The sequence below is a fragment of the Bactrocera tryoni genome, chromosome 1 (assembly GCF_016617805.1).
Source record: "Bactrocera tryoni isolate S06 chromosome 1, CSIRO_BtryS06_freeze2, whole genome shotgun sequence".
NCBI classification, from domain to species: Eukaryota; Metazoa; Arthropoda; class Insecta; order Diptera; family Tephritidae; genus Bactrocera; species Bactrocera tryoni.
In genome coordinates this window covers 65,092,896-65,214,791 of record NC_052499.1, presented here as the reverse complement: position 1 = coordinate 65,214,791, position 121,896 = coordinate 65,092,896, and the positions used below count along the sequence as shown (strand labels likewise).

The following is a 121,896-nucleotide window of genomic DNA, read 5'->3' as shown; positions in this document are numbered from 1 at the left end:
TGGTGGTGGTGGTGAGGGTGAGGAGAGACAGTCATGACAATAATGAACGCTATTATAATGATGGTAGTGCTGATGTATGTATGGTGATGATGATGATGATGTATGCAATGGGTTTGTGCTTGTGGGCAGCGATAATGAGGTGGCGGCCGTGTTGGCAGCAGCGTTTGCGCTTGTGCTGGCACTTGGTATTGTGATTTTGAATGGGCGCCGGCGCAAGGTTTGGCCGGCTTTCGTAGCGGTGTTGTGTGTGTTATGTATGCGGAGTAAGGGCAGCGGTGGCGGCGGTGGTGGTGTTGGTGAAGGCGTTTGTGTTGTTGTTGTCGATGAAGTCTCAGTTTCGGTCTCAGTCGTTGTGCCGGAGGGCGGCGGTAGTGGCGCAATGGGTCTCAGTACCGGCTGATGGCAGCGACATATTGCAACTCAAAAAGTGCCGCCATCATTGTGCGTTTCCTTGGCGGTGGCACTATCAACGCCGCCGCCGTCATGGGTTTTTGGTGTTGTATAACCGTCGTTGTGCGTGTTGTTGATGCCGTTCGTCTGGCGATTCGTATTGCTATGATTATGATTGCAATTTGGCTGCAAATGATGTGGATGTGGTGGTAGATGTGCGTGTGCATGATTGTTACTTGTGGTATGATTTTGATTTTGGCTTGCTTTGGGCAATGGCGAATGCTGCTCGTCGAGCGAAGATGAATCTGTCGTGTTCTGCGTAATATTCAAAGACTTGGGTGGTATGGGTGGTGGTGGCGGCATTGGCAGATCTTCGATATCAAAGGAATTCGCGGAGTTTTCACGTTGATTTATATTGAGTGTTGCGTTGATTGTGTAGGCGCTGTCGAGACTGCCATTCGACGCCATGCGACAGTGATCGCGGTGATGCACGGTGCTTTGGGAATTGCTCGATGACTCTTCGCTTAGATTATTCAAGTTGTTCAGCTCGTGTGAACTTGTCGTTGAGATGCCGGAATCACGAAAATCATTTGGCCCATAACCGACCACATTCAGTTGTTGTGTCTCGCCGACGCTCGTTAGCGAGTGTGGTGGTTGATCGGCTTCGGGATCGTCAAAACTAATATCCACCACAGCATACTTTTGACCGTGCTCATGCTGTTGCTGCTGCTGCTGTTGTTGTTGATGGTGTGCCGATAGTGGGCGACGTGGCATGGAGCTAGCCGACGGGTATTGGCTACTCGTGAAATCATTTATTGCAATCGGATTTGAGGCGCGTTTGTCGGGTGTTATGCCACGTGGCGGTAGCGGTGGCGCGCTTGGAGAACCGGGCTGATTCGTATTACGTTTGGGCGGCACCTCTGGCCCATCCATGCTGCCCATGAAATTCTGCGAACGCGGTCGATTCGGCACCGGTGGCACTTTGTCACGCGTAATCTCTACTGTGCTCATACTCTCATTGCTCAGCATTTGGTATGAATTAGTTATAAGCAATGTGTTTGCAGTTTCAACTGGGCGCAGCGTGTCACCCGGTCGCGTATATATATCATCATGCTCGTACACACCATAATAATTTGAGGATCCAGCATTTGTATTGGGATTACCCAGGCTCATAGTGCGATTCTCCGTTGGTAGTGGTGGCAGTGGTGTATTAACTATACTATCCGAATGTTGTCGCTTCAAACGACCGAGTCCCGATAAGCTTTGCTTTAGCTGTGAGAAGCGTTCGAGCAAACGATTGTGTAGCGGTTGTACGCCCGATGGCGCCAGTGTGCCGTGCAGCTCTAAGGCTTGCTCCAGCACTTGTATTTGCTCCAATATAAGCGCTTTCAATTTTTGCACATTCGCTTGTTGGCCGTGACCTTGTGGCGATTTGAGGAACTGTTCGGAGAAGAATGCCTCTTGATATTTGCTTATGCCGCCCATTACATTGGCATCGATAATGCCCTGCAAACGCATTGAGAACGGATTTATATTGCGTTTTGGTTCGCTGCGGTACTGTACTATCAGATCCCATAATTCTTTGCCAACATTGTTCATTGTCTCGCAGGCGAATTCGACGGGTGTGATTTCGTGCACTGACTTGTGTTTCACTTCGAACCAACGCAATATGCCCGGCAGTGGATTGGATATTTCGAGTTTCGTTCGTTCGATCCAAAGTGATTTGAATTCGTTATCCTTATCAATCGGACCTTTGTAGATGGGGCGATCGTAGATGAAGCGCGTCACGTCGTTGACCTTGAAAGGACAATGTTAAATAACGGGTTTATATGCAACTGAGAATAAAAGTTAATGCTCAGTTCATAGGAAAGTTAAATATACTCACTTCATAGAATCTAGCAATTTTCTCCGGCACCGGCACCATTGCCGTCTTCAGCGCTTGCGCATCGCCAACCGGTCGCACATTACTAATCTGTATATACTGTTCGGGTGCAGTGAGTATCGAGTTGTCCGGTGGACTGTTGTTGGTTAAAATTTGCGCTGTGGGAAATTCGGTTTGCAAGCGTTGTGTGAAAGCACCAATGCGTTCGTACTCCAAGCCGCGATATACAAACTGTTTATTCTGTAATTTTAATATAAATTATTAGTTTTTGTGTATAGTATAATTAATAAAACACAAAAGAGGGGAGACCTACCCGCACGAATAGCGGAAAACCCAAACCATAGAAACCAACGCGGAAATACTCCGGCTCCGGCCGCAACTGTGTCAAGATATTTTGAAAGAATTTCGCCTCCAAAATAAGTATTTCACTGAGCCTATTGTAGTCGAAGCGGCGTGTCTCGTAAAGCACAGCCAATTCTTTGCATAACGGTATACCTTTCTCCCAACATTTGCCCTTATCGAAATATTTCAGAATCTGTAGCAGAAAAGCGTTTAATATACGTAAAAAATTAAAGGGTTATAGTGGCTATTTTACCTCGTGATAAAGCCGCTCCTTGCGCTGCCACTCCGGCTGGCCAGTGTTATCACAAGGCGCAAAGCAGAGCGATTCCCGATCCCAACTGAGCATATTAGCATAGAGTTTGAGCGTGTAGCCGGCCTCTGTGTAGTTTTCGGCTTGCAAATGCAAGTCGTGCAGTTTGTAGATATATCTGAAAAAAAAGAATCAAATATGATTTCGTAAAACGAATTTTCACATACTTAATGACTTTGAATTTGTATTTCATTATTTTTCGAAATTATACATTATTGTACATGTAGAAAACGATGCAGAAATATTTGGTATAATGATAAATGCCGTGCCATCACAAAGCCACCTTGCAGCCGGTTGTGACGGAGGCTGTGAAAGAACGATACTGCGAGAAGAGTAGGGAAGAGATATGTTTTTTCAAGAAAAAGTAGAGAGAGCCAGAAAGACGTGAGTGCCGTGAGCTTAAGATGCTGGCCAGCAGTACATCGATTCGAAAATTTTACTAGACATTAAAGCAATAAACAAATTGGTTTAAGCCCGGAGCCAGCTTCTGTAAAGACAATAATGCTAACCTGATAACAGACACCGACGATAATATTAACATTTTTGAGGGAACACATGTCGACACGGTTTAATGCTGAAAGCAAAGCTGCGAGGGATAAAGAACCCGCATCAACAATCGTAGCGACATTATCGTTTCGCAACTTGACAAAGATGAGGTCAAAACAATTCTAAGGTGACTTAAAAACAGCAAAGCAATTTGGATGCCTTTGATTTGTTAATGACACTCAGAACCTCCCCATCGGTGAAAGCAACAGTTGTGCAGTATTTTGGCATTTTGTGCAATCGTCGGGTAACACATCTTTTCGCCTTATCCACCGAAGGGTGCAGTATAAATTGTCGGCTAATATAGCTCGCGCACTTCTTCGGGTCCGAGGAGGCATGATCGTCGAATTGGATTTCGACACGGTTATGGTTATGTCTCCTCGGATTGGATAGAGATTTGACAATATTCACCCCGACGGAGAGACTTCAGGTGCTCTACCCATTTCGTCTGCTTATTTGATTTACCAGTTGTCGAAATTCCAAGTTGAGATCCATAATGCGCGGGCTACAAGGATCGACCAGGCGTAAGGAGTCGCACTCGTTTGCTAAGACTGCTGATTCAGTTGCAAAATTGGATCGTAGTTCGCGAATGAAGCGAGCAGTAGCAGCAACGATCACTTTGCGGACTTGAATTTGGGCAGATAGTCTGATGCGGGAGTTAGCATCGGTCGCCAGGGTATGCTGTTTATAAGACCACCACTGGCTATTGTGATGTCAAGTGAGCTCCCATAATTCTGGTGGGGCTTTGTCATTAATGGTGCAGAATGTCGAATCGTCTATCTAATCCGCCAGATCCCCATTCCCCTATGTTCGTTTGATAGGCAGGAGAGCCAAAGGTCTGAATAGGAGTTACGCTGTCTAGTTGAGCTCCTTGGAATCGTAGAGGTTCCTTGTTGGCCACTAGGCCGCGAATTGGGTGCATCTTGCAAGCCGTTGAGTCGCAATATTGCGTTGGCAGGAGGGGCATAACGTGTGGATCACTACCTATGTGTCTTAAGACCTGAGCAGGTCTTAAGATGGCTCCAACCATTGCATGAATTGCGTCTAACCGAAATGGAATTATGGTGAAGCCTTATTGCGCAAACACAGCAGAAAAATTCCTCCGAGCCCGGTTTAGACTCAATGTCAGTACGGATCAGGAGGATACGAGAAACACTGCTGCTCTAATGATGACAGTATTAACATGTTACTTACCGATGGTCGAAATGCCAGCCCCTGGCCGGATATAATCCGGGTCAATACCGGTAACGTAGAACCGGCTGCCGTGGGAATTGTTTATTTTGGTAGCCTCATTGGTGCTTGATTCATATTTATATTGCAAAATGAAGGGATCTGATGGACTTTAATATTGTATTAGTATTATATAGGAAGTAGGCGTGGTCAATTGCGTTCATTTTCAAACGGAAGGATGAGGATATCAAGTGATTGTCAGATAAATCAGTGTTTTACTCCATTTTACGCAATAAATACCTTATAGACTTTTACTGACCAAAAAATAAATTTCAGTAATTTTAAATTGTTTGGATAATTGACATGGCTTAGAGGAGAACGTATATTGTATAAAAAAGATTTTGTATAAGGGATCATACAGAATTTGTCCGAAAAGTAATAGGAATGATTTTCTTTCGCCGCGACTGCTAACGAAGGAGCGGCTGGTCAGTTGTCTCCGAGCACCTAAAGAGTCAGGACAAATATTTTCGCGCGACGTGTTTCTGTGAGTGGTGCAAGCCAAAATAGCACTTTTAAATTTTGAAATTTATTCCAAACTCTTGCAGTACAATTAAATGGCATAACAACAACGAGAGGAGTGGTGGAATAATTAAATCTTTCTTTTACTCACCGCAAATACATTTCCTTGCGATTGATTTCATTTTTATAGAAATTCAGTAAGTTCACTGTGCAGGACATGCGCTTGTCACGATTCTCCTCGCCCTGCATAACGCTGCGATAATCCAACAGACGTTCCAATAAACGCGTCACAGATGCTATGAAAGCAATGCCCGAGTCTTTCCAATTGGGATTCTCCGATTGCACTTTCTCAAGCAAACTAAATAGAGTCATTTTGGAAACCATTATTTTTTTGGAGTTAAATAGAGGTTAAGTTAATTTAGATAATAACCAGAAAATTTATTTTTGTGAAAATCGAAAATGTTAGTCGACAAAATAAAGTTTAGTGTTAGCATATTAATTCATATTAAAATGTATAAAAATGTTATATAGTTAGTGTCTGACAAATGCAGCAGCAAGCCACATACATACAGCTATATTTGGCCGTAAGCAACATAATTTTGAGTTGAAATTTTAATAAATAATTTAATTTTTACTATCGCTCGTTTAGTTGTGTTGAAAAAAAATTAATTCTAAGAATAATTCAAATAATTTAATGATAGAATTTTACAATGAAATGTTAGCAAATCATAAAGAATAGTTATACTACAACAACAAAGGAGAATGATGACAGCATATGAGTTGATAATTTTCACTTACACCAAGCTTAGATGTTCCCTTCGTTTGGTTGGTTGCATTTTGAGTTAATTAATTGTATGCATAGTTAACATGTTTTTTTTAATAGGCGATTTGTAGGCGATGGACAGACATTTAACATGATAATGATTAGTATAAAATAGGCATATCTTTATACGTATATACAATTTGGTTTAAAGAGACAACTGAAGAATTGAAAAACAAACACAAACACATACACATACAAGCATCGATATAAAAAGTTTAACACCGCAGTGTAGGCTGGAGTAAAACACAAAAAATATCCTGTACACGATTTGTCATACACGGAATCCTCGATAATAATAATGTAAAAAGTTCAACCCCGAGCTTTTATGATTAAGTTGTTCTGCAATTGACACTTTTTAAGGTTAAATACTGAGAGAGAAATAAGTCTGTAAAACGTATTGTGATTCATTATTCATTATTTAGTCCCTATAAGGGTGGGTAGGGTTCAGTTAAGTTGTCATGGAGGTCATCCAATGGTAGGCCCAAGAAACGTGCTGTTTCGACGTGATCGGACTATAGGGAGAGGGGTGTCAGATGTTAGGGCTTGCGAAGAAATGGTTAGAGTCATGCGGGGACTCGTTGCGTGCTGGATATAGTATAGTTCATATGCCGGCGTCTATTCTGGACTTTAACTTGCTTCAACTCGAACAACTTGCAGCAACTCGAACTCGTCATCTGCAATGGTTGGTGGTTTGACTCCAAGGTAGTCGGTGAAGATGTTCATGGCTACACGGTGAATGAAGGTCAGTGCATGTCTTACATCGTCAACGTACTTGAGAAAGCATCTCTTGATCAGGTCAGGCAGCTGACTGTAGGGATGATTTCTACGAAAACACCGCAGCAGAAACTGCTTGGAGAGGAGTTCATTATGCTCCTTAACTGGGAGCATATAGGCCTCGCTGTACAAATGTTCGGCAGGAGACATCAAGAGGTATCCCGTTATAGTCACGAGTGCGGTGTTCTGACATGTCTGAAGCTTCATCGTTTGCGTTTCAATGCATCGAAGCGATCATACTGGTGCGGCGTACTTAAAGACCGGCCGGCCGATTGACTTGTATGTTACCAATAACGTTTCTTTGTCTTTTGTCAATAATCGCGGTCTTGTGAGGAGTGAAGAAGCATAAGCTGTCGAGTGTCGCGCATAAAATCTTAGGGTTATTGACAGTCGGAATTATAACAAGATCGACACTACAATATTAAGGTCAAGTCTGTACACATCTAACCTCGTTTTGATCGGAAATTATTATTATCCAAGACAACAGTACAATACACGAATACATTGTTCAAATCGGACTATTATAGCATATAGCTGCTATACAAACATATTAAAATCTTCCGCTGTTACATATATAAGACTGTCATCTTTGGCTCTGTGTGGTATAAAACTTTTACGTTTTTACTCCAGCTTACAGCGGTTACTTGTTGAAGCCAACATTTAACTGTTATTTTCTTTTTAGAGAGCTTACATTGTGCTGAAAAGTTCGCGATACTCATCATCGCCTTTATTTTCGCTGATAAGCAGATCCAACTTATCGATAAGTTCACTCTCCACTAAGCGGAATGAACCACGTGCGCTCTGAAAAAAATCAAATACAAATGTGATATTTACGCTTTGTTCCCCTACGAACCAAATTCTTACTTGTTCGCATTGCATCATGTCGTAGAACACCGTGAGGGTCGCTTTTCTCAGTGCCTGCTCAGGCACGAGCGTGACCTCCAAGAACGGCCCAACCATCGAGGGTATAAAGTGTAATTTCTGCTCGCCCAACTGTGACCACATGCTTAGTATCTGGAAGCCCATTAGCACGCGCATGTCACCATGAGTATTCAAAATCTTTCGACGTTTCGGTTCGCGATATTTTTCCAATTGCAGTGAGGGCTGTGTTAGAAATGTTACCGCCAAACTGAAGTAAGACCACCAAAGTGGTGAGTCAAAGGATTGTGGACCGAGAAAACGGTAAACCAATGGTTTAGCGAACTCCTCCAAAGCCTTACGCAGAACATCGTTGCAAGCCAATTTCATGATCAGCCAATCGGTAGGGAACACTTGCCAATCTTGCGAGAGCAGTTCCTCAAACACCAATAAAGACTTGCTGAGGAAATCTTTCAAATCACGTGGATCCTTATTTGGGCTCAACTCGTCCCAGTAGTGTTTGTAATGTGTCTCATCGAGGAGCTGCAACAGACCCAGTAGACAAGCGACCAATTGTGGCAGCACAGTGTTGGCACCTTCCATCATAATGCTTATGGTTTTTATGAGTATGCCGAGGATGTTTTTACACAGCGAATCCAGATCATGTTGCAAAGTATTTGTGACTTTTTCGCGCTGCTGACGCTGCAGATCGTAGAGGTGATTGAGAATTTCAGATATTATTTCGGCACACAGGCGTAGCTCATCGCGGCGACCAAGGTGCATGCGCAAATGTTTGCAGGCGACAGAGAGCACCACAGTGCGTGAGTCTAAAAGAAGTGGAATTCAGTGGAAAAGTAGTTGAAAAGTTCCGAACAAATTAAAGCTAAAATTATTTTAATACAAAGAAATCTATATACAGAACTCCACGACTCACCATCTTCGTGAAATAGCTCGCCAGACACCAGATCCTTAACCGCATTCAGCTTGGCCTGCACCAGACGTACTGGCGCATCTCTGGGTATGGCATCCAGCATATTGCGTGCCAGCATACCCAACTCCGGCGCGGGTAATGTGTCCTTCAACTGCTCCAACACCACGCCGGTGGAGTTCAGCAGCGCCTCTTGTGTGGGTATGATTACATCGTAGGATGGCACCGCCAACATACCGTTGAGCGCCGTAAAAAGCGAGTGCAAATCTCTGCGGAACGAGTCCTCATACTGGCCGCCGGTAGCGCGGGCAAACAGCTTGCGCGATTGTATCAGCAACTTAAAGATGTACTCTAGCGAACTGAAGCATTTCTGAAATGGATCTGGATGCTCAGCCTTGGTCATAAACACAGCCATATGCTCAACCGAAGTTATCAAACCCTTATAGACGAGCGCGGCTGCGAAGTGATTCTCAATGTAAGCATTCATAACGGGACGAAAATGTTGGAATTTATTGCTTTGCAAGACGCTGAAAATGCTGACGAGCACATGAAAGACCAGACCCGAATGCTCAGTGCTGTTACCTTCCTCATTGGAGAACATGGCGAATAATGCATCGAGCACATCTTGCAGGAATTTAACCAGCTCCTCGTCGTTCAAACGCAACACACCCGTAAGTGAGTCTTGTATCGTCTCGGGATTTGTACGCCACTGCAGTAGCGACAGCAGATCGGCATTCTGCGTGAGTTTCGTCGAACATAAAAGTGATTTAATGACAAAAACTTCCTTTGAACTACGATGGAATATGGAACTGCAATCCACTTTGGCGTGCGGATCCTTCGGTTTGCTTGGCAATTTTAGATAATTACCGGCATGCAGTTTGGCCAAATCTTCACACTTGTAGACGTACAACTCGTGTTGGCCATCGGTCAGTGTCGCACCACTGGGATCCATAAGACGCGCAAAGCTGAAACCGAAGAGTTTCGGGTCCGATTTATCGCGTGTAGAACAATGACGAAACTCGAAACGCACGTGCGCAGCGGAGAACTTATCTATGGGCACACTCAGGCGCAACATTTCATTCCAACAGGGAGAGTTCTGATGATACAATATCATGGATTTGTAGTAGCTCTGCGAATCCATGCCCGAAGCGCCCCACAAACATTCCGTTAAAATATTACCAGCCGTGTCGAGAACAACCACGGTAGTTAGTATATTTTTTGCGGTATTCTTGCCGCCACGCTCGAACTCGGCGCGTTCCAGCGTAATAAAGAGATCGTTGCGCACGTCGCCGGGCATGATGACATCGGGAAAGCCCATTTTTCGTGTGATTGTCGTGCCTTGAAAGAGTAACGGTTGCTCTTGGCGCGCCTGTCCGAGTCCGCCGTGCAATAGCTTCAACGAAACTACGATACCCTGTGTATTTTGATTGCCTGAGGTTATTGGCGAGAATTTGCCAGTGGATTTCTTAATAATTAATTCGTGTAGTTGATGGAAGTCTTTTTCTTCGCATTGGTAAATCTAAATTGGTTTAGCGTGGTAAAAAAAAATTGTTATCAGAAAAAACATTTAAATAATAAATGCCGAAAAAAGAAGTTAAATATCTTATCCTGTACCATATATCAACCCAAATATAATAAAGTATTCACGAAACAAAAAGAAAACCAAGAAACAATTTTTAGATAACACGAGTGCAGTCCGATAATCACCTAGACTCTGAGATAGCTGAGATATTTGGGATCTTAGAAAGAAAGTTTGGGAACAGTCGAAATAGTGGAATTCACCAGAATGCCCACCGTTTTTTAAGGTTTACAAGGCGTCATCTATATATGCATTCATTTTTAAATAATATTTGACCTAATAGACCACGTCCAGCACGCAGTGAAGAAAATTTAGCAGCCGTAGCTGAGAGTGTACACGAAGATAGTTGATTCGGGCCCGTTCGCGGCAACTCGGACTGCGCAGTTTACGTCGAGATCTAAAATTGAAAGCGTACAAAATACATCTTGTACAAGAACCGAAGCCGCTAGATTTTCCCAAGCGTCATCGCTTCGCTCTATGGGCTCTTGAAAAGTTCCAAGAAGATCAAGCCAAATTTTGTTCAGCGTTGAGGCCCATTTTTCGCCTTTATTAAAACATTAGCTGGTTCTACTTGCCCAAACCCTTCTAGATCCCTCGCTGTACTTGGAAAACCTCCGTACAGCCAATTTTTCAGATGGCTTAAAGTATTTGGAGCGCGGCTGAGTCAAGTGTATCGAACTGAAAAGAGACTAGTTGAGACTAAGTACTCATCGGATCGTCGTCGTATATACGGAATAGCCATACTTTGGTACTTGTTTTATGGTTTCCTCAAACATACGCCGGCTTTGCAACACCGGATCATGCAGAATTCGAGAAAATCAGGTAACAGACCTGTTTCTTAGTAATGAAAAATTCTAAGCTTTCTAAGAGGTCCGCGTCATATGGGGAACTCGGCACTATACCGAATTTTTGAGCTTTAATATACCATAGACCCGTTATTTTTTATTTTTGGATCAAAAACATGAATTTCCCAGACTTAATAGGCATAAATTGCTGATGATTTTCAGTACAGACAATTTTTTACTTTTAGCTAAGAATTGCTGGATTCTATGAATATCTCTAACACTACTAACATTATTACTATAATTATCATATTTTGCAATTCATATTTTTTATTGACCCACCTTAAAGTTATACTCTTTCTCCTCCGACTCAATTGAGCTGTCATATTGTGTAATATCGTTTAGCGGCAATACACCCACACCAAATGGCCGACGATAGGTTGGACCCGTGCAAGAGAGGCTATTATTCTTTTCCACCTTTTTGCCCGTTTCCGAAGGGTTAATTTTGCCCACGCGCATTACCACAGCCACTAAATGTAGGTCTTCATTTAAATCGACAGCACCTGGAAGAAAATAAATGCAAAATGGTTAAGAATTTTTATACGTACAAGTAGTTCTAGCAGTTTTCCCATTTGCATAACATAAATTTTTTGAAGACCTACCCAAATCCGTGAACACCGTACAATTGCTATGCAATTTTTCTATGTAATTTGAGAAACCGTCTTTGGAGATCTTAACCAGAAATCGCTCGGACAACGCACGCATGCGCATCGGATTAGCATCGTATAGATAGAAATATACCTCAGCATCATCGCCGCCGATACGGTGGCCGAAATCACGCATACAAAAGTATAAATGGTGTGTGAGAATTTTCCGTTGAACTTTGCGACGCAACGTGCCTCGGCTCTGTAGGTGAAGTTGGATGAAAGGAAATATATATTTAATATGTTGTTGTTAATTTTTTTCTATTGAGTCCGTCTTACCGAAGATGCTTTGGCATTGTCTGCGCTAGATACATGCACATTGTACAAACCTACAATGCCGATGTTGTGCGGATCTACAGCTAGTGGACCGATACGTGGCACTTGATCCAAGCCGAGCTTTCTGCAAGAGAAAAAAGTTTTTTTGTAGTTATTTCTCTGCAACATTTTTTTACCAACAAATTAATTAAAAGGTTCATAACAATAAAATTAAGACGACTATAAGCATTTGTGGAAAACGTCACCGTTTCAAAAAAAAACCTCCGAAAAACCGAAATCAGCTCTTTTAGCGAGCGATAAAATCTGTATTTAACAAGCAAAGTTTTTGGAAAGAAGTTGTCTGGAGAATGGAGTCGTGTGTAGAAGTTCACGCGAGTGAGGAAATTTCTCTGATGGCTAGAAACGATCCTTTTACATATGGCTCAAGCACCTCACGACTTCCGGTACTAGAGCAAGTATCCCCTGGGTAGCCAAAGAACATCCATTTGAAGGCGAGCTAAATTGAGAAGGCGAAACATCCCCTCCACAGGCTTGTGCGCTTAGTTTGGGAGCCACCACGTAGAAAACGTCCCCAATGAAACGAAACAACAAGCCCCGGAGGAGAATCCCCCTTTTTGATGACGATCATGGCAAATGAATTAAAGATAACGATTTAAGGACATGCACCTGGAATGTCCGGACCCTTAATTGGGCAGATGCCGCTGCCCAGCTGGCTGATGTCCCCATTAGAATAAAGGCTGACATCACCGCCGCCTAAAAAATGCGATGGACGGGAGAAGGACTGAGGCGAGTGGGTTCTTGTGGCATTTACTACAGTGGCAATATAAAGGAGCACAAATTCGTCTAGCCACAATCCGCAACAAAACGAAGTTTTTCAACATACCACTGATTTGCGCCCATGCCCCGACGGAAGAAAAGGACGATGTAACCAAGGATGCCTTTTATTAGCACTTGGAATGCACTTATGTGAGCTGGCCCCGACACGATGTCAAAATCGTGCTTGGCGACTTTAACACCAGGGTAGGTAAGGAAGGCCAACAGTCGATAAATTCAGCTTCCACGAGGAAAGATCCCCAAATGGGTTGAGGCTGATCGACTTCGCCCAGGTCCGAAATATGGTTATCTGTAGTACTATGTAGATTCCGGCATAGAAAAATTCACCAAGCTACCTGGCTGTATCCGGATCGAAAAGCCAACAATCAGATCGATTATATTGTGATAGACGGAAGGCACGTCTCTAGTGCTTTAGACGTGCGTACGCTCCGAGGCACTAATATCGACTCGGACCACTATCTTTTTGCAGTCAAGATATGCACCAGCCTCTGTGCAGCAAAAAACGCACGTCAACAAACACAAGGAAGGTTCGATGTCGAGAAGCTCCAATCACAACAGATAGCCGAACGATTTTCTACACGACTTGCACTCCTGCTTTCTGAGAGCACTCGTCAAGAACTCGGTATAATGGAACAGTGGGACGGCATTTCAAATTCCTTAGGTACAGCTGCAACCGAAACCATTAGTTTTCGGAAAAAGCAAAAGAAGAGAAAACATACTGCCTACCTCGCAACGTTACGATCGACCACAGCACGTGCGGGATGGGATAGATACCGAAAGTTGAGGAGGGAAACGAGACGCATTTGCAGACAGAAAAGGAGATAGGCCGAAATGCGTGAGTATGAAGGAGCTTGACAAGCTGGCCGACAGGAGTAATATATATGTATAGATATTGATATCATTGGCCTCAACACCTGCGCTTCTTCTTTCTCCAAACTGGATAAGGAAAAAAAAGCAAATGGGCAAAGTGAACGAGGGCAAGACGAAATATCAATAACTATCATCAAACAAATAGTCGCGCATTCCACGTTACTATTCACAGTCATAACTTCCAAGGCTTAGATCATTTCGTCTATCTTTGAACCAATGTCGCAGTGGAAATCCAACGCAGAATAACTCTTGCCAAGAGGTGCTACTTCAGACTGAGTAAGCAATTAAGAAGTAAAATCCCCTCTCGACGAACAAGGACCAAATTGTACAAGTCACTCATCATTCTCGTCTTGCTAAATGATGTAGAGGCATGGTCGATGACAACATCTGATGACTCGACGTTGTGAGCTTTCATGAGAAAGGTTCTGCAAAAGATTTATGATCCTTTTCCCGTTGGCAACGGCGAGTACCGCAGGTGAAGTAACGATGAGCTGTAGGCGACGACATTGAGATAGTTATGCTCAATAATCTGCAGATTTTTATATATTGGGTCAATAGACTCATTGCGGGTTCCCAAAAGCCGCCGAAAATCAAAAAGCTTGAACCAAACTAAGAAAGCCGGTTCAAATTTGATTTAAGTGTATGACATTAAAAAAAAGAAGTTCACTTAATTTCATTCAGATAAATGAATCGATGATAAATATATATATGCGATATAAAGTTAGTTGAAAAGACGAAATTTCTTTGATTTAGTATATGGAAAGATCTGGATATATTTCTAATATGTTTAGTTACGATCAAGATAACATTCTCACGAAGTTCAATAAGAGCACTTCGACATTGACGGATATTTATAAAAAAAAGAACAACCTCTAATATATCATAGGAAAGCTGCTGAAAGCTATGTACTGATTTCAACTATTTTGCATCGCAGTTGTCTTATGTCATGTATGTCATGTCATGTTGTCTTATGTCAAGTATTTCATGAACTTTCAGCTAAGCTTTATTTTGATATCTTTCTTGATACCTTTATTGAAGGTGGCTTGGTTGTCAAGCGATTTCGCCAACTTCGAAGTTACGTTTATATTCACATTGTAAGCAGTTTCTACCAAAGTCTTTCTGACTAATCAGATCCGGCCTATAATAGGGTCTAAGACTATCTATTAAAAAGTATCTGAACCAGTATGATTCAATTTGTTATGACCTCATTCATTATGATTGTTTATGAATAATTGTTCCAATAATTTGTAGTTTTATTTCTCGAAAAATGTTTATGACTTTATACTGCTAAGAAAAAAAGAATAAGTTATTATTTGGATTTGGCTGCACCATAAATTAGATGCCCAAATCGTGTATCAATATATCTGATCTGATGATTATTTAAAATAATGGGCATATACTTAATGACTTATAAAAGAAAATTGAAAACTTCAATTCCGAGCTTTTAGATCCAAGGTTTAACAGTCTTGTCAATTTCACAAAAATTTAGGCCGACATAAAACGTAGTACATATCACCAACACTTGTACTGAAAGCAAAAACTGGCCTTAGCTGACTCAAGTTCAACGAAAAATAACCAACATTCGGTGGGTACTACGTCACATACATTTATTTCGAAGTAAATCACAACTACCAAATCAAATATTGAAATACTGAGTCAACAATGCTCCATAAGCGGCCACACGACGACGACGACAACATTCCACAGCAACAGCAACGGCATAGAAGAATTCGCTGAAGATAAATTTTTTGGTACAATCATATGGGCCGATTGCTGTCGGTGTGGTGTAGTTGTTGGCCAACTACCACTACCACTACCAAGCAGTGGTTAATGTTCAAGCGGAACGAAAACGCGATCGGCAGTGGCCGCCTAAACGCTTACATACAGCAGCAGCAGAAGCAGGCTCGCTGTCGCTGTTGTGCTACACAGCGGGCTGCCGTTCTACGCTTACGTCGTCTACCTGGCTTACGCAGAGAAAGAGATGGCCAACAAGCGGCCTAATGATCGCGACGACTACTACTACGACGACGACGACGATGATGATGACGGCAATGAGGGTAGCGAACGCTAAACGATCTCGTTACATACATATCTACACATATACACTCGTACTTACTTATAAGTTGGAGCGCAGATCGATCTTAGGCGGAGTTGACCACAATGAGTACAACAACAATAACAATAGCGAAACGAGTGTTGTTGAGGAGTTGCGCATGCGTGAAGCTCTCACTGCCGCTGATGGCTCTAACGAGGTAGAAATGTGCAATGGCATGAGGATGAGGAGTGGCAAGTACATACTACATACATACATATGTACATAGTACGCACATATATAAATAAAAACTATACATATACATAAATATACACACAAAGAACGAGCGTTGCTGCTGCCATCTCCTGCAATTCATCACGTTCCCGTTTAAACACATGGAACATTTTTCAAAGGCGTGGAATGCATTTATGTCGCTTTTACTTATTTATTTATGCTTCTTTGGCTAACTTTATATGCTCGTAGCTTAAACGTGTTTATGAGCGTAAGGCACTTCAAAGAGCGCCTCAAAGTGGCAAGAGTAGTGCAATTCAGCTGGCACTCGCTTTAAAAGTGCTGCTCGGTTCCACTCGCAGCTGATATGTATACGTACATATGTGTGTATGTATGTCGGTTGGCACACGAGCATCTCATTCGTAACTCATTATTTTTATGTGAGCAACTTAGCGTCTAGGTATTCAGAAGCTTTTGTGGCAACAGGTTATAACTTCATTTCTCCGACTTCGGTGACAATGTGTATGACCATGCATGGGTTTGGGCTCGTGAAGAGACATTGAATTGCCTGCTACAAGACCAGTTAGCAGTTCTTACCAGCAGCCAAAATGTATATGAATATGTATAGTATGTGCATATGATTGGGTGTAGGCAAAATACGTTTAAAGGGTTGCCAACTTGTAAGTCAATGACTCTTTTAGGATACAATGGAACGGGAATGGAAATATAGAAATATTTATTCATGTTCTTTAGTAAATAACATGATTTAGAAACGAACAGAACACGTCCAGCACGCAGTGGAGAAAATATAGCAGCCATAGCTGAGGATGTACACGAAGACCGCGGAGAGTCGGTTCGTCTCCGTTTGCAGCAACTTGGACTGACGTAAGGAACGACTTGGCGCATTTTATATGAAGATCTTATATTGAATGCGTATAAAATACAACATGTGCAAGAACTGAAACCCCTCGACCCTTTTCAAGCGATATCGCTTCGCTCTATGGGCTCCTGAAAAGTTCTAAGAAGATCGATATATCAGCGATGAGACCCATTTCTGGCTTAAGGGGCGTATAGCAACCAGAAAAAACAACGGTTTGGTGTGGTTTGTGGGCCAGTGGAAACATCGGAAACATGATTCTTCAAAAATGATGTCGATGAGAACGTAATCATCAATGGCGACCGCTATTGCGTCATGATAACCGACTTTTTAATGGTTGAAATTGAAGCTCGCGATCTCGGCGACCTTTGGTTTCAACAAGAACGCGCAATTTCCCACAAATTGCATCAATCAATGGATTTATTGAGGGAACACTTCATTGAGCAGACAATTTCACGTTTTGTGCCAGTCGATTGGCCACTAAGATCGTGTGGTATCACACCGTCAGACTTTTTCCTGTGGGGATATGTAAAGTCTAAAGTCTATGTGGACAATTACGCTTCGATTTAGGCCCTGGAGCAAAACAAGGCGCGTGTCATTCGCCATTTACCAATAAAAATGCTCGAACGAGTCATCGAAAATTGGACTCAACGGATGGACCATCGGAGACGTCGCCGTGGCCAACATTTAAAAAAGATAATCTACAAAATATAAATACCAACGAGTTTCCTTTCGAATGATAATAAACATTCCCGATTAAATTTGAAGTTTCTGTGTTTTTTTTTTGAAATGTAGGGAACCTCGATATAGATCACCCTATATAAAATAAATAGTTTATTATCGATTCCTTGCCTATCGCTCACTCAGAATCGGTTTCACTTATTCTAACTTTGAATTTATTACGTATTATTGTATAGAGTGACAGTTCTTGAAGTTGGTTATGTTTAAGCGCCTAAAGATATGCAAAAAATTCAGTTTTCTCTTAAAATTTTAAATATTCTAACTTTTTAAAAAATCAGTGATATTGAATTTGACCATACAATTTTAAAAATAGTTTTTTCTAATTTACGAAAACATGGCAACTCAGCGCTGAAAAGATAAATAATTTTATTCATGCGCATTTCCATACTCATAAGTAAATGGTTGACTTTTTTGATAAAAACTAGTTTTCGATTTTGAAAAATGGCTCAATATTAAAGTCCATTTGCTCATACTTATCACCTACACTTGGGTCTACAAAGAGCAAAAGAGCGAAGCAGAGAGCGCTAAACAGGCTAAGAGCAGCAGTAACATACACCTATGCATACAAACATACACACACACACAGCCACAAGCCACAATAGCATTGGTACATAAAGTGGCATAAGATAATTTATTGGACTTGGCCAAGGCAAGAAGCCAAGCGAGGATTCGAACTGGGAGATCTGCCAACGATCTTAGCACAGATGCGCACATAAATAGCTACATACATATGCATATGTATGTATGTATATAAACGTATTCATGCTTATTGCTTGCGCCGCGGCTCTGGCAACTGAACAGTAGCTGTTTGAGTAATGAACTCTTTAAGTCGCTTTTAATTGAGCGCAGCAACGGTGTATTATTTTCGGATAAATTTCAGGTACTCGAATTAAATAAGAATATTTTATGGAAAGAAGACGACATTTTCAAGTGGAAAATATTAATGTTTGTGCACTCTGCTGTCTGTCTCTAGACATCTTAGTTGAGTTGAATGAAAAGTGTCGAACGAAAATGATGTTTATATGTATTTATGTTTACATATATTTATATGTACCTAACTAAAACTAACCGTGTTGAAATTTGAGCAAGCAATTCAGATAAGAAAACTACAATTATTTACACATTGATAAGAAAAAGACGGGTCATCGGTGTGTGTTTGACTTCTGCTCCGCTTTTGTCAAATGCATGAAATATGCACAACCACAAATAAATTTTCAGAGTTATTGTATATACATACAATGTATACAATGTGTGTATGTAACGTGAAACTCCACGCAAAATGTCACAGACTTCAATGGCGCCGAAATTCGTGGTCCAACACCGGGTCTACAGCTCTTTAAAGCATATCCTTGGATTAGCCAAGCAAACGAATGAAAAAAGTGCAAATAAACAAAGATAAAATGTGACAATTCAACAAATTATAAATACATAAAATAATAAAGTGTAAGACGTGTTGATTTGCCTGCGTTTGTCTGCCTATATGTGATTTGCTTATCGGCTCATCGCAAGACCTGTGTTCTAGGTACAAATATTAAGCGCATGTGTTTGTATGTGCGAATGTAAGAAGATGGGCATCTTCGATGGCAACTGCAACCGATTTCTATAGAGAGTTTACTAATTCGTGCTGTCTCTGGCGACAAGTTCTTAGCGGCGATTACTGCTTTCGTTGACGGTGTCGCGAGGCGCGGCGCTGTCGTTATCCGCAACTCGCATGAACCTACGTAAACCCAGTAGGACATTGTATGTGTATACTATAATGCAGTCTAAGTGCAAGCATATTTATCATTCTATAGATACTAACTATAATGTTTTCTTTGCGGAATGGTGAATAGAACAGAAAGGTGGTATAGATAAGCTAGTATAAACTAAGTAGATGGTTATAAGCTGTGTTTGATTCGCTAGGTGCTAAGAGTGAATAGGTTAGGAATTGTTAAAACAGACTGCTATAACAGTAAACTGGTCTAAAATTTATTAGTTCAAAATCACGTAAAATTGAAGAAAGCGGCTAAATGAAGTTTCTACCGACTGGCTAAAAACTAGAAATGAACTAGTTGTAATTTAATAAAATTATGAAAATATGAAATTTTAACTGTTTTTGTCTCTCCAAACCTCCAAGCGAGTGGTGAATAGAACAGAAAAGTGGTATAAACCAAATGTACCGGCATAATTATAATCAAAGCCAGGCATTTTCAGCACCAATTGTCAGTGTGGAATGGACACACTAATCACCCTGGTAGGGTTCGAGGTTCATCTAAAACAATGCATTGCAACTCCACATTCAACTGACCAAGTGTTAGTTTTTCCCACGTTCGGGTTTTAACCACAAACACTACGATACTTCCTGAGGTTGGAGTGAACTCCAAGGGCTCCTGCTCTCCGTAGTACCAGAATTAAGTCTCCGGTCAGAGCTCGTAGCCCACATTACTACCATTCGAGCTTTCATACTGCTCTAAATTGATGACCAGGGGTTGGACCCAATACGCACATTACTCGCACCCACCATTCACACAAGAAGCTAACCCCAATTCTCAGTTAAACGTTTTCGCCGCCAAAACAATTCACGCGCAAACGACCTTAACAGTTCGGCATTCCGACTAGAGGAGATCACACCGCTAACATCTAAACATCTATTAGTTCAGCTAATCCCCATACCACCCAGATCCCTAATATCGAGTACATAGGGTATTCTGCAATTACTTGCACTCAGTCGTTTACCCCCGCCTCACAAAAATAACCCGTCATATCAAATAGGCGCCTCTGATGGAAAAATGCATTCAGAGGCCCATGCCCGGTAAGCAGAAAACCCAGACTCAGACAGAATCTGAAGTCTGGTTTACCATCAACAAACCCAACGCCTCGAAAGTACTCATAAGTCACTCGACCAGCTGATTCAAATCACATAGTAAATAATTTAACCTGTGCTTTACACTCCTTTACTCACATAATAGGATCTCAACAGGAAATTCAACCTCCAATATGCCTATGTATTTCTTCCACTAGAATGCATATAGTCGCCCTTACAGATTTCCAGTTGGGTCACCATAAAACTTTGCATATACTTACAAATATAGTTACCTCGTCTGGAGTATCGGAAAGGGTGCGACAACAACAAAAACTAAACAGACATACAACAGTGACAAGATTGACAATGGTAACAACAACAAACGCATAGCCAAATATTACTAATAGTTGCCACAAAGTATAAGTACAAACATACAAAATCGCAAACACACACACATGCATACTCAAATACATATTGGCACAAGAGCACACGATCGTGGCAATGAGTTCAGCGCAAATGGAATTCTCAACAAAACCCCTTTTATGACCTGGTTCGGTCTCCTTTCATAATACATATCTACCTATGTACATATGTATGTGGGCACATAAGTGCCGGTATATGCAAATCGTGAGGATTATGTTGCACCTCACCAAGTTTACCATTAAAATGCGTGAAATCGAAATCTGTTTTTCAAGTTTTATGACTTTACTTTTAAACGATCAGTGACCAAAGAGCCGACACACGAGCTTCACATTCCGGCTATGTAGCTAAACACTAATACTAGGGGAAAAGTGAGGTCAGCTAGAATAATATTTTTATTAGAGGTTAAGAAAGGACTTAAATACAAATGAGTGTGTTCAAAAATATTTAAGGACACAATGGATTTTGTACAAATAAAATTTAATTATTAATTTCGTTGTTTTTTTAGAGTAATGCATTGGTATATATCCTACAAAATCGGGGGTTCTTAAAATAGGTGATATTGAAGGAAATTGGCAGCAGGGAGTTAGGGACTAGTTCATAGAGTAAATCAATTTTCATTTCATCGGTCGAAAGAGCAAGTTAAACCATTCAAGCAAAAATTTTCCATCTTGAAAAATTCTTCAATCAACGGATCTATGCGTTCCGTCGAGATGCCTTTAAAGAAAATTTAATTTTTTCTATTGTAAATGAAAATATTAGAAGTACCGTCCCTTTACCTATAAGTTGAGAACGACTGGACGAAATAGCACGGGATATTGACATAATTCTGATTGAAGTTGGTACTCTATGACAGGAATAGAAACTTATTGGTTTGTGGTGTGATCTCTTGGTTAGGCCAACGGCTTTTTAGTCCATGTAGTATGATCAATAATTGAGCGTCTAGTGGAAAAATTTCAATCCACAGGCACAGTACAAAATGTTTCCGTGCCAGTGAGACAAAGAAGCTCCCGTAGTGTCGGAATATCGTTGCAGCTAGCACATCAAATGAGAAAGATCCAAATCAGTCTCTCACACGCGTCGTTCTTAAGCGTTGGGCATCTCTGTGACGTCGTTGTGGCGAATTTTGCGAAAAGTTCTCTTGACCAACATCAAGATCAAATTCACGCAAGAACTGAAGCCGCTTGACCACCAGAATCGTCGTATGATCGTGAATTGGGCTGAGAAAGAACTTGAAAATGATCCGAATTTTCATCGAAAAATCATCTTAAACGATGAGGTTCATATCTGGCTGAATGGCTTCATCAATAAACAAAATATTGTTGGTGTGCAATCCACACGTACTCCATGAGTCACCATTGTGCCGTACTTCTACCGTGATGGTCATGACCGGCACGTTACTGTGAATGGGTATCGCTACCGCTCAATGATAACCGAATATTTTTGGTCCGATTGGGATGATATGGAATTGGACAAATGGTTCCAACAGGATGGCGTCACAAGCCACCCAGCGAATGTCATCAATCGATTTATAGAAAACCAAGTTTGGTGAACGTGAAATTGCAGCAGTATCGGCCGATTTAGGCTTGAAAACTGTCGAAAATTGTGTTCAGCGTCTGGGCTTCTGCAAGCGTGCCTATAGTGGCCATCCAAAAGAAATCGAGTTCCGTGCATAATCGCATCGAATGTACTTTCACAGTAATAAAGAATTTCATTGATATCTCAAACCATTTTTTAGCGCTCTTATTGAAAAACCCATTATAAACATTTAATAATCGAAATATTCTGTATGTATGTACATATGTAGTACACACTTATGTATATGCCGCTGATATTTTAGATAACACTCATGAGTCATTGCCTTTATTTAAGTTTTATTTTAGCAATGGCAAGAGGCTTGGTTTTACCCACATATCTTTGCGCATGTATTTATGTTCATATGTAATGTACATATGTATAAAGATGAAAAAGTATTCCCTGCTTAATGCAATTTAAAGGAAGATAAACAATCGCGCAGCTGAGTAGAAATGCAACATTCTATCAGTAAATTTTAAGGTAGCAACAGGTAATATATTTACATACTTAAAATTGCAACCACTTCACTACAAGCACAAAATGATGTTATAAACATACAAGTTGAGTGAAAAACGCCGAGGAACATACTAAATAGAAATATAGCTGCGCACAGCATTGCATTGCCAGGATCGCCGTTACACACGCATACGAACAACTACTTTCATACAAATACAAGGCTCGATACACGCATAACACACATACATATATTTACAGCTCAAAGCTGCACTTGCACGAGCACACTCAGTTGACAGCATGACTGTAATCATCTCACATTAAAATGGAGTGCAAAATGGTAAAAATGCTGTGCATGTGTTAGTTAGTGGTGTGAGTGAAATAGAGGAAATGCAACAATGCACATTTCTCTTACTTTTCTTAGTTCTGATCTCTATTTTTGAGCTGTTAGTGTGCTTATAGCGCTGAATGTGGAGTAAAGCGAGCTCAGTGCATTCAGTCAGCGAACCTTTTCGGACACACACACACGCTACTACAAATATATGGCAGTAAATGTATCTACTGTAATACGCACAGAGAGCGGGAGAATTAAGTTTGCGCTGCGTTGGCAAGCGAGATTTGGTGTATGTAAAAGATACAAAGCAGGGTTGCCAAGGTAAACTGTGAGTATATTTCTTTTGGGTAAAATGGGAGATGTGTTAATTATTTTGGATGTGGCTAAAAATAATTATTTTTCATACAGATCATGTTGGCTCTAATTACATACTTATGACTTGGAGACTCAGTACTAAGTAGAACAAAGCCACATTAAGTTTTTTACTATTGATCACTAAGCTTTCTTCAAAATGTTATGTATTCCTTTCTAGAATTCTGCTGAATTGACAGCCTTTGGCCGGTTAAAAATACGGGTCCGTTCCGGTTACGTAGACCCGACTATCGTGAGAACGGCGGTAACCAAACTTTTGAATTGTCTCACAAATAGTGATGATGATTCTTACATAAGGTTGGGCATTTGCAGTTGAGCACTATTAGGCTATTTTTAGTTTGGGGATTTTAGTAAGCAATTTTTTTTGTTTCAATTATCGCGCTAAATAAGAATTAGACTGTATAATCTATTTTGAGACAATTCAATATTTTCACGAGTAGAATTCTTTCGAAACTTGACTTAAGATATTAAAATAAGATAAAAAAAAACATTTGGTTCCGCAGTACTGAAGCTATAATACCCTTAACTGGTGCTTTGTTCCTAGCACGGAAGGCAATTAAAAGATTAGTAACTCGATTTCGATCGGTCAGTTTGTAAGATAGCTACATGCTATAGTAGTCCGACCCGAGAAATTTGTTCGGCGATTGTTGCGATGCTTTAGTAGATAATTTATACATTTCGTGAAGATAATTTTTCGAAATAAAACGTTTTCCATTTGTGAAGCTACTTGGTTAAAAGAAAAAGTTTTCAACACAGAGACTTGATTTTCAACGGTAAATGTGTATGACAGATATATCCTATACTGGTCCCCGTCCTACTATATGCTGCAGAGTCTTGGACGATGTCAACAACGGATGAGTCGACGTTGCGAGTTTTCGAGAGAAAAGTTCTGCGAAAGATTTATGGTCCTTTGCGCGTTAGCCACGGCGAATACCGCATTCGATGGAACGATGAGCTGTACGAGATATACGACGACATCGACATAGTTCAGCGAATTAAAAGACAGCGGCTACGCTGGCTAGGTCATGTTGTCCGGATAAACGAAAACACTCCAGCTCTGAAAGTATTCGACGCAGTACCCGCCGGGGGAAGCAGAGGAAGAGGAAGACCTCCACTCCGTTGGAAGGACCAAGTGGAGAAAGATCTGGCTTCGCTTGGAATATCCAATTGGCGCCACGTAGCGAAAAGAAGAAGAAGGCGCGCTGTTGTTAACTCGGCTATAATCGCGTAAGCGGTGTCTACGCCAATTAAGAAGAAGGTCCGATGTTGACGGCTTCGACAAAAGAGCAACTGCTTGAGGAGAAAAGCACGTGTGCACAATTTTTGATTGATATCTCAAAAACTGAAGGACTAATTAACGTACATACAGACGGACAGTGCGACAAATATGGTCAAACCGACTCAGCTCTTCAGGCCGATCATACATATATTTACTTTATGTTATAAGTTCCGACATCCTTCTGGCTGCTACAGATTTCGTATATATATATAATAACAAATACTAACTTAGCATGTATAAGCAAAAGCACTTCTGCACAATCAGCGCACATGGCAACCCTGCGTGCAGCCATTAGCCATTGAGTATGACAAAGCAGCGCTGTTACCTTCGCTGTTGCCGCCAAAGCTGGCGTCGTCGTCGAGGTTTTCCACTCAGCGTGGGTTTTATGAGCCGCTCATTGAAAGTACATTCACCAGTGCGATTTGAGCAGGCGAAAAGATTGGTAGAACTAGTCGGACGATACATAACCGCTAACACACGATCAAAGTGACACAGCAAACACTCTGTGTGTCCGTAGTGTCACCAACAATAATAACAAAAAAAAAGTACCAAACTCTACATTATCAATAGCTTCATTACTCAGCAGTAGAGGCAACAAACGAACGAACTAAGCGACCAAAAAGCAAGCTCTAGCAGTCAAGTCCGAGTCAGCCATAAGCCAGGCACACAGTAGCAAAAACGTCCATTTGTAATTTCTTCCATATGTAATTGCAATACACACGCACGCGACGGAGTTTTTTTTTTATTTGTTAGAAAAACGTAGACTGAACAGAAGCTGCTGTGAGTTGGAGGAAAAAATTATATATAAAATAAAATAATAATAATAATGAAGTGCACGGCATGATTTGAAAAGTGTTGGAAATTAAAGCAGTTTACGAAAAAAAGTGCAAAAAAGTAAAAAAAAAAAATTAGAAATTTCCGAAAAATAATTTCGCAGCTAGTAAAATATACATATATACATATATGTAAATGGCAAGACTATAGGCTAAAGAGCTTGGCATAGAAAAGGTAAGGTTAAAATTATCCGCAAAATTTGTAGATAAATAAATTAGTTTATGGCCAAAAAGTGGTAGAGCGCATAAAAAATTCGCAAAAGTTGTGTGAAAATTTGCATAATCGAAACAATACAAAAGTAAAACAACAAAAATACGCTTATTAATATGCAATAATCAAAAAAGAAAGAAAAAAAAAAACAATAAAAAGTTGTGTGTTAAAAGCAAACGCTGGAAACCATGCAAAATAACCAAGAACATCTCGTTTGGAGTTTGGGTCATAAACCACACCAACAACAGCAGAACACACATGCATTCACACATGTCGAAGCGGTTACACCAACACTAAAGCAACAACGCGCGGCTTTCTATGTACAAAAACAATGGCAGTGAGGAGAGTTCCATCACGCGCTGCAGAAGCTGTGGCAGAGGCCACACGCCATACATTGCGGCAGCGCAGCAACACTGCCGGCTACAGAAATGCTCTAATAGCAACGGAGAGTCAGAACTCAAAACCAGTTTCGAAATTCTAGCAAGACACGAAAAACACAAAAACAAAAAATTAAACTGAAGGATTTACTCGCTCTTTAATACACACACATATACATGTATATGTATGTAAAGATGCGCTACCCACACCAGAGTTGATATACACCACACTGCTGTGGTGGAAAAGGCTACACATGTGCATTCGTGCAACTACAACACGTAGCACGCAATGTTGCCTCACATGCAAGTATGTATGTATGTATTTATGCATGCACATAAGCATATAAAATAAAAATATGCTTAGAAGAGCAGAGAGCATGGCAGCGCAGCGCGAGCGCCGACCGGCCGTTAAAACGAGATTATGAGGTAGTGCCTCGTACAAGCAGTTAGCAACATTTCACATACAAAAGGAGAGCAAAAGTCGTAAATATTAATAGAACTGGAAATGAAACGTTCGCTTTGACACCTTCGAAATGTACAAAAGCGTCGTCTGTCTGCTTGTAGGGTCGCTGTAGGTTCAAGTTGCGAGCGCTATACATACATACACGCATACACACATGTACATACATATGTAGCTGGCTAAATGCCGTTGTATGGTGGTAACTGCTGAATAAATTATGTGTGTGTGTATGCACTTATGTGCATGTGTGTGTGTGGTGAAAATGCAAATTTCTGATCTTGAATAGCAGTAATGCGTAGCAATGAAGCAAAAAGAATAAAATAAATATATAAAAAAAAGACTTTTGAAAAGTGTCAGGTTCAAGCACCCATGTAACATACATTTTTTTGCATGTACTTATGTATGCAACCCACCATTTCTTATGTGTATGTGTCTGTGTGAAAGTATTCTATTATGTCGTGGAAAGCGCGGAAGAGTTACCTTTAAAAGGCAGCTACAGAATGTCTACAAGCCCACAAAAGCATATAACCGAACATAAGTATGTATATTCTTATTAAATACTTAACACACATACTTAAGATGTGTGTGTATGTACGACACAAAGACATTTAACTGTCGATAGCTGCCGATATTTAAATTTGAAATAAATTTGCATATGAACTGGAGCTTAATTGAAACACAAAGGTTTGAACATTTAGTGTGTTTGAAGAGTTGAAAATTGTACCTTTGTCTTGGGTAATAATCCATGCCAAATTTCGTGAAGTTATCTCTACAAATAAAAAAGTTTTCTATACAAGAACTTGATTTTGAGCGATCAGTTTGTATGGTAGCTATACGCTATAGTGAGCCGATCTGCACAGTTTCCGCGGATATTGTATCACTTTCCAAGGCAGAAATCCCTGCAAAATTTCGTGAAGTTATCTCTACAAATAAAAAAGTTGTCCATACAAGAACCTGATTTTGAGCGATCAGTTTGTATGGTAGCTATACGCTATAGTGGGCCGATCTGCACAATTTCCGCGGATATTGTATCGTTTCCCAAGACAGTAATCCCTGCAAAATTTCGTGAAGTTATCTCTACAAATAAAAAAGTTGTCCATACAAGAACCTGATTTTGAGCGATCAGTTTGTATGGTAACTATACGCTATAGTGGGCCGATCTGCACAGTTTCCGCGGATATTGTATCACTTTCCAAGGCAGAAATCCCTGCAAAATTTCGTGAAGTTATCTCTACAAATAAAAAAGTTGTCCATCATTATGCCAAATATGAGTGTGATTTGTCAACTAGTTTCTTTACAGCAGCTTCTTAAGTCGATACACCTCGTAGTGCGTTGCGATTTTTACCATGGATAAAAATATCGCACAACAAAATTGTCTCAAATTTTGTATTTCCAACCAAATTTCGTATGCGGAATCGTTGCGAAGTTGGAAAGAGCTTACGGTTATTCAATTTTATCAAAAAAAAAACCTATGACTGGTACGAAGACTTCAAAGACGATCGGACGACCTTCGACCTCTTGAACTGATGAAAATATAAAGAAAGTGAAGGATATGGATTTTGAAAATATTCAGGCAAGACGCTCTCTTTCGAGCCCGTTCTTAAGATTTTAGTGGATATTTTGGGTATGAAACGCGTTCTTGCTCGACTCGTCCTTATAAAGCTGCATTTTTTTCAAACAGAGTACCGTAAACAGGAGTTTTTGGACACGCTTAATCGTTCGAATTTCATGGAGAGCCTTATAACTGCCGATGAGATATACATAGGTTTATGTACAAACAAGTCAACAATCATCAGAATGGAAACCTTTTTCAGTCGTTCGAATAATTAAAACAAAATTCGCTGAAGAAGCTCAAGGCCATCCTAAAAAGTGCTTTTCGAAAGTGTTTCGAGGACTGTAAAAATCGTTGGCATAAGTGTTTTACATCTGGCGGGGATTACTTTGAAAGCGACAAAATAAATATTGGTGAATAATTTGCGTTTTATTTACAATTTCCGGGTACTTCTTTGTCACAATGTACTTGTATAACATTGAAAAAAATCTTTTTTTTCCATTAATTTTTATAAACCATTCATGAAAATATAATTTTAGGCAAAATAAGTTTGAAAGAAGATTCGCGTTGCCAACGAGATTCTATAGGTTTATAAAGCAATAATTATTTAAAGCAAAGTTACATAACTTGGAGCGTTTTTTTTCAATTATGACTGCGATACTATTACGAGTAACCGCAGCAACCGAATTCATTACACGGAAATCAAACCATATCTGTTTCAGAAAAAAAAACTCCAGTGCATATAATAAATAAATTTGAGTCATAACATGTTGCAAAAAGAAATTGCAAAAAGCGGACAACCACCGCCTGGTCAATGAGTTCGCTGAAAAAGTGCTTTCCCAGCACAAATTGGAGTAAGTGTGCGTAATGCAAATTATGCTTTGGCTGTGACCGCATAAATAATTGCATAAAAATGCATGAACTGCTGTGGATATACATATGTATGTATATGCATGTGAGTTACTTCTGCTTAATAGATAAGTTCCAGTCACTCAATTATGAGAAAATATGCGCAATGATATGGATGCTACAAAAATAACTAGTTGAGTAAATATGCTTTAAAACAAATAAAAACCGTAGAGTAAAGTTTTCATTAAACAATTTTTGAATAACGAAGTGATAACCGTTAATTTGGCACAATTAATGATTGCAAAAAAAAATAAAAACCTTTATTTGCACTCATTGTGTGAAATATTGAGCATTTTAAGAAATATACTCACAACTCTTTAGGTCACATACTCTCATTACTTAATAGCTCACTCATGACAGCTGTGGGAAAATCATGTCTAATTATAAAATCACAACAATTATTATGCAATCTAAGGGGGCGCTTAACTATTGAACGGTTTCAATTGACAGTGCATGCGAAAAATATGTGTACACACACCCACACAACACGGCGCTTATACCACTAAAAATTGTTCAGCTACAAAGGGCAGAATTATTTACGCGATAGTGTGAAGTAAACAAATGAATAAACAAACTATTAGAATATATGTGTATGAAAGTAATAATTGTTTAATTGCAAGCATTTATGTAATAATTAATTTTAGACATTTTTATTTAAAGACTATTTTGCATATTTATTATTTACATATTTTGCAAAAAATGTTTGTTATATTTTGGTTTATTTTTGCTATTTTTACAGTTAATACGCATGCGAAAATAGTAGTAACGGCAGTTGTACGTTATATAAGAACACCGAACGTATTGACGACATAATTCGTGCTTCTGCAGTTAATTATTAAGTCAAGTCAAGATGGCCCTTTTTGGAATGGTGTCGGCCGTTTCGGGCTTTATAAAAATTCGAAATCTCTTGGATCGTGCAGTTATCGATAACATGGTCTTTCGTTGCCATTATAGAATTACAACAGCGTTGCTGTTTGTTTGCTGCATTATTGTAACGGCAAATAATTTAATTGGTGAGTATTAATTTGAGAAAAAAATTAATTAATTAAAAATCATAAAGTTTCGAGTTATGACACTTTGTAAAAATACTAAATTGAAGACAACAACAAATTATATGGCTGAAGTCATTACAAGGAAAAAAAGAGTAGTAATAGCTCTAACTTATCTATCGAAATTCGCTTCAGCCTAGTTAATTAACGATTCAACAATATTTGAAGAACGGTTCAGAATATAATAATGAAATAATATTAATTAAAATAAAAAAGTTAAAACGATCTTATAATAAAAATTAAACGAGAAAAAGGAAGAAGTGGCATAAATATGAATAAAATTTTCAATAGAAAAAAAATATATAAAATAAATTCATAAAAACTGCAAACATAAAGAAGTAATAACAATTATATAAAATTTTACAAAAACAATTAATTTAAATTAAATAAAAAAACGTTAACTTCAGCTGCAACGCTGCTACAAAAAAGTTTGCATATAAAAACTTGATTTGGGTCGTTCAGTTTGTATGACAGCTATATGATATAGTGCTCCGATCTGAATAATTTCTTCAGAGATTGTACCGTTGCTTTAAACAATAATTCGAGCCGAATTGCGTTAAGATATCTTGTCAAATAAAAAAAAATTTCATACAAGATATGATTTTGGTCGTTCAATTTGTATGGCAGTCATATGCTATAGTAGTACGATCTGAACAATTTCTTCAGAGATTGTACCGTTGCTTTAAACAATAATTCGAGTTAAATGGCGTCAAGATATCTTGTCAAACAAAAAAAATTTTCTTTGCAAGAACTTGATTTTGATCGATTAGTTTGTATGGCAGCTATATGCTATAGTGATCCGATCTGAATAATTTCTTCGCACATTATATCATTTGCCAAGATAGTAATTCTTGCAAAATTTTGTGAAGATATCTCTACAAAAAAAAAAGGTTTCCTTAGAAGAACTTGATTTTGGTCGTCCAGTTTGTATGACAGTTATACGTTATAGTGCTACGATCTGAACAATTTGTTCGGATATTGTATCATTGCCCAAGATAGTAATCCCTGTCAAATTTTGTGAAGATAACTCTACAAATAAAAAAACTTTCCTTACAAGAACTTGATTTTGCTCGATAAGTTTGTATGGTAGCTGTATGAACAGCTTCTTGGGCAGAAAAGGACGTGTGTAAAATTTCACATCGATATCGAAAAAACTGAGGGACTAATTCACGCTTATCCAGACGGACATGGCTAAAGCGATTCAGCTTGTTACGTATTTCTTGCTGTGAATAAAGTAAAAAAAACAATATCACCAAAAAAACCACAAAATATCAGTTCAATAAATTCCACAGAAATTAATAAGCTGGCATATAATAAATGTTAAATAAATATTTGAAATAACATCTAAAAATGTAGCGGAAATAAATCAAACACCTACAACTAAATCAAATATTTGTATTCAGTTACAAAGCAGGAATAAATTAGCAAGTTCACACACAAAAAGTCAATCGAATTTGATAATTGCAGGCAAATTGACGAGATGACAAAAGAACTCGAGTGAAAAGCGTGACTTCGTATGAATTAGCGGCGACAAAGCTGCTAATAAGCCAACAAGCAGGCAAATGGAGCCAATGCGCCAACACCCACACACACATACATGCAGATATGTATGTAAATATGTAGAGTATGCATTTATTGTGGCGTTGCAAGGGGAGACGCACGTCAATTTATGCTAGGCAATCGACTTTCACCACACACAAACAAACAAATATGCGCTAGCATACAAACATACACACATACAGTTGCATTTGCAACGCCCAAGCCACCCATAACGCCGACAAAACTAGTTAAGCACCCGCTTGCAGCGTTGCACTGCGGGCATTTCAGCGTTTTACACCTTTTTAAGGTATTCAAAATGCATTTGGCGCAAGCGTTTAGCGGCAGTGTGTAAATTGAGTAGCGCACGTTTTTTCGAAATTTTTTTGTTTTGGATTCACTCTCTTGTTCTTTCTTTTGTATGCTAACGAGTTTTGTGCAAAAAAGTGCACAATTAGCAGAATGCTGCGAGTATTCGGTAAAAATGAGCAACAAGGCGGCGGCCTCGGGGTGTTGCCAGAGAGGTTATTGATTTATTGCAATATTCAAGTGTATTTTTCAATTGTTTTTTTGGCAACACAATTGTTGTTAAGTGACACTTTTGTGAAATTATATTTGTTCAATAGGCTGTTGTTGCTATTGTTGTTGATTTTGAAATCGATATTTCTTTCAACATTTCGCAATATAATAGTTGCAAAAAAAATGTGATAAGTCCAAACGCAAAATAGTGATCTCAGCTGTTTCTATTTGAGATCTATAAGACGTACATGTATGTACATATAATTCTATATACCATATATATAACGCATATATACTTTATAAATACCATATATATAACGTATATATACCAAATACATATCATGTATATATACCGGGTTTTCTATTAGGAATGATTTGATTTCTAAGTGTCGTTTCGGCCATTTTAATATGTCATGAGCTGTAATTTTTCTGATTGCATTCAGTAATGTTTACAATTTCATCACCAAAAGATATAGAAAAGAACAAAATTTACAAATTATTCAATTTTATTATCAAATAATAATAAATAATTGAGACAATCATTTTCGGCGATTGGGCTCACTTCCATCTGAGTGGTGCCATAAATAAACAAAACTGTCGATTTTGGTGCGAAGAAAATCCACAAATTATTTATGAACAACCCCTACATTCACCTAAAATGACAGTTTGTTGTGGTTTTTGGTCTGGTGGAATCATCGGTCCGTACTTCTTACGAAACGATGCTGATAAAGCCGTTACTGTCAATGGAGAGCGGTATAAATCGATGATAACCAACCTTTTATGCCCGCAATTGGAAGAAGTTGATCCTGACAACATTCCGTTCCAACAAGGCGGGCCTACGTGCCACACAGCACGTGCAATAACTGAATTATTGCGAAAAAAGTTTGGAGATTCGATTGTTTCAAGAAATTATGACATTGAATGATCTCCAAGAAGTTATGTTTTAACATTATTAGATTCCTTCTAAGGGGTTATTGATCTTTAACAATAAGCTAGACACTCTTCAAGCTTTAGAAGTCAATATTGAACATACGATTTATGACTTACGACTTGATTTAGTGGAAAAAGTACTCAAAAATTGGGTTCAACGAATTCGTTTCTGCAAAAGAAGTCGTGGAAACTTAATTGTATTGTTTGTCGTTTACATTAAAAAAAATTAAATTTCTCAACAATTAGTGTTCTTTTTTAGGAAATCATATCACTCTTATTAGAAAACCCTATATTTATATGTTTGTAGTTATGTAAACATCGCGCTTGAGCGAAACCTCGATTCGAGCTGCATGTAATATGATAAGTGAGTTTACTTTTTTTCTAATTTGTTACGCTTTTGCTCATTTTTATTGTTTTCTACTTATGTATATACATTTTTTATACATAAACCCAAGTAAGTGTGTTTTTTTTTATTTTTGTTGACGAATCAGCGAGTTGAATGTCACGTAAGTGGCGCAAACCGCACACTTTAGTGATTTATCTGACTTTTCAACGGTATTGTACCACGAGGTGAAGCTTGAATCATCCAAATAATCGAAATTGGAGAAAGCTTTAAATTTAAAAGTTATACATATATAAATTTAAATAATGGTATTGTATATACATAAGTAGTTTTTTTAGAATATATAAATTCTCTATATGAATATACAAAAAATAAGGGAAATTTTTTGAAATAAAAATATATATTCATACGTTTAAATTGATATTGTCTTCTTCAAAATAGTCTACATTCTGTATTATGCCTTTCCAATCGTCAGAGCAGTCCTCAAACTCGATTTTTGAGATAGTTTTTAGTTCTTTCAGCAATTTTTATCTATATTGTTAATGGACTGCCTATTAAGGTTCTTAGCATCACGCATATCAACATAATAAAAAAAAGACAATTTGACTTTTCAAACCTGCCAAATTTTTAATTTAAAAATTTCCGTTATTTTCCGATCACACATCTTACTCATATACATATTACTTGATTTTTTTTAACAGGAGCTAAGCCTTTCTTTAAAAAAAAGGAGTAATTTTTGTAAAAAAATCGATTTTAATTTTAGAACATAATTTACTTTTATCTTTCGAGTTGAATTTTCCGTTCGTCCATAAAACTTTCAATATTTATAAAAACAACAACAATAAATTAATACTTTAGCAATCTATTTGGACATTCAAATAGGTTTGTGCCTAAACCTTTCTGTTAAAAAGCTGCAGAACAATCAAGTAGCAAAATTCGCACAGAGCGTGAGAGCAAAATGTAACTCTTTTTGTTGAGAACAGAATGTCAAATAGTTTGCCCTTTACTTAGTTAGGTTAGGTTGTTGTTGTAGAAGCACAATTATGGCGATTTGACAGTGCTTGGTCGGATAAAAATCCACTTCCGTTCCAGTTACGTGGACCCGACTGTAGAGTAACGGTTTAAGTTAGGTTATACCTGACGGCTGTCACGCCATACATAGACCCACTGGTTCTTACATATTTGATTATTAAAAATAATAAATTATTATAATAATGAATACCTTAAATTTGATTACTTATTTATTAAACTTCCAAAAAGGATTTAAAAATTAAGTTTTTGTGAATTTGATAAATTTTATACCAGAATTTAGTGGCTTGGCTTCAAGTTTAAGAAGAGTATTAGAGAAAGAATGCTGTTTGCCATATTATTTGTTACTTTTACTACAAGAGAACTATAATAGACATTTTTTCTAGAAAAATTACACAACTTTTGGGGAGTTGAGCAACAGAAATAAAGAAAAATATTGATACCACAAATTTACAGCCATTTCGCGACTGTGATGTTAGAGCCTTTTCTCTCGCTAATTTTGGGTAGCTAAAACTGAAAATGACAGTAAAAATTTCCCAACACGTCGGAATTTTATCTTATAGTCAGAAATGTAGTGATCAAATCAAATTGATTCAAATTTATTAAAATCTCAAAAATAAGCTCAACTTGATGGAAATTTTTTGAACTAAAATTCGTAAACAAGACAACTCAAAAACCACACAGACCTCTAGCATATCAGTCGACAATTTTTCCTTCCGATTTCTTGAGTAGTGCAATAGAACACGAAAAACTTACAAAACTATAAAAATGTTCGATTGACCGCGGTGCATTTATACAGTATGTACTATATGGTGCGTGCACTAGGCACCTCTCAGGTCACCTTAGAAGCTTAATGCCTTAATTGAAGCCTTGTCGCGGGATCTATGTATATATTTTAATAAATTTGTCAATGATTTCAAGCATAATTTAAGACTATTGCTTTTACTAATCAAAGGCAACTATGCCTGTGATCGAACCGTTAGTTAAATTACCTGGATATTAAAAAATCGGTCAAAACGGTAATTTAATGAATTTTAATGCATTCATACTTTTAAATTCATACATACATACTTATGTGCTTAGTTGAAGCTCTGCATGAAACAAGTGCTAGCAATTTGATGCAGCAAAAATTGAGTGTGTGGGGCACTTGCATTCATGAGTGCAGCAACTAATGCCACATTTGTTAATATTACAAAAAAACAAAAAAAAAAAGTTTCCAACGCACATAGATAAGCATGCATTCCCAATGGAGAGGCACACCCTAAAATTCAGCTCCACTGCTTCAGTTCCAAATTGGCTTAGCATTCATCAAGCAAAGAGAAGCAGCCAAAATAATAAGGGACAAGTGCTAAGCCTGAGTTGCAGTGGCTCTCATATATACATATCCATATGTAAATATACATATATACGTTTGTGTGTAGCACATATGTACATATATGCGTTCGATGTACATACATAAGTATACAAGTTTGTAACTGCTTGACACACTATATTTATTTATTATTTTTCACTGCATATCTGTGAGTGGTTTGGCTCCGTACTTGGCGGGTAAGCCACCAGCGAGTCACTCGGCAACTCAAACAATCAAAACTGGATTTCATACAATGCATATTAATTCAGAGATAAGCATGTATGGTTGCATTCATGTATGCTCATATGTTACTTTGTCAGCAGAAAAACTCAAATAATAAAATTTTAGAAGTTTACAAATGTTAGAAGCTTAAAAAGCAAAAAAAAAACTGGAAATACTAAAAAGTATTAAAACAAAAAAAAAATAAAACATTAAAAAAAATTTAAAAAAAATAAAAATATAAAAAATAAAAATATTAAAAATAAAATTATATACAAAATGAAAAATAATAAAATAAAAATTTAATATTATATAATATTTCGCTAATATGTACGCCAAACACTAAAAACTCTCAAACTTAGTGCGCATTGAGCTGAGATCTGCTTGGAGCTTGCCAGTTGAATTAGTATGTACTATGTATGTACATAGGAGACAAAAACAATATTAAATAAATTCACAAATGTTTAATAAATAAGCAATTAAAAAATCAAATTAAATCTGGAATTGGGTACAAATGTCTATATGTGTATCAAATTTGTATATATACCATGTACAAATATGCACTATATGCAACTAAAATTGCGCCTGCGGTCTTTAGTCCAAGCGTTCTTAATGAAATATTTTTTTTATTCATAAATAATTTTTATAAAAATCAGCGAATATACAAGTATTAGTTTCAAGTCTGGCATTTACACATCACTCACACATACATACATCATTTAAACCACATACATATACATATTTATAAGGCATGATTAAATATTACAAGCCTTTGTACTTGCCTCATACATACATTTTCTACTTATGTACATATATGTGTGTATGTGTAATTGAGCATGTTAATTTAAATCTTCTGAAGCCTTACGCGTAAATCATTTTAAGCACAGCTTAGCCTAATCACATGCTTCCTAATGACGCCGCGTGGGCGGATTAAATCACAGCGGTTGCGTGAAATTTAAATACGAGTTGATATTAGCCGACGCAGCGGGCGAGTGCAGTAAGTGGTTTTTTTCATACATACAAACACACATATGTACATACATATATGTACATATACAATCACAGCTTAGTGAATGGAGCGGTCGCTTAAATCTTTCATGCTTTTAGGTCAAGTATGAGATAAAAATTGAGAAAAAACTAATATCAAACGAGTAAAATAATATGGAGCAGGTTGCAGCATTAAATAAATAAAAAAATACTTAAACAAAACAAAATAATAAGAAATGTTAATTTTGGCTGCCACATAGCTATAATACCCTTTACAAATAAAAACGTTTTCTATGCAAGAACTTGATTTTTATCGATTAGTTTGTATGGTAGCTTTACGGGTATGCTACAGTGGTCGTATCTGAACAATTTCTTCGGATACTGTATCATTAATAACCCCTTCCAAATTTCGTGAAGATAACTCTACAATAAAAAAAGTTTTCCATACAACAACTTGATTCTGTTCGATCAGTTTGTATAATTGTCCGATTTGAATAATTTCTTCAGATATCGTATCATTGCCCAAAATGATAATTCTTGTTAAATTTCGTGAGAATATCTCTCCAAATAAAAAAGTTTTCCATACAAGAACCTGATTTTGATCGATCAGTTTGTATGGGAGCTATACGCTATAGTGGTCCGATTTGAACAATTTCTTCGGACATTGTATCATTGTCCAATATAGTAATCACTGCCAAATTTCGTGAAGATATCTCTCTGAATAAAAAAATTTCCGTACAAGAACCTGGTTTTGATCGATCAGTTTGTATGGTAGCTATATGCTATAGTGATCCGCTATTGGTGTTGCCGACAAAAATGCGCCTTCTTCAGAAGAAAAAAACGTGTGCAAAATTTCAGATTTATATTTCAAAAACTGATGGATTACCTCGCCACAGAAAGACTTGGCTAAATCGAATTTTTCCATAGTGTTTTGTATTTTATACGCTTAAGAATAGGCAAACCCTTCAACATACATTGTAGGTGCATATTTAACTTTTACAAAAAAAAAATATTTATTTTAAACCCCCTTGGTATGCTATACGTTGTAAAATTCCTTTTTCGATAAACCTATCGAGAATTACAGAGTTACTCTGAACGAAATAATAAGATTAGTTTGTGTTTGCTCAAACAACATGAACTGCAACACACTTGAAAGTACTTACACTGGGATATGCCCTTCAAACTAAATTTTTGATGAGATCACATCAAGCTTCAGACAGTGAGGTTATTTAACTTTTTATACACCGACTTACCACTAATCATTTTAAAGTGTTATAACTCAAATTTGCGACAAAATTTTATAAGAAAAATGGCAACAAAAAATAAACATAACAATTTCTGCTTTCAGGCGATCCCATTGCATGCATCAATGATGGCTCTATACCAATGCATGTCATCAACACATTCTGTTGGATCACATACACATTCACCATACCCGGTCAGCAGCACCGTCAAATTGGCACAGATGTGGCAGCGCACGGCCTGGGCAATGAATATGGACAAGAGAAGCGTTATCACAGCTACTATCAGTGGGTGCCATTCGTGCTGTTCTTCCAGGTGCGTGAGATTGGTGGTAAAATTAACGCGTGAAAATCAAATTAATTTTCTTTATCATTATTTTAGGGACTCATGTTCTATGTACCGCATTGGATTTGGAAGAATCTGGAAGATGGCAAAATGCGCAACATCACCGAGGGTCTGCGCGGTTTCATTACCATGCCTGAAGATTATCGCAAAGATCGGCAAGATCGCATTATAAAATACTTGAGAGAAAGCTTGAATTCGCATAGCAGTTACTCGTTTGCTTACTACTTCTGTGAGGCCTTGAATTTCGCCAATGTTGTGTTGAATATCTTTTTGGTGGATAAATTTTTGGGTGGCGCTTTCATGACATACGGCACCGATGTCATTAAATTCTCAAATATGGATCAGGAGCGTCGTTTCGATCCGATGATTGAAATATTTCCACGCTTGACGAAGTGTACTTTCCGTAAATTCGGCCCGGGCGGTTCACCACAGACGCACGATACGTTGTGTGTGTTGGCTTTGAATATTTTGAATGAGAAAATTTACATTTTCTTGTGGTAAGCTGTTGCTGCTGTTGTTTTTGTTTGCAGAATTGAAAAGGAATATTATTGCACTTGCAGGTTCTGGTTCATCATTTTGTCCGTGCTCTCTGGCTTGGCTTTAATATACTCACTTACTGTTATAATGATGCCGACAACACGCGAAACGATCATCAAACGCTCTTATCGTACGGGACAGCACAAGGAAATCCAATTTTTGATACGCCAGTTGGATGTGAGTTGTAGAGAATGCCGTTATATACCACATACGCGTCTTTCCGTGCAAAATGTATAAGAAAAAAATTTTTAGTGCAACATTTTTTTTGTATTTTTTGAGTCAAAATATTAGTCGCGTCTTTTTTTAATTCGACACAATATAAACAATTTCAGGTTATGAATTTTCGAAATTTCAGCGCTCGAAAACATGTTTTGCATGTTTTTGCACGAAAAAAAAATCTCAATATACATATATTTTGGATGGAAGGACCCCTATATACATATATATGTATATATTTTATACGATTTAATATTAAATTATTTATTTTTGCATTTGCACAGATTGGTGACTTCTTGGTTTTGCACTTTTTGGGACAGAACATCAATACAAAGTATTACTGTGACTTGGTGCAGGAGCTATGCCACGTACTCGGCGCTTCGCGTCCGCCATCGGCGCCATCCACCTTGGAGATGCATCCCATTTATCCGCAAGTAGATCGATTCGGCAAGGAGACCGAGACATAAATCGGTGCGCAGTAGGCGGAAGGGAGCGAAAAGTGCAAACAAAAACAGATAATAAAACAAAAACAGAACGAAACATTAATGAAAAGAAAGTTAAAACGCCATTAAAAAAAAAACAGAAATTATAAAAACACACACTGGCAAGCAAATATAAAAACTGTTGAAAGAGCAAAAAATCCTAAGGGCAGTCAGCGCTCGGCATTCTGCTGTTTAGCGTCAGCTTGACGCTATGCGCGAAAACATCCAACTACTCAATACAATGCACCTGCGCTCCACTAGAAATAAAATAACGAGCGACAGACCAACACAGCAATAACGGCAAATACTGTGTGTCTCAAAATACTGGCAAGGCAGAAAATTTTTAAAACACAAAATTAGCGGTACTTCGTTTTTGAAACAGCGAAAAGCATACAATTGTGCCAAGCAAATAATACAGATAAAACAAAACCACACAATAATATATATAAATATTAAAAAAATTAACTGCCAACACACAACGCCTGCGCAACAGTGCAATTTCTCCATTTGCAAGCCTTTTGCAACATTGTTCACACACACACACACACGCAAATAAGCTAAGCAGAAATAAAACATTATAGAATTTATTATGTAAAAGCATAACTTACGTTGTCCAATAGTTATTGCACAAAGCCAATACGCGCAGCGATTATACTTGCTACAATATAATTATGTAATATTGACAATTGTGTAAGCCACAATTCCCTCTTCCATTTTCATAACTTTTAACTTTTTATACGCGCATTTCTTATACTTATATGACTTTTTAGTACATAAATTAAATATTGTAAGCCTTTAGATTTTACTTGAATGATCTTCTACATACATACATACATAAATATGAAAATATTAAAAACTGGAAATTTGTTTAAGTTAAATCTTAAAAAATCAACATAAACAAAAAAAAATACAATTAGTATACATTTGATAAAGTGTTTAGATAAGCTAAAGTTTAGAAATTCATGTACGAAAATGCGAATATTGTGATTGTTAGGGAGACTTCTTTAAATAAATTTTTCTATTTTATGAAGCGATAAACAACAGTTATTGTGTCATTGAGAAATCATATTCTTTAAAAAAAAAATGTAATCACTCGTCGACAAGTATATTAATGTTGTTGCCTTTAAAATAATCCTTATAAAATAATCCCCATTCGATATTATTCCCTTACGACAGCGCTTCTTTCAATCGTCGAAACACTACTCATTTGCCTATACTTGTAAAACGACGTTCTTTTAAGGTTCTCTTTGTATTTGGAAATAAGAAAAGGTTACACTGAGTCAGGTCTAGCGAATATGGAGAGTGGATAATCGTTATAGTATTGTTTTGCCAGCGAAAAAAAATCTTTTTAAAAACGAAAATCGCTAAGGTCGTACCAAAACGTGTAACCTTAGCGGTTGCTACAGACAGAGCAAGCAATAAAGGGGGTATTCTGGTTTAGAAATTCGAAAAAATTATTCGATTTTTTTGCAGATTTTTATAGTATAACTCTTCAACAAAATGTCCCTAAGAGGATTTTTCGAAATTCAAATTATTTTCCGAGTTACAGATGATTTTGTGTCTCCGACTCCGACTGCGCGCGACTAGTTCGCAAACTTTAAACTCGTTTTTCTCATAACTACTTTTTTAGAAACGGTGTGCATGATATCTCTAGTTCTACTCAACCGATTCACATGAAATTTTACACAGAGCTTTCTTATACATTATAGTATCGCACTACGAAGAGCTTTCGAAAGAATATTTTTTTATTTTTAAAAAATTCCGAACCACAAAAAAACAGGGAAAATACGAAACTTTTTTTTCAAACCTCCACCATTTTGTAAATTTTTTTTTTTCAAAAACGTTTCGTAGTGCGATAACTACACTTTTATTCTTCACGGATTTCACATAAATTTTCATTTTAGGTCACGGAAAGGATTTATGTCCTGCACACCAGGACAAGCCATTGTTTCATCAGTCTCTACTTCGCCGACCTGCAGTTTTTTAAAATTTAATTTTTTTTTCCTATATTATTTATGTTTTGTATTCTTAGAATATCAATAAAAAGCATGTAAAAAAATGAATAGTCAAAATAATTTTTGATTTTTTTTATCACATCAAAAAAAATACCTAAAATTCGGGCTTCTAAACCAGAATATCCCCTAAATACGGCCGACAATTTTATAGTAATTCAGGGGCATGTACTCGTCCATCAACAGTATACAAAAAAAGTACTATTTAACTGACCAAATCCACGAAATTTTAAAATTAAAAATTATTGTTATATTTCGAACACACCTCTTATGTGGTAGTGTCAGTAATCGATTCGCAATTTCTTCCCTCGTTATCATTGCAAAAATTTTACATGTAAAAGCAATAATAATTACCGTACATGAGCTAACGAAGGGTACCAGTAGGAAGAATTCCTAGGACCGATGCTTTATATTCAACTTGAACGTGTCCATAGAGCGGCGGTTATCCTACACCAACAATAGCGCTTAATGTTATTCTACACATAGCACCATTGGATATTGCCGACAGGTGCATTGTGCATTGCGAAGTGGGTTCTGATTATAAGAAGGGATTCAAACAAGGATACGCTGAAATACTTTGCTCCTCTTCTCTGTCTGTTAAGATCGACTTTCCAACCTAACCTAATCATTGTGAACGCCTCGTTTGAGAAATTGCTGCCAAAATTATTATATTTTTTTTGCTAATTTGTGAAACCTAAAACTTGAAATATATTATTTACATATACATATACATATATGAAGTTATAAGGGTGTCCTAGAGAGAGCATGATATTGATGTCCAATACATATTTTTATGATTTTTTCATGAATTTCTTGTCTGCATTTTAATGATATTGCATGATTTACCATGTATTCATATTTAGCTATCGCTCTATCACTCAAAAAGCACATTTTTATTAATTAGAATTTTGGAAAATATACTTTGGAATCATAAAACAAGGAAAAAGATTAAAACCATCGATAATTTTCTTTAAAAAATGTTCCATGTAAGAACTTGAGTTTGAACGATCAGTTCGTATGGCAGGGACATATGTATGTATATCTATATATAGTAGTCCGATCTAAATAATTTGCTTTGTAGCGATGCCTTGGAAAATAATATGTGCCAAGTTTCGTGCGGAAGCCTTGTCAAATAAAAAAGTTTTCCATTAGAGGACTTGGGTTTGATCGGTCAGTTTGTATGTATGTCGCTTCGCTCTTTGAGCTCTTGAAAAGTTCCAAGAAAATCCGATGTTTTCGAGCCAAATTTTTTCAGCAATGTGGTCCATATCTGACTGAATAGGTTTGTAAAGAAGTAAAATTTCCGCATTTGAGGCGAAGAGCAACTTGAAGAGATTCAAGAGCTGCCATTTCATTCAGAAAAAACAACAGCTTGGTGTGGTTTGTAGGCTGGTGGAATCATCGGTTCATATTTCTGCAAAAATGATGGCGATGAGAACATAACCGTGTATAGCGACAGCTATTGCGTAAAGATAACCGATTTTTTGATTTCGGAAATTGAAGCTCGAGATCTCGGCGAAATTTTTTTTCAATAAGACGGCGGCACTTCCCTCACATAGCATCAATCAATGGATTTATTGGGAAAAACTTCGGTGAGCAGATAATTTCACGTTTTGGGACGGTCGATTGGCCACCAAGAGCGTGTGATATCACACCGTTAGAATTTTTCCTGTGGTGATATGTAAAGTCTAAAGTCTATGCGAACAATCTTGCTTCGATTCCGGCCTTTGAACAAAACGCGCCTCTCTCACCAATTACCAGTCGCAATGCTCGAAAGAGTCATTAAAAAAGGGAGTCAACGAATGAACCATCTGAGACGTAGCCGCGGCCAACATTCGAAAGAGATAATAATCTTCAAAACATAAATGCCAAAGAATGTGCTTTCGAATGATAATAAACATTCCCCATTAAATTTGAAGTTTCTGTTTGTTTTTTGTTTTTTCTAGAAGTGTTAAGAATACCGCTATACGCGTGAGACCAAATCAAATAATTGTGAATTTCGAAAAAATATTGCCTACATTGGATACCGAAATGTAAAAACGGTTGGGTATAAAATACCCAATTATTTCTATTCTTTATAAAACCGTTGAAAATGGTGAGCGTTAGAAAAGCTTTCAGCATAGTTTATTTAACTTATATTTTACGTATAATATATTTAAAGAAGTTATACTTATTCATGCATTTAATCTTGAGCAATCACTTACCGATTTCCCCAATCGATGCGCGAAACAACCAATGTTTGCAATTCCAATGTTTGGTCCTGCGTCAATGTGGCACCTAACAGCTCGCGTCGACACTCCAAGATGGACAACATTACCTTGCGTAATGTGTGAAATTTGTACGTTTCTCGATCCTTTAGAGTATAAAATCATAAAAATAAATCATGACAAAAATTGTGTTTTTTGTTTTTGTACTTCTTTGTACAAACCACATAAAGTTTCTTCCATATTTCCGACCATTCACGCAGGACTTGTGTACATTCACCGACTACTGGATCAATTTTCGACAGATCCTTAATGTGTATATAGGTTTTGGGGAAGATTCCGACAGCGCGCGACTTTCGCGCACATGTGCCACGATACCAGTTTTTGCATTCTTCCAGAATTTCAACGGAATCGCCCACGTCGAGCGCCAGACCAAAACGGACATCACCATGCCAATTGTGTATGGCTGCAAGAAAGGAAAGTGTTTGATGGATTATTAAATATTGGAATTTAAAAAAAACTATAATAGGAATTTATTGTACAAAATTAGCCTCACGATAAACGGGTATTTTGTCTGTGGTGAATTTCAACAGATTTCTAATGACTGGTCAACAATTTCAGACACATTATCTAATTCATAATTTAAATTAAACGGAATATAAATAAGTTTGGATACATATGTATATATGTATTTCAAATCGTAATGAAGACTCTGTATTTCTCTCTCTCAATTCATGAATGAAAAGAGCTTGGCATCCGAAATTGTATCGGAAGAAATGGTTTATCATAGAAGGTTTGAAGATATATGTATAGTTAAAGAGGCTTCTCTACCAATTTGCTGAACCGATATAGTATAACTGAAATATACGAAGAAGTTGATGCATGAAAATCCCATACTAAAACGGAATGTGACGGAACTAATACACGGTTGGATATACTTAATAGAGAGAAAATTAGCATCACTTGATTTTGAAAATGGACACCAAACATACAAACACCCGACGAACCGTTTTGGACGTCGAAAAACTCATTTATTACAACAAAAAATTAGGTATTTGAAGATAGGACAGGTTTGAAAATAAACAAACTATGAAACTTTTAGTGGGAATTCCATATGTCAGGACCTACTAGACCAATTTGAACTAAATTTGGTAAATATGTAATGATATGCCGTTATGTTATGCTGACAAGGTCGGTCATTTTGAATGTTTAGTTAATTTTTGGCAGCTGTTTTACTTTGACTCGTGTTGGTTCGTCTTTGTTTTTTGCTTAGTCCAAAAAATGATCAAAGGACCGGTATAGGATTTTGGGGAAAACCTATGTAAATTAAGTGCGCGGACGCATTTCGAATGTTGACTGTGGCATATGATGAAGCTATTTTGGATAAAAGCCACGTATATCGGTGGTACAACATGTGAAAGTTTTGCTAACACTTTTCTTCGATTGCGGGAAGGTGCATCATGAGTTTTTGCCAAATAGACGTACGGTAAATAAAGAATATTAATAGTGCTGCAGGCACCTTATTCCCTCTGACCTGTCCCCCCTGTGGCTTTTTTTCTTCCCAAACCTGAAGAGGCCCATTAAAGGTCGACGTTGCACTACAATTGAGGAGGTAAAAACTGCTTCCAAGGAGCTAAACGAGATCATAAAAAATTCCTTTTTTTAAGTGTTTTGAGAATTAAAAAAAAAACGCTAACGGAATATACTTGTACAAACTTTTTGAAGAAATATTAGTAATCTTTGTACCTAATATGTCGGTTAGTATGAGCATTGTCATCACAAAAGTGTATGGGGGAATATATTCTTGAGTATACTTCAGTAATGGTGGAGGTTAATGCAATGAGCCCATCATCAATATACCCGATATGATATATTGATTTCCGGCCTTTCGTCTGACTTCAGACCGATAAAGTTTGTCAAAAAGTGTGATATTTTAATGAAAATAAGTACACAAGTTTTCTTAAAATGTCGTTTTGAGCTAAACTTGAATGGAATTGTCTAGACATTCCGTTGAGTGGTTAGTTTTTCTTCATATTTCCAATATATTAAATTTAGTCTTCTCGGTTAAAGGGTTACCCGGGTTACGAGTTAAAAAAAAAAATGTATTGTCTTATTAAATTCTACAACACCTCTAAAATATTGTCCTAAATTTTCAAGTTGATCCGAGTAATAGTTTCGGAGATACAGCCTTGAGAACTTGTGCGCTCGAGGTTAGCTAAGCTAAGTGCACCGTCTTTAAACGCGTTTTTCTCGAAACTGTGTTTTTAAAGTCGGTTGGCAATATTCCTTGAGAGCTACTCAACCAATTTTCATGAACTTTTACAGAGGTTTTTGAGATACAATTCTTAAATCCTTGGGCGAAAGATTTTTATTAGATTACTACTATTTGAAAAAAAATGTCGCGAGATTTTCACTGAAATTTTTTTGGAAAAATGTCTGCCAAAAATTCAATTTTCAGCTTTATTCCTTAGTCTAAGCTCTAAGTTAAGGTTTTAACTAAAACACATATTTTTTCACTTTAGATGATCCTGTAAGGAGCTCTCGTACCAACGCCGCCGCATCTTTTTTCCGATGGGTCACCGGAAATGGCTGAGGTTAAAATATTTGTTTCCAAAAATTTCAGAATTTCTTTGTTAATACACTATTACACACTGTTTGTAATAATAAAATATTGCATTTTTGAGAAAAAAATTGCTGAAAAAGGCTGTTTTTTGCCTATGTAACCACTTAAGTTACCATATAACATCACATTTAACTTAAGCCGATTTTAATATAAATATCCGGGACATGAAACAAAATATAGTAGTAAAACTTAGTAAGTCTACAGACTTTGGTCTAGGCCTTTTACCTCTGAAATAATGATTACCTGCTGCAACAGAACTCAGCCCTTCCTTACTTGTTTGAATACAATTCGCTCATTTACCTAAAGACATAGTACAATTATGTCGGTGTGCATATCAGTATATGTATGCTTCGTAAATAGTCGGCTTTATTGTAATTTTGGTTCAACGCTCTGACAAAATAAACGCACCGTAACTTTATATATATACTTAAGTATATAATATATAAGCTAAGTACATATTTATATCATTTGCATTCTGCCTGAATGAAGCTGCGATTACAAAGTGAATGAGCCGAATGGCGCCTACCGCCAGCTTAGTCATTAGCGCGCAGCTCAAAGTGCGCAAATTACAAAACAGACGCAGCGAAAAGAGGAAGTCATATATGAACATATGAACATCATACATACATACCAGTGGGTGTGTTTGTGTCGTTATCTGCTTTAAACGTGTGAGCGAGCTTTGGCAATGACATTGTTATTATTCCGGAAAATCTAAACAATCGATTACTGAATAATGGAGCTAAATAAGTGCAGTCACATGTGAGACATCACTATATGCTTACGCTTTCATGTAAAAATAAAAAAAATCAATTCTTAAATTATGACGCATGGTGTTTTTCGCCTTGAAGACACAATTTTAACTGCTCTACTGATATTTCCTTGGTCTGACAAGTAAAGAGGTTTGGCGCAAGAATTTTCCATGTTGAAAGCATCGTTGCGTCAACAGATACATATGTACTTATGTAAATAGGATTTATCTTATGAGTTTCCCTTTCGTAAACCAAACAGAATATTAAATGTAAAATAATTTGACGAATCGGCGTAACAAATCGAGCACTCACAACTTCCAAAAAGCAAATAAACTTCTTTTTTACTGGCGTAGACACCGTTTACGCGGTTATAGCCGAGTTAACAACAGCGGAACAGTCGTTCTTTCTTTTCGCTGCTTGTCGCCGATTGGAGATTCCAAATTTAGTCAAAGTCCTTCTCCTCCTTGTCTGCCCAATGAAATAGAGGACTTCCTCTACCTCTGCTTTCACGGGCGGGTACTGACTCTCAGAGCTGGAGTGTTTCCATCCAGGCGGACGACATGACCTAGCCAGAGTAGCCACTGTCTCTTAACTCGCTGAACTCGTCATATACCCCGAGCTCTATACATACATATACGATATATAATTCATACATTGACCGGAATATTCGACATAAGGTTTGTTATATGTACTATATGGGAGTTGAGGTAGTATCGACGCGATTTTATCGACATATTAACTATTATCATGTCATATACTAAAAAAATGTTTCCTCGGTTTCATTAAGGTACCTCACATACAATCCCTAATCTTATGAAGGAAAGTCAACCGGATGTTCGGAAATCCTGATAATAGTTTTACAAGTATGGGGACTACGTCAAGTTTTCGCCAAATTTTAGACACAAAGATATACCGTTATGAGTAAAACACGCTCTGTAATTTTCCTTGAGATAACTCTAATATACATATATACATTTATTATGCGGTATAAAGTCATCCGGAAGTTCGAAAATCTTTATATTAGGTATATGGGAGCTCAGGGAAGTATTAACCCGATTCAAGCCATTTTTGATACACATAGATACGACGATGTCCAGAAAAATATTCTCTCTGAATTTCAATCGATCTAAAGGCAACTATAGATACTGGAGTCTACATATTCGGTGCCTAAGGGCTTGAACAGTTCTGGTGGGATTTGGGAAATTGCCATCATAAGTTGGCATATCCTGAGATATGTGATTTGAACTAAAAGTGGGCGGTGTCACGCCTATCGTCCAATTTCCACACCGGCTGCCACAATGCCATCTCATACCATCGCGGAGGTGCAATTTAACGTCTCTGGCGTATTTATTTATTGATTTATTACACTTTTAGTACCGTCATATGACTAGTGAGGGGGGTTATCTTCCGATTTCATCCATTTTTACATAGTAGGGTAAGTTGTTGTAGCTTGAGTGGTTTAGGAGATATGTACATAATCTTTCCAAAATGTTTCGCGCTTCTCTACTGCAATTTCCTGTGTTTAATTAGAGTTTTATATCTCAATTTAGTACTTCGTTATGGTACGTCATACGTCTTCGACTAATGGCGATTTGTGGGCGAGGCATTGGTTCGATTACGCTCATCTACGAACTCGTTCTTAATTTTTTGCCAAGAAACGCGCATACCAAGTTTCATCATCTCAAGTTACAGCTTCCATGGACTGACGGATAGACAGACAGTCACCCGCATTTCAACTCCTTCCTGGTTATTTATAGATACATAACCCTCGATTAGTTTTAGAAGATACATACAATCGTTAGAGTATAAAAATTTGTCCACCGCTAGATATCCATTTTCGGAGGTCCTTCAAGAGATCGCTTAAGAGACCAAGGGAATATATTCTGAAAATGTACATTATTATTTTTTATTTAACCAATAAAATGCTCCAAGAAAAAAATACGAAATAACGTTGCCATTTTTCTAGAAAAAACAACGGTTCCGCGCGGTTTGTAGGCCGGTGGAATCAGCGGTCCATATTTCTTCGAGTTAGTTCAGTTATTGCACTATGAAAATTGACTATTTGATGCCTGAAATTGAAGCTCATGATCTCGGCGACATTTGGTTTCAACAAAGCGGCGCCTCTTCCCAAATATCGCATCAATGGATCAATGGATTTATTGAGAGAACACTTCGGTGAGCAGATAACTTCACGCTTTGGGCTGGTCGATTGGCCAACAAGATCGTGTGATATCACACAGTTAGATTTAGGGAATATGTAAAGTCTAAAGTCTACGTGGACAATTCCGCCTCGATTCAGGTCTTGTAGTAAAACATCACACGTGTAATTCGCCAGTTACCAGTCGAAATGCCCGAAAAAGTTATCGTAAATAGAACTCAACTGACGAACCATATGAGATGTAGCCGCGGCTATCATTTTAGAGAGATAATCTTTAAAAAATAAATGCCAAAGAATGTCCTTTCGAATGATAATAAACACTCCTCAAAAAAATCAAAATAAAGCACCCTTTACATATAAGTATTAAGGAAGTCATAGTCACTTTCATAGAACCAGTGCTGTTAAAGAAAGCTGAGCTGGCGATAATTATAGTTATGTAAACGATTGTGAAAAGCTGTTTGCTGAAAAATTTATTGCATTCAATGGAACATTTAACAAGCAATAAATGATGTGGTGCATAAATTTGAAATGAGCTAGCGAAAAGTGGGCGCCAGGATGTCAATGTATAGGTGCCGTAAGCTAGAATTTACTATTTAATATTTATTTACGCAAACCGACAGGTATTTACATGCATAATAGGCACTTGCCAACAGCGGCTTAAAAGCTAGAACGCCACGCACAAACATACACACACACATAGTTAAGTTGCATATGTAAAGGTGTGTGTGTGTGTGTGTGCAGACGGAAAGTGATTTTTTAGCATATTTTTTGCCTGCTAAAACTTCTTAGCAGCGTTGCCAATTATGGATTCAAAGCGCATACGCGTCATTGGCAACTGCAATCAGCAAATTCAGCGCAAAATAAATGCAAAGGAACGCAAAAGAAAAAACAACAACAACAACAACCGTGAACAGAAGAAATGCAAAGCAACGGAGCAGCCGTGCAAATGATATGCCTAGCAAGAAGAAGCAAATAAAACTCCGTGGAGTGCCATAAAGCACACTCAGGCAAGCAACAGACACACACACACACACACTTACACGCGGAGATGCACTTGCACGCTTCATGCGTTTGCAGAGCCAGGAAGATATATAAAAATATTGTAAAACGGCGGGAAGTGCAGATAAAAGGCAGCCAAGCAACCTAGCAGTCAGTCGCTGAGGCAGCCGGCAATCGCTGAGCCAAAGCAGCAACATTAAATGCGGCGCACAAAAACAAAGGCAACAAGCTTGCGACTGAAAGCGAGCTAGAAATGGAAAGAAATAAAAAGCAAAAACAATAAAAAAATGAACAGTGCAAAGGAAAACAAAATGAAATAAAATAAAAAACGAAAAAATATGCGGTTTCCTGTTTTGGAACGAGCGCACTTGCCGTCACTCAGCCAGCCAAGCAGCCGGCGTGCCAACCCGCCAGACGGACGGCCGCACCAGCTTGGCGGTCGGCAAAGAGAATCGCCATGCCCAGCTGGATGGCGGTGTGGGCTTGGCAAACAGCGCTGGCACCGGCAGTGTTTTCCAAGCAAAATGCAGAGGCACGGTAGCCGCTTTGACGTAGATGTTGGCGCTGCCGCCGCCGACGAGAGCGGACAGTGAGGTGTTTACTAAGAAGACAGCAGACAGGCATACAGACAGACACACGTACATACTTAATGATATTAAAATGTTTTATAGCTCTTTTACGGTTAAAATAATAATAGCGGCTTGAGTTAATTGTAAGCCTGAGAAATTAAATAAACAGACAACAAAGCGATATTGCAGAGTATAAATTATATTTAAATGTTTCATATATGATAATTTTTCTTAAAAAATAAAACAAGAAAAAGAATTAACTTCAGCTGCTCCCTTCACAGGTGCATTTCTTACAGCATAGAAGGGTATAAAAAGAACTTCATCTTGATGTTCATATGTTGACCGATCGGTTTGTATGGCAGCTATATGTTATAATGGTCCAAACTGAGCAATTTTTTCGTAGATTGTAGCGATGCATTGGATAATAAACTGTACCAAATTTCCTGCAGATACCTTGTCGAAATAAAAGGTTTTCCATACAAGGACTTGAGTTTTATCGGTCAGTTTATATGGCAGCTATACACTACAATGTTCCGAAATACGCGGTACCGGCAAATGAGCAGCTTCTTGAGTAAAAAAGATGGTGTGAAAAATTTCAGATCGATATCTACTACACTGAGGAACTAATTCGTTCAAATATCGTGCTTCTAAAAATTTTAGAATTCCAGAAATAGTACATGAAGTTCAAAATATTCAAACTCCAACTCTTACTTTCATACATGGAAATAATATTTGGTCTGTACGTTATGCATTGAATGCGCCGAAATGTAGGCAACACTTTCGAAATCCTTGAAATTTATTTCTAGTACTCGCATTACGCTTAACGATCCCACTTATGCTAACACATTCTTAAAACCAACTCTTAATATGAGAATTAAATTGCTAATTGATTTCGAAATTTTGATTCAACATAAAGAATTTTACGAAATATTCCAGAGATGGGTCTGAAGACAATTCTTGTATATATAAAGCAACAAGTGCGGTCATGGTAAAAGAGTAAGGTCAAAGTTACGTACTCACGAAGAAGAAATAATTTTTGATTAAACAAAGAACATTACTACACTTCCTCCAATGATCCCCTGATCTGTCAAAATGCCCTTGTAACACGGTGCATTGGCCTGATGAAAAAGGATTTTTGTCTGGTCATTTTTAACGAATTTTTTCCTTCAACTGGCCCAAAAGGTTGCAATAATGTTCAGAATTAATTGTTTTACCAGTTTTCAAATAATCCATAAACAAAATTTCTCTCGCATCCCCAAAAACTGATGCCATAACTTTCTTGGCCGATTTCCGGACACGAACTCGTTTCGAAGCCGAACAACCAAGTTTACACCACTCTTTAGCCTCTTGTTTTGATTCAGGATCTTGGTTATAGACCCAAATCTCATCCACAGTGATGAATCGATAGCAAAGTCCACTTTATCCCTTTTAAAACGCTCCAAATGTTGCTAAGAAAGTCGCATTCGAATGTGTTTTTGTTCCATTGTCAGCGAATGCGGCACCCATTGTGCGCACAGCTTTCAAAAATCGAAAATTTCACTTAAAAATGGCTCAAACGGTCTAATGAGATGTGTAGAGCCTCTACTAAATCTCTCTCATTCAATTGACCATTTTCCAAATCCATATCCTGTATTTTGGCTATGATTTCTGGTGTTGATGCGCTTTTTGGACGTCCTTCACGTGGATCGTCTTCAAGGACAAAACTTATAGAACAACCTGGTAAAATAATATTTATGGAAAATAGAGTTTTTAAATTTAGTAAAATTTTTCCAGAAAAGTTGACTTTTCTGAACTCTGTCATAGCATGACTTCTAAGCAAGAAATCCAAAAATTTATGTTTTGACTTCTATCTTTTTATACCTGAATAAGTCTAGGGAGGATTTTTGCCGCAATTTACTTTAAGCCAAATTGTCATAAGGAAACCTCTCAGAAAACAATTCTACAAGAAACTGATGTTATTTTTTTCTCATCCTCCTCTCATCACTTCATTTGTTGACTACAAAAACAAAGAGCAAAGAGTCGCTGAAACGCCAACGATGGCGAAACAAAGCGAGCATGCTATGAGTTTTACGAGTCACTTGCATTTGTAGACGAGACATTTTTACTGTCATTTATTTAATGTGTTTATAATTTAGTGTTGTTTTGAGCTTGAATTGATGCAATTGACGCTTGTGCATTCTGCACTGCACTCGCCTGCAATCTGGTGGACATATGTACGAACGACTGTCGGCACAACAAGCACATTCGGTAGGTAAATGCTCGCGGAAAGGCGGGTAGTCGCAACTGATGGCGTTGCAGTCTTTAATAATTTAAAATTAAACAATGGCACAGCTGATTCAAGGCGTAATTGAATGGGCCTTTGTGGTGGTTAACAAAGATTTAAAATAATGAACACAAAGTGAAGGGTATATTAGTGTCTACTTGGCTCTTAATCTTGATGTTATGGACTTTGACGCGAAATAATACAAATGCACTCGAAAGGTCGAGGCTTGGTGAGGGTCTTTTCAATTTTATATTAAACTGTCTGGACCTGAGAATGAAGCTTGGTTAGGTTAGATGGCTGATCCCTCAAGATAGCGGGCGATCACACTAAGTCTGCTATGTGGAGTATTTTGTGAAGCCAGATGAAACTACTATAGTTGAATATCAGATATCGATAAAGCGCCTTGTACCTATCACAAACCTACTTAGGTGCTTTATTTTTGAGAGATCCGAGGTGTTTTAGCTTTGATTTAGGCGTTGCATTCGAGAAGGAAGTGTTGAAATAATTCTTCTTCCAAGCAGGTGATAAACTGGCCGCCGGTAAAATGTTCAATCTTAGTGCATAAACACCGATCGGATGGTGTCCAGCTAGGGCGCTTACAACTAAGTATTAAAATTTATAACTTTGTTGACGGCAAAGAGCTCGCTAGACCTCTTACGATTTATCCTGGGTCAGAAGTTCCTTGAGACTGCACAGTTGCTAGTAACATTGGTCTAAGGCCAAACCCTCCAGTCGTGAACCGCAAGAAGCCAACGAAGCTTCTATCCGTCCCTATTCTGGGGTCTCTAAAACTGAAGTACCTGACCCAGTAATCATGAAACTCCACTAATAAACTGGTTATGGTATTCTCACGAAGTAATCCACTAAAAGACGATGGTATTGGATTTCCAATCCACAATTGCAATTGGTTTTTGGATATAAAAGCAAAAGCCTGTCTAAATGAACCCTATACTGAACGAGACTAAATGTAGACTCGGGTGAAACGAATAAGAATACGGTCCCACCGTAGTTCGAAACGAAAATCGATCAATTTGATTTACGATTGATGGACTTAGTAAAAAATATTTATTTTCGTCAAACACAATTTTTTTTAATTGAAATTCCTACCGTAACTGATTTGACTTTATCCAAGAAAGCAATGTGGGTAACAAAAAAAAAAGATTAATCACCGTTACGGCCGATAGAACAGTATTCTTCTTCCTCGAAAACGGTTCGCCGGGGGATGATGACTATATATTGGTTTCTAAGTGTACCATATTTCAGTGGGTTTTTGATTTTTAGGGCTGATATTTAAGCTAGAGGAACGGAAGAATGAATAGTGGACCAAATTTGGCGACCAAAATGATTAACAGATGACTTTGATTCGTTTTTGTTAGTGCAAATCATTCATTCGTTACGATCAGAGTGGAGTGTAACTGACTGACTAACTTGACCGGAAAATTTTATTCCGTTATTCGACGAATTTTTTCATATTGTTTCAAGTTAGGTAGTAGGGTTGATCCTCGCTCGAAAGGTAGCGAGGCGCACCGCGCGTGAGCCTATTGGACAGTATCCAGTCAGAACACTTACAATTCTGGCGAGATCGACTTCACTAAGAGCAAGTAGTTCAGACGACCTCTTACGGTTTATTCTGGGCCAGAAGAATCTCGTAGCCACACACGTACTGGTTGATGATCAGAGCTTGCAGAACTTACGGGAGGACCATAGATCCAGCGCTAGAATACAAAAAAAAAATATAACGCAGTATCGATTTGCTTCCAATCGAATTAAATTGGAGTAAGGGAGGATGGAGTCATGTGTAGAAGTTCACGCAAGTGAGGAAAGTTCTCTGAGCCCCTTTCACTTGGGAGTGGCCTGAAACGATTCTCTTACATATGACCCAAGCAGCTCACGACTTTCGGCTTTAGACCAAGTATCTTCTGGGTAGCCAAAAAACGTCCGAGCTAAAGTGAGAAGGTGAATCATTCCTCCCCAGGGTTGTCACCGGCTTCAGATTGCTTAGTCGTACTTATTTATCCTCTAGCGGAAAATTTTATGTTCTAAATAATCCGTTTTTAGATGCCCCTTTTCTTGCGCAGCTTGTTAGGTCACCGCACAAACGTTGTTTTTGCGCATGTCATTTGCGTGTACTTCAAAGTTTTAGGTCACTGTTTAGGCCAACTTAATAGCAATAATTAATTTGTTTAGCAAAATAAACAAAGCGCTATATCCATACAAACTCAACCAAAAAAAAAAAAAAAGATTTCCCACTAGAGTTACGCTTGGCTCCGGCTCCACCTCCAGCTGCACTGGCAACTCAACAAGGCCTTTTGAGAAGCGTTGCCGCAAATATGAAAAGCTAATAACGACGCAAAGGAGGATAAATGCCACCAGCCAACAGAAAGTGAGTATTTAAGATAATTAAGTGCGTTCCCTAAGTAAAGTGGGTGTGTAATACGCGTACTTAGCGCGTAAGTGAGAGGCAGTGGCAGTGGCAAAAAATGGTCGGCAGTCGGTATTTCATAATTAAAACGTTCCACTAGCACTAATTGCAACAAGCGAGCGGCCGACCGACCGACCGGCTGTGCTGCACGCTGACAGGCAATTGTAGAGGCGGTTTTGCGCGATTTTTTTTTTGCATAAGCGATCGCATACATATATAAATTATTTGAGCAAGGGTACGCAGTAGTGCTTGGGGCTGACTGCAATTGGATGGGGGAGAAGTGATTTGCAAAATATGCGGCTAGCAAAAAGGCGACAACAAGCATGTCGTACACTTGCCTACAACTCGAAAATGGCAAAAACAACAATAACAACAACGTGGCATACAACATGCGCAAGGCAAAGCGCAAGTGGCGCAAACTAAAACGCTCCTAAATAGGTCAGTCACATTAAGATAAGGGCATGGTTGTAAGTGCTGTAGTCGCCTTGTTGTTGGTATCGTTCTCTATATACATATGTACATATGTATACATGTATGTATATATGTACATCATTCAGGGAAGTATGCAGTTAGTGGCAAAAGTGCGCTGAAGTGCTAGAAGGGACAGGGACAGCGCATCCAACTGTTATGGCACTCCAGAGGATTTTTTCTCAACAAAAATAATAAAAATGCGAAAATAGAAAAAACAATAAACAAATGTGTAATAGAGAAAGGAACGTTCACCAGCTTGGTATTTAGTGACAATATGCACAATGGAACATAACGTGCCACTTCTAAGTGTGCCGTACATACATACATACATACATAAGACTTTATAAAAAAGCGCATAAACCCTGCAGTGAATAATAGGGTTTCTAGTGGAGATGAGTACCACTATTCACTTGACGCGCCTGAAGTGCTCGTGGATGTGGCATATGCTTGTTGTCATTGCTCATACAGCCACACCTTAGCGAGTGACGAATCGAACAAACAGCTGGTATAATTTTATGAGCAAAAAATAGTAAAACTTTATTCATAATTGTAAAATTCGTAATTTACTCTTTAAAATCTATGTCATCCTCTTCAAAGTAATCTCCCTTGGCCCCAATACACTTGTGCCAACGTTTTTTCCAATCCTCGAAACAGTTGCTTAAGCCAATTTCCGGAATAGCCTTCAATGCGCGCAGCGTTTCAGGTTTAATGATTTCAATAGACTCAAAATGTTTTCCTCGAAGCACAACACGGAGTTAAATCAGGCGAATATGGTGGTTGCGGCACGGTATTGGTTGAAAATTTGGCAACAACTCCCGAAGAATCAATGCAGTATGCGACGGTGCATTATCATAGTGCAAAAACCAAGAGTTTTCGAAACATAATTTTACCTCTTTTTACGAATAGCTTCGCGCAAACGGCACTGAAATTGTATTCCTTGGTATGGCTGGTCGGAAGAAATACTGAGCGCACTGCACATCGATAATCGACGAAAACTGTCAACATAACCTTAAACCAAGGTTCCCTAATTTTTAAAGAAAAAACATGAAACTCATTCAAAAGAACATTTTTTGGTATTTATTTTTTGAAGATTATTTCTTTCAAAGGTTAGCCGCGACTACGTCTCAGATGGTCCATCCGTTAAGTCCAATTTTCGATGACACGTCCTCTCATTTCGACTGGAAACTGGAGAATTGCACGCGCGATGTTTTGCTCCAAGGCCTGAATCGAAGCTGGATTATCCGCATAATCTTTAGACTTAAGAGATCCCCACAGGTATAAGTCTTACGGTATGATATCGCATGATCTTTGGGGGCTAATTGACCGACCCAAAACGTGAAATTATCTACTCACCAAAGTGTTCTCTCAATACATCCATTGATTGATGTGATGGGTGAGAAGTGGGACCGTCTTTTTGAAACCAAATGTTGCGGAGATTACGAGCTTCAATTTCACACATCTAATAGTCGGTTATCACGGCGCGATAACGGTCGCCATTGACGGTTACGTTCTAACCGGTATCAATTTTGAAAAAATATCTACCGTTGATTCTACCGGCCCACAAACCGTTGTTTTTTCTGGACGAAATGGAAGCTCTTGAATCTCTCAGGTTGCTCTTCATCCGAAATGCGTCAATTTTGCTTTACATATCCACTGAGCCGAAAAATGTCGCCTTCCTCGGACTGCAAACGTTGGATCTTCATGGAATTTTCAAGAGCCCATAGAGCGAAGCGATGTCGCTTGGGTAGGTCAAGCGATTTCTGTTTTCACACAAGCTGTATCTCACGTAAAATGCGCCGAGTTGTTCCATACGTCAGTCCGCGTTGCTGTGATCGGCGCCGAATGGGATCTCCACAGTCTTCGCGCTGCTATACTTTCTTCACTGTGTGCTCGACGTGATCTATTCTATAGAATATCATTCAATAACACAGTACAACAGCTAATCTGGGGGGTGAGAAATTTCCTTATCTTGATGTTTTTTCGCTTAGTTGTAACATTTTGGCAAAAACGTAGTTTAACATAACTCGCGAACCACTTGTCTGATTTTGATGAAACAAATTTAGAAAAATTAAGAATTACAGTTTCTCTAATCTGTTTCTATACCGTTTTCCTATATGTGCAACACTTTCGAAGTTAAAAATGAATGTATGAAGGGAAAAAAGTAGTTTTTTCCTAAAAATTTAAATATATAAATCAAGCCAGATATAAATAGCTTTTGCTACTGCTGTGGTCAATATGTCTCAACACGTGATCTATTCGATCGAATATCATCCAATAATGGGTGCTGGGTCTCAAGGTGGTGTTGTGAATAGTACGCTCAGTAGGCCGATTATGTTGGCCTAAAGTTGAGTGAGGCGCGCGAAACACATTCTTTGCAGAACGTGAATTTTCGTAATAAGGCTGAACGATTTGTAAACGTTTTCTATTATTAAAATGGTAAAAAAAAATATGGACAAAATTGCGGTATACATATTGTCATATTCTATGCTGAATTTTAAGCTTCTAAAGAAACTCATGAACATTAAACAACCGATGGTTGTTGTAGTCCGAATATAGCGAGACATTTCGAAACTGGTGCAATAAGGAAGCATTGTGGTTAGGTTATACCATGAGTAATATTCTATCAACTACTTTTATTTTCAGCACAAATGTACTTACACATAAGTATATGTATTCAAAAATATATTTTTGTTGTTTTTGTCATATAAATATTTACTTTTTTATTTGTATTTATACATATGCTATATGTATATATGTATACTCGTAAATACAGTTTGTTGTTGTGTAAAGCAGGAGAAATGAATTTCCATGCAGTTGGCTGCGCGTGCAGAAATGCCAGCTGAGCTGTTGCCAGGAATGCAAAACTGCTGTATCCTTACAATTTACTACAAACAATACAAACACATAAAACATAGCAACACATACATAGTAATGTATGTTTATGTGACGTGTGCAAATGTGTTTGGTTAAGCATTTTCGTAATGTGAAAATACTTGTGTTATTTGAATTATGAAAAGCTGTGGAAAAGCACTCATTTCTACACACGCACACACACTAACACGGGCGCTCCTTCAAAGCTGATAAGCATTTAGCAAACAAGAGAAAAAACATATGGAGCGCTCAGTTGAAGGAAGCAAGGAAAAGCTGGGAATTGACATACGTGAAATATAAGCAATTTTTAATATAATGAAATGCATGCGCACTATGGGCTTGGCGGCGGCACAGAATGCTCGAAGGAACTCCAGAAGAGCGCAAATAATTTGTGCATGAAGTTCAAAATTTCACCAATTTAAATCATAAATGGTGGCTGGCATAATTTCGTATGCGGAAGAAAATGTTTAATATTATGTAAACAAGGAAGAAACCAAGACCATGTCAAGGAAGTATCAATTCCTTTTTAGTTCATGTTTCACAAGAAATCCAATAGATGATTTTTAGTCGGATGATATTAAATAAAATCTCAGATAATTTAATTATGTAAACTGGAAAGTTTAGAGGATCTTTTGACCAGTGTTTCCCAAAATGTTTTATATTTCCTCGTAAATTTTGGCTCTAAGTTTTGTGCGGTGTGCCAGCAGATGGTGTAACTTGATTATTATTCCATTGTTCCAATATTCCGAACATGCGTTGGAAAGCTCATTCTGCGTCATATTCAGTATATGCCATTTATTTAAAGTATAAGGTTATATTAGGTTAGGTGATGAGGTCGATTCCAAGCGTCATCTCACCTGGACAGCTTAGAACGTCGGTCCGTGGTGATACCTAAAAACTCCTATATAGTGGATTTATTGAAAGTGTAAACAGCAAAATACCAAAACATTTTTTTCACTGAAGTATGTTGATCTTTGTGCCGGAAAAAGTGTTCTTGGAAAGAGGTCTTCTTCATTACTTTAACACTACTATAAGCTAAATAGTAAGACTTTTTTTCCAATCCTCGCAACAGTTGTTAAATTCAATTTCAGAGATAGCCTTCATTACGCGATTCACGTTTAGTGTCTCCTATTGACTCAAAACGGTTTCCCCAAAGCGGTCGTTTGAGTTTGCTGAATAGTCAGAAATCACTCGGAGCTACATAAATCAGGGGAATACGGTGGTTGCTTCAAGCTATTGGTTGCTAATTTGGCGAAAACCTCACGAAGAATCAATATGCAATATGCGACGGCGCATTATCGTGTTGCAAAAACCGAGATTCCGGCCTCTTTTTACGTACAGCTTCACGCAAATGACGCATAATATTGAAATAGTATACCTTGTTGACAGTTTGGCCGAACGGAAGGAATACAGAGTGTACCACATCTCGATAATCGAGGTGTTAACTAAACCTTGATTTTTGATCTGCTTTGACGTGGCTTTTTCGGGTTCGACCCACGATATTCGTCCGATTGATCGTCTGTTTCCGGGTCATAAGCATAGATCCAAGACTCATCGCCAGTAATAATACTTTTCATGGCATCCTGGTAGTCGGAAAGCATTATTTTTCAGACGTTAACGCGACGCTGTTTTTCGAAAAAAATTACTGATTTTGGAATCAATAGTGCTTTCAGTTTTCTTAGGCTCAAATGATCTTTTAAAATGGTTTTCACTGCTACCAAGAATATCTCAATTATGCCAGTGAGATCTCTGACTATTAATCGTCGACTTTCAAGCACCAATTTATTTTACTAAAGTTGATCATCAGTTCATTTTTGCGGTCATCCTGGACTTGGTTCGTCGTTAACGCACTCTCGACCCTCTTTGGATAATTTGTACCAATCAAAAACACTTGCTCGCGACAAACAATTATCACCGAAGGCTTTTTCCAACATTCTGAACGTTTCGGCACCAGAAATTTGATTCCACAATTTCCAAAATTTAATGGAACTTCTTTGTTGAAAAATTTCACTCGTCGTAAAAACAGCAAATGCACTTTTTTTACTTCGGAAAGACAAACGTATACTAAACACTAATTACTATTTTGATGTGACATTTTGCAGAGATGTCACGGCACTCTTTCAACCTTGAACGCGCAAATTGCAAAGGTGACCATGGTAATCGACTATACCTCAGGGAGTAATTATTATAATAACCTCGCACGACAATGATTGTATCATTCTGTCGGAAACAGATGACGATGGTACATATAAATTAACAGTTACCTCATCTATATCAACGGCAATGCTTTTCATAATTTGTTTACGCAAAGTGATAGTTGCGCTACCACAAAAAACCCCAGAAACATCGGCATAATCTTCCGATTCTGTACAGCTGAAGAAAAGAGCTGTTCCAATTTCATTAACAGAACAAAAAATGTAAAATAGAGATCCAGCAAAATACTGGCGGAGGAAAAATAGTAGCACTACTCAGATCCCAACGGCATTAGTAATCATTATGTCGTGTCCTGATACTATACGTTAGTTGGGTAAGGTTATGAGGGCGATTTTAACAAGGATCTACTCAGTTGGATAGCTCAGAACGCAGGTTCGCTGTGTACCCTAAAACTTCTATATAATAGATCATAAATCTATTACAAATTGACCAAACGCTTTGAGCCCATCACAAATTTGTTGAGGCGGCTAATGGCAGTTTCTGCTATATCATTGCAATGTGAGCGGGGCTCGATCTGGCTAGCTTTGCAATTGATTGCGATTAGCCTCTGGACAGGCACCTAGACTTGCTTGATGATAGAATTGGGTTTTTGCTATTTCGAGTGAGTACAGACATTCCTTGACTGGATTTGAGCGCAAGTTAGCAAGCTATTTAGGTTTCTTCGATTCCGTTTCGGTACTTTTGATGTCAAAATTGTACAACTCTGTGGAAGTAAATTCCACAATTGTAGAAAATATCGATAAATATAATGAAAATTGTCGAGATCGACTGGCATGTAAGCACTGTTTCGATTGCCCGGAAATTGTTGGGAACTATTTATAAAAGTCTGAACACAAATAGAAACTCGATGTATGAATGTCAGATGAGTTAACGCCAAAGGATCTCATGGACCGAATTTCCATCTGTGAATTACTGCTTTAACAAAATTTATCTATGCATTTCTGCAGCGGATACTGGTGACTGGTGATGAAAAATGGATCATTTACGACAGCGTGAAGTGAAAACAGTCGTGATGGGGTCAAATCGCTCCATGACCATGACCATATAACTCTTAATTCATACCTGTACCTTCAACAATTGGACCGTCTTATGAAGGCAATCGGTCAGAACTGACCAGCTTCGACCAATAGGAGAGGAGCGGAAGGACAGGTCACATACATCGATAGAAATAATTCAGAATCTCCGGGAGCTTGCTTGGGAAGTTCTCATACATTCATCTTGTAATCCGAGTCTGGCACCAATGGGCGATTGCCACTTCTGCTTCAATTGAATGCAAAAATAATGAATTTTTTTCCTAGAGCGAATACGTTCGTTGGAAAATAGATTAAAAAGCCCGATCTTTTCAGAGAGACATTTGCGAAAGAAATTGATAGCACCACCCACAGTTATATGGAACCCCCGAAAATTACTAATTGGCTTGGGAGCAAATAATTCAAATCGTAAAACCACTGGAAACCTTCCTAAAAAACCGTTTATATAGTCTATATTAGGAAAGTTGGTATTACTACCCACAAGGTTGAGTTCACTCTCCTCATCTATGGAACGTGGTCGTTAACGACCTGGTTAAAAAACTTGTAGATCGTCATTGCCGGGTGATTGCCTATGCAGACGATGTAGCACTTATAATCAAATGAAAGTTCCTGAGTACTGTGTACGAGTAGACGCAGGGGGTATTTCAGCGTCATAACAAATTGGGCTGTCGGAAGTGGTCTCACCGTCAACTCAAGTAAAGACGAGATGGTTTCATTTACTAGAAAATATAAGATCTCGCTGGCAGCGCTGGTGCAAATGGGAGACATGCGTCTGCAACCGGCGGATACTGTGAAGTATCTAGGGCTCATCATGGATAGGAAGCTTTCATGGAAGCCGAATATAGAGAGAGAGTAAAAAAAAGGCATCAATTGCCTTAAACTGCTATAGAGAAGCCATTGGCAAAAGGTGGGGTCTCTCACAGAAAGTTGTCTACGACACCACAGTCAAGCCCATTATGTTCTATGGAGTCTCTATGTGGTGGAGGGCTCTAGAAAAGACCACACTTGCAAAGAAACTCTAGAACGTTAAACGGGCGGCGCACACAAGAATGTGGTGCATTTAGGTCCACTCCAACCATGGCTCTTATCGCCATCTTGCACATAGTGCCCGTAGACATCGTCGGAAGGTTTATGGCTGTGAAAGTTGTTATCGGACTCAGAGAATATGTGTTCTTAAAATACCATGCATCTGAATACTCGGACACATTTACAGGAGAGAGGCAGTGAGCGTCTGTGCGGATGGGTCAAAGCTTGGGGGGAAGTTTGGTGGAAGGGTTTACTGTCAGAAGCTCTCTATCAACTCTATCTTCAGACTTCCTGACTATTGTAAGTCGAGGTTGCAGCCTTTAAGGTAGCAGTAGATCTACTGCACCGTAGTGCAGCCTCCTTTGGAGAAGCGGCGATACCAGCCTACAACTCATTAAGAGTGCGTTCAGGGTTGATCGAGGAGTACCTAACCACGTGCGGATGATCAGCCATCTAACCTAACCTAACCTCTAGCAAGTAACTAGGAAGCTTTGTATCAATACAGGTAGATTTCATAAACATCATCTTCAGATGACCTTATAGGACATTGAATACACTTCTTAGTAGCAATGCTTAAATTTTTAGTATAATTTTGGTAGTAAAATATATTCTTAAAGCAAAGTTCGTAGATTTTCTTCTATTTTTTTGTTTTCTAAAGCAAAAACAACAAATCAAACGACATTGCGGTCGCATCTAATGAACCAAGCAGAACTGGAAAAATCTCGCTGCATAAAGCCCTACATTAATATGGCAATTTGTGCACGCACAATGTAGAGTCGTTGACCGGAGCAAAAGAAAACCCAAAAACAACAATAACATACTTAGTACTTAACACATTTATGGAGACGATGCTAAGCGGTGTTCCAGTGCTATATTTGACCTAGAGTCGATGGCGGCGACAAGATGCTTATTGTTGACATTGTTGTTGTAAGCCAGTTTGTTAGCACTGGCAGCATTGTGAGTTCAAATCATAAATTAAATTTGTGTAAGGCGCATAAACACATTTCTACACGCACACATACACATATACATCAGTTCGAGTGCGCAAATACTTGGGAGGATGTCACAGAGAGGGAGCGTCTTCTTACTATATCTTCCAAGGCATAAGAAGGCACAAATTTGTGCTCAAACACATGTGTATATATGTAAACACCCGTGTCATATGTACATATATTTGTATGCGTCAATTTACAACAAATAGGCACGAACATGCACACTTCAGTTTATCGTAAGCCCATTTCGCCGCAACAAGAGAATTAATTAGGTTAATTAGAATAAAGTATGCCGCGACCACCGCCGATGATATACAGTCATGTATGAATATGTATGAATGTAACATAAGCATTTGCATTAACCGCTAAATATTAAGGAACAATGGCGATGTGAAAATGTGGTGTTAGTACTTACATGAACACCCACTAGGAATTCAAAAGGATGTAGCTACAAGTTTTTATAAGGTGAGAACTACCATTGTGACAAAAAAGTACCCAGAAATTATAAAAACTCTGCGCGTAAATGCTATTTCAGGCAAGTGCTAGAGAGATGGCAAGAAAGCTCGACATCTCTCGAGAGTCCGTTCGAATGATTTTGAAGGATATTTTGGGTACGAAGAGTGTTTTTGCTCGACCTGTTCCGATAAAGCTGAATTTTTTCAAAAATAAACAGGTCTCTTTGGACATGCTTGATCGCGCGAATTCCGATTCCATATTCATAGAGAGCCTTATAATTGCCGATGAGAAATTGTTCAAGTCAAGTCAACAATCATCGGAATGGAGGGAAAAAATTATCGAAACCAAAAACGTCAAAGCTGCTGAAATATCAATTATATTCGTATTTTGGTTCTTCATGAATTTGTTCCGGAAGGACAGACGGTCAATAAAGAGTTATATTTAGCGAAAAAATAAATATTGCTGAATAATTAAATATTTTGCGTTTTATTTACAATTTCCAGGATTTTTGTCACAATGCATATAATCGTTTCCTTCGCGTAATCAGCGAGGGAGTTTTTCGACTAAGTTCCGACACTTCCTCTGAATTTTCTTGAAGCAAATATAATAATTTACTTTGGTCTATAGATACCTTGGATTTGTCATAGATATTTTAAGCCGATTCCAGACAGCACTATACCATTAGACATGTCTGCCTGTCTTTCCATTTGTCCTGTATGTATGGAAACAGTCAGTTTTTAAGATATAGATCTCACATTTTGCGCACGCATTTTTCTTTCCAAAAAACCTTTCATTTGGCGAAACCGCCGATATCGAACTACTATAGGATATAGCTGCTATACAAACTCAACCATCAAAATCGAGCTCTTGTGCTGAGCTTTTTTTATCTGACGAGATATCTTTAGGAAACCAGACACAGATTAATGCTCAAGGCAACGGTTCAATCTCCGAACAAATTGTTCAGATCGGCCACTATAACGTGCAGCTGCAATACAAACTGACCGATCAAACTCAAGATAAAGACCTTTTTATATACTTTTATGCAATAAAAAATGCACCTAGAAGCGTTCGACTGGAAAGAGCTAACTGGCTGAACGGTTATTGTCCGGTGAAAGTAAAGCAAGACATCAGAAACGCAACAGTCGATCAGCAAACTTTTAGTCAGTATTTTTTGGTGTTCACAGGTATAAAACTGCCAAAATTTGTTTCCCAATACACTGGGAATAGAAAGCTTACGGAACTGAATCACCTCTTCTGACAAATATAACTGAATCAGTTATCTCTCTAAAATCCATTTCTCACGCCGGTGAATTTTTCCAACTGGGTCTTGTATACGTATGTAGCGAAACATAACTATTTACAAACATTGTGTTGAGATATAGTATTTGTAAATTTAAACTACTCATATCACTATTAGACCATCAATGTGAAGCCTTTGCGTAGGATATTAATTAATTAAATGGTAATTTGATATTTGGATTAAGTGGGTATCATGATGCCTCAGGAATTTACACGCGGCAATAGCTATGTCGTGGAAATATATATATGTATATACCTTTGCATTATTAAGTATTTTGTTAATATTTGTTTATTCGCAAACGGTGTAGCACATCCAAACTATGAATATAATTAAGCACAGACGTTGTCAGAATAATAGGAGTAAGAGGAAATGCTCATAAATACAAAGCAAGACAAATTTTAGAAATATATGCGAGACTTTTTAAAGACAGGTATACTTAAAGCCAAGGTGTGGCTTTCGGTGGACAATTTAATTATTTGAAAGGAAAATTTTGTATAGACAATTTAGGCAGTTCAATTTAATTATTTGAAACACATGAAATGTCTCTTCATCGACTACCCGAAGCTGGAAATTGATATAAAAAAGACCTTGAAACTGAGGTTTCAGGTTTTCAGATTTCAGATTTCATATAGCTATTGTATTAGGCAACTGATTGATGCAACTTAAATCCAAATACTATATAAATGCAATGTTTCATTATCTACCAACCGAAGCTGGAAATCACGATTTGGTTATAAAGACCCGTGATATTATACCGTTATAAGTCGAATTGAATGGTCCTTAAAATGATTAATGAAACAAGACAATGACCAGATTGAGAAAATTTCCAAATATATTGTTTCGAATTAGAAGAGGAGAAATCTTGTAGTACTCCGTTCAATTTAGATAGTTTAGTCTCAACAGAAACGAATTTTGAGAAAAAAAATTTAACTGCTAAAGAGCTGTGAACAATTTTTCAAGCATCATAATGGCATAATCAATAGATTCAATTAAATTAAATATTACACTATCGTCGAGGCCTAGGTTTTAATGGTTTATACATACATATACCCTACATTAAACTTTCTTATTCCGTCTCGCTCTTGGGTAGTCGAAAAGGCTTTTCATATTTCTAATTAAACTTCAACTTATTTTTTTATATTTATAATGATCCTTAATAAACCAAATATGTACCATTTTGGTAGATCATTTTTCCGCTAGAAACATTATTCCATCAGTGTAAAGGTTTTCTGGTCTCTCGGCGAAAAACTACGACAAGTAATTTTCACAGGCTTCTCTTGAAGCCAACTTTACTCCGTTAAGGGAGTGCTGCATTGACCGAAACAAATGGTAGCCCGATGGTGCAAGGTCAGCGCTATATGGTGGATGCATCAAAACTTCCCAGCCAAGCTCTCCCCGTTTTTGCCGAGTCATCAGAGATGTGTGTGGTCCAGCCTTGTTCTGATGAAAGACCAAGCCCTATCTGCTGATCAGTTCTGGCCGTTTCTTCGATTGCTTGCTTCAATCCCATCAGTTGTTGACAGTAAAATGTAGAATCAATGGTTCGGCCAAACTGGAGCAGCTCATAGTGGATGATTCCTTTCCAATCCCACCAAACATTCAGCAAAACTTTTCGAGGCGTCAATCTTGGCTTTGCGACCATTTGTTGAGCTTCACCACGCTTGGACCATGATCTTTTTCGCACATTGTTGTCGTATTTGATCCATTTTTCGTCTCCTGTTACCATTCGCTTCAAAAATGGTTCGATTTTATTTCGTTTCAGCAAAGCATCGCAGATGTTAATTCGGTCTATTAAATTTTTCACAGACATTTTATGTGGTACCCAAACATCAAGCTTCTTTTTGTAGCCAGCCATTTTTAAACGGTTCAAAACCGATTGATGAATGTTAAGTTCCTTAGCGATGCCATGGCGGCTTATGTGACGGTCCTTTTTCAAAATTTTCTCGACTTTTTCAACCATAGGTCGACCAGAGCGAGGTGCATCTTTCACATCGAAATTTCCAGTACGGAACCGAGCGAAACTTTGTTGTGCTATACGAACTGATACAGCATCGTCTCCGTACACTTCACAAATTTTTGATAAATTAAACTTAAAATGTCACCTTTCCAGTACTATATGGTATGACACGATGTGATTGGTCGCACTAGAGATATACGACTGCAACGACATCTATTGACAAAATACGAAAAAACTTTTTCGACTACCGAATATAGCCGAAGTGGACAATTGAAACCCCGCTATATCAAAGCTTTTGCTTCTTGACGTGCCACTATTTCATACGGGTATATGGACCTCACTGCGGGGAAAATGTCGAATGTTTCTACCAAAAATTTAATGTTGATGTTCTGGAAATCTCTTTTGCATATTTTGAATCATGAAACCCCGAAACAATGAGCCGAAGTAGTGACGCTTTATATTGAAAATAGTTAATGAAAAGCAACGAAGCTCATTTCACAATGTACATAGTTTGGAACACTGCGTTAATGAGCAAATATCTATACTTGGGGAACGCAAAATACACTCGTGAAAAAAATGATGAATGTTTCGACTAATATAAACGAAAATGTTAAAAGAAATCAATATGAATTGGATTTTGTTTCATTATAATGTTCGAAAAGACGGTTAATGATTTCAGTAGATCACTGTGCTTTGTCGAGTTTCGGATCAAAACTTCCATGAACCTCTGATGTCAGAAAGAGGTGACACTGACTGGCTACCGCGATCTACAGATTTGACTAACTTTGACCTCTGTTTGTGTGGTTATATGAAAAGCCAGTAATCCCAGCGAGTTTCGAGAGATCAAAGTGAATAGAAAATGTATTTTAACAGGCCTTCGTACGACAGAAATGCGCTATCAAGAACATTAGAACACACAAATGATAACCGAAACAACCGGACTTAAAAATGTTTAAGCACTGCAATTTCTAAATGAGAAAATTTCGACAACACTTTGGAAATTGTCCCAAAAATCTTAATTCATATCATTAGAAACTGTAAGCGGTTAGGCCAGATTAGAGCCATAAAGATAGACCTGGCTTCGACAATTTATTTTGTGATAATTAAAAAGAGATAAGATTGGTGAGTATAAAATGTCGTAGGTTGGTTTCTAGATAGATACTGTTAACTTCAATCGGGTGCGTGAGATAGTCGCCGAGTACCATAATCGGCTGATTTTGAAAAGCTGGCGAAGGTATTTTTTTTTGACGCGATAAAAAAAATCAAAAATTATTTTGACTATCCATTTTTTTATATGCTTTTTATTGATATTCTAAGAATGCAAAACATAAATAATATAAGAAAAAAAATTAACTTTTAAAAAACTGCAGGCCGGCGAAGTAGAGACTGATGAAACAATGGCTTGTCCTGGCGTGCGGCATATAAATCCTTCCGTGACCAAAAATGAAAATTTATGCGAAATCCGTGAAGAATAAAAGTGAAGTTATCGCACTACGAAACGTTTTTGAAAAAAAAAATTTTACAAAATGGTGGAGGTTTGAAAAAAAAGTTTCGTATTTTCCATTTTTTTGTCGTTTCGGAATTTTTTAAAAATAAAAAAATATTCTTTCGAAAGCTCTTCGTAGTGCGATACTACAATGTATAGGAAATCTCTGTGTAAAATTTCATGTGAATCGGTTGAGTAGAACTTGAGATATCATGCACACCGTTACTAGAAAAGTAGTTATGAGAAAAACGAGTTTAAAGTTTGAGAACTAGTCGCGCGCAGTCGGAGTCGGAGACACAAAATCAGCTGTAACTCGGAAAATAATTTGAATTTCGAAAAATCCTCTTAGGGACATTTTCTTGAAGGGTTATACTATAAAAATATGCAAAAAAAGAAAAATCGATTTTTTCGAATTTCTAAACCAGAATACCCGCTTAAAGTGCACTTTAAGCAAAGCCCATTTTTCGAATTTCGCTAAATCCTGCACTGTAGCGCAAATCTAAAAGTGCAGTATCGAAGCTTCAAGCTTCATAGCTATGGACTGATTTACCTTTAATTTCCTCCAGTAATTTTTCACATTTTACTTTTCTTTGAAGAATTGGACTTTGAGCTCCCGACAAATACATAGCTGCACAAGTATGTGTGTATGGGTGTATGTACTTGGATATCACATACATACTATGTATATTAATGGGCACTTATTTAATGGACTGTTTGCTATTGTGCGCCGCCTTACGTTCTAATCAAACATGCAACGCATGGAAAACACACGCGCGTACTTATGTATGTATGCATGTAAGTATGTATGTGTAAATACAAGTGTGTGTTGCATGCAAATGCAGTGTACAATTCATACAAAACAAGAATACTGTAAAAGTAAAAACTCAAAACCGTAGAGGGCAAGTGGATGCACTACCGCTACGGCTGCGATGCCCACTTCCACTTCCCGCAGCTATTGTTGCATACATATATGTATGTATGTACATACATATGTATGTATGTATGATGTGCACACTACCGACAAATTGCAACTCTAACTCTAACAGTTGGCTCATGCTTACGCTTACTATTTGGGTTTGGACCTCACGGCCTCGCTTGGACTTCGCTTTATGCAGCTATTCTCCATCCGGTGGAGGAGTTGATATGTGATATACAATATGTATGTATTGTGATTCATGTGCCATACAGCAAGTCAAATAAAAATTCTAAGCATACTTTGACGTATATGTATGTGTGTATGTGTGTGTGTTTCAACATATATTTATATACATTTATATAATCGTATATCATAATCACATTAGCAAATGTACTTCAAAGAGCTGAAAGCAGTACACATACATATGTACATATGTGTATGTGTTTGTGTGTAATCGAATGCGGTAGCCTCTTGACACTTGTCAACTGGCATTTGCATGCGATTTGTCTTTCAAAATGTCTTTGCCGCTTTGAAAGCTAAGCGAAAATCGAAAATGAAGTTCTCATATTCATTTTATGCAAATAAAAATAAAGAAAAAGAACAATGTGCCCTTTGCCGGCATAAACATACCCACACGCATGTACATACATATGTACATATGTATAAACAATTACAGTTGTTTGTTTGTTTGCATGTTGTGCGTGTCGTTTGCTCATCCGGCAATGCTAAATTAGCTGACAAAGCAGGAACTGAGTCCGCATTGTCAATAAAAAAAATTTAATTGAAAAAAATAAAAAAATATAGAAAAATGAAAAAATATTTAAAATAATGCTAGTGGTGTTGTGGGACATGCAGAATTTTCGGGAATGCCAATGCCAATCTTTGGTCTGTATGTGCATATGTACATATGTATGTATGTATGTATATGGCGTATGGTAGTATGGGTGCGTGTTGAGGTGAAAGCACTCAAATTAGTTGTGCCAGGCATAAATTAAATAATGAATCAACTTGGCATTAAATTAATGACATGAATAAATTAAAGTAACAAAAAGGAAAAAACGGAATTGATACCTATTTATATATGCACACAAATGTAAGTATATACTTGGAAACAAATTTTGCCCGAGTTGAAGTGATGTGAATATGTAAACAGAGGTACATAAAAATACATATGTATATTTAATAGAAGACTTCTAAGATGATATTTAAAAAAATTATAAAACAAAAAAATGATATTTAAAAAAATCTTAAAAAAAATTAACCAAAAATATTAAGAAAAATTAATATAAAAAAACTTTGTCAAAAATTAAAAAAAAAAAAATTATAAAAAAATATTTAAAACAAATATTCAAAAAAAAATATATATATTAAAAAGTCAAAAAAAAATACCAAAAATTATTTTTACGTAAATTATTACATTTTTTATAATACAATTTTTGAGAGTACAATTAAGGAAAATTTTCAAGATTGTTGTTTAGGATTTCTAACAAATTAACCATAAAAGTAAGTATTCATATCCGATTACTGAAATATTACGAATTATTTCAAATAAATATTCAATATTTTAATGAAATTTGTCAAATTTAAATCAGTAGTCCCATATACTACATACATACATATGTACATATGTACATATGTGCTATATATAATGCAATTGTATATTAAATAAGATTAAAAAAGAAGAAAGGGTGCTTGATAATATCTCTATTAATAAAGATTTCCATATAAGAATTTATTTTTAGGATCAGTTTGTATAGCAGCTATATTCTACAGTGATCCGATCTTAACATTTTTTGGGGTCTTGCAGCGTTCTCTTGTCAAATAAAAAAATTTCCATACTGGATTTTGATCGTTCAGTTTGCATGGTAGCTACATATGTACATATATGCAATAGTGGTGCAATATCGACGGTTTCGGCAAATGAGCAGCTTATTGGGGTGAAAAGGACATATTCATAATTTCGGATCGATACCTCAAAAACTGCGCTGAATAGACTCAGCTTGCAATGCAGATCCTTTATACATAAGTGCATACTTACATATATATGTATATTGTATAGGATCTCCGAGGTTTCCTTATGGGTTTTACTAACTTCGTGGCAAGCTTGATATACCCTGTACAGTGTATATTAAAGCCATCTCTACGGAGTACTCTAAAAATAATTAATTTGGAAGTATTTTGAAATAAAGTTACCACCTGCCTAAAAAATGAATGCTTTAAAGTGAGACTTCCGATGTTTTGCCATCCATCGAAGCTAGAAGAATTACGCAAAACATTACAGAATGTGCGCGAAGGTAAGCAGAGACCAACAAGAAAAAAAACGTTAACTTCGGTTGCATTGATGCTATAATACCCTTCACAGATGCACTTTTATAGCATTAAGAAGTATAAACATATCTTTATCTTGTTTTCGATTGGTTAGTTTATATAAGAGATATAAAATAATAATAATTGCCAAATTTCTTGAGTTCGATCTGTCAGCTTGTATGAGAGGAATATGCTATAGTGATCCGATCTGAACAATTTATTACTGCCTTAGACAATAAAAGTGAGCCAAATTTCTTGAAGATTACTCGTCAAATGAAAAAACCTTTATATTTCAAATATATGCTATAGTGGTCCGAAATGAGCAGCGTTTTTAGTGATATCCGGTAGATATCTCAAAAACTGAGGGACTAGTTCACTTATATACGTATAGAAGGACAAGACTAAATCGACTCAGCTCGCCAGGCTGATCAATTATATTATACTTAGCAGGGTCTCTGACGATTGCTTTTCGTTGTTACAAACTTTGTGGAAAACTTAATATATCCAATTCAGGGTGTAAATATATAATATAAGACAAGAAAACAAGTGGTTAAAATAAATGTTTCGAACTTCAGTAACACGCAAGGATTGCGGAAGATCATAAAGCATTTACAGAAAAAGTGACGGTTTGATGGGAATTCTAGTCCTGTGACGTCCTGGATTCATACTTGACACATTTCGTCAGACAGGTTCGAACAAATAAAGGCAGTAGTCAGGGTAAATTGGGACACTTTTGGTTTTATCATAACTTTTTCAAAATCATCTCGACTTTATTTGAAAAATGAGCATAGTTTTTCAAATTTTGCACCAATATCATCAGACACTTTGTGTTTATTCAACTTTACCTTATAGGGAGAATCAACTCTTCAGATACATAAGTATGTATACAAGTTTGTGTTATTATTCATCCTGTGATACTCAGATTTGAACACGAAGTTGACTGTCAGAGTTGAAATATACATTTATATAAAAGGTTTTCGGAACGCTCGAAAAAAATGACAGGTTTATAATTGCACGATTTAAATTTAAATATTTAATCTTTTATTATTCTTAAGCCTTATGAAATTTGATCTCTTCAAAAAGCCACAGCAATTCTTGCCACAATAAAAGTTAAGTCATCAAAACCAAATAAAATTAAATATTCCCCCTTGCCATCAAACATCTGGTATTTTTGTCAATAATCTACTAAAATAGTATTGAAAATAAATTCTTCGTCATGCAATCCTTGTAAGGGTTGAAAATAGGTAAAACGAATTAAAAGCTATGCGGTGAATTCAATCGAATAAAAACACCCCACAGCAGTGCTCAAGCTACCATTGATATCGACCTAAAGTAATATGCTTGAGCCATTCAATTCGATGAATTCGCGCAGGAAGCAACAGTCGATAGACCGGCGAAGGAAGTGAGCACGATGACGGCAACGACGGTAACAGCAAAAACAACAATGACGACGATGTTGCCGGTGTGACGCATTTAAGTGAAAATAAAAGCATAAGTAATTTCTAAATTGAATACAATTGCAGGGCGAGCGACATAGTAGAGAATGGCCGAACGTGCTGCTGTCGATTGGTCACGTGAATGAATGCCGCTAGGTCGAAGGGTGAAGGGGTGAAAGATTGCGCCAACATGACAGACAGAGTGTGAAGAGGTTGAGCCAACTAACAAAAGCCAACCACAGATCGTAATGCAAGTAGTGTACGATTTCATGTCACCGCTACTCTAAAATCGGCAAAAAAAGGAGAGAGAGACGTAATAAAACTAAAACCATTAAGAGTCAAAAGCATGCGAAGTGGAGAAACCAGACCAAATAATCGTTATTCACTTGCCACAATTTGCAACAAAAGCAGTTGTGGAAAGAAGAATGTAAAAAAAAAGGAAGGGAAATTTTCGTGTAAAAACCGAAAAAGCTAGCGCGGCCGAGAGGAGTCTTTAAGAAGACTTTCAATAATTGGAATCTAAGCCGATTAGTTAGGACTATCGAAATAGGTTTGGGCTTTATGTGTCTTTTTTTTAGGGGTTTATAAACTGAAAACTATTTTCATTAAAACCCGTTATTTCCGAGTTCTCCCTAGTAGTCGTTTTCTTAAATTTAGAACGAAACTCAGCTTATCGAAAACAAAACATACAGGGTTTGTCTGGAAAGTAATAGGACTGAGTCGATTTAAAAAAATTTATTGAGCCAAACGTTACAATTCTTTAAACACTTATCGATTTCCAAGATAGCCGAGGTACATGCTGCTTGGTTTAACTTTTATCGGCCTTCTCAGGCAAGGAAACAAAAAAAAAAATCCGGGGGGCTGTATCTGGGCTGTAAGGTGGCTGTGAAAGCGTTGGATACCGGCCTTGGTTAGGTAGCTGTTCACATGAAAGACGGTGTGAGCCAGGGCGTTGTCGTGGTGCAACTTCTAATCGGCTGCGATGTCTTGTGGGACCCGATTGATCTTTCGTTTGAGTCTCTTGAGGACGTCCACATAAAATTTGGCATTGACGGTTTGTTTAGGAGGAACAAATACATGGTGGAAGATGCCTTTGATGTCAAAAAGTTAATGAGCATCGTTTTCAATTTGGATTTGATCATTTTTATCAGCGAATTTTTCTCGGCCCTTCAAAGTGACCTGGTGCCACCGAAACACACCACTTCTTGCAAAAGCAACAACTGGGTAAGCCTGGTTGATCATATCAAACGTCTCTGTCGCAGATTTGCCGAGTTTCACACAGAATTAATCGCGTACCTATGCTACAACGAACGCTGCATTTTAGCCTTGCACCACTCACAGAAACACGTCGCGCGAAAATGTTTGTCCTGACTGCCCTGGCGCTCGGAGTTAACTGACCAGCCGTTTTTTAGCTAGGAACGCCATCTACCGCATCTAGTCGGTGCGCGCACGCTCCGAAGTACAGTCGCGGCGGACGAAAATCAATACTATTACTTTCCAGACACACCCTGCAGCTATTTCAAACGAAAAATGTGAAGAATGATTCTAAAACATCAGATCAGGAATGATCAGAGTTGACACATGTTCAATTGTTTTTAAGTAAAATATAAAATCCTTCACAAACTGAAATGATTATATCAGTGGCAGATCTATAGGGGTTTTGGGTCTAAAAAAAACAAGTAAGGAATGGCAAAATTTTAGTGCAACCGAACATTTTATACTCTTGCAACTTGCAAGAAGCAAAGCCAGGGAAATATCTTAAAGTGCAAACCGTCAACCAGAGGAACGGTATCGAAGTAATTAAATATATATGTATATATAATTATATATATATGTACATATATATACATATAGCTCATACACTGACCAACATATTCGCGATCCGTTACCAAGGGTTTTTCCGTACCCGTCGACCATGAAGGCTAGCCTCTACTAGTCGAAGTGCAACTCTTTTTTTCGTCTTTTTCTTTCCCAGGTGAACAGAAATTTCACGATGGATGTTTGTAAAACTTTTCCTCTGTACCTATTTGACATGTTGAGCTCGGGTATAAAAAAATATATAAGAAAATAGTTGTAGCATAGCATGACTCGAAAATCAGCGAAGGGACAAGCAGAGCGCCGCTTTAAGGCTGCTACTAGTCAACAGCCGTTGGGCGTTAGCTTAATGTGACAAAAGCGCATGGGCCGTACGAGTGACTGCCCCAAAAATCCCTTCACTTTACAACGCTGCGAAATGGTTGAAACACGACAGCAACAAGAAAACATATTAAAACCAAAACCAAATACAAAGAGGCAATTGACGGTGGCCAGAGCCAAGCCAAAGTCAATGCAAATACAAAATCGCAAATTTCTACAAATGTATGTACGTACATATGTAAATTGTATGTATGTATACATCTGTAATATGTGTACCAGAAAAAGAACATCAGCTGGTTTTTGGTAGTAATGCTGATAGTAGAAATGGCGAGTTTTACTGCAGAGTACCACAAGAGAGTGTGGTCTGAGGGGCGCCGTTGTGAATGGACTGAAGGCGGAAATGCAAATAAGTAAGGAATCAACCAGCTTAACCGGAGTCAACACAAATGTTGCCAGAAGAGTGTATAGACATAATTGCAAATAGCTGAAGCTACAAGCTGGAGATATATTGGAGTTTACATAGTGACTGTGTGCCCAATTGAGGGGGGTGGTGCAAAAAGTACACACAATTTTTGCGTAGATTTAGAAAGAGGAAAATCGAGTGGTAGACTAAAACCACTCGCATATCTTCATAAAAGTGTATAATCTAAAAGGAATACTTGCTAATATTGAGCTATCAACTTGAAGTCTTTCGTTTTGGTTGCATCGGCAAAGGAAGTCAATATATAACTGCATATTCAGTAGGTGAAGAGGATGGTTTAATCTAGATTTGATGAAAAAGTATTATTGTTGCTGTGCTGTGACTAATTAGTCTCCCGCTTGGCTCAGGAAATTTTATGCAACGATGATTTTAACTGGTTAGGTGTGAGGTGTCTTTACAAACTTGAAAAAATTACCTTTCATCATGGAAGACTTACGAATGAACAACGTTTTTACGAAAATTCACGTTTTGTAAGAAATGTGTTTTGCGCGCTTCGCTCAACTTATAGTCAACATAATCGGCCTATTGAGCGTACTATACGCAGCAACATCGCCAATCTTAAGATTATTAGAATAATATTCGAAGGCCGTGGAGAGTCGATTCAGCGTCGTTTCCAACTACTCCGACAGGCGTATGGAACGACTTGGCGCATTTTACGTTGAGACAATAATTGCTTCGCCTGTATGGACTCATGAAAAGTTCCAAGAAGATCCGATTTTTGCAATATAAATATGCAAAATTGCTACAAAAACAACCAGAAAACATCCAAAAGCTGTCATTTCATCCAGAAAAAAACAGTTTCATGTGGTTTGTGGGCCGGTGAAATCATCGGTATAAATCTGTTCAAAAATTATGCATGTGAGAACGTAACCGTCAATGGCGACTATTATCGCGCTATAATAACCGATGCCTGAAATTGAAGCTCGTGATCTCGGCGTCATTTGGTTTCAACAAGACGGCGCCACACATCGCATTAATTGATGTATTTGTTGAAAGAACACCTCAGTGAGCACATAACTTGGGCACCATTGTTGTGATATCACACGTTTGGAGATGTAAAGTCTATGTGCGGACAATCCAGCTTCGATTCAGGCCTTGGAGCAAAATTACACGCGTGTCATTCGTCAGTTACTTTCGAAAGACAATAAATATATGATCATAAAATTGAAGTTTCCGTGTCTTATTTAAAAAGGTAGGGATCCTCGAAATGGATCACTCTTTACTTGTCGGATTTATTTCATACGTTAAGAAAATGCAAAATAATTGGCTTGTTTTTAAATCATTTGAGAATGAGCTTAGTATCGTATGGTAACTTTAAGAGTGGATATTTTTCATAAAATAGGAATTTAAAGCCTTAACATATTTTCGTCGAAGTAAAACCATTTTTTCGAAACAACATGACTCTTTAGTCCCTTTTGTCCTAGTTGTACTTCTATCAAAGTGTTCAAAAACGATGCCAGAGGAATGCAATAAAAGTATTTTAAGTTGTTACCAATACACTAAAGTAAACAAAGATAAAAAATACTGTTAAAAAATGAGAGACGTGATGAATACCTATCCTCAAGCACAGATCCTGTTTCGAGAAACCTGCTGGGTTCATTAGTTGGGAATCCTTAGACTGAAAGTGAAAAAGAAGCACAAATGTACATATACATATCTACCATAACTAAGCTATAAATGTATATCCCTGAGCACATAAAGACTGGTTCGAACCAAAAGTTTCAAAGTTTCTTTGTCTTTTCTAGTCTTTTTGATGATCTTGATAAAAGTTCGCATGTACTGTACTGTTTTCGGGGATTACAGTGCCCAAAACCGTTTCCAAGACTGTTAGGACATCAATGCAAGCGAAGTGGAAACTCGGCAGCAATCCTTCAAAATTAGTTCAGTAATGTTTTTGTCGCTATAACAACAACCATGCCTAAAAATTTTGGCATAAATTCTTCTCACTGAAATTTAGATCGTTCCATATAGTATTTGAACACCACTCTTTAAAAACAATACTTCTACATAGTATATAGAGAGTCAAATTCTCACGTTTCGAAATTCGAGTCAATACAGGTTATCTTTTCGAACCACCCTAAGTATTTGCAGCAAGTTGCTGGAGCAGTTGTTGATTTTTGCACAAATTTTTTGTTGTCGCTTTCTGATGTCTGTAACAATGACTAAAGCTGCTGCAGCAACAACTCTTTTTATTGCAGCCATACTTATAGACATATAGACGAACAAACGTACATATGGTATTTGTTGTTGTAATAGTCGTTTTCACCATTGTTTGCTGCTGTTTTATTATGGTCATTCTTGTCATTTGCAGAAGTATTAAATTGGAGCAAATGTTGACCATGTTGTTATTGTCTGGTTGTTGTATTGTATGTTTGTATATTTGTTTGCACTTAGTATCTGTTGGCTGAGCACATACAAACGAATGTTTGTGTGCGTATAACTGGCGGACAAGCAGATGCCTCAGTTGACTTGACGGCTCAGCTTCTCTGTTGTTAAATGGAGTGAAAATAGTCAATTTAAAGAGTTATAAAATACAACAACAATAAACCCAAACACAAACACGAGGAGTAACTTGAAAGAACAGAAAACTTGAAAAAAAGAATGCAAAAATGTTATAGAAATCATTTATCAAAACAAAATGCAAAGAACGATTGAAAGAGAAACTTCGGGCACATGTGTCAACAGATTATAAAAGACATTGTACACACACACACTCACACATACATCCAAAGGCAAAAATACCCCCACATACACACATCTGTGTGAGTATGTATAAATAGATTCATGTGGCAGAAGAGCCACACACTTTGCCGTTATAGCTACTTGACTTGTGGTTGCGAAAGGCTTAACTTTTATTGTTCTTCTTCTTGCTGGCCGGGCAGCTATTAAAATTGCTTAACACTGCTACGGCAGTTAGTTTAATAGCTCTCGAATATCGTTATTGGTAGCAGCCAGCACAGATGAAAAGTGAAAATGGTGTTAAACCGGAAATTAACGGTACAATTTAAATTGTTCGCATATACTTGATATTAACAATTATTAAATTTATTTTCAAGGGTGATCCATTTGGAGATTTACTACATAGAAAGTTGAAATTTAATAAAGAATATTTGAAATAACATTCTTTGGCCTTTATTTTTGGTAAATTATCCCTTTCAAATGTTGGCCGCGGCTACGTCTCTATGGTCTATCCGTTGAGTCCAATTTTCGATGACTCGTTCGATCATTTCTAAGGCCTGAATGTAAGTGGGATTGTCTGTATAGACTTAAGACATTATATATCCGCACAGGAAAAGGTCTAACGGTGTGATATCACAGGATCCTCTTGGCCAATCAACCGGCCCAAATGGTGAAGTTGTCTGCTCACCGAAGTGTTCTCTCAATAAATCCATGTGAAATCCATTGTTGAAACAAAATGTCGCCGAGATCACGAGCTTTAATCACAGGAATCAAATAGTCGGTTGTAATGACGCGATAACGAACGTCATTGACGGTTACGTTCTCACCGGCAACATTTTTGAAAAAACATGGACCGATAATTCCACCGGCACTTAAACCAAACACCAAATCGTTGTTTTATCTGGATGAAATGGCGGCTCTCGAATCTCTTCAGGTTGTTCTTCGAAACAAATTCGGCATTTTTGCTTGTTTACATACCCATTGAGCCAGAAATGGCTCAAATGTCGAGTCTTCTTGTATGTATAAAGAGATTTCTTTTTATCATTTAAAGCCCATAGAGTAAAGCGATATCACTTGGGAAGGTTGAGCGGCTTCAGTTCTTGCACCATCTGCGTTCTGTACGTTTTCAATTTAAGATGTCGACGTAAAATGCGCCAAGTCGTTCCGTACGTCAGACCGAGTTGCTGCGAATGGCGCCGAATCGACTCTTCACGGTCTTCGGGTACACTCTCAGCTACTTCTGCTATATTTTCTTCACTGTGTGCTGGGCGTGGTCAATGGGTATCGTTCGAATATTATCAAATAATAAATGTTGGGATGGATGTTGGTGCTGCGAATAGTATTCTCAGTAGACTGTTTTTTTTTTACCATAAGTTGAGAGACGCGCGCAAAGCACATTCTTTGCAGAACGGCAATTTTCGTAATAAAGATTTCGATTTTTAAACGTTTTTCAGGCGTAAGTCTTTCCATGATGAAATGCCAAACAATACTGAAAAGAAATGACAGCATGACACGACTCACGTGTGGTCTATCAAAAAAAGGCTATTGGAAAAAGTAGCTCTAGTTGGATTACCCCTTATATTATTAAACCTAGTAGATCTTGTCTAGAGATTCATTCATTATTTTTTATTTTTAATCGGAGAATTTCGCAAAAGTAATTTCATAGAGAAAGTTAAGATTAAAATGATTTACAAAAATTTGTCTTGACGAACATCATTCGATTTCCGCACCAGAAAAATCATTCGTTGAGAAGTGGTTTACTAAGTTGAAATGAAGCAAATTAAGCATCGGGGATTTTGGGAGCAGTGAACGTACCAAGGAGGCTGTGAGGCGGTTACTCTCGAAAACGTCACAAAAGTCCCCAAAATAATTTTGGATGACCGTAATGTGAAGTTGTTCGAGATAGCTGAGACTCTAAAGATATCAAAGGAACGTGTTAGATATATTGTGCATGAAAACTCTTTGCAAAGTGGGTGACGGTCGTGCTTACAATCCTTCAGGAACAAAATCAAGTTTAATTCTGAGGAGTGTTTGACGTTGCTCAATCGTAATAAACTCTAATGTTTTCCTCTATATATGACAATTGAGCGTTTGCTGAGGGTAGAAATAATGGATAATATAGATAATCAGAAACTATGGTATATGGACATTTAAATATTAATTTTTTAAATTCTTTGCCTTTAAAACATATTTGAAGAAAGTGTAAGGGATCTTATATCAAGCTTTTGAAACTAATTTTAATTGTATATACTTTAGTTCTGAAATGGAAAAGAAATACAATAAAAATCTACAAACTTATTTCTTTCCGTAGTGGCATCCCTTTTACGAATCAAAGAGTGTTGTAACATATTTTTTTGCATAAAATAACTTTATTTGATCACATTGCGGTAAGTACCGTTAGAAAGCGTGATCAGTTCTGCTTCTATGTTTTTTACTTCCTTGTCATTCCACGACGCCTCGAATAAAAGAGCACGTGCTTAGGCAAATTGTGCACAATTACTGCACCGATAAAAGCATTTCTCACAGAAAGCTAGTAAAATGGTTTAAACCTGTTCTCTGAACGCTCTATCAAAAAGTGGGCAAAAAATTGGCCCTAGTGATCGACATCTTGAAGCAAAGGTGTTGGAATTAAGAAACCAAAACAAAGCAACGTCTGTTCGTGATTTGGCGAAAAAAGCTAAGACCAGTGCTACTATGATTAAAAAAAAAACGTAAAAATGAACTCAAGAACATCCCAAATCTATACGAAAGCCAAAGATGGCATTGGCGACCAGTTAGTGGCAACAGTTGAAAAAGAAAAATTTGGCGAGAAAATACTCATCTGGCAGAATATTTACTGTTGCGGCCTTAAGGGGCTATACCAGTGTGACACTTTCAAAAAAAACTTTTTTTTTTTGCTTTTTCGATAGTTTATATATTCAAAAATATCCTGTGAAATCGGCGAGGTCGTATCTTCAATAGTTTTTGAATGGCAGCGTTCTAAATAGCGACCGCTCAGAGGTACAAACATATATAAGTGAAACTTTAAACGCGTTTTTCTCGAAGCGACATTTTTCAAAATTGCTGACATTATAACTCAACGAGAAATTGACCGATCGACTTCAAATTAAAACTGGATATAGTTGAATACATTTGCTATTCATTAGACTACGATCTTTTTGATTGGTTGAAAATCGTCAATTTGGCATTCAAAAAACCACAATTTTTTTCGTAAAAAAACGATTTTTTTTTTTCAAAATTACGCCATTTTCTTAATTTTTGATATTTTTCAAAGAACGTAGTTCATAGTATAGAAAATATATTTAAGTTTAATAAACATTTTGAATTTTTTTGATTCAGCTACTCATTCGACCGGAATCATGCCAGCAGTTGTGACACTTACTTCCGCAGACAGCACATAACTCCGTTATTATACCCTGAACACCCAGAAGGAATCGTCGGAGACCCTATAAAGTATATATATAAATGATCAGTATGTCGAGCTGAGTCGATTTAGCCATGTCCGTCTGTCTGTCTGTCTGTATATATACGAACTAGTCCCTCAGTTTTTAAGATATCGTTTTGAAATTTTGCAACGGTTATTTTCTTTTCAAGAAGCTGCTCATTTGTCGGAACGGCCGATATCGGACCACTATAACATATAGCTGCCATACAAACTGAACAATCGGAATCAAGTTCTTGTATGGAAAACTTTCACATTTGGCAATGTATCTTCACAAAAGTTGACACAGGTTATTTTCTAAGGCAACAATGTAATCACCGAAGAAAATGTTCAGATCGGCCCACTATAGCATATAGCTGCCATACAAACTGAACGATCGGAATCAAGTTCTTGTATGGACAACTTTCATATTTGACAAGATATATTCACGAAATTTGGTATATATTATTTCCTAAAGCAACAAAGTAATCTCCGAAGAAATTGATCAGATCGGTCAACTATAGCATATAGCTGTCATACAAACTGAAGGATCGGTATCAAGTTTTTGTATGGACAACTTTCACATTTGACAAGATATATTCACGAAATTTGGAATATATTATTTTCTAAAGCAACAATGTAATCTCCGAAGAAATTGATCAGATCGGTTGACTATAGCATATAGCTTCCATACAAACTGAACACATAGTTACTAACAGAAATGCACGTGTGAAGGGTATTTAACGTTTTTTCTTGTTTTTCAATAATTTTGTAAAAAAAAATTTTTTCATATAGCTAAAAATATACTTTATTACGTCCATAGAACGTCGAAACATTCAATCTAGTATTTTCTTTTAAAAAAATTCACGAAAATCGCCTAATTTTTCAGGCGTCACACTGGTATAGCCCCTTAAGACCACTCCAATTTTCACAAAGTGTGCTATATCGGCCGACAAATATAAACCGTCGCTTTATACCAATTTGTATTATTTTTGTTCGATTTAGCGAAGGTACATTACCCACATTCCACTTTGGCTTTGTTGAAGGACAACAATGTGAATTTTGTTAAGAAAGAGAAGACATTCGAAAAAATCAGTCAAATCAGAAGATATTTCCAACTCTCCTCGTTTATCAGAAAATAGTAATTATGTGGGGAAATTGTCTCGAAAGAGTGGCGAATCGAATAAGCAACTGGTATAAATTTAACTTTTAAATTAAGGCATTTTTTAATTTAAATTTAAGCATAAATAAATACATAGAGGATATCAAGAGGTTATACAAAATTAATAACTTATACTTTGCTCTTAAAATCAACTGGATAACTCACTTGTTACTTTCACATGTACCATAAACTTTCTTGGCCCAAGTCAGATCAGATAAGTAGCGACCACAGTTACTATACTCTATAATTATTGCAAATAAAGTGAACAAGTGTTCAAATCAGAAGTACAAACAAATATTTCTATAAAATTTTTATCAACATACACAAATGTGACGACTCGTTGCCGGTTTTTACGAGTTATGTATTCTTTCAACCGAAGTGGTATAAAGCAGATAATCGCTAGTCTACTTACTTAACAAGCGGAGACTTCCCGCAGTAAGAGTGCGAACTCTTTGTTCCAATTTACATATGCATAACCATTGAGGAATACGGGTACGCACTGTTATCAGTATTTCGATTCCACTATAACAATTTGTCAGCAATTAAAGCCAAGTGATTATGAATAGTAATGCACATAAGTATGTATGTACCTTGTATGTGTTAGGGTGGTCCTTAGAAAATGAAAGAAACAATTTTTTCTAGTTAAACTGTATAAAACATAAGTTTTGCTTCAAATTGTAGACGATATAGCCCTGGCACATGTGGTCAAAGCGCTTTAATTGTAGCAAAGCCCAAAAACAATGCTTACACCAACTGATCAAATTTGACCCAGATTGCCAAAACAAAAAACACATTTTCAAATATTTTAATACAACTGACATAAAAACATGTGCAAGTATTTTATTATAATTCTTTATTATCGCCCTCAAAATAGGCTCCTGAGCCAATACAAGCACACCAACGTATAATTCAATAGTCCATCCACTTGTTATAAGACTCGGCTGGGTTCGACTTCAGTGCCTATAGTGTATTTTGCTTGTCTTAATTTCGGCTGATATTTTCAGCGATCTCTATTGACGTTGATTTTGCAAACAGTTCTGATGCTTTTGGTACGAATCTAGCATTGACACATTTCATATCCAAAACTTTAACCAAATAAGGATGTTGAGATTATCTTTCTAATGCCAATCGACGACTTTCCGGCACTATTTCCTTAAAAATTTCGAAGTTATCGTTAGAGGTGAAAGATTTTGGTCAGTTTACGACCTGCACTAAATGCTTTGTGGTACTCAAAGATTTGTGTTGGTGACAAGGTGGGCTTTCCAAATCATTTCTGCAATATTTTGAACGATTTCGTGGCCGTGATTTCATTGGAAATAGAAAAATTTCAAGCAAAAGCTTAGTTAATTCTTTTCAAGGTAAAATACAACAGGTATTATTTTCGCGCCGTAAACAAACAACTGTCAAACACACACTAATTGACATTTGGAGATCAAACTTCACACGAATATAAAAAATGTTATACAGAGTTAAGAAAGAAGTATTTATCGCTTCGGTTTTAGTGAGCAGTTTAAATGGCGCAGTCCGGGTAAAATTTGATCAGAATCTATTATTATGATTTTTGGTATTAAAGTTTGGAAAAAATGTTTTGATGACATGTTATATACAACTTAGAACCGCCCTAAAGAACGTATATAAATTTCCTATAAATATAGTGTTTTCATATTATCCGATTTAATTGCTTTACTGCCTATTATTTACTTATCCATTCTACGTTTACATACATTTTTACAAGTACATATCTACATTTATCACCCTACATATCTTCCTTGATTGATTGTCCTAGCCAGTGAGTGAGGCGATAATGATTCGTAATGCAAACATAATTTTTATTGATTGTATGTCGAGGTATTTACATAATTACCAGCAAGTACATATGTACATACAAATATTCTGACTGATGCATTTATGAATTGATTTCCTCAGACAATGTCGTACGTATGTAGATATATATGTATGTATGTATATAAATACGTATTATAATGAGAATCGTAATTGCTTTAATATCACTTATTTTGCGTTCAACTCTTACTGGGGAGAATTTGGAATTTGTAGATATACATACATATGTACATATCTATTTACTTATATGCATACATATGTACATGCAATTAGTTAGATATGTGTATATACATATTTACATGAAATATCGGTTATTAACCCAATTGTTGTGGAACTGGTTTCAATGGTTTGTTGCAGCAGGACAAGAATGGCGTAGTAAAAATAAAAAAATTAAGCTTTCCATTTCTTAATATAACAAAGTGCTTGCTCGAAGAGCGTGAGTGAATGATTTAATTTTTTATATACAAATTTTATTGAAAAATAGTAGATTTTATAAAATAAAACAGCTCAATAGACTTTTTTACTTTAAATTGGAAGCCGCATATTTCGGTTACGAAGCAGAATCTGTTTTTATTATTGTTGTTATAACGGCAGAAAATGTTCCCCAAAGAATTATGAGGAATATTGTTGAATGTATAGTCCCCGTAGATAAAGGTTTTGTAGATCAAATTATCGTGGAAACGATCGTGGGTTCTGTTCTTCAATCTGACTTAATATATGTATTCTAAAAAACTATCAGTGGACAACTTTCATAGTTTAAGTAGATTTGATAAAACACCCAAGATCCGCCTTTGAGCGGATAGAATCCGGGTCAATCCCGGTAACGTAGAACCGACCGTCGTGTTCCGCATGACTCCAACCACCTCTTTGCATGACCAGCTAATTCTACACAACTGTCCCCTCTCCCTATGGTCAGACTGCGTCAAAACAGCACGTTTCTTGGGCCTATCGTACCCTAACGGGGACAAATTAAACGTTACAACAACAAATACACAAGACAAGCAAAATATATGCATATTCATGAGAAAAACATACTTCATTCGAATTTAATTTTAATTTTTATAATCCTTAGCGGCCGCTTTTATGAGCGCATGAAAATATTTTAAAGAATACCGAATCTATAAAAGCATTAAGATAATAATATCTCAGTAGGTATAAATAAACAGCCATATGATTATGAATGCACTTAAATAAAATATGATGAAATCACTAGCAAAGAATTCGCTGGATAAAATCAAACAAAAGTATAATTTATTAAAATAAAAGAAAGACATAACCCCGTGAGTATTTTTGCACGTTCATAGTGCTTCTAATGTAGATGCTGCGAGAGAACACCTCGGCGGTGTTTACTTTTCCACATTAGTTTAACGCTCGCGGCAAGCGTAAGAAAAACAAAAAACAAAAAAAAAACATATTAAACAAACAAATAACGTGCACAAGCAGAGTAAAACACGCTGGAGATGAGAAACAAAGAAAAAAAAAATAAAAACAAAAATAAGACAGAAATGGAGAGCTAAAAGTCATAGATAGAAGCGCAGGGCGGAGATGAAAAGCTGATGACTGAACGCTTTTCCGGGTCTGTAAATGTAACCGCGTACACGCCACATCAGTTTGCAACGTCACTGATTCGCGGAAAGCGAACGTGATTCACCGAAAAAATCCGCACGTTGCTACACAATTCCAAAACAGATGCATCCTCTGTACACCAACCCAACACACCCAACCTTGCACACATACACATAAATCACAAGTGACACATTCATATACATACATATATACTGTGTAATACGAGCACGATGAGTAGTGCGCGTGGGTGGTGCTTTTCCAACGACTGCCAACAGATTTGGCACCACCTGCAACTGGGGGTTGACAGTGACCACCCAACGTTTGTGAGTAGTCGGCTTTTGGGCGCGTTCGCTGTACTTACCAACGCCATATTTGTTGTTGGATGATATCCACATTTTAGCTTTGCTGCAGTAGAGACAGGCGGCGGCGCCAACACCTCAAAGCTTGGTCCCTGTTTGGTTTTATCTGCTTAGGGCAGATGCGATGCAAAACTGCTGCTTGATTTGACACTACACTTTTCAATTGCACAATTATTTTCTATAAATGACACATTTTAAACAATCGCACAATTTACCACTTAACCGTCTTAAGATATATAAATTTTATTTTAAATTTTCACAAATGACTATTTTGGACTAATTTTCTTTATTCTACTTATTTCTTATTGGAATTTTTCACTTTATGTTGTTGCTCAACATTCGTTGTTTTTTGCACTGCACGCCGTTTAACGTATGGCCTCTTATCGTTTGCATTTGCAAATTTTTGCTTTTGCTGACTTTATCTTTGCAAATTTTCCGCCCTTTGTGTTACACCTTTTTAAATTTCTTTTATGAGCATTATTTTATTTCTATTTCACCTAAATATTTTATTTATTTTTCTACTCAATTCACATGCACTTCAATACCGTTAATTAGAAACCACTTTTGGGCGTTTTGCGTTGTTGTCCCAAACGAGACACGGACCACCTAAAGCTACGTCTGCAAAACATTCATCAATTGCCGTCAATTACGTCCACGCGCACAAACAACAATAACATTTTGCACTTGTTTTCATTTACATTATTTTGTTTTATAAGCACAATTGACCGTCAAATAAAAAAGATTTTCCACTCAGCTCACTCGCTCGTTGACTGTCGATGGAAAACTAATCGATAAGCTTCCCTTTTGTGTCTGCTACCGCAATAAATACGCTTTGTTGTTGTTGCAGTAGTTTTTGTATCTGCGTTTTGTTGGAAAATCAGCAGCAACATCAACAGTACATGGTGCAGTCGGGATGGATAATAACAACAGCTACCACTACCATATGGAACAATTGAATGCAAACATTTAAAGTCAACAATTTAATCAACCTTCGCGAACGCGCCGAACAGAAATACTGAAAATGCAAAAAACCAAACAGTTGAAAAGAACGGAGCAAACGGTGGAGCTACGAATATCATTTCAAAGTGGAATATGAAATGACAGCAGCTGACTTTGTCGCGTTGCCATATGAGTGGTATAATGCGTTCCAATTGGAAAATCCCCCACAAACAAATGCATACAGTACGCGTCACTTTATTATGCCAGTTGTTGCTGGAGCATATGGCAGCAGAGAACGTATAATACATTATCTGCATATGGCCAGTAAGCACGTAATTTTATTTCAAATATAAAATGTAATTTGTTAATATGTTACTACTTCCAGTTTTAATTATATTGCTATCGGTTAACTTACGCAGGAAAATAGTTATTTTTACACATTAGAAATTCATTATATATCATAAATAAGCGCTGGCAGAGAACGTATATTTATCATATGACATACGTTCTCTGCTATAAATCATATGAAAAACGTTCTCTGCTATAAATATACGTTCTCTGGCACTAGTTTGAGTAGTTGCAGAGGCACTAAGAAAACCCCCCTTTTCCTTTCACAGTTTTAGTAGCACTGTTTGGTGGCTTATGTATGGGCTGAGCAGCATACGCTGCCATTAAAACTTTTCTTTGGTTTACGACCGCGATTTACCCTGAAATTTAGCAAATTCGGCAACCCTAGTTGTTTTTGTAAACTTAGGTGTTTAACGGAGAACAAACAAACGCGGTTTCATTTACTATCTTTGAGAAATACATTTAAAGATTTGATAACCAAAAGTTATTATTTACCTTGAGTTAGTTAATTATAGGTTAAATTACAGGATATTTACCTGAAAGCACTATCAGTAATTTCTATTTAAGTTTGTAAGGGTTATTAAGGTCGAAGTAAGAAAATTAATCGATACTGCTTTGTACTTACGAATGTATGTACACTATTTTCAGCTATTTCAACTATGTGAAGATCTTGATCAGGCTTAAAAATGAAGCATTGAAAAGTAATTGTAATGACATTTTAATTAAATTAACCCGCGAATCGGAATTGAGAATAATTTTCATATTTCTAATCGCAGATTTGAAAACAAGATTTTATTCCAAATACTAGATTAATAAATAAATATAAAATTTTTAACCAAAGCTTATGTATAAAAAATAAAAGAATAAAAACTTTGTATTTTAAACATTTTTCGCTTGTGTGTACTGCATGAAACTACCAATCACACGGAGCCATCTTATTCAATACTTTGGAGTAGTGCCCGGCCAATTTACATATTCAAATGATTTATATTTTATCAATTTCTAATTTGAATTTTCGTTTTTATACTCTTGCAACATGTTGCCACAGAGTACAATAGTTTTGTTCACATAACGGTTGTATGTACCACCTAAAACTAATCGAGATAGATATAGGCGACCCATGGTCTATACTATAGACTCTATAGTGCCCTCTCCTATGTTACATATGGTCATAAGGGTCTACAAAATGCTGGGCAATCAAGTGCTTTCTGAGTTTGATGAGCGCGACAAGGAGACGAAATTTGTTTCGGGAGAGTTTAATCAATGATCATATCTCTCAACCTTGCAAAGTTGTAACCACCCAATAGTAGCTTGGCGTGACACATTCCTGCTGTCTGCTACTAGTGCCGTTTTCACCCAACTCTCTCCTCCGAGCGGAGTAACTCCTTTACGGTGTGTGGCCCCACTGCAGTGCATGGTTTCAGCGCCATCATCCTGGAAGCTGCTACAGAGCGAGCTAGTTCGTCGGCCAGATTATTGCCGGCTACCCCTTCATTACCCGGCACCCAGATCAGATGTACACGGTTGCAAATTGATAGGCGTTTCAACCCTCCTATATACGCCTCCACTAATTGCTATTTGACCTCATAAACCGAGATCGGTTTAGTGCCGCTTCACTATCGCTGAGTTGTGATGGAGATTGATTTCAGCACATTGACTTATAGCAAAGACTTCTGCGCGAAAGATGCTTGGAAAACGTGCCATAAATATGAAAAGTTTGGTATGCGGTGCTACAATGCCTGCTCCAATGGCTTCTCGTATTTTCGAGCCGTCAGTATACCACTGGACATGCTGCCCGTCAGTAGTAGGTCGAGCGTGGAATAACTCTACTCCGGCTTACGGCCTAGAGTAACTCTAAACTTTTTTGTAAAGTTTACTCTCTTCGTAACGCCGTCCGTTGTAAGAAGGGTCAGTGGTGTGTCTTTCCCTAAAGCTTTCATTGTTTCGCTACCTGTTTGATCACTAAATGCCGCGGTGTGAGCTCCAGCATGACTTCAAGTGCTGCGGTTGGGCAAGTACTAAACTTGGCATGCACATTTCTTGACAAAAAAATAAGAACCAGTCTGTAGAGGAGCATAATCGGACCACTGGCACGCCCACAAAACGCCATTAACCGATAAATTACGTATAAATTACCATAACTAAGCACTAAATTGAGATAAAAAGCTCTCATTTGGCATATGTGATGAAAGTAGCAAGAAGCACCAGTGAGGAAACATTTTTTAAAAGGTGGGCGTGGTCCCGCCCTCTAATAAGTTTAATGTACATATCTACTAAATCCCTAAAGTTACTACAACAAAATTTACCCAATGCAAATATTATAAGAACTCCTACCAGCAATGTAAAAAATGGATGAAAGCGGATGGTAACCCCGCTCACGCCCCATATAACGGTACTGGTTAAACGATAAATCAATAACTAAATACGACAGAGACTCTAAGTTTTACCGCTGTAATGGTATGAAGGGGCTTTGCAGGAGCCGGGATAAAAGTTCTACAATGGGCGTGGCACCGCCCACCTTTCGGTGAAATCACATATCTCGTGACTCGCCCAACCGATTTCAACCAAATTTGGTGGTTAACATTCCTCTGACATTTTTATGTTTTAGTTAGAAAATGGGCGAAATTAAACTACAGCCACGCCCACTTTCCATAGAACACAATATTTAATTCCATTTGAAACTTTTACTTTCCAGCACACAAATCAAGAATGAATTAATATATCAGAATAAAACTTTGCACGAATAGTGCCTTTAAGGTGTGACACCATATGACCAAACATTTTTCAAATCGAAGCAAAACTGTTCAAGCCTGTCGGTACCGATTACGTATGTGACCTAGTGCTTTTAGTTGACTTTTTGTCGAAAATATCCCTCAATGTGTGAGATATATAATTGAAATGTAGAGAGAATCCTTTCCTGATTGGAGTTTGTATATGTGTCGAAAATGGCTTGTATCGGGTCAATACTTCCCTTAGTACCCATATGCCTAATATGAAGATTTTCGAACATCCGGATGAGTTTATGTTGGATATGGAGTTTTCTTAATAAAATTGATAGAGCGTGATTTTCTTATAACGGTACTTATTTGTGTTTAGAATGAATAAAACCGGGTGATACCTAGACCCCATATAACTAACAAACCTTATGTACCAGTTGGGTCCCAGCCTTTAATCCTTGCAGGTGGCTAAAGTATGAACTGTTCGGTTATACCCGCATACACATACTATATGTATGTATGTATGAATATACAAACCAGCGTGTCCCTGAACAAATGCCAGTGCTCCGTGTGGCGGAAATGCGTTTCTTTCCAAAAACAATCGATGAATTTCCGGTGCTGATAGCTCGAACATAATAAGACAAAGCTTGCTAACATAGTACACCAAAAGCACACCAACTGACAAATACAAGTACAAGTATATGAATATACATGTATGTGTATGTGTCGATAAAAGGCATCGCGTGTGTGCGTGTGTATTCGAGCGCCAGGTGCCACATGGGAGCCCTGCAAGTCCACGGCTTCACATAGCAGGCTTGAATATAGGTCCACATATATAAACAGGTATGTATATACATATGTATGTGTGGATGTGCGCTTCCTTGACTCTTTCTGTGATTTCCTTTTTAGAAAATTGCCTGAAGTTGTTAGGTAACTGGAAATCGATTTTGTGGCAACGCAACGAGACTCCAATCAATTTTAACTTTCGACATGCCATATTGCGGACAAGCGCACCAGCACCAAGTTGGCGGGAAGATGAAGCAAGTCAATGGCGTAGGGCAATAAATTTATATGCACTCACTTGATAGCACTTGCCAGTAAAGTGTTACAAGCAGTCAAACCGTGCAGTGGCATCCACACACACACACTCATACACATATACTTGCACACATGTTTCTATGTACATATGTGTTAGGCGTAATATATGCATGTGTGTGTCGGTGGCTGTGTGTGCACGTGGCACTTAATTGCGCGCGAGGAGCATTCTCTCGGTTACTCGTATTTGTTGCCTGCACGCACCGTTTGGCATTGGTGCAACACATTTTTCGTTCTGCTCGCTGTGATCTTAAGTTTAATTAAATTTTCGTTTTCGAGTACAGTGATTTCAATTCTCATATTAAAAGCTAACGACTGCTGCAACAATTAATATATTCGTCATATGATTTTATTAGTTTTTGTTTCATTTATATTTTGCAACAAAGCGAGTTGTAGAAACTTGCAGGAATCTAAGCCAGGCAAATACTTTAAGGTGTAAAACGTCAATTAGAGGATCGGAATCCAAGTAATTATACATACTTATATATGTATATAACTCGGATATTTGCCGATATACATACATGCAGTGACTTTATAACGGAAGTTCGAAAATGTTTGTATTAGGTATATGGGGACTAAGGGAAGTATTGATCCGATTTCAATCCATTTTTGACACACAGACATACTAACGGATGAGCCAAATAGAGGTACTTTTTCAATAGTCGTTTTTTGATGGATCACGCGTGAATCGCTCCGAGCTATCATATTATTTTTGTTCAGTATTGTTTGACATTTCATCATGGAAAGACTTACGCCTGAACTACTTTTACAAATCTATCAACTTTATTACGAAAAATCACGTTTTGTAGAAAAATTGTTTCGTGCGCTTCGCTCAATTTATGGTCAACGTTTTTGAAGATTTTTTTGAGAAAACTACTGAATATTTTTGAATAGTTTTATTATCATATTATTCAGTGACATTTCAAATATGTTTTCGAATTTCTAGACAACAAAATGTCGAAAATCAACGAAGTTGCAGCCACTTGAAGTAGACACTCAACGGAATTGCGCACATTGCAGTGTCCCGGATATAAGATCGTAGAATCATCTGAAACACATAGGACAAAAAAATTTAGTTCTTTAGAAGTATATCTCCCAGCCAACGTCGCCCTTTTAAAAGAAACATTTTTTTTTCATTTTCTCCACGGTCGGTGCAGGTAAAAGTACGTTTTTAGCCCTAAAAATGCGCCATTTTATGGCTGTAAAATCGAACAGAAGCAAAAAATAAATAAAATGGGACCGTTGGCTGGGAGTCAATTCTATGTTGCACAAGTGTGCAAAATTTCAATACGATCGGTGCATAACTTTTTGAGTTATCGTGGACACCGACTTCAAAAAAAGGCGTTTCGAGAAAATCGATTCAAAGTTTTGTACACTCAGCGCAGGTAGCTGGAAAGCGCGCAAACCTAAGTTAGAGGTACTGTTATTCAACCTGCTGTAACTTCGTTAGTTTTTCTCTTTTAACACAATATTCTTAAGATGTTGATGGTTCAGAAAAAATAAATAAGAAAAATGGAAAAAAAAGTTGTCAAACCATCACCTTAAATTGAAAGCGTATAAAAAACAGCTTGTGTAAGAACTAAAGCCGCTCGGCCTTCTCAAGTGACATCGCATCGCTAGTTGGGATCTTGAAAAATTCCATAAAATCCAACGTTTTTGTGCCAAATTTTGTACAGCCATTTCCGACTCAATGGGTATGCAAAGAAACAAATTTGCCGCCTTTGGGACGAAGAGCAACCTGACGAGATTCAAGAGCTGCCATTTCATGCTGAAAATCCAACGGTTTGTAGTGATTTCTGTGGTGGTGGAATATCGCGCCATGATAACCAGCTATTTGTTGCCTGAAATTGAAGCTCGTGACCAGGGCGACATTTGGTTTCAACAAGAGGGCGCCACTTCCTACACGTCGTACCTATCAATGGATTTATTGAGAGAATACTTAGGTGAGCAGATAATTTTACGTTAGGGCTGTTCGATTGGACACCAAGATCGTGTGATGTCACACCGTTAGATTTTATCTTGCGAGGTTTTGTAATGGTCTAAAGACTTACGTTCATCCATAGCACCCACTTTGAAAACGTTTCTTTTTAGTTGTAGTACCAAGATTATAATCATCCGAGTAATTTTCTGCTATCATACCTACATCTTTAGCGACTTTAATGTGTCGTCATTTGGTTCTTCATCAGTCGAATCAGGGTCCAATCTTGTTATCTATGACAATGTAAATAGCCGCCCTAATACCTCCGAAGTGAGAACTCTATCGGTGAATAAAATGCCACTTAAAGTCTTCTCTTTCTAGTTTCCAATCTTTGTCCAAAATTCTAGCTGCTTCCACAATGTTTGTACACTCGTTAATTACGGAGATGTTTATCCTTCTCTTCAGTTTTGTTATTTCTGCATTTTTAGTTTTTTCTAATTTGTTATATCTCCAGTATTCTTTTAGTTATTTTACTTTCTTCGTTTCTTCTACACTTCTCACTCCCCTTCTCTTTGCTTATGCCAGCCTGAGTAGTTTTTGATCGCCTTAAGTTGTCGACTTGTCATCAGCTACCAATCCGTTGTGACATCATCTTCAACGTCTCTTTCTGCAAGCTCTTTTTCCGCATCTTTTTCATCTTCCTCAATTACCAAAGGAGACAGTTCGGTGTTTACACAATTAGCATTATCGTTAAATGTGTCTTGCTTCGAAAAAGTAATGTCTTCTACGCGCAGCTTCTCCAAAGTAATATCCCTAGGCGCAACTGCAATGCTCAACATCTTGGATTTTTCTTCATTAATTTGCTTTACAATAAAATTCTTAAAAAAACTATTTAAGGAATAAGGACTGAGGACTCAGTCTAGGTGCCTTTGAAGCCAGTTATACTTCTCGTGCGAGTTAACCCTTATTCGCAAAGGTACCAAACCCAGGAAGTCTATGTGAGACTATGTGATCATTATAACTGTTGAATCTGCTCATATTTACATGCATATGTATACCATATATAATGTATGTATATACACGCGGTATACGAATGACTTCCCAAATGCTTCACTATAACAACACCAAAAATGAAAATCCACCTAAAGCGATTTCATTTTGTTTACGAGCAACTCAGCGTGTAGCCATTTAGAGGTCGCCAGTTGGAGTCGCACATGCGGTGCCGCAGCTCGCACAAAGCGGATTTTATCCACAAAAGTGGAATTGAATGAAAAGATAAGCAAACGTGGCAAAGAAGCTTAAAATGAAACCCTAAAAATGCGGCTCTGCGTTGCATAGTCACGTGGGATTCCAGCACAGCTCGAAATGAACAAGTGGTTGGAGATCGAACTTCTTTCGATTTTTTTGCTGTCAAATTTGTGCCATTCGAAGACAGAACAGAAAAGCTCATATTGGAATTTCGTCAATATACAAGCATACATACATACATACCTGTGAGAGTTTGTATGAAAACCAACTGAGTGCGCTTTAGCCTTGAACTCCTTTGCTTGTGAAAGATGTTTATCCACGTGGATAGGTGGTGGCACGATGGGGGTTAGGAGGGGAAATTATTGACACATATCTTCAAATCACCTTCCACTCACACATATCACATATATGTATGTCTATATATATGTATATAAGGTATTTGATAAACATAATTCGTGTTTATATATTCCGAATATATCATCAGACATTTTTATTTTTGAAGTCTGAGAAATACGTTGCCGGAACAAGGATTAATATTGTTGTAATTTATCATATCTTAAGCTGACTAGTAGGAGAGTGAAATGAATAAAAAAACTGCCGAAAGCAAAAGAGATGGAACGAAAGAGGGATACCATATAATATCTAGAAAAAAAAGTCCGTTTTTTTTCGAATAGGAGGCTTTGGTATATGCGATCGGGTTGCGGTATATAGCGTCAGAAAGACAAAATTACGTACAATAAAATCGTCTCAGACAGTTTAGTGATTGACTGACTTCGTATTGTTTGGAGTGCGCGCAAAACTGAACCCGAGCAAAGAGGTAATACGACATTGGATAAAAATGTGAGTAGTACATATGGTCATTACTATATCAGCCTATCAAGGGCAATTTTGGTTTCGTCGTTTCCTTTAAAGTAAATTTTGATGAAAGAAACACGTTCTGGAAGGCCAGTCATCGAAAATATCTATAAGAAATGGTAATCGTCTAATCTGACCTTCAAGTAGGCACAGTTTCCATTATCGAGTGTCATATTAGTCTGCCCAAAAATCCACATAGTTTAAATATCCGTATGCTTATCGCAACAAAATCGTTCCATCAAATTCTTAATTGAGACTTGTACTGTCAACAACGGACAGGCTGAATCAAGGGTTCGTAGCATATAAATAAGAAAGCATGTGAAAAACACTGATTTCCAACTATATTTTAAAGTTGAAAGCCCTAAAAAAGTTTATTGACAGCACGGAGTCTAACATAAAGTCGATCTCCAAGTGTTTTCGGAAAATTGTAAATTTCTTCCGCTTTTTGCTGGAGTGATAAGTCGCACTCTTAGTGAAATTTCCAACTTTTTACTGAATTTTTCAAGTCAAATTATGTGCATGATGAGAATTACTTCTACTTTTTCTGCCAATAATTTTCGTTCTGTAAATTTTGACACACTGTGTCTTTCGCAGGATGATATTGCCAAGGCTATTTGTGATATCAAGCCTTCTTTTAAAATTGATGTCGTGGGCCTGTACCGTATCCATGATAGTTGGGTTTACCTAATTGGAACAGACCTGGATTTTTTCCGTCCGAGGACTGTGAACTGCATTCCGCTAAGTAACTTCAATTACAGAGACAAATTTAACGAATATTTTACATTAAAGAGGCAGTTATAGCAACGCGTAAGAAAACCGGTCAACACAGATTTCAAGAAAATGCCTTCAGTAAGTACAACGTGGTGCTAATAATACATCAACCAAAAAATATGAAAACAATCAGATGACCTCATATTGGTAGCAGTGGCTAAATATCTAGATGACCGCCGGCTCAAATGCAATGATTGCTTAAGTGGTCTACGCCAACGGCTTACAACAATAAGTTTAGAGTTGGCTAAGCAGAAAGCAGAAGTCTTTTTCTCATAAGCACAAGCAAGATACAAGAAAGGCTATCACTTACCATAGAAGAATGTGAGATTACTTCACAGCCTCAGCTGAAGTATTTGAGAGTAATATTGGATTTCGAGTTAAAATTTAAGGAATACTTGGCGTATACTTCCGGCAAAGCAAACAAAATATATAATGCTCTATAGAGAATGACCAATAGAGGTTACGTGCGTTCCATCCGGCGGGTTTTAATAGCGAAAGCAATGAGTTCCGTGACATTGTTTGCAGCACCAATTTGGATACAGCGTCGGACATAAAATCATATGCAATATGATCTGAGTAATAAGTGCCTTCCGAACGATATCAAGCAATGCAGCTGAAGTACTAGCCAGCATGTCGCCCATTGACATCCAGGGTCATCATCAGCTATCAGACCCGTCTACAAGGCGAAAAAATAGTGAGAACCAAGAGTCTTACAATGTGGCAGCAGCGGTAGCAAACCTCATCCAAATGAACCTAAAGTGCAAAGCTAAAGTCCGCACTTGTCGGTAATGTAACGGTCCTCAGTCCTCTGTTAAACGGAGAGCTGTCAGCGAAGCGTCAGCTATAATTCTGACAAAACAATGAAAATTATAATAGATTAGGCGTCTGTCAGTCCGTACAATAGAAGAGACTTAAATGTCTTTTTCTCTCCAAATAACTGAAGAGTGCTGTCGTCGAAGGTTACGTATACGCCATGTACACCTTCAAACACATCATACTGCCCGTAAGCGAGTCAACTGCGCACAAAGCCATTTAAAACAGTTTCTTGACTTAATTGCTTTGACCGCAATATACATACATATATGTTACACATAACGGCATACAATACAAGTATGCAACCGCTTTGTAATTACGCAACGCACGAGCGAAAATTTCAATTTAATATGAATTTCGATGATTGTCGCTTGTTTGTATTGCGACTGCCGACTGCGCGCTGCCGATGGCTTTGCAGGAAGGGAAACTCAACGTTGATATTGATGACGATTGCCAAAGCGCCGTAGCTGCATTGGCGGGCGGACGAGCGCTTGAGACGCGTAAGCTGATCCGTTGCATGCAAGTCACGTGCCAAGCGCGCCAACGTTCGTTGCCCATTATGACAGCGCTGTCGAAAAGTTCATTACGAACACGTTTCGGCGCTCTATCCCCCCTCAATGCTGTGGTTATTGTAAATTCACGCTTTGTTTGCATTTCGCTTTCGGCGCCGCCGCCTCCGATTGGCGATGCCTGCTAATCGTCATTGAAGGCGCGCTGTGTGGTGGGCAAACGCAATTTGTATTTTGATTTCAAAAAATATCATTTTATGTGCGAATAAGCGCGCTGCAAGTTTTCGTTTGCAAAGTGAAAATTTAAGCGAAAAGCGGCCGAGAGTGTGCAAACGTTTAGCGGAAGCGGTTGAGTGATTAAATGGAGTGCAGCTATATGTGAGTATGTGTGCAAACCGCGTAAGGTCTGTGCAGGTGTGTGTTTATGCGTGTATGAAATAAATGCATGATGAGTTGGCAGCGAGCAACCCACTCGACTTTGACCGCAAATCCGCTTTTATTAGCGGTTTTTTGTTGCAACGTTGCACCGACGTGTTTGGGGAATTAAATGAAGTGAATTCCATGGAGTTGAATAAAAAGCTAAAACTATTGGGAAATAAATTGAACTTTGCTGAAATTGAATTCCTCAAATGAGTATGAGAGAGTGTAGTTATCTGGATGAAGCAAGCTCATTTAGCGCGTGATATTTGATGAGTTCTTGGCTGCTACATTTCGACAGATTTAATGCAAAGGTTGGGTATATAATTTTTTTTTTTTAATCTACAGTTCTTCCTTTATTAATACTCTGTTGTAAGTTTATTATAATAATCTTCTTAATAACCAAATTTTCAACTCTCAATTAACAAAGTGAGCGATTCGTTCTTTTGGAAGAATGACGATTAAGCTCTCATTATAGTTTCAGTTTAGCTCTCTAAGCTACTCGCTTTAACTCATCTAAAAAATTCGTTTTTTGGAAGTAGTAAAAGTAGGCCTCCATTAGATTATATATGTATATATGTAAATAAGGATTGCACCCCGACCTGAGGTCTATTGTGCCCTTTCCAAAGTCACAACGCCCATTTAGGCACAACATATTAATAAATTCCAAGATACTACTAGGTGCTATTGATACGATGTGATTCCTATTTGGAAACATGGATCCTAAGGTCTTTATCCTGCGTCTATAGACTGCTGTGCAGTTAATTAGCAGGTGTCCTGGGGTTTCAGGTTGCAAGTCGCAAAAACCGAATTCGCACAGAAAGCTAGGTAATGTTATGTAAGTGCTTCTTGAGCTTGCTATGACCAGTGTAGAAGGCAACAAGTAGTCTAAGTATGTCCCTTGGTAGGTTGATTACATATTTAAACCTTTTAAGGTTGTAACCACCCCATTAGCAACTTGGCATGACGTATGCCAAGTAGTTGTTGCCCAGACCCCTCCCTATCCACTCCTTCATCCTTGCGCAGCAGCTTCTTTATGGTGTGGAGACCAGCCGCAATGAGTGGTTCGTTTCCTATCATGTTGCTGGGTGCTGCGCAGCGGGCAAGCTCATCAGCCAGTTCATTTCCGGCTATACTTTTGTTACCGGGTAAGCAGATAAGGTGCAGCTGGTTAGGATCTGATAAATTGTTCAGCCGTTCTTTGCACTGCTGCACCAATAGCCACTTGACTGTCGCTAAGTATAACTATATGTTCATTTCGGTAGTTGCGTTGGAGGTTTATCTCTACGCATCGAAGAGAAGAGAAGAGATTACCTTACCTCTGCCAAATCCTTATGCTATTATTTGGAGTAATGTGTGTTTGGCAATCTGACCGATTACTAGATGAACCGACATGACTTCAAGTGCCGCCGTTGGATATGTACGCAAGGCACCCGACACGCAGATGCAGGCTTCGATAGTTGAAGTCCTACCCAAGTCTGCGATGCTTTAGAGGCCTAAGCCACAGCTCCATATGAAATAATCTGTCGCACGATCATGATGTACAACCACCTGACAATCCTTGGCTTGCAGAACCAGCTGCTTCCACCGCAGAGTGGAATCCAGCGTGAGACCAAGGTATTTGCAGGCAATTTTTGATAACTTGTTCTGATGTGAATCGCATTCCAGTAAGGGCATTCTGCCTAGAACGGAACAATGGTAGTCAGAAGGAGCAAATTCTGGGCTATAAGGCGAGTGGAGCAAAATTTTCCAGCCGCCGTCCTCCAAATACTTAGTTTCTAACTAGCTTTGCAATATGAGGCCGAGCGTAGTCTTGAAGGAAAATTATTGCTTTGTGTCTGGTTGAAAATTCCGGGCGCTTTTCGGCAATCGCTCGATTTAATTTAGTGGTTGTTGTATAATGGCAGTATCTTGGCGTCATGGATATGTGGTTTCGCCATTGACTTGAATCGTTGTGATTAGGCAGGTTTCAAATATGCTTTTTTGCATTTAAGATGGTCGTAATGAATTGATTTATCATCACCGTTCACAAACCGATTCAAAAATCGCAAAATCCTCTTTCCACATATTCTAACTTCAATTCATATTGTACCCAATTTTTTTGTGTTTCGCAACCATTTCACCGAGTTATGTTTACAGTTCCTTATCTTTCAACGTTTTTGGGTATCCAGGGCGTTTTTCGTCTGTCATGCCACGTTCTCTCAGCTGCAGCATACGATATTTACCATAAACTTCCAGCGAAATACGATATTTTCACTAATATTTTCATATTAACTATTAATGAAGGAGAACTCTTCACAAAAACACTTTTTCAAGCACAAATTCAACATATTTAAATGAAAAAATTACTTAAAAAGACGCGCAAGGATAGCAGTTTTCCAACTCATTTTGGATTATTGGAGTAATGAAATAATATCAAGCTACACCATCTCTTTATAAACCGCAGGAAGATAGATATAAGCCGATATAATTATATGTCGAGAATATTATATAAAATATAAAGTGTTTGGAATACAAATTATACAAAGAAATTTGGAAAATGAAAATGTCAACTCATACCTTTTGACGCCAATATTAACGTCTGCAATTGAAATTCTTACAATGAAAAAAATTAAACCAGAGAATGTTATTAAATATATTATAAATATAAATAAAATAACATTCTCTGGTTGTATATATATATTCTTTATTATGTAAATATATGTATATACATAAACATTCTGTGCACACCTCTTAATCAGAACAAGTAACTGAGAAAATTAAATACTGAATGGGACTATTAAATATTCATATACACTCAATAGTAACACAATTAGTACTTGACAGCTGTCAACAAATATTTTGATGAGTGAATAAAAAGTGTCCATATGGCTGTCAAATGTTTTCACTGAATAAAATTGAGTATTGAGAAGAGTGATTTCAACGGACTTTAATTTTCATGAAAATGCATGCTTTTGTTAAAAAAAATACATGTTTGTATTTACTTGACGATTAACAAGTAATTAGCTAATTTAATATTTCTATGGTAAATTTGAAATTTGAATAGAAATGAAACTTAAATTACCGCAAAATTTTATTTTCTGCTGATGTAAATGAACCGATAATGGGAAATATCATAGTGAATATTAATTACCAGAAACAAAGAGTGGAGCAATCTGATGAACTTCCCAGCAGTATGTTCAAATTTAAATTTAATATTTATTTTTTATGGAAACCTATTCTTTTAGAAAGTTCGATATTTACCCATTCTTTTTTTTCTAACTAATAGATCTGAAAACCATTTCCTGCTTAGCCAATCTATATTAAATATGCCTATAAATTAATAAACCATTGGTCATTCTCTGGAATATTATTCATATAACTAAACAAAATAGTATTTTCCGTTTAGAGGGCAGATCGTCGTATATAAAAATAACTGCGAATTTTAAATTTAATCTAATCATCAAAATTATGATAGACAATTTGCTTAAGCAGAAGATAACGTCGGACACTGTTACATCAGGCAAGGCTTTAAACATTTGCATAAAGTATTAGAACTGAAAATTCGAGAATGAAGTTACTGGAAAGTCTTACGTTTTAGAAGCTGGTAAATGACACAAAACTCCATTTTTTTTTTTAAGTTTCTCTTCGGGTTTCTAATTACTGGGCGTGTACAAAACTTTGTAAAACAAAACCTACAACTTGTATAGTTACGCATCCAATTGCCTTCCAGAATTTCAATTCGACTAACTCTTTACTTGTTATGCTTCTAGTTTTTTTTTTACTTTCTTGTACTTTTTATTAAGAGATTCATATAAACGGGTGATCCAAGCAGAGGCAGCGCAAAGAGCAACCAGAAAAAACAACGGTTTGTTGTGGTTTGTGGGCCGGTGGAATCATCGGATCATATTTCTTCAAAAATGATGCCGATGAGAACGTAACCGTCAATGGCGACCATTTGCGTGACATGATAACCGACTATTTGATGTCTGAAATTGAAGCTTGGGATCTCGGCGACATTTGGTTTCAACAGAACGGCGCCACACATCGCATCTTCTTCTTTACTGGCGTAGACAGGTTTACGCAGATATAGCCGTGTTAACAACAGCGCTCCAGTCGTTTCTTCTATTCGCAATGTAGCCTCAATTGGAGATTCCAAGCGAAGCCAGGTCCTTCTCCACTTGGTCGTTCCAACGGAGTTGAGGTCTTTTTCTGCTTCCCCCGGTGGTTACTGCGTCGAGCACTTTCAGAGCTGGAGCGTTTTCGTCGATTCGTAGCTGCTGTCTCTTAATTCGCTGAACTATGTCAATGCCGTCATATATACAGCTCATCGTTCCATCGAATACGATATTCGCCGTGGCCAATCCGCAAAGGGCCATAAATCTTACACAGAACCTTTCTCTCGAAAACTTGTAACGTCGACCCATCATATGTCGTAACAATCAATGGATTTGTTGGGTGAACATGTCGATGAGCAGTTAATTTCAATTGGCCACCAAGGTCGTATGATATCACACCCTTCGACTTTTCCCTTGGGGATATATAAAGTCTAAGTTCAATGCGTACAATCCCGCTTCGATTCAGGTCTTAGTATAAAACATGAGTTGTTTTATTTGCCAGCTACCAGTCGAAATGCTCGAACGAGTCACTGAGAATTAGACTCACGGGATGGACCATCTGAGGCGTGGCCGCGGATAGAGATAATCTTAAAAAATTATTGTCAAAGAGTGCTCTTTCGAATGATAATAATCATATCACATGTTGTTTAAAGAACTAGGGAACCTCGTATTGGACCACCTTTTATTGCAATCTTGTTGCTATTAAGGTATGGGATAGGATGGATGTCTGACGACGCACCTAGGTCTAGAGGTTCTATAGTATCTTTTTCTTCGTAATTAGCAACTTCTACAATAGACATTGGATGGTAATCTCAGTCTATTGGCAGGTCTGCCTATAAGACAGCACTCCTACTAGGATTCTTACTTATTTTAATAATTTTGAATTTTGATAACGGTAAGAGACTCAGCTATATACATAATATGTTATAATATGTATGTTTGTCGAAGAAATATTTACAAATAGCAAGAAGCATATATGTATATATAATCCTTCCTTATCAGGTTCTAATTACAGGATGTTGGCTGCTCTGACTAGTTCATCTGTTTCACCACGGATTACCAAAGATATCACTATGTACTTGAATCCGTTGCTGTTTTAACGTGAAATACGATGTTAGAACCACTAAGAAACCAAGACAATATTTTCCTATCTTTGATGAAATCCTAAGAAGCTTCGTAATATCAAAGCTGCTATACATTGCTTGTGGTAAGCACACTGTTTGCCGCAACAAGAAGACTTCTTTAACTGCCGTGATCTGCGCAATTGACTTTCGAAATCCTTCAGAAACTCATTTCCTCATAGTTAATAGCTTTTAAGCTTCAGCGTTTTTCTCACAATTGATTTTCTTCCTACTTTAATTGTTTAAACCGATATCTGAGTAAAGGTGTGTCGTTTTTCCTCAGGGATGTAGTCATCAGCTGTGAGTATTTTTACTACTACATGCAATTGTCCTAACGGTGATTGTACTTGTATTGTGCTTTCATATCACTGATTTGGTACATAAAGTGCAAAGTGGCGAAACTACATACAGTTATATTTAGAACCGAAAGGGAAACTGCATGCTGCAAGCACAAATTTGTACACTCTAGATTTTTTTTTAATAAAAGATAACACAAAAATATTCAATTATTTTCATTGAAATTGCAATTTATTGCATTTCCGCGCGTTTAAGTTTCTGTCTGATTGTTCTTCGCTCGCCGTTTCTTTGTATATTTGTTTTGCAAACATTTCTACATTTGCAGATAGCGCGTAAGAACAGCTCAGTTCAACTTTGCGCACAATAAAAGTTGCTGCTACTAATTTTCTATTATTATTTTACGTTTTAGTTTTTGCTTTTGCTTATCAAAAGTTATCAAGAAGAATGTAGCAAGGAAAATTTCTTTCTCCATATCCGCATAATATTTCTTTTTCGACGAAAGATGCTTACAAATTGCAAGAACATTAGGGTGTACCCTGGGTGACGGTAGAAAATTATGAGGAGACTGTTATTGGACCGCTCGACGAAGAGAAAAAATCAATTAGTAATGGCACGTAACATTGTCGAATTTCGTCCGAACTTTTTGTTCGAAGCTGTGTAGTCAGCGAGATAAAAAAATGATCATTCTTTATCAGATATTCAATAAGCCGATTTAACCTTCTTTAACTATTCAAGATCTAAGGGGTAAATAACACATTACGAGACTATCTACTGCCCGACGATTGGAATATAAATGAGCTTTGCCCAATCCACAAAGAGGCAAACCCCACAAACTGCGCCAACTACCGTGGTTCTATCGAGCGTACTGTGTGATAGATTAAAGTTCATCGCCAACAAACTCTTTGGATCCTATCAGTGTGGCTTTAGGCTTGGAAAATCACCAAGGGACCAGATATTCATCAAGCGCCAATCTTGGAAAAGACCCGTGACACACACCACCTCTTCGTCGATTTCAAAGCTGCTTTTGAGAGCACGAAAAGGAGCTACCTTTATGCCGCAATATCTGAATTTGGTATCACGGTAAAACTAATATGGCTGTATAAACTGACGTGAAGCAATAATAAAAAATCTATCAGGATCGGGAAGCACCGCTCCGAGCCGTTCGATACCAAACGAGGTTACAGAAAAGGCAACTCCCTATCGTGCGATTTCTTCAATCTACCCTTGGAGAAAATAATTCGAGCTTCGAAGTTGAATCTAGTAGGTTATATATTTTATCATAGATATAAGATATAATTGGCATCAACAACCGCGCCATTAGTGCTGCTTTCTCCAGACTGGATGAGGAAGCGCAGTAAATGGGTCTTATAGTAAACGAGGGTGAGACGAAATATCTCTTGACATCAAACAAACAGTCGTCGCACTCGCGACTTAGTTTCCACCTCACTGTTGATAGTCATAAATACAAAGTCGTGGATAGTTTCATCTATCTTGGAACCAGAATAACCACCAACAACAACGTCAGCCTCGAAATCCAACGCAGAATAACTCTTGTCAACAGATGCTACTTCGAACTGAGTAGGTAATTGAGAAGTAAAGTCCTCTCTGGACGAACAAAGACCAAACTCTATAAGTTCTCAGCATACCTGCAACAACATCTGATGAGTCGGAGTTATGGGTTTTCGAGAAGAAGGTTCTGCGGAAGATGAGCATTGACATATTGACATTGACATAGTTCAGCTATTTAAGAAACAGCGGTTATGCTGGCTAGGTCATGTCGTCCGAATGAATGAAAACACTCCAGCTCAGAAAGTTTCGGACGCAGTAGAAGAAGAACCTGGGTACACTTGGAAACTCCGATTGGCGCCAAACAGCAAAAAGGAATAACGACTGGCGCCTAGAGGAAATACATCGGATAAGTATTATGTTAATACTTCTGACGTATTTATATATTTAGTGAGTTATTTCGTCACGAAATCTGGCACAGATTACTGTATCGCTATTGTCCCCGACTATATCATACGCATCGGACCAATATAGCATACAGCCGCTATATTCTTGTTTTTACATCCACCCTAATGAATATACATACATACTATATGTATATGTGAAAAGTGGTATGCACTTTTGTGCTTTGCCACCTGAGAACAGCTACTCCGCAAACTCTTCGCGCCGCCTCCTCGCCTACAACGTTTCATCACGTTTAAATAGATTTTCTTTCGTTGCCTTCCGGCGGCACGTATACGTAGTGTAATGAAAAATTTCCCCCAGAGATACTGCAATGTCATCGCTCAGTAAATGTTGTTGTTGTACGTTTTACTTTTTTGTATTTTTTCTTTTTGATTTCAGTCATCCATTGCTCACTGCAACAACAACTATACTCGCACAGAGGTTAAGACAATTTTACTTCCGATCTACGCGAAATTGCCTGCATCATCTGTATTGCACAAAATGTTACCGAGTGCAGGGAAAAGTGCCTCGAGGAGTCACCGGTGTGCGGCAGTAAAACATGCAGCCAAGTTCACAGTGATTGCTGGGGCAGAGATGTGTGAGGGTTGCGCGGCAGCCTGCTTTTCACAGAAATTTTATATTTCCTCTTATTATTTTCATTTATCTTTTTTATGTAATGTGCATTGTCAGCGGCATTTCTTCGGTGTCTCCTTTTACCTTGTTGTTGTTGTCAGAATTGCATTGGTTGTTTTTCTTTTCTCTTGTTGTTGTTGTTTTTGTCTGTTGATTGGGCGCTAGTGCCTGATAAATTACACCATTCTGTGTGGGTTTTGAATATTGTGCACCTGTGTGTCGTCCATGTGTGTGTGTGTGTAATGTAAATGTGACGTTGGGGAATTTCGGTGCATTCGGTGCATAAAAAATGTCACCGTTACATCGCTTTACTTTTGTCGATTTTTCAAAAGTACAATGTAAGCGTGCTTCAATTGCGGTTGAGTTGTATGTATGTATATATAAATATATACACATGTGCAAAAGTTTGCGTAGCTGCAGTTCCCTCGAGCCATTTGCATAAGCAAATAAGTATGCACTTGATTTTTGTAGTATACATATATTGTACCACATTAACGTGCAATGATGTGTGTAATATGAGTAATTTATGGTGGACGCCTAGGAGTTGAGTATTCAATTCTGACGAAAAATTCTCTAAAGCTTTAGACGAGAAATGTCTCTTTAAAAATTTCCATTTTCTTAAGTATAAAGAGCCTCTTGATTCTTAATGACAACTGTCTTTGATCATTCATGCAATTTCTATCAAATCAGCTTTAACTTGTCTGAAGGACTGCTAAACAGGAAGGGTGCTTGAAAAGATCGGCTTTTTTGCAGTGTGAGATATTTGTATTCTAGTGAAAGTAGGCGTGATTGTGATTCGATGTCTTCTATATTCAAAGTGTTGCAATAGGACACCACGGAAACACAAGTAGATCAGAATTGGTCGATAAGCTTGTGAGAAAAGAAACACTATCCAAATGTAAGGATGGTGCATAACCCATCAGGTCTGTGTTTGAAAAATTGCATTAAAAAATATAGTTGAATGAAATTATTTTTTTTTATCAGAATGAAAAACATAATAAATTTAATCCCAATTTTGTAAATAAAAATTAACAAAAATAATTGTTTTAGAGAGCCGTCATCTTCAAACATTTAAACCATTGATAATATATCATCTTGTGATTCAAGAAGTATGACTGACTATCACACATTGCTGCATTCACATCCAATTGGTCTAATCGTGTTTTATAGAGATCCAAGTATATAAAGCAGTCCATTGGAAGGGAGAAATTGAAATGTTTAAAACAAAAAATAATGTTTTTCGACAACGATATGATAAACAATATCAGTAAACACACAGACGGCTTCGATCATTTAATATCAAAACTGAAAAAAAAAAATTCATCAAACTACCTGGCCTTCTCCGGATCGAAAAGCCACTAACCAGACCGATCATGTTGTGATAGACGGATTCGGTATAAGATAACTGTGTGACGGCATTTCACGCTCCTTACGTACAGCTACAATCGAAACTTTTAGTTTTCGGAAAAAACAAAAGAACAGCTGGTACGACGAGGAGTGCCGTGTAGCAGGGGAGAGAAAACAGACTGCCTAACTTGCAATGTTACAATCGATCACAACACGAGATGGTTAGATACAGAGAGCTGAAAAAGGAAGCGAAATGAGTGAGTATGAAGAGCTTGACAAGCTGTGACCGACAGGAGTAATGCTCCAAAATTCTATGAAACGATGCGGCTACTAACAGAAGGTTTTAAGACCGGAGCATACTCTTGTAGAACTGCCTCCATTTAGGCCTTGTAGCAAAGCATCACGGGTGTCATTCACCAGACCAAATGATCCAACGAGTCATTGAAAATTGGACTCAACGGACGAGCCATTTGAAAGAGATAATCTTCAAAATATAAATGCCAAAGAATGTTCTTTCGAATGATAATAAACATTCCTCGTTAAAATTGAAGTTTCTTTATTTTTCTTAAAGAAAAAGTAGGGAACCTCCAAATAGATCACCCTTTATATGAATAATAGTAATCAGCGTGGCGAGCCGAGTTGATTTAGTCATGCCCATCTATCTGTCTGACCCACAGTATATACGTGACTATTTCCTCAATTCTTGACATATCAGTCTGAAATTTTCCACACGATCTTTTCTTCCCAAGAAGCTGCTCATTCGTTCGATAGTGACCATATAAACGGCTCAAACCAAATAACGTTTTTATATAGAAAAATGTACTGTCTTTTCTTCTCACTCGAACCTTCTGACCTTTGGATTTAATAAAGTCTACAAGCTGAAGAACTTTTTTATTGCATCTTCCGTTATATTCTCTCATTCCCGCAACTTCATCTTTATCATCTCTACTCTGCACACTACTCTTACTTAACCGGTTCTAACTCAATAACTATATAACCGTATCGTACCTCACAGAAAACATACCAAGCACAGCTTATTACAACAACAATAATTGTTTTATATAATTTACGTACTCACCGCCTGAGCTTAATCCAGTTACTTGCGCGGTTCTATTTGTTTCTCGCCACAACCTGCATTTGTCTCACCACTTCATTCATATGAATGTGTGTATGTTTGTGTTGCAGTGGCAGCCGGTCGCTTTATGCTTGGCACGTTTTCCGGTTATTGATATACACTTCATGTGCAGATTAGTAAAAATGCTCCGAGTTTCTCGGTTTCACCATTTCCTCGTGCACTTCTGTCGCTACAATTTCTGCCACTTTTACGCCATTTTGCACACACGCACACATTTAAATGCAATTTTACTCGTACAAACACACACATGCATACATACATACATACAACCACATAGAGCTACAAAGTTATGAACCTAAATGGTGTAAGTGTACAGAGTACAGTTAAACTAAATAACGGTAAGTGTGCATATGAAAAGGTATGCGCGTGTAAACGATGCCACAACGAGCAGTGTTGCCACCTTAATAGCCATCTAAAGTGTTCAAATAGTTTTTCTTCATTAGAAATTTTCTCCGCACTCATGACTTCTAGAACAGCCACATTCAAGCGTACTCTTACATAAACTCAGGCGAAGAGGTATACAATTTCAGTCATAAAAGCTCGGCGGGGAAGCTTGTGTGAGCTCTAAAAGAACAAGTTAAATGCTGTCAGGGGCAAAACCGTTAGAGGCTATGGAATATGGAAATGTAAATATGAGTCCACATGTAATGGATATGCATATTACTCATGAGAATTAAACGAGGTGTAAGGGTTAAGTGGATAAAACTTGACTTAACTAGAGTGATAGAAACATACTGGTATGTGAACGAGTAAATGGTATTTAATTGTGAGAAATCAATTTCGTTATAAATACTTAGTTATAATACTGCCTTCAGCGAGTGAACCACATATAGTACAACCACATGCTGTGTTAAAATTATTAGAAACTAGGGGTCTCTGTATGTTATATAAATACATATATTGGGTCTATAACTAGGTTATATTCGTGCCGTAACTTGATTACATGTCATTTCGAATATGATTAAAAAGCTGCTGTCTGGTGCGGCTTTTTCGGTATATGTAATTTATTTGAAAGAACAAAACAGCATCGGATGAGAAACCCTCCTTTTGATGACCACCACTGCAAACGTATTAAGGATTAGGATTTAAGGGCATGCACCTGGAATGTCCGGTCCCTTAATTGGGAAGGTGTCGCTGCGCAACTGGTTGATGGCCTCGTGAGAGTAAAGGCTGATGTCACCGCTAGCCAAGAAATGCGATGGACGGGACTTGCACTTGAGACGAGTAGATCCTTGTGGCATTTACTACAGTGGCCATATAAAAAAGCGCAAATTTGCTGCAAGATTCGTGGTGAGAGAGAGACTCCGTCACCCAGACCTGGCATTCACTCCGGTGGATGAGCGTTCAAAGCGAAGTTCTTCAACATATCGTTGATATGCGCCTACGCCTCGGCGAAAGAGAAGGATGATGTGATTAAAGATGTCTTCTATTAGCGCTTGGAGTGCACCTATGAGAGCTGCCCCCGGCCGATCAAGTTGAGGCCCTAGCATTGACTCGGACCAATATCTTGTTGTAGCGAAGATACGCAGCAAAAAACGCATGTAATTATAACAGCATCTCGGTATAAAAGAACTGTGGAACGTCATTTCAATCTCCTTTCGTACAACTTCAAACAAAACCGTTAGTTTCCGGAAAACGCAAAAGAAAGCTGGTACGATGAGGAGTGCCGTGTCGCAGTGGAGAGAAAACAGACTGCTTACCTCGCAACGTTACGATCGACCACAACACGTTCGGAATGGACGATGACAATATCTCATAAGCCGGAATTACGAATTTTCGAGAGAAAGGTTCTGCGGAAGATTTATGAACCTTTGCGCGTGAATGGAACGATGAGCTGTACGAGATATACGACGACATTGCCACAGTTATTATAAGACTACGATGGCTAGATCATGTCTTCCGAATGGATGAAAACACTCCAGCTCTGAGAGTATTCGACACTGTACCCGCCGAAGAAAGCCTTCACTTCGTTGGAAACACCAAACGAAGAAGGCCCTCGAAAGGATGACGCAAGTATTATTTTTTTCAAGGGCCTGAAATCTTTGGTGCCAATATTGAAAAATTCAAAGTCCATAAGTAAAGTTCCATTAAAGAACTGATACTGCACGTTTTCGGCGGGTTCGAAACATAGTTGTTTACCGAACCATGTTTCAGCATATTATGTTAGGTTAAGTAAATTATACCATCCATGAACTTCAAGGAAAACAAAAGCTATGAGGGCGTTGAAAATGAAACGAATCAAATTTGTGGAACCAAATAAAAATGAGGCCGAAATAAATGTGTTTGAAAATCTAAATTCCTCATAAGTAGGAAGAGTACTTAAAACACCATTCTATGATATAAGGACTAATAGAACTTCATGAGTAAAATTACGCCAGCAGCGTACCAAAGTAATTGAGTTGAGACTTCGACAGTCTTCTACATTTAGCGGACAAAATCATACTAAGACCGAAAGGCCATTCTACTAACATCAAACTGTCATACAATAAATCAAACATAAAGAAGTTTCAAGTAACAAAAGCACGATAAAAAACAATAAAAAAATTAACTTCGGTTGCAATGAAGCTATAATACAAATACAAAAGATTGCTCACAAGAACCTTAACCGGCCAATTTGTATGGAGTTATATTTATAAGATTGTGATTCCACCATCTATTTAAAGCCATGTGTACCCCCATTTAGATGCGAGTTAGATATCATTGAACCAGATTAAAGCCATTTTCGGAAGTCTAATGGTTATTATGGATTCCGAAAGATTCGCAAATTACTTCTCGAAGGAAGAATAATCTTTTTGTTTTTACGTAAGTACCTGCCGACGACGGCTTTACCCCATGGTGCTTAAAAAAACATAACAAAATAATGCGTTGATCAGCTCTCCAAACAATTCCTGCTTTTTGCAAATAATATTTGGTTCCAACTGGCCAGGTGGAAGGGATACCTTTCTACCTTGGTCCTGTTCGAGCCGACCTAATGCCTTTGGATCCGGCAACCGGCCGCAATGCGACTCCACACTGAACTGAATCTTCTATTCTGCCTGCCTTTAGGCTTAAACCATCGCCGCCACGAAGCTTCCCAAAGGGACAAACCCAATGAGCAGATTGAAGAGAACTCCAAGAGCTAACAGCTCCCCGTGGTACCAGTGTTAAGTCTCCGGTCAGAACTTGTAGCTTTTGCTAGTACCATTTGAGCATAAATCAAACTCCATGACTGGTGACATTTGTCGCTTGAACTTGAATTGTCTTTTCATTAAAATCCAAGTCAAAGTCTATAATATCAGTGCAAGTTGAGTATTATAGCAATACTTCTGACAAGACTATGGTGAAATTTCGAGGCAAGTCAACAAGTCAATAGATTTTAACCCCTCTTACGACAGACTTATCCTTATCGGTTCAAATTTTACCCACCGCCTACTGGGCGAACTTGTCGAAGGAAGTCGGTCCGATATTGGTTGGAATTTTGAATTTGGTCTCGAATCAAATACTTGCGTTACCAACTGCAGGCCTCTAACGACTCCGTCGACTGGCGCCGGTCGTCATATTAAGCAAATACATATATTTTAAATCCAATCACTTCCCAAATAGCTCCATAAATTTTGAAGTGTGAAAATATCAATGAAACGTTCAATGTTTACTCCAATTTCCATTTTATTTGATTGTGCAAACACTCTGCTGCGCGTTTTCATTTCAAAGCCACACCGTAATCACTGTATTAATCCACTACACCGGCGCCATTCATAAATACTTTCAGTCCTTTCGGCTGTACACACATAACTGGTGAAAGCAATTGCTATTTTTGTTTACTACAATCGTTATTGCGTTGAATTTCACACCTCCAAATCGCTCGACGCTTTTGTTAGTTGTTGTTGTTAGCGATAAAGGTTTACCGAAAATAGAAGCGGAAAAATTACAAAACGAGATGAGCACGAAATATTCATGCGTGCCACGTGCGAATCACAAACAAATTACGAGAGGAAAAATATTTGCCAAAAATAGCGAGCGATATGGGTAAATAATACGAGCAGTGCTCTAGGCTGTGCGGAGAGAAGGCATATACCGACATAGAAATAATATATGTATGTGTGTACATGAACATATACATGAGTGTTTGTGTGCGTGTGTGAATATTTCGCGGCCTTGTGGTATGAAAAGCATTTGGCGCAAAACGGAATTGTATTGAGACTGCCATAGAAAAGCGAACAACACTTTGAGATAACTTTTATTTGTAGGTGCGTCCGTAGTGGTTTAGTGTCTGTGTGTCGAGTTCTTTAGTTGGCATGCAAATTTTACTATAAATATTCCAAAAATATATTATTTTCGTTTATTATCATACACATACCGCCGCTCTATTTGGTAATGTAACTTTGTTTCTGTAACGGATTTTTTATGATAGATGGAAGTTTATTTAACTGTACCGTCAATTTGTGGAATTTGAATGTTAGGTTAGGTTAGGTTTTATTTCAGATTTCGTGTTAGAATACACTTTTTGCAATGCAGGCAGCCTGCCTGAGGTACTTTACGTAGTTTCAGTATGCGGAAAAATAAGTTTGCGTTGAAGATGAAGCAAAATAAATAAATTTAAAGCAAATAATGAAGAGCAATGCGCTATGTATGATGAAACACAATCGCTATTATTCTTACCTCAAGATTGCTGCAGAAATCCAACACCTTGTCCAACACATATTTAAGTCTAAGAGGTTGTCTTGACTAGGTAACTTGCGAGTCGTCCATCAATATCTGTAAATGACATTAGCATCGTAAAAGTTAAAGAAACAGTGCTTGAAAAGCGTTGTTGTCAAAGAGGCAGTAAGGGATCTCAACATCTCTAAGGGATCGACTCAACATATTTTGGTTAATGTTTTAGATATGAAGCATGTCATTGCTAGACTCATACCAACGTACCAACAGAGAGACCTACATTCCTCAAACTCATCATTACTGGTGACCAGACATGGATTTATGGATATGAAGTCGAAACTGTGCAACAGTCTAGCGAATAGCGCTCCAAAAATGAACCGAAAAAACCTAGTCAAAGTCGGTTAAAAACAGAATAATGCTCATCGTTTTGCTTTGATTAATGTGGTGTGATGCATCATAAATTCGTTCCACAGGGTGAAACGGTATCCTTGGTTCGTTTGGAGACATATTAATTGCAGCAACTTTTCGTCGTAAACGACCAGATTTGTGGACAGCAACTACTGGGATAATATGTCGTCACATGATACTAACTGACTTTTTGACTAAACACGAAACAACAGTCATTGCTCAGCCACCGTACTCGTCAGATTTGCCTCCCTGTGATCTTTGCCTTTTTTCGGAACTGTATATCCGCCTCGAAGGACGCTCCATGAGTCTATTGAACTAATCAAAAGTTATTCGCAGAGGGCACTGAAGGCTGAATTGGCCTTATAATATGTGCATGGAATATAAGATTAAGTTGTGATGCTTGTATTAGCCCAAAAGGAGCCAACATTTTTTTACGTGAAAAAGTATTTTTTTTTTTTGGAAGTCCGGGTCAATTTGATCCGACGCTACAAATTAGCCTTGGTGGAAGCATTTCATGTAAGACTGCATGATTTAGTGATAAAACGGTAACTTGGTTAGTAAGCACGTCTACATCAGCAAGTAGGCGAAAAGTTTCAACCAATTTTTTGCAGTTTGAAGCTGGAAATAATCGCCCTCTTACCACAGATATCAAATTAAATGCAGATTCTTACACGTTACGATATATAAATCAAGAAATAGAGCATTAATAAAGATCTTATCGGCGTTTCACCGACAGTCGGGTCTACGTAAGCGAAGCGGACCCGGAGATCTAACCGGCCGAGTACTTTAAAACCGGAAGCATTCTTCCAAACTACTGCAGGAATGTTTTCTGCTGCTACAAAAACAACAACATCATGACATAAAACTTTACACAAACAGTGCCTCGTGGCGTGGGAACTCTCATCACAAGATAGTGATATGCAAATTGAACCCTTAGAATTATAATAAAACTTTGAACTGCTGGCAGATTTTCTTCCCAAAATATTGCTTAGTTTGCAAAAAATGATTGTCTTGAACATGCTGTATGAAATCGGAACATGCATAGCCGTAAGAATCATACAAATGCCGTTCTACTCGTTGACTGTAGGTTAAAAGGTTTCAAATATTCGGCTGCATCCGCGCTGAGCTCTTCCTTACTTGTCTTTTGTATGCTTGTAATACTAAACAGCGGAAACTACTTTGTACCACAGATGAAGTCAAAGCCATTCAAGTGTGCATCTGATTAGAAGAAAACTAGTGCGACTACATATTGTGAGCTGGCGATAAAAACGTGAATACATTAACACACAGATAACAACAAATACCTAGAGAAATAGTAAGTGTTGGAAAAAGAGAAATTTTTTGTGTTGCAAGAAAAATATTAAAAAGGGAGTAAGGATAAAGGAATAATGCAATTCGTATGGAAATCAGTGGCACACACACTCACACACAATCGGTCTGCAAGAAAGTAATACACTTATGCACTAAGAATGTGTATATATTCATGTATGTATATCAGTATACATTTGAACCAAATTGCGAATGCAAAATTTATTATATTTCCCACTTTTTATCGAGAAAATCACAAATTTGTTTGCATTCAACAATGCAAAAATGGTAAATATACACACATTCACACACATATATATACGCCCACGCCTACCGGAAAATCAGCTCAACTTACTTATGCACTCACACAGTCACACATATGCACAGATTGTCACTGCAAATGCACAGAATGCCGACTAAAAATGCTAGTATGTACTGAAATGCCTTCCAAGCGCCTGATAGTATGCTAAGCAAAAAGAAAAAGAGGCAGTGGGCAGCAAAAATATGACAAACAAAAAAACAAATTCGAACCAAGCAAACACTGAAATTTGATTGAAATTTCAATAAGTTACGGCGACAGCAGAAAAAGCATTTCCCAAATGGTTTCATCCGCACAGCTAACTTGCAACATTTGCCTGCATTTCATTGACACAAATTCATATTAGCCGGACTGAACTTGATCCGAATAACTATGTATGTGCTCGGAGGGGATTTCGTTTGAGGATTCTCACTACATATTTCGTTGCACACAGCAGCATATATATGGTATATACCAACACACACTAATATATTTGCAGGCTTGCATATAAAATGCTGTACAGTCACCTACCACACACACACACACACACACAAATAAACACTTGTGGCCTAACTTGGCAAGCAAAAACATTGAAATGTCCAATGGCAGATGAAGAAATATGTGAGTTTGTAAATTTGAAAGTGAAATTCAATTTCTTTGCTGCCGCCTGGCGCTCATAAATCATCATCATTTTCAGCAAAAATTTTGTCAGCATCATACACATATGTAAGTATGTATGTATGATGTGTGTACTTATACATATATAGTATACTACAATATAAGTGCTAAACACGTATGAAAAGTTGTATTTGCGGAGTGGTGTATGTTTATAAAAGAGGGTAAGGTTTTGAATGACAACTATGTATGTAACAGAGGAGTGCGAAAAGGCTCAATGTAAGAATCTGTGCACTTATAGGTTTACTTAGAAAATTATAGTAAACTTCACAGAAGTTATCCACATTTCGGCTTTTCATTGCTTTGGACAATAATCCAAGGTGAATTTTGTCTCGTCAAATACGAAATTGGATCATTCAGTTTGTATGGCAGCTGTATGCTGTAGTAATCCGATATCGGCGACTGGAATGGAATGGAGTATCCAGTCTCGTAAAATTTCTAAATTGGAATAAATTTGCAAATTACAAAAATTCAGTAATCATAAAATGATAAACTTGTAATGTTGCTACCTAGTAAAAATTTAAAATATTGAAATACAAAAACAAAACAAGAAAGAACGTTAACTTCGGCTGCACCGAAGCTAATATACCCTTCACAGGTGCATTTTTTTTTGTAACTATGTGTCCAGTTTGTATGAAAGCTATATGCTATAGTAATTCGATCTGCACAATTTTTTCGGAGATTACATTGTTGCTTTAGAAAATAATATATACCAAATTTCGTGAATATATCTTGTCAAATGTGAAAGTTTTCCATACAAGAACTTGATTCCGATCTTTCAGTTTGTATGGCAGCTATATGTTATAGTGGTTCGATATCGGCCGTTCCGACAAATGAGCAGCTTCTTGAAGAGAAAACGATCCTTGCAAAATTTCAAAACGATATCTTAAAAACTGAGGGACTAGTTCGTATATATACAGACAGACGGACAGACAGACGGACAGACAGACAGACGGACATGGCTAAATCAACTCAGCTCAACATACTGATCATTTATATAGTTTATAGGGTCTCCGACGCTTCCTTCTGGGTGTTACAAACTTCATGACAAACTTAATATGCCCTGTTCAGGGTATAAAAAAAACGTTTAAGGACGTTAAAAATTAGTTAGTGGTTAGAATGAAATGGATCCTTATAAAATTTGTAATTAGCTATTGGTCTGAAAATTAAAAAAATGCAATATTTGCGTTTTTCGAAATAGTATTTTCATGAAACTGCCATAAAAAGGGGAGTGGCTTATCCGAGGTTGCTTTGTCCCAGTCCTTCCATATGTCAGTCCTTTTCATAAGAGGTGTTTTTTTTTACGTGGGTTTCAAACCCAACGCACAACCCTGGGTAGGGATCTTTAGCCTTATCACTTTAGCTCGCCTTCAAATGGTTGTGTTTTTAGCTACCCAGAGGGTGCTTGATCTAAGATTGGAAGGCGAGAGCTGCTTTAGCCATATGTAAAAGAGTCTGGCCACTCACAAGTGAAAGGGACTCGGAGAACTTTGGTCACTTGGGTAAATTTCTATACATGGCTCCAACCACCATTAAATGAAATCGTAACACCAGGAGATGGTGACTTCGATTCCCCAATCGAAGACGATTGAGCAGACGTCAGAAAGCAGCGTGGGCCGAGCTATTCAAATACGTCGGCGAATAACTTATAAGGAGAATGCACCAGCTTCTTTGTAGAATATGAACGGACGAAAGCATGCCCGACGATTGGAATATATTATAAGTGTGCCAATCCACAAAAAGGGAGACCCCACAATCTACCGTGGGATAAGCCGTCTCAACATCGTATATGGGTCTTTATCAGTGTGGCTTTTGGCTTGGAAAATCAACAACTGACCAGGTATTCACCATGCGCCAAATCTTGAAAAAGACCTGTGAAAAGAGAGTCGACACACACCTCCTCTTCGTCGATTTTAAAGCAACACGAAAAGAAGCTGCCTTTATGCCGCAACGTCTGTGATTCAACAACCGGGCCGTTAGTTCTGTTTTCTGTAGAATGGATAAGGAAGCAAAGCAACTGGGTCTGGTAGTGAAGGAGGGGAAAAATGTCGAAATGTCTCCTGTCATCAAACAAACAGTCGTCGCACTCGCGACTTGGCTCCCACGTCAATGTTGACAGTCCTGACTTGGAAATCGTAATAATTTCGTCAATCTTGGAATCAACACCAATAACAACGTTAGTCTCGAAATCTGACGCTGAATAACTCCTTCGGACTTAGTAAGCAATTGAGAAGTAAAGTCCTCTCTCGATGAACAAAAACCAAATTCTACAAGTCACTCATCATCCCCGTCTTGCTATATGGTGTAGAGGCATGGACGATGACAACATCTGATGAGTCGACGTTATGAGCTTTCAAGAGAAAGGTTCTGCGGAAGATTTATAGTCCTTTGCCCGTTGGCAACGGCGACTACCGTAGTTACGACGGATACGACGTAACTGATATAGTTCAGCGAATTAAGAGACAGCGACGACTCTAGCTAGGTCATATTTTTGTGTATCTGAACTATCGAATTATTTAAAAAAATCGATTTTTTCAACTTTCTAGACTAGAATATCGCCTTAAGTTTGCCCCGCAGTTTGTAACGCTCAGTAGGGAACGTCGGTGATTTTATAAAATGTATGTATAAAAGTTCAGAGTGACGTTGTGAGCCAATTTTGCAATATCTGTATGTGTATTTTAAACTATTATCTCAGTTTTTGAGATATTGATCCGCAATTTTGGTAACTTTTTGCTCTCCAAGATTTTGTTTTGGAGCTCATTTTTCGCAACTGCCAATATCGGACCACTGCTGGATGTAGCTGTCATACAAATCCGTCGATAACCATTTTAGATAATATACCCTTATAAAATTTGCCATAAAATATAAGCGATCAGTATTGCTTAAAGCTGTCATACAAATTCACCGGTCAAATAAACATAAGTAGTTTTGTATACCCTTAATGATGTAAGAAATGCAACAGTGAAAGGTATTACAAGGTGCCTTCCAAAGTGAACAGAACTTAAAAAAAAAACAGAGCAAATGGTTTTTTCGGCAAAATCAATTTATTTTATTCAAAATAGTCCCCTTCTGCTTCAATACAGCTTTTTGCACGATCCAAAAGCATGTCAAACGAGTGTTTTAGCTCGTTGGCCGGTATGGCCGCCAGTATGCCGGTGCAAGTCTTTTGAATGGCCTCTACGTCTGCATAGCGTTTTTCTTTCATGAGCAAATGCATTTTTCCGAAAAGGAAGAAGTCGCTCGGTGCCATAACAGGTGAATACGGGGAGTGGTTAATGGTTTAACTGTGATTTTTGGTTAAATAATCGGTCACAAGCGTCGATCGATGAGACGGCGCATTATAGTGCAACAAACGCCAACTTTCATCTTCGCGATATTCAGGCCGAACACGTCGAATACGGCTCACCAAACGCTTCAAAACTCAAAGATAAAATTCCGCATTAACGTTTCCATGAATTTCAGTGATATGTTTCAGCTGATTTTTGATGAAATTACGCACAGTTTCGATGGAATTTCCAGTGATCACAGTGATTGGCCCACATGTTGATCGTAATTTATGTCCTCACGACCACTTTGAAAACGTTGAAACCACTCGTTTACTCTGCTACGGGATTAAGCAATCATCGCCATAAACTTGTTTCATCAATTGAAACGTTTCGGTCAAAGTTTTACCAATTTGAAACAAAATTTAATGTTGGCTCTTTGTTCGAAGCTCATTTTCGCACCGATAACATAAACATACTGACACTTAAAACGCAATAACTTCACTTCCAATTTATGAAATGACATGAAATTCTTACTGGACAATCGATAACGATAGCAGATTCTAATGCAATAGTCGACATATAGATGGCGCCACCAGGGGGCGCCAGATTCAAAAAGTTCCTGTTTACCTTGGAACGCAGCTTGTATAGCTTCGATGAAGCCGAAGTTAACGTTTTTTTGTTTTAATTTCTCATATTTTGCTCTCTATAAATTCTTCCATTTATGTGCAACTCTTTCATTGTCCTTAGCTATTTTTTTTTCGTAATTTAAAACAATATTTCATTTATTTTTCAAGGTTATGACGATAAGTATTCTACTTTCGACATACCCTAGTAAATAAATAATGTTGTTAATTAAAATGTGTGTTAGGCAACTTTTCATCTAACATTCACGCAGTCGTAACCATCAACTGCCTTTAAATACTGCAGTGTTGGGCAACCCTTTATGTAATTTAAATGCGAAAACTTTCTAGGTTATCTGCCGTGAATAATTATAACTATTAGTATTGTTGTAGTTAATAGTAAAACTTTCTGTTATATTAATATATTCATAACAGCACAAATTAGTCCCAAATTCACTCTCACTTTTTCGCAAGTCTATTAAAATTTAACTATTTACCTAGTTGTTATAGTAACAACTTGACCGCAAACTATTTGAAAAGCTGAGAGTTCTCTGCGAGTTA

General features: G+C 37.7%; 2 protein-coding genes across 4 annotated transcripts; one reads left to right on the top strand and one right to left on the bottom strand.

Annotated features, from left to right (window-relative positions):
• Nucleotides 1–393: 393 nt before the first annotated feature.
• Nucleotides 394–88,930, bottom strand: LOC120767053 (dedicator of cytokinesis protein 3). 3 transcript variants are annotated; one of them, XM_040092906.1, is made up of 16 exons: nt 88,461–88,930; nt 87,918–88,368; nt 44,248–44,489; nt 44,024–44,172; nt 11,884–12,004; nt 11,563–11,806; nt 11,243–11,463; nt 8,546–10,058; nt 7,618–8,438; nt 7,445–7,554; nt 5,955–5,972; nt 5,308–5,514; nt 2,868–3,042; nt 2,586–2,807; nt 2,276–2,512; nt 421–2,187 (listed from the first exon to the last, which is right to left on the bottom strand). In XM_040092906.1, exons 2-16 carry the CDS (start codon nt 87,949–87,951, stop codon nt 421–423), a joined length of 6,081 nt encoding a protein of 2,026 aa, XP_039948840.1. In that variant the 5' UTR covers nt 87,952–88,368; nt 88,461–88,930. The 3 variants fall into 3 exon arrangements, with proteins under 3 accessions (XP_039948841.1, XP_039948842.1, XP_039948840.1); XM_040092907.1 differs by having other exon boundaries at nt 394–2,187; nt 87,918–88,930; XM_040092908.1 differs by lacking the exon at nt 5,955–5,972 and having other exon boundaries at nt 394–2,187; nt 87,918–88,930.
• Nucleotides 25,108–39,893, top strand: LOC120767054 (innexin inx3). Its single transcript, XM_040092910.1, has 6 exons — nt 25,108–25,688; nt 29,762–30,035; nt 38,334–38,542; nt 38,609–39,069; nt 39,133–39,286; nt 39,610–39,893. The coding sequence occupies exons 2-6, from the start codon at nt 29,873–29,875 to the stop codon at nt 39,790–39,792; spliced, it is 1,170 nt and encodes a 389-aa protein (XP_039948844.1). The 5' UTR covers nt 25,108–25,688; nt 29,762–29,872; the 3' UTR covers nt 39,793–39,893.
• Nucleotides 88,931–121,896: the final 32,966 nt, after the last annotated feature.

Coding starts and splice junctions, on each gene's coding strand:
- LOC120767054 (XM_040092910.1), top strand. CDS start 29,873: ATGGCCCTTTTTGGAATGGTGTCGGCCGTTTCGGGCTTTATAAAAATT. Junction 30,036..38,333: donor AACGGCAAATAATTTAATTG/GTGAGTATTAAT, acceptor TTCTGCTTTCAG/GCGATCCCATTGCATGCATC. Junction 38,543..38,608: donor CATTCGTGCTGTTCTTCCAG/GTGCGTGAGATT, acceptor TCATTATTTTAG/GGACTCATGTTCTATGTACC.
- LOC120767053 (XM_040092907.1), bottom strand. CDS start 87,951: ATGTGGATATCATCCAACAACAAATATGGCGTTG. Junction 11,464..11,562: donor TACGGTGTTCACGGATTTGG/GTAGGTCTTCAA, acceptor ATTTTCTTCCAG/GTGCTGTCGATTTAAATGAA. Junction 2,513..2,585: donor GTTTTCCGCTATTCGTGCGG/GTAGGTCTCCCC, acceptor TTAAAATTACAG/AATAAACAGTTTGTATATCG.